Source organism: Syzygium oleosum, unplaced genomic scaffold, assembly GCF_021117445.2.
Source record: "Syzygium oleosum isolate NSW1041296 unplaced genomic scaffold, Sole_v2.1 Sole_v2.16, whole genome shotgun sequence".
NCBI lineage: Eukaryota > Viridiplantae > Streptophyta > Magnoliopsida > Myrtales > Myrtaceae > Syzygium > Syzygium oleosum.
The window spans coordinates 3,436,095-3,577,156 of NW_026607500.1; the positions used below are offsets into that span (position 1 = coordinate 3,436,095).

The 141,062-nt window shown below is 41.5% G+C and overlaps 2 protein-coding genes and 2 pseudogenes across 3 annotated transcripts; 3 read left to right on the top strand and 1 right to left on the bottom strand.

The window, feature by feature from the left end:
- Positions 1–35,257: 35,257 nt before the first annotated feature.
- On the top strand, positions 35,258–37,390 carry LOC130140117 (disease resistance protein L6-like). The gene is made up of 3 exons (XM_056318660.1): positions 35,258–35,777; positions 36,447–37,231; positions 37,320–37,390. The coding sequence occupies exons 1-3, from the start codon at positions 35,311–35,313 to the stop codon at positions 37,388–37,390; spliced, it is 1,323 nt and encodes a 440-aa protein (XP_056174635.1). The 5' UTR covers positions 35,258–35,310.
- A 38-nt stretch (positions 37,391–37,428) lies between these two features.
- On the top strand, positions 37,429–56,137 carry LOC115664187 (disease resistance protein RPV1-like; annotated as a pseudogene).
- A 13,654-nt stretch (positions 56,138–69,791) lies between these two features.
- LOC115671658 (disease resistance protein RPV1-like) lies at positions 69,792–74,482 on the top strand (annotated as a pseudogene).
- Positions 74,483–127,027: 52,545 nt separating this feature from the next.
- On the bottom strand, positions 127,028–130,781 carry LOC115671397 (NAC domain-containing protein 92). Of its 2 annotated transcripts, none has more exons than XM_030592946.2 (4): positions 130,645–130,781; positions 130,244–130,457; positions 129,456–129,727; positions 127,028–127,873 (listed from the first exon to the last, which is right to left on the bottom strand). In XM_030592946.2, the coding sequence occupies exons 2-4, from the start codon at positions 130,407–130,409 to the stop codon at positions 127,331–127,333; spliced, it is 981 nt and encodes a 326-aa protein (XP_030448806.1). In that variant the 5' UTR covers positions 130,410–130,457; positions 130,645–130,781; the 3' UTR covers positions 127,028–127,330. The 2 variants fall into 2 exon arrangements, with proteins under 2 accessions (XP_030448806.1, XP_030448807.1); XM_030592947.2 differs by having other exon boundaries at positions 130,244–130,474.
- Between the last annotated feature and the right edge of the window lie 10,281 nt (positions 130,782–141,062).

A 141,062-nucleotide genomic window follows, 5' to 3' on the forward strand; every position in this document is an offset into this window, starting at 1 on the left:
ATAATGAGGATAGTAAATATTGTGCCAATCAACTTAGGGATAGGTTGACCAAAAAAAAAAAACTTAGGGATAGAATTCTGACCAAAAAAATAAAAATAAAAACAAACTTAGGGATAGAAGCTTTTTATTATATTGGGAATACCTAAGAGATCAGGTGATAGAAACTTCACAAACCACTAGCCTTCATCTAAAGAACTTTTTAGAAGAGTTTAATTTTCTGCAAACGATAGGGCATGAGAAAATTTATAAATAAATACCCTCTAAATGTACATAGATTTCATATATGTTTTCCTTTTAACTTTTACTTATTTATTTTCAGTATTATCGTTAGATGTTGTAATGAATTAACTTCCTCGGTATTAAATAATATGTTATACAGACACTCTTGGTCGTTTCTTTAATAGCTTAAGTCTTTGAAAAAGAAATGATTTGTTTTATGTTGTGTCAAGACATATGTCAAGAATTCGAATTGCAACAATCCCTCTCATCAGGTATGCAATCGACTCGGTTCAAACTAACACATTATCAAGTTCGAGCTTGACCCGATTCGAAAACTTGAAGCTTGAACTTATCAAATACTTTTTCCCAGCACGAACTCGACTAAATACAGAACCCAACATACTTAAGCTCGACTCGATTTTATGCAAATAGAAACTCAACATACTCTAATTTTTTTCTTGCTTGATCAAACTCCACACGACTCGAAATACTTGCACTCGGCCTTTGTGCTTGTGCTTGTGCTTGAAAATATATTACAGAATGGAAGTATAATTACATAATAAAAAGTAATATTGTATGTACACTTAACTTTATTTGTCTTAATTCATATAGTATGTGCAAAAGACCCTTGAGGTTTATGAGTCATCTCAGAGTGCTCTCGCTCCACGTATGATTAAGGTTCAGGAAGTTGTCGATCCCTATTATCAGGCAAATAAGATATGAGATCACTAGTCTCTTCATCCGGTTTGAACATCTATGTTAGAGATATGGTCCCGTTCTGCAGGAAGTCAAGAAGTACAGCAAGCCGCATAATGATAACATTGTTACTGTAACAAAACCTCGTGTTGACAAACTAAGGTTGACCTTGAAGTCCTCCACAGAGGAAGTACTTCGTGTCTACGGGATGTTTTTAAAGTCCGCTTAAAGTTATCGTTGTCGGGTACTGTTATATGTCCTGACGTGCGGAAACGGCATTCTATACTCCCGTATGTTCATGACCACGAGACGGTACTTTGTACTTGGTTGAGATGTTCACTGTCAAACTTTTTTCACACTTTTGGCTATTCTTGATGGATTTATCCAGTTGTCTGATATTATTTGTTTCTTGAGTCCTAAATGTCGATTCACATTCGTTTAGATGAAGTGGTTTGGTATTTTATATGGATAAAAATAGCATGAGTGTCATAACTTTCGTACGGCGCTTATTTGAGAGCCATAACATTTTCTTTCGCTCACTTAAGTTCCACATTGGAGTAAAATCGATCATTTGAGTGCCACTTCCAGCAAATCCTCCTACGTGGATTTTTTGTATGTTTGCATTTGTTATTTTTTATTTTCCTTTTCTTTTGTCTGCCAATATAAATGCCTCACCCTCCATTGGCGAGGCCGCAAAGGTCCCAGGCAAGGCCACCTTGCCCATGGCCAGCGAGAGCCTTTGCGCCCTCGCCCGGGGCCATCATGCCCTCGCCAAATCTGGGTGACGCCGCGGCGTCCGCGGCTTCGGCGGGGCAAATTGTCGATGATACTTAAATGATTGATTTTTCAAATTTGTGGTACTTAAGTGATTGATTTTTCAAATTTGTGACATTTAAGAGAATGAAAAAAATTACAAAAATGATCCATATCAGCACAGGTGGTGCCACGTAGGACGACTGACATTCACATCGGATTTTCCTGCTAGGCACATCACCGATGGCATTTAACTGATCAATTTTTCAAATTTGTGACACTTAAGTAAGTGAAAAAAAAAGTTATTGCATTCAAGTGAGCGCCATACGAATGTCATGGCACTCCTACTGTTGTTATCTCTCTTTTTAAAACGAAAAGTTTTCAGCGTTTTCAACATACTTCGACTTTGATTGCATCGATTAATATTTTATATCTTCAACTTGAACAAAAGTTCCTGATTTTTTCTAAATTAGGTAGTGCATGCTATTTAAATATATTTTGACTACTTCTGATTTCTGGTAAGGTATTGTTGAAAATATATCTCGAGTTTGAGCCCAAAAAAGGAAACTTTTTAATTTGAATAGTTTTCTGATTTGGAGTTGGTATCTTATTTAAGTGGTTACCTAGTTTGAGTAGGTTTCATGTTTTGGATTCAATTGTTGTCTATATATAAGAAGTGTCTTCTGTATAAAGAGAATCCGAGAGGCGACTTCTTCGTGAATTACACCCTCAGAGCTTTTAGTGTTGAAGCCAATTAAATCTTGTGAGTAAGATTTGTGAATTCTCTCGTGAGATTGAGAAATTATTTCTTGAGGAATTGTGGGGCTAAACATTGCGTGGGGTTATTGGGTGTTATTGAGAGCTGGGAAACACAGTGTTTGAATGACTCTAATGTGGTTGTAATATCTATTGCATCGCTTGATTTATAGTGAAATTTTGTGCTACTCTCCCCGTGGACATTGGTCACCCGACCGGACCGCGTAAATCCGATGTCTAACTTATTTTCTTGTTTTGTCTATTTTACTACACGAACGTTTGCTTTCGTAACAATTGGTATCAAAGTTAGATTTAGCCGAGTTGAAGCAAATCAATGGTGACAAAAGAATGAAAAGTGAGAATCAACATATTCAATGGGAAGGATTTTGATTTTTGGAAGATGTAGGGAGCAAATGATAACCATTATGTTATTCTGTATTTTTTTTTTCTATTCCAGAGAATAGGTTTGGAACAGAAATCCATTTAGTAACCGAACAAATTTTTATCCCAGAAATAGGATTGAAACAGATATGAGAAGTAGATTTTTTTTTTTTCACTTTTCTATTTCTGGAACGGAAACAGAAATAAGAACTCTTTTTACACTTGCTGTCATCACCCACCGTTGCCGCCCGCCCCTACCCACCGGCCATCGATTGCCAAGAACAGAAATTTAAGAATAACCTATCAAACGAACTTCTATTCCAAGAACAAAAATTTCGTGCCGTTATCAAACTCTACTTTTTGTTTAGAAATTCATCTTGATAATAGAAATAGAAAAATCTATTTCTAGCCAAAAATTGGGTCAGGGAAGAAAATGGTTTTCATTCACACCCTAAGAATTATCTCTAGCAGAGGAATCTATACTTACTTATATCTAGGAAGAAACCAGAGTCAATGAAGGCCCTATTGCGTTAGGTTTTATTCGGCTGACGTTGGCTCGTAACGTCACGTTTAATATTAAGGGATTGATGCAAGCCTCATCAGACATGTACGACAAGCCCTCTGCGGTCAATAATGTCTTCTTGAAATGATGTATGTTCAACTTAAAGATAGGCGAAGGTGCGTCAGTTGTCGATCATATTAATGAATTTAATGTGATCGTTAGTCAATTGAATTTAGTTGAGATTAATTGTGGAGATAAGGTACATGCTTTGATTCTATTATCTTTATTGCTTGATAGTTGTAATACTATTGTTACTGTCGTTAACTCCTCTCGGTCAACAAACTTGACGTTGGATGGGTTTCACAATTTGATTTCGAGTGAGGACATCCATAGAAGAAAATATGGTAAACTTGTACTAGCCACTTTAATAAGCGAAAGTAGAGGAAGAACTGGTATTCGCGTTAGCATAAGTTGTTTCTAGGCTGGGGATGCTGTTTGTTGGAGTTGTAAGAAGATGTGGCATCTTAGAAGGGATTGCCTTAAGATGAAGAATGATAAGGCTAAGGGAATTAGAGTTGAGTCTACTAGTGATGTTGCAGCTATATTTGACAGTGATTTAGATAGTGCTAATTATGTCTTGTCTATCAATGAGGATTTGTCATTTGAAGGATGGATTACAGATTCTGGTTCTTTGGTTCATGCTATAACAAATAAGAATTGGTTTACTACTTATCAGTGCATTGATGATAGTAAAGTGTAGTCAGGGAATAATAATGTATGTGATGTTGTTGGTGTTTGCAATGTTAGAATCGAAATGCATGATGGCATCATGAGGACATGGACTGGAGTGAGACATGTTCTAGAGTTGAAGAAGAACTCGATTTCCTCATATGCCTTGGATTCAGTTGGATGTTGATATACTTCATAAGTGAAGTTCTGAAAGTTGTTCGAGTTGCCTTGGTGATAATGGTAGGAATCACGCACAATGGCTTGTATCAGCTTCAAGGTGAGATAGTGACGGATTTCGACGTTGAGATGTCGAATGCGTTTGTTCGAGAGTCTGAATTATGGCATATGCATTTGGGGTATATTGGCAAGAGAAGCTTGAAGGTTCTAAGTGAAAACAATATGTTATATAGTTATGTTGTAGATGAGATACATGTATGCATGTGCTGTGACTTACATCAACGGTGGAAAGTGCGGTTCAATTTGACAGTAAGAGAAACCACGAAGATTGTAGAGTTGATTCACTTGGATGTTCCAGGCTGTCGCAGTTTCCTTCGAGGAAGAGTGCCGGATTTATGCTAACAATTGTAGATGACTATTCGAGAAAGATCAGGGTGTTTGTGCTGAGGCATAAGTTTAACACTATTGTTAGGATCAAGCAATTGCTGATTATTGTGTTCTTAGAATATTGGTTGCCCGTGTAATGTTTGTGCAACTGATGGAAAGCTTGATGGGAGGGCAAGAAAGTGCATATTCCTAGGCTATGCATGACATAAGCGGTCATCAGTTGTGGTGCCTAGAATTAAATTCACCTATTGTCAGCAGATAAGTTACATTTGGTGAGTCTCTAGTCTTCTAGCTATAAGTGATTGTGGCAGTATTTATACATATCTGAACAATGTTCAGTTCAAGGTGGAGTTGCAACTAAAAACTCTTGAAGTAGTGGGTACTAGCGTAGTAATCGACATATATGGTGTTTGTAGTGAGATGGAGCCTATAGAGCTAACAGTTACTGTAACCGCTAAGTTTGACAAGGTGCGAATTCGATCTCTCGATAGATTGATGCAATGACAGTTTTGCTTTATATGTGATTGAGGAAGTTGTGTATGAGAATCCTTGTGGAGCAATTAAAGGTAAAGATAGAGTTAGTCTTCTCATGAGGTCCACGGTTATGACGAAGTTTACGAGGCTTAGACTTGGAAGATGTCTGTGCCGGTTGAGCCCATGAGAAGTAGTGGAGAGTAGTAGTGAAGTTTGGATTCTAACGAAACGATTGTGACTTAGCTCAAGCATTGAGACAAGATAGAGATTATTGAAAATATGTCTTAAGTTTGAGCTCAAAAAAGGAACTTTTCCTAACTTGAATATTATTCCTATGATTTCCTACTTCGTATCCAATTCTTGAGTATATATAAGAAGTGTCTTCTTTGTGAGGGGTATCCGAGAGGCCTCTTCTTTGTGATTTACATCCTGAGAGCTTTTAGTGTTGAAGCCAATTAAATCTTGTGAGTAAGATTTGTGAATTTCTTCATGAGATTGAGAAATTGTAGGGTTAAACATTATGTGAAGTTATTGGGTATAATTTAGGAATAATTGGTTCTTGGTCCGGTCCGGTTCCAAGGTGTAACCGGGAACCAGACCGAGACAACCAGTTCCCAAAATTGGGAATCGGGGACCGGACCGGTTGGTTCTAGGATCGGAACAGGTCCGGTCACTTAGGGTCTAGTTTTTTTTTTTTTTGGTCAAACACTTAAGGCTTAGTTCCCATTTTACTAATTTATGCCAATGAAGTTCACTTAGGGTTTAGTTTACATTTTACTAATTTTTTTAAGAAAAAATAAAAAATATATATTATAAAGTCGGTCCGGTCTGATCCAATTCCCCCTTGGAACCGGAAACCGGACCACCCGGACACCGGTTCCATTTTTAGGAACCGAGAACCGGACCGACACTCTCGGGAACCGGACTAAATCGGCCGGTCCGGTCCGGCCTTTGCTCCTTTCTTCATCAGCAGCATGGGGTATGACTGACAAGCTGCACAATTTTCAGATGTAGCACAAGTAGCTTATTTGGTGAAATGTGGTCATAAATGCATTAGTTCGATGTATGCTCGCATGGTCATAGGTGCCATATTCAAGAATGTTGGAACTTCACGCAAGCATTTTATCATTAGTTGCACGAGAAGAATTATTTATGCTGCTTTCTTTCAGGACAAATGCTCACTCGGTTTGTTTTACAGATATGGATTCTTGCATGTTGTGTGGTTCTATCGAGTTGCAAAGTCATATTTTCGTGATACATCTTTAAATTTTGAACCATTCTATTTATTGTCTGTGCGAAAATGAAAGTTTCGACAGGAAAGGGTGTACTTTTTAAGGCAATTCAAAACTTCATGTACTATTGATGCACTTGATGCGAAGTGTGTTTCTATGTTGGGGCTGTAACTTAATATTAGCTTCTAGAGATGTTTCTTGGCATTTTATTTAACATAAGCCACCTTCTCTCTTCTGTTTACCCTTTTCAAATGATATATTTTGATGAGTTTCTTGAGAAAGAGTGGGACGAAGAAGTTGCTCTCATGTGATATGGGAGCATCAGGTTCTATGGAATTACACATTCTCATCACGTATCATCATGGGTCTTAGATGCGCCATAACAAATTCTGCTATTTTAAGCTAAAATCATGCGATCAGATGAGATAATTGCTGGAACATTTGCTCTTACTTTGATGAGGAAAGTAGATTGTACTACAATTGCGCTCTGAATTTATGTGCCAGATATCAAAATACAACATATTCTAAGGATTCAACTTCGATTTACAGCAACCGAATAACCATTGATGTTCGAATGCCGCAAATGTTGTTGGTCAGGGCCCGACAGTGATCGAGATTATGGAAGAATGAAAGCTGCAACATGCCTTTCCACCACTGGGAAGCTGTACCAAAGGAAGATAGTATTTGTTTTACTTTGAAAGCGTTTTGAAACCGTGATGGTTAATTAGGAACCCGATGTAGGGAGAAAGTATCTGTTCCGGTCTGAATGCATCGAAGACGAACGAAAGCTGATTTTTTTTTTTTTATTTGCTCAAGCCACCTATTAGCGCCATTTGTGATTGAATAGAATCGGACTGTGGCAATGTCCTATGTGTAGCTCTCGGCAACAACCAGAGTAATTAAACTATATATGTTGGTCATATCATTAAATTACTATCGAAGATCTCTAAGATAATTTCTAGTTTCTAAAAATAACCCAACAAGAATGCATCCGAAGTTCTGATGCATCCATCATAAATAAAAACAACGGATCTTCTCCTTAGATGTCGCAACTGCCCCTTCGCTCACGTGGAAAGGTTGACGCCCTGATTATGTGCTAAGTCTAATTTTAGAACTTAACTTGGGCTATCTCAAGCCTATATCATATCGCGACTTGTGGTTTAAGTTTTTAACCTGCAAATGATTTTTATTTAGGAGTTGTCACTAATCAATTTATGGTGAGTTGATTAAACACCCAAGTAAAATAGTGGGAGAATTGCTTTACTTTTGCAAACCAGAGATTAAATGAGTTCGGGGACCTGATTATATTAGTTATCTAACTAGTACTCTTTCGGTACCTATCTTTGTTCAAACAACATTTATAGGTATTAGTGCAGTTTTCCTATCAATTGTGAATCCTAGGGTTCTGATCCTAACCAAACTAAAAAAACGACAATCAATGCATCGAAACTACACAAACAAAAGCCTAACATACCTCTAATCGGCCATATGCAAAGTCGAATTAAACACACAATTCAACACGTGCGAAGAAAACGACGTGCAATTCAGCATGACATTTAATCATACAAAACATGCAAGAAATTGCAATTCCAAAGCCTAATTACTTTTTTTTTCCTAATTTTTTAAACTTTTTTAAAATATTTTTTAATATTAAAATAATAATATTATATTGTTATAATAAACGGATCCGGCGCGTCAGCCCAGGTCCACGATTGGACTGGGCTCATTATTGGGCCCAATTCAACCAACTCCTAAAAAAAATGAAAAGAAAGGCCCGGCCTAAACCTATATTCTAAATTAGCCTAGCCCCACTTTCCTATTTAAAAAGAACAAAATTGGCCCAAACCTATTTCTATTGTCTAAGCCTAGTCTAAAAGGGAAAATTCCAAATAAGGGTCTGAAGTACCATCATTTTCTCAAATAAGGACCTGAAGTGGACTTTAAGTCAAATAAGGACATGAAGTATCCTTATTTTCTTAAATAAAGACCGAAGTGGATTTTTTGTCAAATAAGGGCCTGAAGTAGCTAGTTCTGATTCAAAGAAGGGCCTAACTTTCTAAATGGCGGGGGCATTTACGTCTTTTAACTTTTTTTGAATTCTTTTCCTTTCTTGTCCTTTTTTCTTTCTTCTTTTTCTGGTTTCTCTTTGCTTTTCGCCGGTGGCTGATCACTGGCAAAGCCCGAGAAGGGCTGGGCAGGGCGGCCCTCACTAGTCACCGGCAACAGGCGAGCGTCGCCTCGCCTGCTGCCGGCTAGGGACGGCCTCGCCTACTGCTGACAAGGGACGGCCTGGCCTAGATCTGGCGAGGCCATCCCTCGCCGGCGACTGGCGAGGCCAACCTCGCCCATGGCCAGCGAGGGTGGCCCTCGCCAGATCATGCGAGGGCGACCCTCGCCCAACGTTTCTCGAGCTTCACCAGTGGCTGGCCCCGCCACTGGCACTCGGCCACCGACAAAACAAAGAGAAGATCAGAAAATGAAAAAAGAACAGAAAAGAAAAAAGAAAAAAAAGAAAGGAAACGAAAAAAGAAAAAAAAAGAAAAATATTAAAATTAAAATTATTTTTGGACGAAAATGCCCTTGAACTCATCGATCGCCGGTCAAAATATTTCGCCATCCGATGATCGGCGAAGTCAAGCCCTTATTTAAAATTCTCATGGCCACTTCAGGCCTTTATTTGAGACTGATATGTTATTTCAAGTCTTTATTTGACATAAAATCCACTTAATATCCTTATTTGAGAAAATGAAGGCACTTCGGCCTTTATTTGGAATTTTCCTAGCCTAAAACGAGAAAAGAGTGAAAAAAAAAGAAAAGGGAACCGGATCAGGCTTCTCCCCCAACCTGGCTCCGACCCGACTCTACCCCACATATCCGACTCTCTTCCTCCTCACCCGCGACGCTCTGCATCCCCCTCCGCGGCCTCGGACGGACGATCCGGACGAACGACATCGTCCGTCCCGACCCGGGCGTGTGCACCCGCCTCGGCACCGCCTTGGTGCCACCCCAGCCCGAAAGCCCACCTCTGGCTCCGGCTAGCCACCACTACCGGGCCGGGATTAAGCTCACTGACTCACCACCTCGTACTCCACGCCCGGCCTCAACATGGCCTCTTCTCGACATCTAGACACACAAAACGTTACCTAGAGGCCCAAACCGGACGTGATGGTGCTAGGACGACTCAACGCTAGCCAAAACAAACGACCAAAAACTAGATCTCATTTAGACATTTCATCGAACAAGTGGCGTGCACCGGCTAAAAAGAGGAAAAACCAAGCTGACCGAGGCTCAAACTTGTTCCGGGACTCACGAAACCTACGAGCAACATACACAACAACCGAGCAAAAGGATCGATAGGGTCGGAGCTCGCGTGAGCCGGACGGCCGCGAGCTCCGGCTCGGCGTGCTCAAAATAGGGCGGAGACAGGCCAAAACAGGGCCTACTTACCGTGCGGCGGCGGCGGTTCATTAGTCGGGAGGTGGACGTTCGGTAGGGCTCGCGAATGGCCGAGGTGTTGATCGATGCTCCCCCTTTGCTCTTGCTTTGTCTCTCTCGGCTCTCTCTCCAAACCAAGCTCCCCCTTGTTTTTCTCTTATCCCCCTGTTGTCTTCGGCTCCGCGCTTCTTCTCCGGCTTTTTATTGCCAAAATCCACTTGCTTCTGCTTCATTAACTTGCCCTGCATCTTCGTCGCCCAGCCTAGCTTGTCCCCTTGACTTTCGGGGCTGTGTTTTTGGACGATAGAGGAGTGCTTGAGAAGAGAGGAAGGACGCAGAGCATTGAAGGACATTCAATGCCCTTCACTGACGCTTCCCCTCCGTTCATTTTACTTGGTGGAACGGGAAAGATGTTCCACCGTCCGTTGGTCCGACGGCGACGATCAGAAGGGGGAAGGAGGAAGGAAGGAGAGGGGGCTGACTTGCGCGAGGAAGGAGAAGGAGGGGCGGGGTTGGGCCGGGCCGGGCCCAATCCTGCGCGAAAGGGAGGAAGAAAAGAAGGTCGGGTCGGGTTGGCCTTGGCCCGGCCCGATTTGTTTTTAAATTTTTTTTAACATTTTAATTAATTATTTTTTTAAAAAGGAAATATATTCTAATAATGAAAAATACACCTAAAGTCTACATGTCATGCAATTAAATGAAAATATTTTTGTTTTAGGAATAAAAAATTTAATTCCTAATTTTGTGTAATTTAATTGTGCAATTAAAAATAGGTGTCAACATTAAATAATCATGAAGACAAAGAAATCTACAGAATTTTCAAGTATGCTCAAGATATCACCGAACACGTGATAATCCCAGTTCACGGTCCATTTTCAGCAGTTTCCACGAAATCTATAAAGACATTATAACGTACACTAGCTCAATAAGTGCTCCTCCACCTCTACGAGTGATCAAACATGCAATTTTACTCATTTAGAAACAAAGTTGAGATATACAAAATAGTTTGAGTACAATCACCTTCAGTCTAATCACCACCGTCAGACATAATACACCAACACCATCGTTCAGTCGGGAAGATATAATTTCTAGCGGAGATTAGATAAAGCCCAATAATGGCCACAGATCTACATGCATAATCCCACGAAGGGAAACAGTGGTATCACACTTAGATACAAGATTATGCCTAATTTCTAGATCATGAAAAACACTTGACAATGGCAAACTTTTGATTAGAGCTAAGATTCAATTCGATTGGTGCTTTTCCAAGAACCTTGGCCGCATTGTGGTTCCCCATTCGAACCTTGGGCAGTGTGTGTTTTAAGATCATTGCGACACACCAATTCGTCTTCTTCGCATATCTTTCTTTCCGGCTGTATGCTGTCCGCATCGTCCACTATCCCAACCATTTTGCCATTTGAGGCAACGAATCACATTCTTTATTCATGAAAGTGAATCAATGTGAACATTGATCTTCATGAAAATGCATATGGGCCGCCAGGTTAGACTCGTTTGTGGATCTCTGCTTACTGCTTTTTGCTATGCTAATAGGAACGCTTTCGGCCTTTCCAGACAGTGGCGAAGCTTCCCGAATCTTACTTTCTTGAGATGGATGACAAAGAGTCACAAAACTGGCTGAAGCTTGCGCGAGATTACCCTATGTGCCACGCTCATATGCGAACTTTACCTAGTTTTTCTTAGATTTACTCTATAAAGAAGACGACGGACAATTTATGAGGTTCCAAAGCATACAACCAAGCAAAACTTTGTTCCATAATTTTAGATGAAGCAACCCTAGACCAACCTCCTTTTTTGGCGGACAAACAACATCCCAAGCAACTTTGTGTGATCCGTGGCCTTCTATATGTCCAGCCCATAAAAATGTCTAAGATATTGTTGAACAAACAACCATTCTGTTTATTGTTTGTGGGAAAATGAAAGCTTAGGATAGTTTTGACAGGAAAGGGTGTACTATTTAAGGCAATTCAAAACTTCATGTACTATTGATGCACTTGATGCGAAGTGTGTTTCTATGTTGAGGCTGTAACTTAATATTAGCTTCTAGAGATGTTTCTTGGCATTTTATTTAACATAAGCCACCTTCTCTCTTCTGTTTACCCTTTTCAAATGATATATTTTGATGAGTTTCTTGAGAAAGAATGGGACGAAGAAGTTGCTCTCATGTGATATGGGAGCATCAGGTTCTATGGAATTACACATTCTCATCACGTATCATCATGGGTCTTAGATGCGCCATAACAAATTCTGCTATTTTAAGCTAAAATCATGCGATCAGATGAGATAATTGCTGGAACATTTGCTCTTACTTTGATGAGGAAAGTAGATTGTACTACAATTGCGCTCTGAATTTATGTGCCAGATATCAAAATACAACATATTCTAAGGATTCAACTTCGATTTACAGCAACCGAATAACCATTGATGTTCGAATGCCGCAAATGTTGTTGGTCAGGGCCCGACAGTGATCGAGATTATGGAAGAATGAAAGCTGCAACATGCCTTTCCACCACTGGGAAGCTGTACCAAAGGAAGATAGTATTTGTTTTACTTTGAAAGCGTTTTGAAACCGTGATGGTTAATTAGGAACCCGATGTAGGGAGAAAGTATCTGTTCCGGTCTGAATGCATCGAAGACGAACGAAAGCTGATTTTTTTATTTTTTATTTGCTCAAGCCACCTATTAGCGCCATTTGTGATTGAATAGAATCGGACTGTGGCAATGTCCTATGTGTAGCTCTCGGCAACAACCAGAGTAATTAAACTATATATGTTGGTCATATCATTAAATTACTATCGAAGATCTCTAAGATAATTTCTAGTCTCTAAAAATAACCCAACAAGAATGCATCCGAAGTTCTGATGCATCCATCATAAATAAAAACAACGGATCTTCTCCTTAGATGTCGCAACTGCCCCTTCGCTCACGTGGAAAGGTTGACGCCCTGATTATGTGCTAAGTCTAATTTTAGAACTTAACTTGGGCTCTCTCAAGCCTATAACATATCGCGACTTGTGGTTTAAGTTTTTAACCTGCAAATGATTTTTATTTAGGAGTTGTCACTAATCAATTTATGGTGAGTTGATTAAACACCCAAGTAAAATAGTGGGAGAATTGCTTTACTTTTGCAAACCAGAGATTAAATGAGTTCGGGGACCTGATTATATTAGTTATCTAACTAGTACTCTTTCGGTACCTATCTTTGTTCAAACAACATTTATAGGTATTAGTGCAGTTTTCCTATCAATTGTGAATCCTAGGGTTCTGATCCTAACCAAACTAAAAAAACGACAATCAATGCATCGAAACTACACAAACAAAAGCCTAACATACCTCTAATCGGCCATATGCAAAGTCGAATTAAACACACAATTCAACACGTGCGAAGAAAACGACGTGCAATTCAGCATGACATTTAATCATACAAAACATGCAAGAAATTGCAATTCCAAAGCCTAATTACTTTTTTTTTCCTAATTTTTTAAACTTTTTTAAAATATTTTTTAATATTAAAATAATAATATTATATTGTTATAATAAACGGATCCCGGCGCGTCAGCCCAGGTCCACGATTGGACTGGGCTCATTATTGGGCCCAATTCAACCAACTCCTAAAAAAAATGAAAAGAAAGGCCCGGCCTAAACCTATATTCTAAATTAGCCTAGCCCACTTTCCTATTTAAAAAGAACAAAATTGGCCCAAACCTATTTCTATTGTTTAAGCCCGTCTAAAAGGAAAATTCCAAATAAGTACCAAGCACTCATCATTTTCTCAAATAAGGGACTGTTGACTTTAAGTCAAATAAGGACATGAAGTATCCTTATTTTCTTAAATAAAGACCGAAGTGGATTTTTTGTCAAATAAGGGCCTGAAGTAGCTAGTTCTGATTCAAAGAAGGGCCTAACTTTCTAAATGGCGGGGGCATTTACGTCTTTTAACTTTTTTTGAATTCTTTTCCTTTCTTGTCCTTTTTTCTTTTTTCTTTCTTCTTTTTCTGGTTTCTCTTTGTTTTTCGCCGGTGGCTGATCACTGGCAAAGCCCGAGAAGGGCTGGGCAGGGCGGCCCTCACTAGTCACCGGCAACAGGCGAGGGTCGCCTCGCCTGCTGCCGGCTAGGGATGGCCTCGCCTACTGCTGACAAGGGACGGCCTGGCCTAGATCTGGCGAGGCCATCCCTCGCCGGCGACTGGCGAGGCCAACCTCGCCCATGGCCAGCGAGGGTGGCCCTCGCCAGATCATGCGAGGGCAACCCTCGCCCAACGTTTCTCGAGCTTCACCAGTGGCTGGCCCCGCCACTGGCACTCGGCCACCGACAAAACAAAGAGAAGATCAGAAAATGAAAAAAGAACAGAAAAGAAAAAAGAAAAAAAAGAAAGGAAACGAAAAAAGAAAAAAAAAAGAAAAATATTTAAAATTAAAATTATTTTTGGACGAAAATGCCCTTGAACTCACCGATCGCCGGTCAAAATATTTCGCCATCCGATGATCGGCGAAGTCAAGCCCTTATTTAAAATTCTCATGGCCACTTCAGGCCTTTATTTGAGACTGATATGTTATTTCAAGTCTTTATTTGACATAAAATCCACTTAATATCCTTATTTGAGAAAATGAAGGCACTTCGGCCTTTATTTGGAATTTTCCTAGCCTAAAACGAGAAAAGAGTGAAAAAAAAAAGAAAAGGGAACCGGGTCAGGCTTCTCCCCCAACCTGGCTCCGACCCGACTCTACCCCACATATCCGACTCTCTTCCTCCTCACCCGCGACGCTCTGCATCCCCCCCTCCGCGGCCTCGACGGGGACAATCTGGACGAACGGCATCGTCCGTCCTGACCTGGCGGTGCACCCGCTCTGTCACCGCCTTGGTGCCACCCCAGCCGAAAGCCCAGCCTCAGTCTGGCTAGCCACCACTACCGGCTGGGATTAAGCTCAGCCTGACTCAGCCACCTCAGACTCCACGCCTGGCCTCAACATGGCCTCTTCTCGACATCTAGACACACAAAACGTTACCTAGAGGCCCAAACTGGACGTGATGGTGCTAGGACGACTCAACGCTAGCCAAAACAAACGACCAAAAACTAGATCTCATTTAGACATTTCATCGAACAAGTGGCGTGCACCGGCTAAAAAGAGGAAAAACCAAGCTGACCGAGGCTCAAACTTGTTCCGGGACTCACGAAACCTACGAGCAACAGACACAGCAACCGAGCAAAAGGATCGATAGGGTCGGAGCTCGCGTGAGCCGGACGGCCGCGAGCTCCGGCTCGGCGTGCTCAAAATAGGGCAGGACAGGCCAAAACAGGGCCTACTTACTGTGCGGCGGCGGCGGTTCATTAGTCAGGAGGTGGACGTTCGGTAGGGCTCGCGAATGGCCGCGGTGTTGATCGATGCTCCCCCTTTGCTCTTGCTTTGTCTCTCTCGGCTCTCTCTCTAGATCTCTCTCGGTCTCTCTCTCCAAACCAAGCTCCCCCTTGTTTTTCTCTTCTCCCCCTGTTGTCTTCGGCGCCGCGCTTCTTCTCCGGCTTTTTATTGCCAAAATCCACTTGCTTCTGCTTCATTAACTTGCCCTGCATCTTCGTTGCCCAGCCTAGCTTGTCCCCTTGACTTTCGGGGCTGTGTTTTTGGACGATAGAGGAGTGCTTGAGAAGAGAGGAAGGAGGCAGAGCATTGAAGGACATTCAATGCCCTTCACTGACGCTTCCCCTCCGTTCATTTTACTTGGTGGAACGGGAAAGATGTTCCACCGTCCGTTGGTCCGACGGCGACGATCAGGAGGGGGAAGGAGGAAGGAAGGAGAGGGGGCTGACTTGCGCGAAGAAGGAGAAGGAGGGGCGGGGTTGGGCCGGGCCGGGCCCAATTCTGCGCGAAAGGGAGGAAGAAAAGAAGGTCGGGTCGGGTTGACCTTGGCCCGGCCCAATTTGTTTTTTAATTTTTTTTAACATTTTAATTAATTATTTTTTAAAAAAGGAAATATATTCTAATAATGAAAAATACACCTAAAGTCTACATGTCATGCAATTAAATGAAAATATTTTTGTTTTAGGAATAAAAAATTTAATTCCTAATTTTGTGTAATTTAATTGGGCAATTAAAAATAGGTGTCAACATTAAATAATCATGAAGACAAAGAAATCTACAGAATTTTCAAGTATGCTTAAGATATCACCGGACACGTGATAATCCCAGTTCACGGTCCATTTTCAGTAGTTTCCACGAAATCTATAAAGACATTATAACGTACACTAGCTCAATAAGTGCTCCTCCACCTCTACGAGTGATCAAACATGCAATTTTACTCATTTAGAAACAAAGTTGAGATAATTTGATATTATCAGGAGATATACAAAATAGTTGAGTACAATCACCCTCAGTCTAATCACCACCGTCAGACATAATACACTAACACCACCGTTCAGTCGGGAAGATATAATTTCCAGCGGAGATTAGATAAAGCCCAATAATGGCCACAGATCTACATGCATAATCCCACGAAGGGAAACAGTGGTATCACACTTAGATACAAGATTATGCCTAATTTCTAGATCATGAAAAACACTTGACAATGGCAAACTTTTGATTAGAGCTAAGATTCAATTCGATTGGTGCTTTTCCAAGAACCTTGGCCGCATTGTGGTTCCCCATTCGAACCTTGGGCAGTGTGTTTTAAGATCATTGCGACACACCAATTCGTCTTCTTCGCATATCTTTCTTTCCGGCTGTATGCTGTCCGCATCGTCCACTATCCCAACCATTTTGCCATTTGAGGCAACGAATCACATTCTTTGTTCATGAAAGTGAACCAATGTGAACATTGATCTTCATGAAAAAGCATTTGGGCCGCCAGGTTAGACTCGTTTGTGGATCTCTGCTTACTGCTTTTTGCTATGCTAATAGGAACGCTTTCGGCCTTTCCAGACAGTGGCGAAGCTTCCCGATTCTTACTTTCTTGGGATGGATGACAGAGAGTCACAAAACTTGGTGAAGCTCGCGCGAGATTACCCTACGTGCCACGCTCATATGCGAACTTTACCTAGTTTTTCTTAAATTTACTCTATAAAGAAGACGACGGACAATTTATGAGGTTCCAAAGCATACGACCAAGCAAAACTTCGTTCCATAATTTTAGATGAAGCAACCCTAGACCAACCTCCTTTTTTGGCGGACAAACAACATCCCAAGCAACTTTGTGTGATCCGTGGCCTTCTATATGTCCAGCCCATAAAAATGTCTAAGATATTGTTGAACAAACAACCATTCTGTTTATTGTTTGTGGGAAAATGAAAGCTTAGGATAGTTTTGACAGGAAAGGGTGTACTATTTAAGGCAATTGAAAACTTCATGTACTATTGATGCACTTGATGCGCAGTGTGTTTCTATGTAGCGGCTGTAACTTAACATTTGCTTCTAGAGATGTTTCTTGGCATCTTATTTAACATAAGCCACCTTCTCTCTTCTGTTCACGCTTTTTTTTTTGTCAGAACTTCTGTTTACCCTTTTCAAATTATATATTTTGATGAGTTTCTTGAGAAAGAGTGGGACGAGGAAGTTGCTCTCATGTGATGTGGGAGCATCAGGTTCTATGGAATAACACATTCTCATCACGCATCATCATGGGTCTTAGATGCGCCATAACAAATTCTGCTATTTTAAGCTAAAATCACGCGATCAGATGAGATAATTGCTGGAACATTTGCTCTTACTTTGATGAGGAAAGTAGATTGTACTACAATTGCGCTCTGAATTTATGTGCCAGATATCAAAATACAACATATTCTAACGATTCAACTTCGATTTACAGCAACCGAGTAACCATTGATGTTCGAATGCCACAAATTTTGATGGTCAGGGCCCGATAGCGATCGAGACTATGGAAAAATGAATGCTGCAACATGCCTTTCCACCAATGGGTAGTTGTACCAAAGGAAGATAGTATTTGTTTCACTTTGAAAGCGTTTTGAAACCGTGATGGTTAATTAGGAACCCGATGTGGGGAGAAAGTATCTGTTCCGATGTGAATGCACCCAAGACGAAGGAAAGCTGATTTTTTATTTTTTATTTGCTCAAGCCACCTATTAGCGCCATTTGTGATTGAATAGAATCGGACTGTGGCAATGTCCTATGTGTATATTTATACTTTCGGCCACGATCAATGTAATTGAACTATATATGTTGGTCATATCATTAAATTACTATCGAAGATCTCTATGATAATTTCTAGTCTCTAAAAAAAACCCAACAAGAATGCATCCGAAGTTCTGATGCATTCTGATGCATCCAGCATAAATAAAAACGACAAATCTTCTCCTTAAATAATCATGAAGACAAAGAAATCTAGAGAATTTTCAAGTATGCTCAAGATATCACCGAACATGTGATAATCCCAGTTCACTGTCCATCCTCAGCAGTTTCCACTAAATCTAAAAGAACATTGTAACGTACATGAATGTGCTTAGGGCCCGTTTGGCAACGTGCCAAATAGTGAAAATTTATGTTCTTTTGTTTTCAGAAATAGTTTGGGAACAGAAATGCGTTTGGTAAACTTTTTGTTCCCGGGCACATTTTTGCAAAAATTTGTGCCGAGAAACAGTTTTGGAAGAGAAATAATAAGTAAAAAAAAGTTGCTTCTTGTTTCTCGGCACAATTTTGAGAATCAGTTTTTTTTCTTCTTTTTCTTTTTTTTCTTTTCTTATTTTTGTGTTGTTCTTCATTGGGCTGGGCCGGCGGCCGGCTACCGGCCACAGCCTAGGGCCGGCGAGGGCGTCACGGCCCTCGCCGGCCGCAGGCGGAGGCGAGGGTCGCCCTCGCCGGCAAGGGCGAGGGTGGACCCTCGCCATCGCGACCCACGGCTGGACCCTCGCCATCGCGACCCACGGCGACGCCGACATCGTTCAAAGTGGGTCGCGACGGCGAGGCTCGGCCTCGCCATATCCGGGCGAGGCCGAGCCTCGCCGTCGCGACCCACTTTGAACGATGTCGGCGTCGCCGTGGGTTGCGACGGCGAGGCTCGGCCTCGCCGGATCCGGGCGAGGCCGAGCCTCGCCGTCTCTCGGGCGAGGTCGACCTTGCCCAGGCGGCGAGGGTCCAGCCCTCGTTGGCCCTGGGCTGTGGCCGGTTGCCGGCGACCGGCCATGGCCAAAGAAGAAAATGGGTAGAAAGAAAAAAAAAATTAAACAATTCAAAATATTATTAAAATATTATTTGGGAACAGAAATTTTGTGTAGTTACCAAACGCATTTCTGTTCTTTTCTACTCTAGGAATAAAAATTTTGGACAGTTTATCAAATGCCTTCAAATACTCAGAAATTGTTTCCGGGCACAGAATAAAAAAAAATCATTTCTGTTCAAAAATAGTTTCTGGGCACAGAATGGTATTCATGCGCACCCTTACTAGCTCAATAAGTGCTCCTCCACCTCTACAAGTGATTAAACATGCAATTTTGTTCATTTAGAAACGAAGTTGAGATAATTTGATATTATCAGGAGATATGCAAGATAGTTTTGAGTACAGTCACCCTCAGTCTAATCACCACCATCAGACATAATACACCAACACCATCGTTCAGTCGGGCAGATATAATTTCCAGCGGAGATTAGATATAGCCCAATAATGGCCACAGATCTACATGCATAATCCCACGAAGGGAAACAGTGGTATCACACTTAGATACAAGATTATGCCTAATTTCTAGATCATGAAAAACACTCGACAATGGCAAACTTTTGATTAGAGCTAAGATTCAATTCAATTGGTGCTTTTCCAAGAACCTTGGCCGCATTGGGTTTCCCCATTAGAACCTTGGGCAGTGTGTGTTTTAAGATCATTGCGACGCACCAATTCGTCTTCTTCGCATATCTTTCTTTCCGGCTGTATGCTGTCCGCATCGTCCACTATCCCAACCATTTTGCCATTTGAGGCAACGAATCACATTCTTTGTTCATGAAAGTGAACCAATGTGAACATTGATATTCATGAAAAAGCATCTGGGCTGTCAGGTTAGACTCGTTTGTGGCTCTCTGCTTACTACTTTTTGCTATGCTAATAGGAATGCTTTCGGCCTTTCCAGACGGTGGCGAAGCTTCCCGAATCTTACTTTCTTGAGATGGATGACAGAGAGTCACAAAACTGGGTGAAGCTCGCGCGAGATTACCCTACGTGCCACGCTCATGTGCGAGCTTTACCTAGTTTTTCTTAGTTTTCACTGTAACTTTACTATTAATACTTCGAATTCAAGATGTCGGGATATCCATCGTCACAAAAAGTTAATAGAAGGAAACAAGTAAGTATTAGAGGGTTCATTACATGACTCCGTACATTACTTAATATATTACACTCGCGAGAGGTTAAACCACGTGGCAGCCTCACATGCGAGCTTTACTTAGCAGTTTGCTTTTCAATGTCACTTTAGCAAATCTCGAATCTTATCAGAAGTTCCAATTCCGCCTCTTTAATTTTTATGCCTATTTTGATAATAAATCTTTCATCATATGTATATATAAATTTAATTTAAAATATGTATATGTCAAATGTTTGCATCGATAGAACAAATTCTTGAATCTGAGTTATAAAAGGAAAATTAAAAGCTTAAAACATTATATTTCATGATTGTGTATTATCTAGGGGTGAGCATGGTCCGGGTTGGGCCGGTTCACCCCCTAACCCTAGGACCAACCCGCACAGTGTTGGTCCTCAATTTTTGGGACCGAGGACCGATCCTATTGAGCCTGGGACCAAGGACCGGACCGACCCAATGGGTTCGGTTCGGTTCCAGGGTCAACCCGGGACCAACCGGTAATTTTTTTGTTTTATTTTCTGTACTCCTTGAAAAGGAAAACATGCTATTTCAAATTACATATCATCGACAATGCGGCGCTGTGCAACCAAACTATAAATACCATTACATATTTAACAAATTTAAGATAAGGCAACAATAGAAATTTCACACCTGCTAAAAGTAAAAAACAATAAAAACGATTAAGACCGCTCATAGAGATATGGAACAAGATGGGAAGTTCCTGTAATCATCTGTAAATAATACTAGTAATGCCATATGCAAAAACGTTTTCCTACATTCGATCAAGGAGAGTCCAATCAACCAAAAAATGAGCTTCACACCACTTGACTAGCAAATCATCGTAGCAACTGCAATATTACTCTTCAAAAACTTCTACCATTTCACACAAACTCAAAAGTAAAGTGCAGCTGAAACTTACTAGTGAAATACAATTAAACCATAAGAAATTCAAAACACTTAATATAAACCATAAATATACAACTTCACATCTTGTTAATTCACTTCAACTTCTGAACACCTGGAAAAAAAACAGACGACTCACATAATTAATACTTGACAAAAGTTTTAAATTGAAATTACTATTAGTGCTATTGATAGAAAATCTCACCATTTATATCCATTCAACTTCAATGTGCAAACTCTATTTATTGATGGTAATCTCCTCGGTAAGACAATCCATATCTTAAAAAAGGAATTCGTTCATTAGATATACAAAAGAATTAACAAGTAAAAAGAAATATGCATAATTTAAGCTTACCCAATTCAAACTTTTCGGCATTTTCAATGCACTCTTCAACATTAATAGGCATGCGAGTAGCTCTCAACCAGTCTTGAGTACAAATTAAAGCTTCCACTACTCTGGGAGTCGAAGAACTTCGAAAACCATCAAGCACACGGCCCGAAGTACTAAAAGCTGACTCTGAAGCAACGGTAGTAACAGGAATAGACAAAACATCCCGAGCTATCAAAGATAAGATTTTATATTTCGAACCAGTACTCTTCCACCACATCAAAATGTCAAGATCAAGAATATCTTCAGATTCCTCTTCAAGATACCGTTCAAGCTCCGATTTTTTGTCATCACGCCCCCTTTTCTTTTGATGGAAAAAGTTTTTTCGCCAAACTTTGATTTTTACCTCATCACTCCCATCATTTCCATCGGTATTGGAAGCACTGCTACTACCAACAGTCATACTTTGACCACCCAAAGATCGATGACCATGACCAAGAAAAGATTGCTCATAAAATGCATACAAACGCTCCAACATGTACTTCACCTTATCATACATCTCATCAATTTTTGCTTCATCCTCATAAATTTACTCATAACAATACTTCACATAATGCAACTTTTTTGTAGGATCTAATGCCACCGCAATCAAAACCATCATGTTTACTTTATCCAAACTCCCATAGTATTTATCAAACTTCTGCTTCATCTTCATACCCATAGCCCTAAGCTTAGGATCCAAAGCATTACTTGCATCTTTCAAATACTTGTACAAAAAAGCTATCCCCTCAAAATAATCATTCGAAGTAGTATATAAACTCCCTGACATTTGATTGGTAGCATCATAAAACTGTTTCAGAAATTTGGAAAGAACAATGGCATTTTCCCAATCTTCATTTTTAGGAGAATCATTGTTAAGCTCAGTTTCGAAAGACAAATTATCTTCTGCCATCATTTCAAAAGCTTTTCTGAACTTTATGGCCGTGTCTAACATGAGATAAGTGGAGTTCCATCTAGTGGCAACATCTAGACAAACCGAACCCTTGTAAGTGATTCTTTCAGCCTCAATGCAAGATTGGAATGCTTTAGCTCTCATGGGAGAACTCCTCACATATCTAACAATGTTTCGGATACGTGCAATAGAATCACGTACCTCAAACAAGCCATCTTTTATAATCAAGTTCAATATATGAGCAGTGCACCTCATGTGTAAAGCCTCACCAGCTAAGACCAATGACCCATCTCTTGAAAATTTATCTTTCAAATAATCAATGGCAACATCATTCGCACTAGCATTATTCACTGTGATTGTAGACACGTTTTTTTCTATTCCCCATTCATAGATGCATTTTTCAACTATTTTCCCAATCTCCCTACCCTTGTGACTATGCATCACCACAAAATTGATGATCATTTTATGCAATTTCCAGTCTTCATCAATAAAATGTGCAGTAAGACATAAATAGTTTAGATTTTGAATGGAAGTCCATGTATCAGTCGTCAGTGCAATCCTTGACCTAAGCTTACCAAAGAAAGTCTTCAAACAACTTCTTTCACTCATGTACAACTTAACGCAATCCCTAGCCACTGTAAATCGTGACAAATGTGTGAAGAGAGGTTGTATCTCAGTAACAAAATCACGAAACCCAACACGTTCAACCGTAGAAAATGGTTGTTCATCGACAATGATCATCCGAGCAAGCATGTACCTAGATCGGTCTTGATCAAATTTCCATGTCGTTAAGACATTACCACTATCGATACCAACACCGGTATCTCCCCCTGCCTTGCCAAGCACATTTGCATCACGTGGTGCAAACAATTTTTGCCTCTTATCTATATTGGGAGGATACTTGTTGCACCTTTTCAAGTGCTTCAACATTGTTGAAGTACCATTATTAACAGTGTATGAGTACTCCTTCCCACAATGAATGCACTTAACCAAACATGCTTTCGGGGGGTCTTCTCATCTTTGACTTTCGAAAAATTATCCCACGCAATGGATTTGGATTTATCTGTTTTTTGCTTCTTACAAAGAAGAGGATGATTAGTGGATACCTTGCTCGACTCTTTTAAGTCTTCTTCACATCCATGGCCAGGCGATTCCATCATGGGACTGATCTCGTAACATCCATCCACTTCAATTGACATGTTATCTAAATTCATCAAGTTCACCTGAAGGGGAACGGAAATCTCAACTAAGTCAGCCAATTCAGCAACTATACAAGTTTGAAAATCAAACAAAATCACAAAGCTGGTGAAGCAGCTCAGTTGGCAGCCTTGGTGTGTGGGAAAGAACCGACCAAAATCTAGATTAATTCAATAGACAAGCACAATAAAACACACTCTTTTGAAGCATACAATTTTGGAGACAAGATGCATCAATAAATTTGTATCAATGACTTACTCATAAAGCAAATGAGAATTGAATTATGCCAGTATTGACTTCAACTACAGAATGCATACTGCAAAGGCCTTGAAGGATATAAAAAAAGTCCAACAAATACTCACAGTGTTAACAGGAATTGAAAATCCAACACCTGAGGAAGCACCGGATGGAGAGTATATAATATTGCTGTGTTGATTCCAATCAAACTTCCTGAACTGTCAAGTAGCGGCCCCCCACTATTACCAGGATTGATTGCAGCATCTATCTATATGACATCTTATATTGGGTGCCCAGTGGCAGCAGAACTGATTTCTCTGCGAAGGCCACTGCAAGAGGAAGGGGATAAAATGAGAGGGACATTCACTTCAAATATACAAAATTCTCTACTTATAACTTGTAAGTCAATCAAGCATGCTTGGCCCAAAAAAAAAAAATCAGAAGCATGCATTTGTGTTTCACGTTATCTGCCCGGTTTCTTCTTTAATTCTAGACTTAGTGCAGGATGTATAAACTGGAAACAACTGATTCCTCAAGCATATCCTCCAGTTTAAGAGATCATTTCCTTTTCAACTTGTAAGAACTTTAAGATCACTATTTGAAGCTAGACTTCTCGATGACCCCAACAATCAACTAAAAAATAACCAGCTTCAACCCATAAACTCCAGACTCACCCGCTCGAGCGACGAGCGGCGAGCGGCAAGCTCGGCGAGCGGCGAGCGCTTCAACCCATAAACTCCAGACTCACCCTTTGAGTCAAGACTCACCTGCTCGAGCGACGAGCGGCGAGCGAGGCAAGAGCGGCGAGCAAGGCGATTGAGGCGAGCGCGGCGAGCGTCGAGCGTCGAGCTGCGAGCGCCGAGCGGCGCGAGCGGCGAGCGGCGAAGGCCGAGCGGCGCGAGCGGCGAGCGGCGAAGGCCGAGCGGCGCGAGCGGCGAGCGGCGAAGCGCCGAGCGGCGCGAGCGGCGAGCGGCGAGCGGCGAAGCGGCGAAGGCCGAGCGGCGCGAGCGGCGAGCGCCGAGCGGCGCGAGCGGCGAGCGCCGAGCGGGCGCGAGCGGCGAGCGCCGAGCGGCGCGAGCGGCGAGCGCCGAGCGGCGCGAGCGGCGAGCGTCGAGCGTCGAGCGTCGAGCGTCGAGCGGCGAGCGTCGAGCGTCGAGCGGCGAGCGTCGAGAGGCCAGAGGCGAGCGCCGAACGGGGTGAGTGTGAAGCTTTTTTCTTCGATTTTGGCAAAATGGAGAGTCTGAACTCTGAACTCTGAAGACTAAAAGACTTTACAAGGAAGACTAAAAGAGAAGATCAGAAGATGTTGTCAGTACTCAGTAGTCAGTAGACTCAGTACCACTACCAGAGGAGGACCAAGGGTTTTGGACGCGTGAGAACTGAGAAGCGTGAAAAAAAGACTAAAGAGACTCTGCTGTTTCCCGCCTTTTCTTTTTTGGTCAGTTTTTCATAGCATTTCACAATTTCAATTGGGTTCTCTACATAAAAAAATTATAAATAATATATTTAATATATAATATATTTCAATTATATTATATATAATATATATAGTCCGGGTTGGTCCGGGTTGGACCGACCCTAAACTATCTGGACCGAGGACCAACCCGCACAGTGCTGGTCCAGGGATCCCAGGACCAAGGACCGACCCAGTCCCCCTGGGAACCGGACCAGGACCGGCAGGGTTGGGCCGGTCCAGGGTCGGTCCAGGGTCAACCCTGGACCGATGCTCACCCCTAGTATTATCTGCATCTAAATTTTTTTGGTTGAAAGAAAATTGTATTCGTTACTCAAAATGGTACATAAGAAGTACATAAACTTCATAGCAAAGTAAACTGAGATAGAGCATAGCCAAGAATACTGCAAAACAAAGCCAATTTCAGAAAATAAGGAGGATCAATGGAGCACCGGTAAGGTTAAGCACACACTCATTCCACAAAAACTGTTCTATCAAGCAAAATAATCAGCGACCGATCACTGGATCTCGTATCTTCGTCATTGATGAGCACACACCGAAAATTCCATCTCCAATGACTACAACGTCGCCGGTTGGCCGTGCGCGCCTAAGTTCAGCTTCCTCTACACCATCCCCGCACGGAGACAACCAAACAGATTGATCAAACAAAGATCTAACATTTGAAAGAGCAAATCTTCGTGGGTCAACGAAACGTCAGAGATTCTACGATCACCATTGAAGCTAGGTACATGAACGGAGTAGAGGGGTATTGAATCCCCAAAAGCATATTTATTAAACTCTTAGACCTAGATCGAAAGATAATAGCTCCCAGATTTAGATCTAGATTGGGAAAGTTCAAATTCTCAGATTTAGAACTAGACTAGGAGAAGAAGCTCCTAGAACTAAATCAGGAGGGAAGAAAAAACAATAAAAGAACAATAAAACACAAACAAAATCAACAAGAGAGGGAGGGGAGAGAGAGACTAGCTTAAACCGTCTCCCCATTGCTGAAGGTTGAAGAAAACGATAGAGAGAGAAGAGATGGAGAGAAAAAGACTTTTCAGCTCCTTACCTAGTTTTTTTTTTTGGTCATATTACCACCTCCTAGTTTAAATGGAAAGTTCTGCATTTAAATTTATTAGCACTAAAATTACACAAATTTTTTAAGTTAGTGATAACAAAATCTTGCATCTACGTTACATGGCTAATTTTTTCAATTGACGAAACACATTCCTGCATGTAAGTTATAAAAAGAAAAATTAAATGCTCAAAAAGTTAATACTCAATAATAAAAGCTACATCTAAGATTATTCGTCCATGTTTTCTACATTTTATTTTTCTTGCCAAAATTCATGTCAACTCAACATATAGATTAATAACAAAAATAAAACTCAACCCCGAGGATTATGTGTCTACACATATACTAATTAGATACTAGACAGATGTAGACACAAAGAGTAGTACATTGTTGAAGTAACTTGCTAAAATAGTAGAAAATTATTAACAGAAAATATCTACATTAGCTCTCTCTTGTTGGATTCAAAATTCAACTCTCCCAAAAGACTTTCCTGGGAAACATTCAAAATGTTTTGATAACACAAACAGTTGTCGTTCATCGCCAATGATACATCTAAAGAGGAGTATGATACATACATTTAGTTGGGGAGAAGGATAGTAGAAGTGCCAAAAGTTGTGTACGGTGCTTACTTTAGTTCCAAAAGTTTTTTTCGGATCACTTAAGTGCCATTTAAAAAAAAACGATCATTTAAGTGCCAACTCTAGTCTGGGTCGCCAAAAATCCGACATGGCTATATTTTATTAATTTCTCAGTCCTATGTGGCTTGGCGGCATACCCAATCATCATATAACTCCTAAACAACATCATCTAAAAGTTATAAATAGTGATCGTTTGAGTGCCAATTTTTTTAAAGAAATCACTTCAGTGCCGGTCATTGTGAAAAAGTGATAATTTAAGTGCCAAGCATGCACTAGCACAACACAAGTGCTGGTGTAGTTTTGTGCTTGCATCAGCTGCACAAACACGTGCTGGTGCAGGCACAAACCAGCAGCATCAACCAGCCACACCTCCTCATGTAGCTCAACCAATAAGCGCTACCAAGAACCCTCCTCGACAAGGTAATTTCATTCCTCTCTTTCGTACCTAGTTCTGGATAAGTGTGAGACAAATTTCCGTTCACGAAACCCATGCATAAATCATAGAAAATCTGAGTTGTTAGTTAATGACCGGTGACAACATTGTTGCTCAAAATCTTGATTTAGATGGAAAACAAATTCAATTTCATGACTAGATCTAGTAATCTCTTTGCAAGCAGATTGTTTGTTGAAATGTCTCCACGAAGTTGTGAAGCATACTTGAGAGAAATGCTTAAATCTATTGATTGAAGTGTTCACCTTACCGTCGCCAAGCACCACTAGACCCTATTCACCTTACCGTCGCCAAGCACCACTCCCATGAACCGCAACATCATAATCGTAAACTTGCATCATCAATGGATACTAAATCATGGCTGGTTTACACGCCGACAGCATCTGAAATTTACAAACTCTGCTTTGTTTATAAGCGGCAAAAACGGAGTTCGAAGGATTTGCCTTAATGAGGAGGAATCGTAATTATTGACACCTGATCGACCAACATTGAGCGCCACATGAATGCACGAAACATGGAGCAAAAGCAGGAGAAAAACATGTGTTCAGATTCGGTAATGATGAATTACAACGAGAATCATCTCGAAATCCTCAACAGATTAATTGGAAACAAGTAATCTGTGTCAGCAAATTCTCAGAATGGATAATATCCTGTGTTATTTCTCAGACATGCCTTTGAGGCATTTTGTCAAATAGTATACGTGCAACAACAGGATTGACTCAGGCTATGGAATCGAAGCCATGTTTTCATCTGGAATCACTTAAATCAGCGCTAGAATCATAGAGCCATCACAAGTCATCCAATTATAGCGTAGATCTCAAGAGAATCAAGCATGAGTGACACTAATTCAATCGTCAACTGACAAGAGGAGGTCCAAGAATTCGTTGTCACTGAAGATGGACACAAGCGATGAAGTTTCAGCCGAGATTTAACCACTATGACGCTCTTGGCCACGGAATAGGGTGAAACAGAGGAAGTGAGTGGCAGCGATGAAACTTCTGTCAACGAGAGCCATAGCCACTAGAATCGATTCGTCTGAAATCGCGAGTCGAGTCGAAGGAAAATCACTTCTATCAAGAACTTCTTCGTTTGGTCAGTAGCTTGTATGATGAATCCCTTGCTCTCTAGTGTTGCCTTTTGGTGTTAGGAGAGCGATGGAGAAGGAAGATCGATGAAGAAATGTCGAAAATAGGGCTAGGATCAATGTCATTGATTGAATCAAAAATGGAAGTTTGAAAATGAGAGATAACTTACCTTGATTCCGGAGCAACAATCGAAGAGCTCTCGACAGAGCTTGAAGTCAGTTAATCGAAGGAAGCGGTTGGAATAGGCAACCAGAAGAGCACGTAGGAGTGGCGGAAGCGAGGGTTCTCGAAGGAGATGGATGGGTCGATAGCCACGCTCTCGGCGCAGTCGCCGAAATCGTCGAGGTAGTGGAGGAGGTGGCGGTGCTACGAGTGGTGGGTGGTGGCTCCATGGGCAGCGATAGAGAGGATGGTGAAGGAGAAGAAGGAACGAAGAAGATGTAAACAGAATTTCGGAGAAACGACGTCATTTTACACGATCATTGTCCACGTGGACTGGGTTTTAAAAAAAAAATGCCACAATTATAAAAGCCACATAATTTTTTTGGACGGAATTTCTCACCAGAGGCACTTAAGTGATTATTTTTTCTCCGATTTGGTACTTAAATGAGCCGGCGAAAACTTTTGGCACTAAAATGAGTGCCATACACAACTTTTTGCACTTCTAGTATCATTTTCCCCATTTAGTTGGGTTGGTAATCACAAATTGTGCAATTGTATAGTTTAAATGATGTTTCAAGATTTTATCAAGTGAATAAGCTAATTATTAGAGAGCTAAATTTAGACATTTTCTTATCTTTTTTTTTTTGGTAAGGTAAAACATTTTCTTTTCTTCTTATCTTTCATACCTACCCTTGTGGTTATTTGACTTTCGAATTAGGGAAAAAACCACTTAAACCCCCAAATTATACTTACTGTAACACATTTACTAAGAACTTTTTTTTGTGACATCAAAAACCCCCAACTATGTCAATTGTGACACATTTACCCTAAACTTTTTCTAGTGACATAAAAAACCCCAAACTTATACCTATGCGACACTTTACCATCCGTCAAGGTTCTGTCGAATGATTTTTCAGCCAAAACAACGTCGTTTTTATTTCACTTAAGCCAGTGAGTGCCACGTCAATACCATTTGCTTTCCGGCATCCATGTATGCAGATTTTTAATGATGTTAATTCTAGAATCTTGACGGAGAGCAAACGTGTCATATAGGTACAAGTTTGAGATTTTTGGTGTCACAGAAAAAAAGTTTAGGATGAATGTGTCACAGTTAGCATAGTTTGGGGGTTTTTGTGGCTTTTGGCCTTTACATTATCTCACAATAAGCTGTTTTGGGAGTATTTTGGCTCTCTAATATCATTTTTGCATTTTTTTTCCTTTATCTTGATCCGGTTCGTCCTAACTTAATCAAACATTTGCGGCTTACAACATATTTCTAAAAGTTTACCATATTTGCTCCTTTATGGATGTTAAAAAGTCAAACCTAAAAATTTAAGCTTATAGGTGAAGTTTTGATCACGTGTATATAAAAAAAACAATGCCCCTTAAGCTTGTCACATTGCTCTTTAAAGTTTTGATAACACCCCTCTAATGTGTAAGCCAGATTAAGAACAAAACGTGGAATTTGATGAATGAAGGGCCGCCCATGCGAAATGAAGTGAGGCAAAAACTGACTCTGATACCATATTAGAAAGTCCAATCCACAAGCTTAAGCCTATAGATAAATGGAGATCACATGTATATAAAGAGCTTATGAACTCCGTAAACAAATGACTTAAAATACTTTAGCAATGTAGAACTAGTCTAACACAAGCAAAAAAAAAAAAAAAGACCGCACTTGTCATTGTCTTCATGATCGCCGTGTTAGAGGATAGGTCCTTTAGCAGCTTAGCTATTAGGAGTAACGTTGGGACATGCAGAGATGTTTACAACTTGGTGAAACAGCCTTCAACAACAAGCTATAACCAATTGCTATAGTGTTGACTCTCATATCTGGCAATTAGGCCGTTGACCTTCATATGTTGCATTCCCTTTAAATTGGTGTCCTGACGTAGCAACTGCCATATCCTAGTTTATCCCTTAGCAAGCAACATCATTTGACTTTTCCCGAAGGCTACCACCGTTGAGTTATTTGTGAAGTTTTAAGAAAAAGAAAAGGAATCACCACGACTGTTGGCTAGAACAAGATGCATCAATTGTCTAGGAGGGTGTCAATGGATAAAACGGTTCAAGTTTCCACCAATACTCGAACCGAACACAAATAATGTTAAAATATGTCTCGAATTTGAGCCCGTTGAATGAATTCGATCCGAGATAAATTATACATATGTAGACGTCCACCGTGGAAATATATACATATCTTTGTTTCGGTGTTAACGGAATCCACGTTGGGCAAGGATTCCAAGCAAATCAAGGAAAAAGAAATAAATACGGAAATTGACTTTCCTAATGGGCGTTGCACTCAAGACTTTGACTTTGTCTTGGATATGGCAATTTCCTAGTTTACGAATTGGAGTCAGACTTTCGACCAAAAAAAAAAAAAAAAGAACTGGAGCCAGACTCCCCTTGGCGGTGCTATACAATATATATTTGTTTAAGGGCTTGTTTCGGAGAGTTGAGCTTGCATGTGTTTTGCAGGTGACACCGTGATCAGAGGGTGCGTTATTGTTGCCGCGCGAAGAAGTCTCGAAGTGCCGCCGTTGATGTGAGTGTCTTGAAGCTCCGTTTCGTCGAGCACTTGGCGTGGGATTTTCTTCGTGGAATTACACCAACAATTCAAGTGTTTGTTGATTAAATCTTATGGTAAAATTTGTATATAATTCATTCACAAGATTGAGAGATTATTTCATAAGGAATTGTGGGGCTAAACACTGCGTGAGTTATTAGGTGTAATTGGGGCTTGAGAAATATTAAGAGTGTTTAAGTGACTCGAGTGTGGTTGTAATCTCCATTGTATCGCTTGATCTATAGTGGAATTCATTGCCGCTCTCCCGTGGACGTAGGTCATTACAACCGAACCACGTAAATCTAGTGTCCGATTTATTTTCTTTATTCTGTCAAATTTATTATTTGATCGCTTCGCTTCCACAATAAATAATATATATGTTTTGTGACCCAAATGGTACAGAATCCAATCCGAAATGGCGGTTAGGTCAGGTCAGTTTATCGGGTTCTCTCTTCTTCTTCTTTTTTTTTTTTTTTGTGTACACCTCTGTTCATCTTCTCCACATCGCAGCCCCTTTGCCATCCTCTATCACAGATAATATACCTGCTTTGCTATCTTCCGGAACACAAAGTGCATAGCATCTATCACATCGCTCTTCCTGCTCCCATTCGGTCAGACTCCAGCTGAAAAGCTCTTAAAAATCCACTACCAAGAACTCAATGGTCATATTTGCGAGCCGCAAACCTCATCTGCTCTTGGTCAAAAGAATAACAGGAGAATTCCTCAAAAATTTGAACATTTACCAACAAATGCGAGGCGAAATTCCTGTTTTCTCGCTACAAAACCAACAAATTCCAGCTAAAGGTAACAAATTTCCCCAGTGAAATAGCTCAACACCCTAAACTTGTGAAAAGGGCCATCCTGGTGCTCTCCGGCGTAAGACTTGAAGTTCCTCATCACCATTTTCTTGCTGAACAGGCTCGGCGAGCCGCTTCCTCTCCATGACAACCGGATCACCCGAGCCTGGCTCGCAGGCCACTGCGTCGTTCCCAATTTCCATTCCCATTTCTTCGATTTGAGCACGCCTGTGCTGCTCCGCAATTGATTAAGCTCTCGAATTCATTTGGTGGGTGTTGCGACCTTTCTCCGAGGAAGACAAACCAGTGAGCTCGCCAAAATCAGAACCCGCAACAAGGTATGGTTTCGATTGTCCGAATCTCTATTTCCATCTGCTAAAGTGATCTTGGTATTATATAAATAATACCTATTACCTCAAGCATATGTTTCTCATTTTGAGATCTAACGATATTTATTCTATCAAGTACAGCACTTTATGGCTCTCCACAGTCACTGCCAAAAATACAATCATAACCCCCCATGGAACAACACATTATTGATAAAAATAAAATTCAAATAAAAAATAAAGAAAAGGTAGTAGATTGAGGACCCTTGACCAACTCACTAATGACATCACAAATGTCATAACTTTATTACGGTACTCATCTGAATGTCATAACTTTTTTTAATCATTTGTGTGGCATTGCTTTTAAAAAAAGTTTACTTGAATGTCGTAACTTTCAACCAATCACTTGAATTTCAAAACTTAAAAAAAAAAAAAAACATTCACCACAGGTAACATGTCAGATTTTTGGCATTTGTAGTGAACGTTTTTTAAAAATTTTGGTATTCAAGTGATTGGTTAAAAAGTTATGACATCAAGTGAAAACTCATGAAGTTAGCACACTTAAGTAATTGAAAAGAAAATTATGGCGGGAGAAGGACACTAGAAGTGCCAAAAGTTATGTACAGTGTTCACTTTAATGCCAAAAATTTGTTTTGGATCACATAAATGCCACTTTAAAAAAAAAACAATCACTTAAGTGCCAAATTCGATCTGGATTGCCGGAAATCTGACGTGGTAATATTTTATTAATTTCTTCGTCCTACGTGGCTCGCCGGCGTGCCCAGTCAGCATATATCTCATAAACGACGTCGTCTACAAGTGTGTAAATAGTGATAATTTGAGTGCTAAATTTTATTTAAAGTGATCACTTCAGCGCTAGTTGTTGTTAAAAAACGATCACTTCAGTGCTAGTTAGATTGTGCGATGACGTTTTAGATGTCCACGTGGATTGAATTTTTTTTAAAAATATGTCAAGTCATATTAAAAAATTTAATTATAAATGCCACGTAATCAATTTGGCCGGAATTGGCACTTAAGTAATCGTTTTTTCTCCGATTTGACAATTAAGTGATCATTTTTTCTCCAATTTGGCACTTCAGTGATCAAAAAAAAACTTTTGGCACTAAAGTGAGCGCCGTACACAACTTTTTGCACTTCTAGTGTTCTTCTCCCAAATTATGACACTTAAGTAAGTTCTGTATAGAAGTCATGACACTTGTGATGTCGTTTTCCCTCAATTCACCAAGGGAATTATTATGTTGTTCGAGCTTTCATCAGTGTACAGGGCATTAATCTTTTATCCATTCTATAATTAGGTTAAACATAGGTCAATTACAGACCGATTAAAGTACATTTTTTAGTTGGGCTCTACAGTGATGCACTCATTCCAATCTCTTATTAAAGCTTCGAGTAGCCGATATTCATGAAAGGTGGACGACTAAGAGAAGGGTGAAGGCCTAAAGTTCTAAACTTTGGCACGAGGCATAACTTCTCCGACCAGTCATTGATGTCAGTTATCTTGATCTAATTATCTTTGATGGGAAAATTCTGATGTAGCTAGCAAGGATCACCTAGAGGGGGGTGAATAGGTGATTTGAATAATTTTGATTAATTTGAAGCGGAAACAATTGATCACCAGTAAAGTCTGAACAATGTTCATATTCTGAGCAGTTTATATAGACAATGTGCTAGTGTGCAGTATGTAAAATAAGAGCTTAGGAAAAGAGAAATTGCACACAAGAAGTTATAGTGGTTCGGCTTAGATCAAGCCTACGTCCACTCTCCCATGCTGACAGCCTTCCAGCTAGATTTCACTATGTGATCAAAAAGGGATTACAAGTTCTGAGTGATATCACTCTGTGAATGATATGACTATTTATCTCACACAATCACTCTTACAAAATGTCCTTCAAGATCTCAGTGTTTGGCTCAGGAAAGACAAGTAATAGAATCGGAGTATGCTCAGACTTTGGACTTGTTGATTCTTGACTTCGTTCTGTACCTTCTGCTCCTCGTTAATCTTCTTTTATATTCCTTCACTTCCAAACTAACCATTAGACAGTCTTCAGAGGATCATCTTCCAATCTTCACCTTGGACAGATTTATATAAAATCGATTGAGTAGCCGTTGGTTGACAAAATCTAAATTCCGCTGAATCTGGTCGTCCATACAACCAGAATCTTAGTTTCCATAAGTAGAGCTTTATCTGTTGTGAAATATACTTGCCTTAATATTTGATTGTCAATCAATTATAGCCTTTTAAGATTGAGTCAATCAAAACTTTCCTTCTTTGAAATTCACGCCAGATCACTAGCCGTTATGTTTCGTTCTAAATAATTTCTGAGTCTGAATAACTTCTAGTTCTTGCTTTACATTCAGAACTTAAGTCAGTGTGGGTCTTTAGTAAGGTATGAACCTTTCAAAAGTAAAGTCTGAAGTTCTTTGTCTACTTAAAATAGAGTCTAAGTGACTTTTATGATAGAGTCTGAGCTTCTTGTTCTGAAATCCGTAAAGTCTGAAGTCATCCTTCTGAACCTCGTAAAGTCTAAGCGGCCAGAAAGTTTAGTTCTCTCGAAATATTAAAGCTGCCACTTCCAGAATATATCTACCTGAATCAAAATACTTCAGAGTACATGTCAGACTTACAAGATTAACATGGATAGTGTTGTCAACTTCAAAATCTATTAGGAAGTTTCCTCAACAAATTCCACTCTCCGTTTTGACAAGACCGATCCCACATCCAAGATGGACCGTTGGATAAAAAGAGAAAAAAACAGGCGTCCGTCGAACGTGCTTGCAAAAGAGAAATCGATAGAAGGACGCAAAGTATCAATAGAAAAGTAGAGAACATGTGTATCATGCTCTGCCTTTCCAGATCCAGGTGAAGTTCCCCGAAACTAGCTTCCTTGAGATTAGCGGTCCTGAGAAACTTCATGTTGAGATCGATATAAATCATAATCGGTCATACCCGTTTTAATTTGCAGTAACATTTCTATTTGTCCGTAAGTTTCTGCTTCATAGAGCTCGGCAATCTGCTTTTGCTGAACGGGTACAACTCTGGTGCTTCATTTTCTCTGCGACTGGTCAAGATGGAAGGGTGTGACTATGAAGTGTTCTTGAGCTTCAGAGGACCAGACACGCGAACGGGCTTCACCGATCATCTCTATACCCGTCTCACAGATGCAGGAGTTTGTACCTACAGAGATGATGAAGATCTCCGCATCGGCGAAGAGATTGGCCCGGATCTCCTCGGGGCGATTGAGCAGTCGAAGATCTCCGTACCCATCTTCTCTAAAGGTTATGATTCCAGTAAATGGTGTCTGAAGGAGTTGGTCCAGATGGTGGAGTGTCGGAAGAGGAAGGAACAGGTAATCATGCCCATTTTCTACTACGTGGAACCATCCGAGGTTCGATACCAAACCGGAGGTTATGGTGAGGCCTTGCTTGTGCACGAAAACAAGAAGCGAGTGGACGAGGAGACCATCCGCAAGTGGAGAGCTGCTCTCAATGAGGTTGGAGGGTTAAAGGGATGGAACATAGAAAACGTGGCTAACAGGTACCTAATTATCTTCAACCCATGATGAACGCCATAATACAAGAGACCATGAAATTCAAAATACAAAGGCTTTTCTGTTGAAAATTTCCTTTTTTTTCAACCTGGAAAAATTGTAGCTACGCTGGTTCCCTTTGTTTGAGTAGTGTGTCAACAATCTAATCTGACATTAAATATTTATGACACAAAATATGAAATAATTTTTTTGCGAATTTATGTAAGGAGGGTGGCATATTAATATTTGTCAAAATTAACTTATGTTGGATGCTGAAAATTATTGGATCGCTTGTTTATTATTCATAACACTTAGACATGTACTATGTGCTAAAGGAGAAGCTATTTTGAGGAGGAGAAGCTTGTTTACACATCAGAAGTAACCGTAAACATTATCAGCCTTTCTTCCTCTTATTAGCAAGATATAGTGATCACCTACTAAACGTTGATGGTCGCCTAACTGTTTGAACGCTCCACAACGTTTGAGCATCTGCCTAGCATGTCGTAAATTTGTTCTCCCTAATGAATGCACCGTGGCGTTCCATTTGCAGTTGCAGTTCTTGTTGCATTTCGTGGCTTCCACAGACTGATATCAATTCCTGATGACATGGAATTCAGCTCGTCTCTTCTAACGTACTTTCTACTTTGCCTTGGCCTTTCTCGTCAAATTTTTGCTAGGCACGAAGGACAACTAGTTAAACAAGTTGTTACCAGCGTTTTAAATGAGCTGAAGAAGGCTTATTTGGTGGTTAGCGACTTCTTGGTTGGTGTTGATGACCCTGTGAAAGAAGTTCTGGGGATGATAGGCACTGATACCGATGATGCAAAGATCGTGGGAATCCATGGAATGAGTGGTATTGGAAAAACTACTCTTGCCAAAATAGTCTACAACAAACTTTCTCGCGACTTTGCTAACTATTGTTTCCTTGCTGATGTTAGAGAAACTTCACATTCAAAAGGAATTGCGTGGTTGCAGACTCAACTAATCTCAAACCTCTCAAAACAGGCACATCCAAGTAACATTAATTGTATTGACGAGGGAATAAGGACGATAGAAGAGAGATTTTCAAGTAAGAAAGTTCTTATCCTTCTTGATGATGTTGATGAAAAGATTCAATTGACTGCACTTTTAGGGAGGCGAGGTTGCTTTGGTCCGGGAAGTAGGATACTTATAACAACAGGAAATGCAAATGTTTTGCGTGCATTCGAAGTAAAATTGACTTATTTAGTTGGTGTTTTGGATCCCCAAAAATCCCTTAAGCTATTCAGCAAATATGTTTTCAGAAGAGATCACCCTCCAATTGACAAAATGGAACAGTCTAGAGAAATTGTGAAGATAGCCCAAGGTCTTCCGTTGCTTCTTGAGGTTATGGGATCGACTTTATCATTATATGGACAAAAAGAAGAAATGTGGAATGATTACTTGGTGAAGTGGAGAAAAGGTCCCATCAAGAGAATCAGAAGTAAGTTGATGATAAGTTGTGAAGTATTAGATCCCAATCAGCAACAAATATTTCTCGACATAGCTTGTCTTTTTTATGGATGTGATAGGAGTAAAGTCACATACATGTGGAGAGACTGTAATTTTTGCCCAACAGAAGGTCTTGAAGTTCTTCAGTTGATGGCGTTGATTAAAATTGGAGAAGATAATAAGTTTTGGATGCACGATCAACTTAAAGATCTCGGTAGAGAAATTGTTTATCAAGAAAATAGGAGCGAATTAGACAAGCAAAGTAGGCTGTGGAATCACAAGAAGGCACTGGAGATACTATATCGAGAGAAGGTAAATCCTGGATCCAATTTCCTTTGTGCATGAGAATTCACATTTTAGTAGTCAGGGGAACTATCCCTCTAGTGAAACAATCACAATTAATTCAACATATACAATTTTGAAATTTCCACATATTTTAGAACATTTCTTAAATTGTTAAATTTCAAATTTCAAAACCCATGCCGGTCCTCTCCAAATTGGTCTATAAGAATGATGAGAGCTAACTTAAGTAACTTTAGATATGCCCAATTATATGGATATGAACTTTGCCTCAAATTCAAAGATAGACCTAGATTGTTCTCTTAATTAGCTACCAACATCCTTCTTTTCATAAACTTTTCTTGTTTGCTCATTTAGAAAAATGCAAAGCTCGAAGCCCTCTGTTTGAAGTTTGAGAAATGGTCAGAGTATCGTTTCACTCTTGAAGGATTTGCAGCGCTTCCAAATCTAAGGTTCCTTCAGGTGGATAGCCAACCCCTCGCTCATGATATAGTTGACCGTTTTTTCTCCCAAGCTACACTTCTTTGGCATAACAAGTCTTTGCTTATGTTGCCTACATATTTTCACTGAACGAGAACCAACTCCTTTCCCAACTTAAGATGGCTCTCTTGGCATAATTTTTCTCAGCGGATACTCAAGATAAGCTATTTTTCGTTGAGTAATTTAGTCATTCTTGATTTTTCAAGAAGTAAAATTACTCATGATTGGAATGGATGGAGGCACATAAAGGTACCCTCAACTCTAGAAAAGTCTTCATATCAGTGTGTACATTCCGTTAATGTAACAAATTTACTAACAATTATCTTATTGGTGTTACAGAGAGCAGAGAAATTAAAAGTTCTTGACCTTTCGAAATGTGAGCACTTGATTAGAACTCCCGATTTCTCTGGACTCCTAGGGTCTGCATAGCAACGTTTCTGTTCCCAGAAACAATTTTTGATCAAAAATAGTTTTTCTATTTCTATTTCTTGGAACAGTTTCTGAGCAAAAAATAGCGTTTAGTAACTGCACAAAATTTCTATTCCTGGAATAAAAAAAGAATAGAAACGCGTTTAGGGTGCGAATGATCCATTTCTATTCCATGGACAAGTTTCTCCCTTCTGGGCTACCGGCGGAGGACGGCGGGTGGCAGTGGGGGGCGGAGGACGGTGGTCGGCGGCGGCAGAGGATGGCGGCCGGCGGTGGGAGGCAGTGGAGTACGGCGGTCAGCGGCGGAGCACGGTGGCGTCGAGCGGTGGTGACGGCAGAGGAGGGCGGCGGCGGGAGGTGGTTGGCGGCGGAGGGCGGCCATCGTCGGTCGATGGAGCACGACGGCCGGTGGCGAAGGATGGCGGCCGATGGTGGGTGACCGCCGGCGTCGGGTGGCCAGAGGCGGGAGGTGGCCGGCGGCCGAGGGCAGCCAGCACCAGGTGGTGCCCGGCGTCGGGCGGTGGAGAACAATGGCCGGCGGCGGAGGATGGCGGCCGATGATGGGTGGCCGGCGGCGGCGGAGAGCGGCGACCGGTGGTGGGTGATCGCCGGCGTCGGGCGGTTGGCGAGGGGAGGCGGCTAGCGCCGAGTGGCGGTCGGCATCGGGCGATGGAGCACGGCGGCCAGTGGTGGAGGACGGCGACCGGTGGCGGGTGGCGACAAGCGTCGAGCGGCGGAGAACAGTGGTCGACAACAAGAGGCGGCCAGCGGGCGGGAGGCGACCGGCGAGCGTTGGTCGGCGGGCGGCGGCTGCGGAAGGCGTGTGGTAGGCGGCAACGAAGGACAGCGAGTTGTGGCCGATGGATTGTTTCTTATTTTTGGAGAATTTTAGAAAAAAAATCGTTTCTTTTTTCTTGTTCCAGAAACAAGAAGCAGATTTTTTTTGCTTCTTGTTTCTGTTCCAAATCTATTTCTGGAACACTTTTTTGTTTATATTTTCCTATCTATCCTTGTTTATTGTTATTGTCTGGGTGAATCTTGTTTAGCTTCCGCATGCGTAATCAAAAGATAAAATGTTTGGTCGGCGACGCATCCTGGGACGTCGCATCATAATGACCATTGCAGGATGTTGCGCGCTCGCGAGGTTCGGGGCGTGACATCCTAGTTTAATTGGTATCAGAGCAAGGTCAGCTCGAGTCCAAGTTTGGTCGAGACCTGGAGTGATAAGGTGCGATGGGTTTTGGGATAGCAAGTTAGGAAAACACTCTGTGCCTGTGCTTGATTGTTAGGTTCCTTATTTTTAAGCAGGTTGTTCACGATTTCTAATTCCTTGCTGGAATTGGAGAACAGGTTTCTGTAAAGATCTAACGAAATGAGCAATCCTGACCCGAGGGCCCCTAGGAGAAGGACTGTGCCAAATCAGACCGGTGCTAGAGGGATAGCACCAGAGGATCCTAGATTGGATCGGATTATGCAGGCTTTAGAGACTTTGGTAGGGCAGCAAGCTCAGAACCAAGCCGCTGCTGCCGCTGTACCTGCACCTGCACCTGTAGATGTTCCGTTGGCTGGAAACGGAAATGGGAATCAGCCCATGCATAAGTTGGTGGAGCAATTTCTAAAGCTCAAACCGCCCAAGTTCACTGGTGCGGGTGATCCTAAGGCTGCAACCCTCTAGATCAGAGAGTTGGAGAAGGTGTTTACTTTGCTGAGGTGCTCAGATGAAGATAAAGTGACGTTGGCAGTTTATCAGTTGCAAGGTAATGCTAGTACTTGGTGGGAAGCTACCCAAAGGAGGGTATTTCCCAAGGGTATGGCCCAAGTGTGGGGTGCCTTCGTGGAAGCTTTTAACAACAAGTACTTTTCGGATTGTGCCAGAGAACAGAAGATGAATGAATTTCAGCGTCTTCGACAGAACCAATTGTCGATAGACCAGTATGAGGCAAAGTTTGCTGAATTGTCCAAGTATGCGCCGAGGTTGATTGAAGACCCGGTTGATAAAGCAAGGAGGTTTAGGGATGGACTGAAGCCTGAAATCAAAGATCAGTTGGTACCTCTGAATCTGAAGGATTATGACGAACTTTATGAGAGGGCACAGTTGATTGAGAGGAACTTGGCTGAGAAGGCAGTCGCGTCTGGATCGCGGTTTGTGCCAAACAAGGATAATCAGCGGTTTGGGAAGAAACCGATGACTGGGGGTAGGTTTCCCATCCCTCCTAACAAGAAGAATGGCGTGAGAAAACCGGTGTACAACAATAATGGCCCATGTCGATCCTGTGGAAGACACCATGGATCAGCCCCATGCCCTATGAGGACGGGAGCTTGTTTTGGATGTGGCCAGCACGGCCACCACGTGAGAGACTGTCCACGCCAGGTAGCGGGAGCGCAAAGACCAATGCAGTGGGTAGGACAACCTACAAGTAGTGTAACACCCCCACCTCGGGGTCATTAACGTGACGTCCCATTCATTATTATCTTTCGTTACACACGAGCGGAAGCATTTCTCGGGACAATCACAATCAATATACACAGCGGAATAAGACAAGAAGCATCATGAGCAAACCTTATATTTACAGTGCATGCAAACATATTAAATACAGGCCCTTCGGGCCATAGCAAACAACACATATTTTCATAGCGGACTATGAATAGCAAATCTTGACTTGGGTTATCCTATACCCACTACGGCTTCTCGCCCCTCGCTTCTTCACCTCCACCCCGGTCCCGTCCGCCTGGCCATCTCACATCCCACCCATGGCTTTATCCCGGAGCTGGCCCGCCCTGAGGCACCAAGTCCGTTAAGCCCTCATCGAACATCACAAGCGTCGTGATTCAGCAATAGGCGCGGTCTTCTCTGACATCTATCACGGTGAGCACTTCGGCTCTCTGCTCCACGGGATTGCCAACGCGGGCTGGGGGAGATGCCATCCTACGGACCTGAAAAAGGGGAAACAGCGGGGGATGAGTCGGGGAGACTCAGCAAGTGAAAACACTAATATCAAGCGAGGACGAGACAATCGTCGTTCACACAAGTCGATTCTTACCGTACTGGCATCAATGGCATTTCAAATAGCAAAGTCATGCTACAAAACCAACAAAACAAACATCAAACGTGAGTATCACACGCGAACATCATTCGATGAGAAACAACGAACAACCATGAAACCAAGAAATGGGCCAACCAACCCATGTTACAACGTATCGCAACTTCCTTTCCCAATATTAGGGAATTCACTTACACAACGACAAACAAAACTAGAGAACGGGAGTCGAGACGGGTGAGCTCGGGAGATTTCGGGCTTTCTCCTTACTTCCTTCTTGCTTGGCCGAGCAAACCTAGGCCTACGAAGGCCAAACCGTGGCTCTTGGATGGGAACGAGTAGGAACACGGGCCGGTTCGGGGTTGGTTTTGGGCGTGAGCTTCTCGGCCAAAGTGAGAAAAACAAGAAACAAAGGAAGAAGAAGATGATGGTGAGGTTGGCGTGAGAGAGGAGAAGGGGGGGATTTCACGTGAGGTTTCTTGCTTCCTTATAACCAAATAGGCTTGGAGAAGAAGCCAAATATTAATGTGCACAATAGTCAAAAGGCATGATGGCTTGTATTTAATGCCATTAAAAACTATTAATGGACTAAAATGATGAAGAGGCTAACATTATCTCTTCCTCATTGGTTCTCCTCTCTCTCTCTCTCTCCCCTCACGGCTACTCCCTCTCTTTCTCTCTTGGCCGAATGGCCTCTTTCAATTTATCAAACCCCAAACTTGCTCCTCACTCAAGACTATTAATGCTTGTCATGATGAAGAGGCCTCCAAAGTCTAAGGTCGTGATGGATAGCATTAAATTTCATTAATGAACTATAGCCAAAGGATCACGATGAAGAGAGCACAATGAATCCAAGCCACTAATGATTTCTCTCTTCCTTTCCCTCTCTCGGCTCTCTCTCGGCTCACTCTCGTTTTCCCCCTGAGACGGCCTCCAATCAAAGCATAAAATATCCCATTTGAAAGCTCAAAACGTATGCTTTAAGTCACCAGAAGACACCAAGTCCAAATTCCAATGTTCTCGTATAGAAAATGCTGAATCTTTGAAATCCGACAAAACCGGACAGCTTTGTACTGTTCACGAAATCGGACTTGAAATCATAGTAAACGGACTCCGAAAATTCTTAAATTCGGATATGTCATAAACAAGGCTTTAAAAAACATTTCTCGTGAAGAACATAAAATCGGAATCGCTCTGTAAACACCATTTTTAGTAGCTCAAATACAGACTAAAAACAGTTCACTGGAACAGAATTCGTGTTTCTCAAAGTAAGCTCTGTCCATAATCCAAATCATCTCGAAAAATTCCCAAATTTACATACGTTATAGAAAAGGACTTTCTCAACAACTTTTGTGAAGGAAACTTTTCCAAAATCGGCCCAGAAAATCTTGTAGAAAATAAATACGGTGTGAACATCACCGAAATACCCATTCTGGGCAGTTTCACACGGTCCAAAAATGATGCCATCGTACCACTCATATCAACTCCAAAAATTCTGAAATTAAATTATGTAAAACTTCAATATTTTTGGAACAACTTTCAAGAAGGAAGTATTCTGAAATTCGGATCACAAAAGTCTCCCCAAAAATAACAAAACAAAGGGGTACAAAGGATCCGAAACTGGGTTTTCCAAAACAAGAGTAAAAATTTTGTTCCGATTGGAAAACCACCAAACTTAAACCATAGCCATTTCCAGGGACTGAAATTGAGGATATTACAATTTACCTGCGGCTTCCCAGGCCCAAAAATCAGGATGTGACAAGTAGTGCCCCGCCGAACCAATTGAACCGACCCCAAGTGCAAGGAAGGGTCTATGCTGTCACAAGGAAGGAGGCGGAGGACTCGCCTGCCGTCATTACAGGTACGGTTTCGTTACACGACCATGCTGCTTATGCTTTGTTTGATCCTGGAGCTACGCATTCGTTTGTGGCTAAGCAATTTGTAGAATTAGTGGGGTTAAGTCCGAAGCCGCTGGGAGTGGTCTATAGTATTTCTACCCCTTTAAAGAATAGCGTAGTTTCCGCACTAGGTTGTGCTGGGTGTAAGCTATCTGTTGGCGGTCGTGAGGACAGCATAGATTTGATTATCTTGACAATGTTTGACTTCGACGTGATCATCGGGATGGATTGGCTCACTAAGCAACGAGTTACGGTAAACTGTTACCGCAAGACGATTCAGTTTGAGCCTTTAGGGAGTGTTGGATTTGAGTTTGTCGGGAATCGAGGAGGACCGTCGATTCCTTTAATTTCGTCACTTGACATTACTCGGATGTTGGATGAGGGTTGTCAAGGCTATTTGGCAACTGTAGTTGACACCTTAGTCGAGGAGCAGCGAATGCAAAACATTGCTGTAGTACATGAATTTTCAGATGTTTTTCCTCAAGAATTGCCTGGATTACCCCCAGAAAGAGAAATAGAATTCGTAATTGAGTTAGTCCCTGGTATGGAGCCAATTTCTAAGGCACCTTACAGGATGGCGCTATCGGAACTGAAGGAGTTAAAGGTTCAGATGCAAGAGTTATTGGACAAAGGATTTATTCGTCCTAGTGCATCACCTTAGGGAGCACCAGTTCTGTTTGTAAGGAAGAAGGATGGGTCGTTACGCCTTTGTATCGACTACCGACAACTCAATCAGGTGACGATTAAGAATAAATATCCGTTGCCAAGGATAGATGATTTGTTCGACCAACTTCAAGGAGCTTCGGTATTTTCGAAAATAGACCTGAGGACAGGTTATCACCAATTGAGGATCAAGAAGGAAGATATACCGAAGACGGCATTTCGTACGCGCTATGGACATTATGAGTTTACTGTGATGCCGTTTGGTCTTACAAATGCACTTGCAGCTTGTCACGCCCCGTACCCCACGAAGCGAGAGCATCCCACCTTCGGTCGATAAATTGCGACGTCCCAGGAAGAGTCGCCGACCCACGCCTATACAGAGATCAAGCACAAGCGGAAGTATAAAATAAACAAACCCAGACAATTACAATATGAGCCAAGGATAGCCGTCCAATAAACAAGATTCAACGCAGAAAATATGTACATACTTATAATACTATTTTAAAACTCTTTTTACAGTGTTCACGACAACCAAAAAGGAAACACCAACAGCTGGGAATAACCTAAACAGTCACTTCTCCGTTCTGCTCCATTCCCACCGAGGTGCATGCTCGACGACTGCTGGATAAAATGCGATATTCCCAAAAAGAGGTGGTGACCTCGGCATCCTACTGCTGGGGGTCTGAAATGTTTCGGTTTACACAACCGTGAGACGAATCTCAATGAGTTCAACCCCTAAACCTAGGCTAGGCTAGCATGCAATCTCCTGACCGGAAACAAACATTTAAAATCATAACACAACCATAATCATACAATTCTCTGACCCTGCAGGTTAGATAGTTCAATATGTAATAATCACGGGACATACGTGGCACACATTATCACACGTACGCCAATCACATGCTCATACACCGAGTCTCACACACTCGCATGCCATTCAATGCATGTTTATGCATGCAAATGTCATTGACATGTCATGCACATTTCTTTGGCCCACTGGCCCACACTGGCACACTTGCCCAATTAATTATTATTACGACTCGAGTCATCAATTTTTCACGGCCCGGTGCGTCTAGCCTGCTTCAAAGTGCATGAGGCGCAGCATCCGATCTGGCCCAGTGTCTCTAGCCTGCTTCAAAGTGCATGAGGCGCAACACTGTTCTCCTTGCGAACCAGAGCCTGCTTCAAAGTGCGTGAGGATGGTCGCCTTCCGGACGTACCGGGCATCGTCCTGCTTCAAAGTGCATGAGGACGGTATTGACCCGAAGGTCCTTAGGTGATCACACACTCATTATTATCTCGAACCCGCCGTATAACGCTCAGGGTATTTTAGGTGATCACATGCTCATGGCGGACACGCATTCTCGCACAATTTTCATCACATGCCTCACTCTTGGCATACGCAATGCGTGTCCATGTTATGCAATGCAATGAACCACGAGCACCAATATAATTGCACAACCCGGCATACCCGGCAATTTCACCGATGAACTCCTAAATTGGTCATTAAACCCTATTATCCTCCCCAACGATTCTCATTAATCCACTAAATTTTTCCGATAATAATTTCTACCAATCAATTCTCAACCCAGTCTCAATTACACACCTGCTATTATCTAAGCCACCCAAAATGCCCCGATAACACCTAAACCACCCGAAAAACGCAACATCGCTCCTAATCCGGTTTAGGAATTTTACTCACCAAAACAAGGGTCACGACGACGGGGAATGGCGGCCGATCACTGATGAACAGTGAAACCGGCGGCGGAATTCCCGGCGGACGGCGGCGGTGTACGGACGGGGGGTGAACAGTACCCCCCGTACGACGGCGTGAACAGTACCCCCGTACGGACACCCTGTACGGGCGACGGGAAAAACGGTGGCCGGAGAGGCGCCGGTCACGGCGGCGACGGCCGTACGGGGCTGGATGAACAGTACCGTACGGACGTGAACAGTAACTGTACGGTCACTGTACGGACTGGGTTGAACGGCGACGTATGGACATGCTAAACAGCCGGGTGTCGACGGAACGGCGATCGGAGCTCCGGCAAAGCTCCGGAGGTACTGTTCACAGAATGGAAAATGAGAAAAAGAGAGAAAAAGAGAGAGAGAAAAAGGAGAGAGAAATGGACGGAACCGAGGCTGAGCTGAAGCGGGGGACCAAGGGGGTCGACGGCGAGGCACGGCGGTCGGCGGCGTGCTCCGGCGAAGCTCCGGCGAGAGAGAAAATGAGAGTGAAAATATGAGAGAAAATGAGAGAAAGTGAGGGGAAAATGGAGAGAAAATTTTTCTGAAGGCTGGTCTGGTCGTGGGAGTGATAGAGGAGAGAGAAAAAATGCTTATCTTAGTCAAAAACTAGGGCCTAGGGTGCCATGTGTCAAAAATCAAGCCAATGGACAATTTTGCCCTTGATCCAAAGGCTAGGATTTGCCCTAATCCAATAATTTAGGGGTGAAATGGTCTTTTGCCCCTAACCATGGTTGACCAGACCTGGTTTAACCTTAACTCACCTTGGTTAATCCCAAAATTAAATCCAATTTTCGGAATTAATCAAAAATGGCCTAGGGGCATTTTCGTAATTTTCCAATCCCGAACCGAAATTCCAATTTTCGCACATACGCGTTCCATATATGCGTGGCCAACATAATATGGCGTCGGAATCGCGAAATTCATCGCGCAAGCCCTCGAAAATCCACGTCAAAGTTTCGGGAATAAAATAATATTATTTTTCCAATTTTTGTCGAAATTTCAATTTTTGGCCAAAACGACTCCTGGTATGCGTGGCCACCCAAAAATGGCATCGGCCACGAAAAATAACCTCATTTGGCCTCGAAAAGCGACGCTGGCATCTCGGGGGCAAAATCGTAATTTTTCACCCCCGGACCGAAATTCCAATTTTTACTCGTACTAACTCCTCATGTGAGTGGCCAGCGTAATATGAAGTCAGATTCCCAAAAATAGTCTCTTAAGCCTTTGAAAACCGATACCGAAATCCGGGCCCAATTACGTGAACAAAACCCGCTAAACTTTCAATTTCAGGGTCTCTCACTAACGGGCGGCAGTTTAGAGATTACGCGTATCGACCTAGGGCTACCCGTATCGTAATGGTCTCGATCATTGAGAGAATGAGAAATTATCATTAGCCCTAGAGGCTACGATCGTTCGGTTTAGGTTCAGGACTGATTGGCCACGTGTACTTTTCGGTCATGCAGATTCACCTGCGATCCGAGTGTACAACGTTGGCCCTGGCCAAACCAAATCCGTTACCTTTCCTAAGATCGGCCCACATCGGTTCAAAATATTCCCTCAGCATCTCTCGTGATTGGTATCCGTCTCACGATAGGGTCCCCGGTCCACGTACCATCTTCTAGTTAGCCATACCCTATTGGTTAGTATCCCGAGAGTGATCAGCTCTGGGTGAGACTTACTAAAATGAAATGCGAAATAATATCAGTTTCATTGATCCCGGAAATTACATCAAAATTCGGGCTGTTACACAGCTTTTATGGATTTGATGAACAGGGCGTTTAAGGATTATTTGGATAAGTTCGTAATCGTGTTCATTGATGACATTCTGGTGTATTCGAGGAGTTATGCGGAACACGAACAGCACTTGAGGACAGTGCTGCAAACTCTTCGAAATCATAAGTTGTATGCCAAGTTTAGTAAGTGCGAGTTTTGGTTAACTCGAGTGGCTTTTCTTGGACATGTGATTTCTGGAGAAGGGATTTCAGTAGATCCAGCTAAGATTGAAGCGGTTATGAATTGGCCAAGGCCAACGACGGTAACTGAAGTTCGGAGTTTCTTGGGATTGGCTGGCTATTATAGGAGATTCGTGGAGAAGTTTTCTGCGATAGCCATGCCCTTGACGCGATTGCTGAAAAATGATACAAAGTTTGAATGAACGGATAAGTGTGAGCGCAGTTTTCAAGAGCTTAAATAGAAGTTAACTGCTGCGCCTGTTTTGACATTACCATCTGGATCAAGAGGTTATGAAATTTACAGTGATGCATCGTACAAAGGATTAGGATGCGTCTTAATGCAACATGGAAGAGTTGTGGCATATGCATCCCGGCAATTGAGACCGCATGAGTTGAATTATCCGACGCACGACTTGGAATTAGCGGCAATCATTTTTGCGCTAAAAATCTGGAGGCATTATTTGTGCGGGGAAAGGTTTCATATTTATACGGATCATTAGAGCCTAAAGTATTTGTTCTCGCAAAAGGAATTGAACATGAGGCAACGCAGGTGGATGGAATTGCTTAATGATTATGACTGTGAAATTCTATACCATCCTGGTAAGGCAAATAAGGTAGCTGATGCGCTAAGTCGGAAGTCTTCAATTGCACATATGATGGTTCAAGAGTGGCTTTTATTTGAAGGAATTCGAGACTCGGATTTCAAGTTTGAGGTAAGTCACCTCTCGAGTCTAATGGCTACTCTCAGGATTGAGCCCGAAATGCAAACCAGGATTAAAGCAGCGCAACCTTCTGATCTCGAACTTCAAAAGATTTTGCAAATGGACGCAGCTAAGAGAAAACCTGACTTTCAAATATCCGAAGATAGGATCTTAAAGTTTCGTGGACAGTTGTGCGTGCCTAATGACGAAAGACTTAAGGAGGAAATTTTGGCAGAAGCTCATCGCAGTAACTATAGTATCCATCCGGGCAGCACGAAGATGTATCAGAACCTACGCCAATATTATTGGTGGAATGGCATGAAGGGAGATATTGCCAAGTATGTAGCTAGATGCTTAACGTGTCAACAGGTGAAAGCGCAGCATTGTAAGCCTGGTGGATTACTGCAACCGCTAGAAATCCCAGAATGGAAATGGGAGCATATTACGATGGACTTCGTGATGGGTCTACCGAGGAGCCAAAGAGGTAATGATTCCATCTGGGTCGTGGTAGATAGACTCACAAAGTCTGCTCATTTCATTCCAGTGCGAAAGGATTTTGCCATGGACAAGTATGCTAAGTTGTACGTAAGGCATATAGTTCGTCTTCATGGTGTGCCGGTGACGATCACGTCAAATCAAGACCCCAAGTTCACCGCCACATTTTGGAAGAGTCTTCAAGGCGCCATGGGAACAAAGCTGCAGTACAGCACTGCTTTTCATCCGCAGACAGATGGACAATCCGAGAGAACGATTCAGACTCTCGAGGATATGCTGCGAGCTTGCATTCTGGATTTCAAAGGAAGTTGGGAAGAACAGTTACATCTTGTCGAATTCGCGTACAACAACAGTTATCAGCAGAGTATCAAAATGGCACCTTTCGAAGCGTTGTATGGCAGACCCTGTGGGACCCCTATTTGTTGGAATGAGGTTGGTGAACGAAAGATCACAGGACCGGAGTTGGTGCAACAGTCGTCAGACGCTGTTAAAGTTATCAGGGATAGGCTAAAGACGGCCCAAAGTAGCCAAAAAAGTTATGCAGACAGGCGACGTAGACCGTTAGAGTTTCAAGTGGGAGATCACGTGTTTCTCAAGGTATCACCAATTCGAGGAACTTCGCGTTTTGGCAAGAAAGGCAAACTAAGCCCAAGATATGTAGAACCGTTCGAGATCTTGGAGCGAATTGGACTATTGGCATATCGTCTAGCCTTGCCACCAAAATTGGCTCAAGTACATGATGTATTCCACGTGTCTATGCTAAGGAAATATGAGCCGGATCCAACCCACGTTCTAAATTATGAAGAGATAGACGTGGACGACAGGGTGTCGTATATGGAAAGACCAGTGAGAATAGAGGACCGAAAGGAGCAGGTACTACGAAACAAGACTATTCCTCTAGTCAAGGTTGTGTGGCAACATCATGGAACCGAGGGAGCCACGTGGGAAAGTGAAGAGATAATGAGGCATCAATACTCCTTTCTTTTTGAGGAATTAGATGAAAATTCAAATTTCGAGGACGAAATTTTTGTAAGGGGGGAAGAATTGTGATATCCTGAAAATTCGACCAAATTTGGTGATTTATGAAACGGTGATTTCATCGACGCTCTATTAGTTAATTCTCGCTCTGGCATGATCACCCAGGGAATACTAACCAAAGGGGAAAGGCTATCGAAGAATTTATTTCTAGCAGCCGCCCGTTATTTCGAGATAAACTATAGTTGCGATTGATCGATTTCAGCCACGAATTATGATCCGATTTTGCGTATCGAGTGCTCAAGGATATCACACCCGAACTATAGGACGCCGCCTCATAATTTTTACGAATTGGCCATCGAAAATTATTTGCTAATTTGCCCTTCTAGAAACCTGTTTGTTAGATTAAATTTTGGCCGTTGGATGGAACTTGGAGAGCAAGGCTTGATCTTGGCCGTTGGATTAAACTTGGGCATCAAGAACACATCCTAGCCCTTGATCTTTGCTTGGGCATCAAGAACTAATCTCAACCATTGATCTCTCTCCTCACTTTCTCTCTTATTCTCTCTCTCTCCCTCTCTCACGGCCGAATCACCCCACCACCGCCGTGCACCCACCAGCCCCTCACGCCACCATCCTTGAGCCCTGTAGATCGCCGTGTGCCGTTCACCACCGTTTGCTGCTTGCCGTGTCAAGCCGAGGCCGCCACGGACAACTCATGTCGTTGCCGTCGTCCTCGCGTTGTCGTCGTTTTTAGACGAATAAGTTAACATCTAATCCCTTGTTTAGGATGTTTAACTTGCATTGGGTAGTTTAGCTAGTTAATGTTTTAGTGTGTTTGAACTTCTAGAATGAGCGTGGGCGAGTCTTGATTGCTAGACTAAGTTGAAATAGATGTTGGATGTTGATTTGAACTCTTGGTGTGGTATTTTCATGGCTGAGAAGCGGTAGATCTCAAAGTTGAAGGTGTTTCTTGGAGTTTTTATCTTGATTTCAGAACTGATTTTACTGCACGTCCCTGGTTTTCCATTTTTATAAGGAATTTTGTGGTTAGAATCTTGAAAAGTGTTCTTCATCAAAGTTGTTCACAAGATCTTGATCTATAACATACTTAAATTTCATATTTTTCTGAGCTCAAATGGGTTACACGAAGGTCCAATTTCTTACCAAATCAGAACTGTTTTATACTGTGGATTCCGTGACCTTCGTGCTTTCTCAGATTTTTATAAAAATATACAGTTCGATTTCGGGCATACTTTCTTCACAATATTTGTAAACGAAATCCATGTCTACAACATATAAAAATTTCAAAGTGTTTTGAAAGGATTTGATTTGTAAAACGAGTATTTCTTGTGGTTCAGTTCCCCTGTTCCGGCGGACCAGTTCTGGGTTGTTTTCGAGCCATCAAAAGTGATCTTTGTATAAGGATTTTGGGATTGTGTTCCTCATGGAAAATATTTTTTTAGGTCTTTTTTATAACATATTCGAATTTTATAATTTTTGGAAACCATTTGCTATGCTTTTGAAGTTGGTTTCCCAAATCATGCAAATCTGTCCAGTTTTACTAGAATTCCATAATCTGCCGGTTTTTACTTGAAGTCTTTGGCTTTCGATTTCCAGCCTAAAAGAGGCAATAACCGCAATTACCTAGCTTTTCAACAATGTTTATTTGGCTGTGATCCGATGTTGAATTCATGTTTTAAAATGAGGTTCACAAAAATCGATTGACCATTTGCATGTGTGACCACTTGTTATTGTTGTGTGGCATTGATGTGAGCACAATTCATGGACGCATGGGCTAATTGAGAAGATAATAATTGGCCGGAATGCTTGTGTGCTCGTGTGGTCACACGTCGAATCCGTCTTGCTGTGTATCGCTTGACGTTGCCCGATTTATCGGATGCCTGGGGATTATCTGGAGTGCCGATACCCCGGATGCCTTGTCGCGGCTCGAGGCCGGACTTGATGCTCCTTGCGGGATACCATCTTACTGTGTATCGTTTGATGTTGCCGTATTGGAATGCCGTCATCCTGTGTATCGTTTGACGTTGCCGTGCCCGATGGGGCGGGACGATGCCCGGTTATGCCGGAAGACTGCCATCTCGCTGTGTATCGCTTGATGTGTAGTGGCCAAGAGGGGTCGTAATAAATGGAATACGTGTGATGCATAGTGCTTGATTATGGGGTAAAAACTGCTAGGCATGGTATGGGACGTGCCCAAGTGGATTTTGCCTTATAATCGAGACACGCGCGACTGTGATGCATTAATGCATGGGAAATCTCATTACACGTTCTGGGTATGTGATATGTTTGATGCATCGTTGTGACAGATGACTATCTATGTTATGCATAAAATGTGTGCCAAGGCAAGGTAAGGATGCCTGTGGTTGGTTTATGATTTGTGCATGGTCGCGTGATTAGGGACCCCCGAGGTGAGTTGACCTTCTAAACGGGGCTTAGGCGTTAACTTATTGAGATTTTTATCTCATTCGTGGTTGTTAAACATTTTTCAGGCCCTTAGCATGTTAATGCACCCAGTATGGTTCGGGGTGCGTGGAAGCTGACTTTTGATGAAGTAGATTGACCCCCAGCCCGACATCTTTTTGTAGACTATGTTTGGAAATGCCTGAAGTGGGCTTGTAAAAATGTTCCCAGGGGTTAATCAAGTAAATGTTAAAATGGTGTTTTGATTTCAATGGTGTAAACCGTTTTCCTATCTATCCTTGTTTATTGTTATTGTCTGGGTGAATCTTGTTTAGCTTCCGCATGCGTAATCAAAAGATAAAATGTTGGGTCGGCGACGCATCCTGGGACGTCGTATCATAATGACCATTGCAGGATGTTGCGCGCTCGCGAGGTTCGGGGCGTGACAAAACGGATTTCTACTCTTTTTCTGTTCCGGGGAACAAAAGAACAGAAAAACAAAGAAACAGAAACGTTACTAAACAGCCCCCTAACGTTGGAGAGATTAATTCTCAAAAGTTGTCAAAATCTGGCTAAGATTGACTCATCAATCGGTCAACTAAAGCGATTGGTTTTCTTGAACTTGCGCAATTGTTGGAATCTTCATTATCTACCAAAAGAGTTGGGTGGATTGTCATCTCTCATGGAACTTGTCCTTCGTCGTACTAATATACGAGAAATTCCTGATTGGTGGGGTATGGAGAACCTGGAAAATCCCCATGCACATATTTCACCATCAGAAATAGGGAATTCACTCAATTGTCTAACTTCGCTATTGACACTTTCATTGGACGGGACATGGATCACTCACCTACCCAACTCTATTGGAGTGCTGACAAATCTCAAAAGCTTATCGTTGAGTGAGTGCTTCGATATGCACAGACTTCCATACTCCATTAAGGAATTACGATCATTGACCGAGTTAGATCTATTCGGCACATGCCTCGCTGAGTTACCTGACTCTATGTAAAGTCTGGAGAATTTAAAAGCATTGAAGTTATGCTTGTTACCAGAATCGGTTGTACCAGCCTTGCCGAAGCTTCCAGAAAGCTTGACTTCTTTGGCAGTCATATCTCTTGTACCAATAGCCGATCCTGATCTTTCCAACTTGATTAATCTGAAACTATTGTTGTTCATCATCGCAGTGCCTGCGATCTCTGGCCAACCTAAGTTGGTGCTAGTTCCAATGCCTTGGTGGATTGGGAGATTATCCAAATTGGAAGTCTTGACGCTAGGTCACCGGAGCATTACCAACCTATCTCCTGAGTTAGGGGCACTTCCTCACTTGAAGACTCTTCAGCTTTTCGATTGCCGTGCTCTGGAAAGCATTTCGCGAATTCCCTCTAGTGTCACAAAGCTTCATATTGGAAGATGCACGTCGCTGACCACACTTGATATCTCATATTTGAAAAACCTTTCGGAACTATATGTCTTCGGTTCATCGATAGAGGATCTTTCTGGGCATGAACATTCAGACAATCTGCTAGATTGGAAGATAAGAAAGGACTTTGGGCTCGATTTGGAAAGGAATTTTCAGCGAATGATGTTGGAACAGCACGGAATCACAACTGTATTGTTCTCGTTCGTATGGTCAGGAAAAATAATCAGGTAAGTTACTTTCAGTTCGACCAAAACAAAGTTACTTTTTGATTCTTGGGAAAATGAGATGTTCCATAAGAGAAAGGGACGACTAATTAAGATTCAAAATCATGCATGTACAATCGCGTTCCCAATGTATGCGTGCTTTTCCCGAATTCTTAAACTTTAAAACTTTGTTATTCCTTAAGGAGGGCATTTCCATCATATTAGTTAGGGTTAATACCATGAAAAACCCCAAACCGGTACAATTGTGACAAATTTACCCAAAACTAGTTGTTTCACCACCAAAAACCCAAAACCGGTACACTTGTAATAAATTTACCCTTTGTTAGTTTCCGTTAAATTTTATCGTCAAATTACTAAGTTAGATGACACGTGGTAATTGACGGGTATACCAGTTTGGGGTTTTATCCTCCATTTGTCACGTGTGTATCAGTTTATGACTTTTCGTGCCATTAATCCAATTTAACGAAAACTAACGAAGGGTAAATTTGTTACGAATGTACCGATTTGAGATTTTTAGTGGTAAAAAAATTAGTTTTTGGTAAATTTGTCATAGGTATACCAGTTGGGGGGTTTTCATGGTATTAACCCTATTAGTTATTAAGCGCACTTCATACTATATAAGCATTTAGGTGGCTTTCATAATTAACTTACGAGGCAAACTTACTTGCTTATTTTAATGGCATAAATAAGTTGAATGTCCTAATCGCATCGTAGACAGAATATTTTTTAGGGAACAAGACACAAAAGCCCCAAACTAGACTCACTGTGATACATTTACCACAAATTTTTTTGTGTCACCAAAACTACCACATTTGTATCCATACGATGCATTTACATGGGTTTGGTCCGGCTTAAATGGATAAACGAAGGCCAAATGGGGCAGTGACATGAATCCAATGAAAGGACTCCGTTTCGGTTGTGAAATGACTTGAGTGTGGCTGAAGTTGCAAAGACAACATCGTCTGCCTGCCTGTCTCTCTCCCGGTTCTTCCACAGGAATCAATTTGGGGTTTTGGGGTTTTAGGGCTTATGCTGATCGATTTTCACTCTCTAGGAAGCTCGATGAGGATTTTAAGATCAACTATCACATGGCTCGTACGTACGCTGAAGGCGGATTTTGGCCTGGAGTTTTAGTATGTTGCTCGATTCTCTCTGTCAAGGAAGCTCGATTTGTTCGGCGCTCGTTCGCTCGCTAAAGGCAATTTGGGGCTTTTAGAAATGAGAGGTTAATCAGACTCGCAAGGTACTTACTTCTTCCTTGTGCTCAGCATCACCAAGCGTAAACCTCGATTGGGTTGCTGAATCTCCATATTTCCAAGTCTATCACATTACAGTTTCCGTCTTGGAGCTCTCGCATTTCCTCTGGTAGGCTTCTTGACGAACCAGCTGCCCATTTTCATGTCCATTATCATGGGCATGTTCTTCTCGTGCCTTTGACCAGGAGCATTCGTTGGTTGAAGTAGACCAATTCCTGTAAGCTACGTATGTTGTAATCAGCAGGATAAACCAGAATCTGCATGTTTTCATCAATGGCCAATTAGGAAGCAGATCGATTCCTGTAAGCTACCCATCTTGTGATCGTAACAATGCTACTCATTCTCTCTTCCCAAACATTTAGAGTAGCCTAAGTTGTGCCCAGAACTCGTACAATCTGTAACGGGATACTCATCTCTTTGCCTAGTATGGACATAAGCACGATTCTCACACTGTGCTCTTCAACCTCACCATATTGATAGGGTTCCTTGTGCTTCCTAATGTGCCTGTGCTTGTGTATTTCATGTTGTAACAGGATTGCTCCCCTGCTTATGTTTTTTTTACTGAATAAAATCTTGCTTATCGAAAAAAGAGAAAGATAACGTCTGATTACAAGTTGCAACGATGAGGGGCTCACTTATCTGAATCTGATGTTGTCCAGCTCGGTTCTTTCTTTGATTATGTCTCGCTTCTCCCCAAACTCCAATCTTTCTCCATTTCTGGTCTGCGTGTGTTCATACGTGCCGTAATTCCTTTGGACGATGATATTTTACCATCAAATCTCTTATGCTTTGTTGTGATCTTTCAAAACTGCTTGCAGATATTACCCAGGTATCCCCTTCGGCTGTTTCAGACTGAGACCAAACGTGGCGGATGCACATGCTGATCGAGAATGACTTAACAAGAATAATATGAATTCTCTGTGGATGCATACGATGACATGAATTCTCTGTGCTTTTTGTCTTTGGTTGTAATCCAAAACAGAGTGTATTCATTTGGTGTACAGGTTCAACCCTTTTTGGCAAACGAGATGCCTTTCGATTCAATGATGAATTATTATTCACTTGTGGCTATGATTATTGGTCATGCGCACTCGTTTTTATAGCAATGAATTGCTTGATGCTAGCTGCAAATATTGAAAACTGAGAGAGGAAAAAAAACTATTTCATTTTGATTTTTGCTGCGAAACTTTTACGAATTTACTTTTACTTAATGTGAAATGCTTATAGATACTGAGATGCAAAACTGTATGAATATAACATATATTTATCATTTTCAAATTTTCGGACAAGAAGTCTCCACCAGTTTTTCGCATTTCCGGTAATCACTGGTACAGGTGAACGCTTGCTGCAGAGCTGGAAAGAAATTCGTTACATTTAAACATATATAAACTCGCTTATCCTTCACGGTGATTCATATTAGTACAGGACGAAAACTACAAACGCTATGGAACGCCATGAAACTTGAAGTCCAAAAGTGCTAGCCCTAACTTGATCTGGCACACTATTGAACGCCATGAAACTTGAAAAGTCCGGTCAAAAGACAGATTATGATGATAGCTTAGGCTGCGCATGACAACTTGCCAAACAGTGTTTGATTCTGTTCTTTTGTTCCCAGAATCAGTTTGGGAACAGAAATGCGTTTGTTTAATTTTTTGATTCTGGGCACAATTTTGTCAAAAATTGTTCCCAGAATCAGTTTTGGAGCAGAATCAAGAATAAAAAAAAAGTAGCTTCTTGATTCTGGGAACAATTTTGAGAATCAATTTTTTTTTCTTCTTCCTTTTCTTGGTTTTTAATTTAGCTTCTAATGTCCGGCCCGAGGACCGCCCTCGCCGGATCTGACGAGAATAAAATATTTTAATAAAAAATATTTTACCGGCCATGGCCGGCGACCAGGCCATGGCCATAAAAAAGAAATATATATATTTTTAATAAAAATATTTTAATAACAAATATTATTAATAAAAAAATTATTTTACCTGCCATGGCCGGTGACCAGGCCATGGCAAAAAAAGAAAAAATATATATTTTTAATAAAAAATATTATTAATAAAAAAAATATTTTACCGGCCATGGCCAGCGACCAGGCCATGGCCAAAAAAAATAAAAATGTATATTTTTAATAAAAAATTTTAATAAAAAAATTTATTAATAAAAAAAAATTTCGCCCGCCATGGCCAAAAAAAAGAAAAATATATATTTTTAATAAAAAAAATATTTTACCAGCCATGGCCGGCGACCAGGCCATGGCCAAAAAAAATAAAAATATATAATTTTAATAAAAAATATTATTAATAAAAAAAATATTTTACCGGCCATGGCCGGCGACCAGGCCATGGCCCAAAAAAATAAAAATGTATATTTTTAATAAAAATATTATTAATAAAAAAAATATTTTATCGGCCATGACCGGCAACCAGGCCATGGCAAAAAAAAATAAAAATATATATTTTTAAAGAAAATATTTTAATAAAAAAAATATTTTACCGGTCATGGCCGGCGACCAGGCCATGGCCAAAAAAAAGAAAAAATAATTTTAATAAAAATATTATTAATAAAAAAATATTTTACCGGTCATGGCCGGCAAGCAGGCTATGGCCAAGGAGGAAAAGAAAAAAAGAAAAGAAAAAAAAAGAAAGAAATATTAAAATATTTAAAAATATTATTAATAAAAAGAAATTTGTGGCGTTACCAAACGCATTTCTGTTCTTTTTCTATTCCAGGGATGGAATTTTGGGCCGTTAACAAATGCCTTAAAATGCTCATAATCAATTTCGGGCACAGAATTAAAAAGAATCATTTCTGAGCAGAATCTGTTCCCGGGCACAGAATCGTTGTCATGCGCAGCCTTAGTATCCACCTTCAAGAAGTACAAGTTTTGAAGTTTACGGATCAGTTCAATTGGAAACTTTTTCACCAAATGACTATGAAGAAATTTTCATGGAGGTCTACGGTCATAAGCTATTGCAAAACCACAGAAGAAGCCAAGAAGTGCTAGCCCACGAAGAAGGTGACAAAGCATAAATCATTCCAGAGGCTTTCCATTAGATTTGAACAAACCCAATTCAACGACACTCTTGGAGGACCTCTCGATATCGCTCGCCGGATCAAACCTCCACAAGTTCACTCATCAGGAGGGTCACGTAGAGTTTCTTGTCGAGCAACTTCATCGGGGAAGGTAGGTCTGAAGGCGCAGCCCATGGCCATCAAAGAGAGACTGAGAGAGAGTGAGTAAAGACAGAGAATTTATATACTACATGTATGGAATCATACCGCCTTTCATTTAAACTAAACTTTATCAGGACAGCAACTTATTCATGACAACGACTCAAAGATTCATGTTCAAATGGTTTTCAGGATCAAAAGACTTCCTAAAATACATACATGCAAGTATCTCTTTCCTCTATCAACCCTTATCGATATGAATCCAGGTGAATTATCATTCCATGATGAGAATAAATATGATCATACTGAGATCAAGTCCAAATTGACTATATAGGATCTCAAAGTGCTGATATGATGAAAACTAATGTTGCCCGAAACCACTTGGTGATACATTTAATCGCATGTCCAGATGAACAAACCGGACACAATATCTTCATTCTATAATTGAGATCAATCCTCTGAAAACCAATCCAGTTCAAACAAAATCAATCCACAAGCAGTTTAAGGCATAAGATCAAGCATTGAAGAAGAAATCAAAACATTGAATAGACCAACATTGAGGCTCTCGATTGAGATCCACTCTGAATTAAGGCTGCAGTTATCAAAATGGATCGATCATGAGCCAGTTTCAACCGAAATCATGAATCTAAACACTAAGCTTAGCGACCATAAGAGACTGAAGCAAGAAGTAAAGGGACGTGAGTATGAAAGTAAGCACTGAACTGAGATTTGCACGAACAACTTATTGATAGAAATTGCTGCTGAAAATCCAAACTTAGCAAAATGAGATCGATTGACGCTAAATCTTCCATTCGATTCCATGGATTATAGATTGAGCTACACTATTCTAAACTTTCATACATCCATTCACTTCGAAGTCGTTGAAGATTATCCTTGCATCAAAACAGCCTACAAGCGGAGATGTATCCTACTCGGCATTTGGATTGATGAGTTGAGTTAATACTTCTCCACTTTCCAACATTTCCAACCGAGATCATTGAATAAAAACTACAGAACAAAGACTTACAAACACCTGCCTATATTTTAAAAATAACACGTCCAAGGGACTAAATATTCATCATACAAGCTAAATGTGTTCGCGGACAGCATGTATTCACGCAGTTGCAGCAAGTTCAACAAAATAAATGCACAAAGAGATCGATACAAGCACAGCGAGTTCAATATGAGTTCAGCAGGTCCAACGTTCAGCATAGCAAATTCAGCTTTCGGCCATGGCGTGGTTTGCAGGAAGTATCGATCATAAAACACATATAAACGAAGTCGATCAGCATCGTCAACAACATGCTGGTTTTCATTACCGGAGGTTCTCGGTTCTATGAGAGGCAAAAAACGAGAGCCTCAAAGTAAAGTGATCAAGTCGCACAAACAAGTGAACGTGTAAAGTGAATCTAAGCGAGGTTCACGAGTGCGAAACTCATAGAGAGAGTCACGTCAATCACATACATCAGATGCATATTCACTGAGATTACTCATCAAATTCAAGAACATATAGAGCAAACTCGAAACATGCAAATTTAACAGTCTCTCGACAAGAGAATCAAACTGCCAGTATTACATGAACGCAAGTGAAACAAACAAACACGTTTTCAAGTGCCATATCCGAGAGTTAAAAAGCCAATAGATCGAGGTGCTACCTCGACCTTCGAGTACGACTGCCTCGGAGTCCTTTGCAAGACAATTGAATCATGGCTAGATACAGAGCTTTACCTTAGATTGAATGGAGCCGACAGGGAGCTCGGAACCGAGGATGAAGACGACCGAAAAAACAGAGCTCAAGGTAGAGCTGAAAGGCACCGGAACAAGGGAAAGGCGAAGGCGAAAACTGGAAGAGGAGAGAGCTCCGCCGGACAGGGACGACCGCCCGCAGGTGGAATGGAGGCAAGGGCGAGAGAGGAGCTGCGGCGAAGGAGGTGGTGGTGGTGCTGGTCGATGAAGGAGTAGTGGGTGCATGAATCCGCTTCTTCAGCGGTAAATGTGTCTTCGTTCAGCCCAGAGACTACGTGGAGGTGCCAGCTGGAGGTGAGGAAATTACTAGAGAGGGAATTCGGTTATGGTTGGGAAGAGTTGGTTGTTCGAAGACCGGATGGGCTGGGCTTGCGGGCCGAACAAAGCCTAACCAAGTTGGGCCGAACCTTTTGGGCCCAAGCCCGTCTTGATGTCCTTTTGATTCGATTTGACGCTCGGGAGCTCGACGGGGCCAAGGAACTAGACTTAGGCTGCGCATGGCAACTTGCCAAATAGTGTTTGATTCTGTTCTTTTGTTCCCAGAATCAGTTTGGGAATAGAAATCCGTTTGTTTAATTTTTTGATTCTGGGCATAAATTCTTGCAAATTTGTGCCCATAATCAGTTTTGGAGCAGAATCAAGAATAAAAACAAAGTAGCTTCTTGATTCTGGGAACAAAAATGAGAATCAATTTTTTTTCTTCTTCTTCTTTTTCTTGGTTTTTAATATAACTTCTAATGTCCGGCGCGAGGGCCACTCTCGCCGTATCGGGCGAGATTAAAATATTTTCATAAAAAAATATTATTATTAAAAAAGATTAATAAAAAAATTTTACCGGCCATGGCCAGCGACCAGGCCATGGCGAAAAAAATAAAAAAATTATTTTTAATAAAAAATTTATTTATAAAAAAATATTTTACCTGCCATGGCCAGCGACCAGGCCATGGCAAAAAAAATAAAAAAATAATTTCAATAAAAATATTTTTTTTATTAAAATATTATTTATAAAAAAATATTTTACCGGCCATGGCCAGCGACCAGGCCATGGCGAAAAAAAAAGAAAAAAATATTTTCAATAAAAATATTTTTTAGTAAAATATTTTTAAAAAAAATTATTAATAAAAAATTATTTATAAGAAAATTTTTTACCGGCCATGGCCAAAAAAATAAAAAAATTATTTTTAATAAAAGTATTATTAATTAAAAAATATTTTACCGGCCATGGCCAAGAAGGAGGAGAAGAAAAAAAGAAAAGAAAGAAATATTAAAATATTTAAAATGTTATTAAAATATTATTAATAAAAAGAAATTTTTGCCGTTACCAAACGCATTTATGTTCTTTTACTTTTTTAGGAATAGAAATTTTGGGCCGTTACCAAACGCCTTCAAATGCTCGGAATCGGTTAGGGCACGAATAAAAAGAATCATTTCGACTTAACTGCATTGGGCAGAATGGTTGCATGCGCACCTTAATGAGCTTTGTCTCGGGCCAAAATATCCTATTGGGTCTTACCGCGAAAGTCAAAGTGGGCTGTCAGAGTTGACCGGCTCTCGATCTTTCATTTCTCTAAATTTTAATTGTATGGATAATAGCATGAATGGTTCCTAAACTTTAGTTCAATATGCTTTGTGATCTCTCAAATTTTAATTTGTGCAATATGATCTCTGAACTTTGGCATAATGTGCAATATCGTCCATAAACTTTTAATTTATTCAATGTGGTCCCTAAACTATTGGTAAATATTCAATATAGTCCTTAAACTAATGAAAATGTTTAAAAGTTCAGGAAACACATTAGATATTAAACCAAAGTTTAGGGACTACATTGAACAGATTGAAAGTTCAGGGGCCACATTGGACATTAGACCAAAGTATATGGACTATTTTATGTCATTTTCCCATAATTGTCGAGCCTGAGGTTTCGATATAACAATGTCCTTAGTTCATGAGCGCAGAAGGAATTTTAGCATCCCCATTTTTCATATAATAGGGGGGGGGGGGGGGGGGGGATAACTTAACATTTCCTTCTATAGATGTTGGTATTTCATTTAACATAAGCTAGATTGTCTCTTCTGTTTATTCTTTTCCGATGATTTGTTTTTCTGATTGAGTTTCTTGAGAACGAGTGGGACAAGGAAGTTGATCTCATGTGTCTAAGATGAGCCATGACAAATTCTGCAATTGTTAGCTAAAATCATGCGATCAGAAGAGATAATTGCTGGAACATTTGCTCTTTATTTGGGTCAGCAAAGTAGATTGTACCACGATCAGTCTCTGAATATATGTCCCAAATATCAAAATAGGGAAAATGAGTCAAATGATCCCAGGACTTTGACTCGATATGCAATGTGATCCCTAAACTTTTAAATTGTTCAATGTGTCCTTGGACTTTTTGTACATGTTCAACTTTGTCACTGTACTTTATGAAGAAAATGTTCAATATTGTCCCCGAACTTGAAATAATAGAAGGATAATATTGAATATTTTCATGTAATCATGAACTAAATTGAACATGTACCAAAAGTCCATGAACCATATTAAATAATTTAAAAGTTTAGGAACCACATTGCACATTGAGGTAAAGTTCAGGGACCACATTGCGCATTAGGCCAAAGTTCAATGATCGTTTGTGTCGTTATTCCTATCAAAATATAACATAGACTAAGGATTTAAGCAGAAAAGAGTTGCCGAAGATGTTCTCCCAACTTCGATTACACAAATATACTGTTGGTCAGGATTCGACAGCGATCCAGATTGTGGAAGTAGAATGAAGCCACAACATCCCTTTTCATTGTTGTAATGACTCTAGGAAAGTTGTACCAAACATGCTCAAGGAAGATAGTATCTGTTTCACTATAAATAACTTTGGAAACCATGATGATTAAATAGAAACCTAATGTAGGGAGAAAGGATATGTTCCGGTGTCCATGTTTTGAAGACGAAGGAAAACGGATTTTATCTGCTCAAGCCACCTGATAGTATCGTTTGTGATTGGGTAATTTGGTAGGCTTATGACTCAACAACTAAACTGTCACGCCCTCTAATCGAACTGGACTCATGGCAATGCCCCATGTGTATTCAATGTCTTCGTGATCGCGGTGTTATAACATAGGAACTTTAACTATTAAGAGTGACGTTGGGACATTGGGCAAAGTAGGTACAGATGTTCACAACTTGGTGGCACAGCCTTTCACAACAACCTATAACCCATTCCAATAGTGTTGATTGTGATCCCTGGCAATTAGGCCACTGACCTTCATTTGTTGGCGTTTCCTTTAAATTGGTGTCCTGCTATAGCAACTGTCATTACCTAATTTATCCTTTAGCAAGCATCATCATTTGACTTTTCCCCATGGTCATCATTGTGTAGTTATTTGTGAAGTTATAAGCAAAAGTAAAAGAATCACAAAAACTGGCGACTAGAACAAGAAGCATCAAATGTCAAGGCATCACTTTAATTTTGAAATTGTAACAACTTTGATCACATTTGTTTGGGGTGATATTTGGTGGTTAGATCTATCAAATGGAGATCCGATCAGGTTTGAGTGGATCAAATATTGCTTTGACCCAAATCGATCTATTGACCTTATATTGTGACATCCACGATTTTGGCTATATGGAATGGCTAAAGAAATGTTGTGCAGATTGTGGGAGAAATCGGCCATGAACCAAGTCAAGGATAGGTCATGGACCGATCAACCCGATCGAAAGGGTAACTAAGGGATCAACCATGGCTTGATTGCAAGATCGGCCTGGAAATGATCAAGGGATCAGCAGTGAATCAATCCAATGACCATACAAGTAACCGGAGCTAATTCGGCTATGGATCGACTTCTCGACCATAAAGGTTGGTCGCGGGATGGTCTTGTATCACCACGGATCGGTAGACGATCGTGAATCAATTCTGCGCGGTCTTATTACGGTCGCGAGTGATTCCACACGGTCATGTACCGATTGCGGACGACCATGGATCAATCCGTGCAACCGTCTGTGGTCACAGAACAATTAGTCCCACACAACTACATGACAACCGAGGGTCGTCAACGGACCAAGTATGCTTGGCCATGGACCGGCCATGGGATACTTAGACAGGTCACGGACCGGTCGCGGATTGGTTCGATGACCTTGCCAAATGGGTCATGTGCCTAAGCCGTGTACCAGGCCATGTGTCGGGTCACGAGCCGGTCATGTGCCTAACTTGGACCCTCCCGTAAGGCCAAAGGCCAGCCCAAGCGCCGGCCATGTGCCTGTCCGATGGACGCTGCGGATGGACCGCGCGCCAGGTTGCACACGGGCCATGCGCCCGGTTTGCACGGGCCGTGCGCCAGGTCGAGCACAGGCCATGCGCCCGGTCCACACGGGCCGTGTGCCCTGTTTACCAGACCACGAGCCCAGTCAGTGCTGGCCATTATGCCCACAACATGGGCCACCGACCTAGTTATCCAACATAAGTTTAGTCAAGACCCGCCATGTCACATCCCGATTTTGGGCCTGGGAAGCCGCAGGTAAATTGTATCATCCTCAATTTCAGTCCCTGGAAATGGCTAATGTTTAAGTTTGATGGTTTTCCAATCAGAACTAAATTGTTTTCTCTTGTTTTGGAAAACCCAGTTTCGGATCCTTTGTATCCCTTCGTTTTGTTATTTTTGGGAAGACTTTTGTGATCCGAATTTCCAAACGCTTCCTTCTTGAAAGTTGTTACAAACATCTTGAAGTTTTACATATTTTAATTTCAGAATTTTTGGAGTTGATATGAGTGGTACGATGGCCTATTTTTGGACCGTGTGAAACTGCCCAGAATGGGTATTTCGGTGATGTTCACACCGTATTTATTTTCTAAAAGATTTTCTGGGCTGATTTTGGAAAAGTTTCCTTCACAAAAGTTATTGATAACGTCCTTTTCTATAACGTATATAAATTTGGGAATTTTCCGAGATGATTTGGATTCTGAAAAGAGCTTACTTTGAGAAACAAGAATGCTGTTCCAGCGAACTGTTTTTAGTCTGTATTTGAGCTACTAAAAATGGTGTTTACAGAGAGATTCATATTTCGTGTTCTTGATGAAAAATGTTTGTTAAGGTCTTGTTTATGACATATTCAAATTTGAGAATTTTTGGAGTCCATTTACTATGGTATCAAGTCCGATTTCGTGAACAGTGCAAAGCTGTCTGGTTTTGTCAGATTTCAAAGATTCGGCATTTTCTATACGAGAACGTTGGAATTTGGACTTGGTGTCTTCTGGTGATTTAATGTATACGTTCTGAGCTTTCAAATGAGATATTTTGTACTTTGATTGGAGAAAACCCTAGAAAGTTTGACTAAGTCAAACCTTATCATCTTCGTCATTGCTCTCATTTATTGCTTGGCCTTCTTTTCCACAAGCCATTAATTGAAGTCTTGGCCATCAAGTAATGACCAAGAAAGGGAGAGGAAGCCACGGCAAGGAGGGGGAGAGAGAGAGAGAGAGAAAAAAAAAGAGAGAGAAAGAGTGTGCCGAGATAGGGAGAGAGAGAAAGAGCCGAAATAGAGAGAGAAAGAGAAAGAGAGGGAGAGAAAACCGAGAGAGAGAAAGTCAAGGGAAAGAAAAGAAAGGGGTCGACATCGTGAGTTGCCGAGATCCCGAGGTCGTCGTCTTTCCCATCCATTTTCTACTCTCTAGTTATGGTTTCGTTAAGAGTAAGTAAACTTCCTAATATCGGGAAAGGAAGTTGTGATACGTTGTGACATGGTTTGCTTGGACCGTTTCTCGGTCATTTGGTTGGTTGTGGTTGGTTCATTTCTCGATTTGATCATGTTTCATGTTTGACGTTTGTTTTGGAGATAGAACCGAGACTTGGATGGCAAGGTGCACATGTTATAGCCATGCTTGATGTTCTCTTGTATGAACTTTGCTATTGATCTGCCATCGATGCGGGTGCGGTAACAGCTGACTTGTGCTAATGGCGATCCCCTCGTCCTCGCTTGATATTAGTAGGTTTACTTGCTGAGTTTCCCCGACTCATCCCCCGTTGTTTCCCCTTTTTCAGGTCCGTAGGATGGCATCTCCCCCAGCCCGCGTTGGCAATCCCGTGGAGCAGAAAGCCGAAGTGCTCACCGTAATAGATGTCAGAAAGACCGCGCCTATCGCCGAATCACGACGTTTGTGATATTCGATGAGGGCCTAACGGACTTGGTGCCTCAGGGCGGGCCGACTCCGGGATAAAGCCACGGGGGGGATGTGAGATGGCCAAGCGGACGGGACCGGGGTGGAGGTGAAGAAGCGAGGAGCGAGAAGCCGTAGAGGGGATAGGATCACCCAAGCCGAGTTTTGTTACTCAGTCGGCTACAAAATATGTGTTGTTTGTCATGGCCCGAAGGGCTTGTTAAAACATGTTTGTATGCATTGTAAACATAAGGTTTGCTCATGATGCTGTTTGTCTGAATCCCGCTGTTTGTTTTAAATGTGATTGTCCCGAGATATGCTTCCGCTTGTGTTTAAAGAAAGATAATAATGAACGGGACGTCACGTTTATGACCTCGAGGTCGGGGCGTCACACGCCACTTCCGATGGTGACTCGGCTACGAACCTCGATTTAGTAGGCATGGTCGATCGTGGATGGACATGAGGAACTCATTACCCAACCAAGTTAGCATTTCCATTGGCCTAGTTCTCATGTTAGCCTTATTCCTTGGAAATGGACAAAAGAGAAGAATCTAGATAGAAGGGCTTGTCTTGGTGAGCAAGTATTGGATAGGATCAAATCCAAAGCTATGATTACACCAAATCTAGACATTAAATGAAGGATGGTGAGTCACTTAACCTAGGTGTCTCATACATCATTATACTTCATTAATTCTAGGATGATTCACACCCTAAGTGGTCTAGTGTGAAGAAGGCAAGTGTGCACCTAAGGCTTAGGCTTGCCACCTCTTCTTATTAGACTTGCCATTCCTACTTATTAGACTAGTCAACTCAACCCAACAGGTATGCCACTTCAAGGTTTCTTATTGGTCCAATTGGCAAAGCAATGATGAGAAGTTTGCCTATAAATAGAGGCACCAATCCTTCATTTCACACAACTCCGCCATCACCTCTCCCTCTCTCCCTCACGCCCTCACTCTCTTGGCTGCGCCTTCTCTTTCTCGGCCACGCCCTTGCCACGCCCGTGCCCGTGCCGCGCCATGTCTTTTCCACACCCTTGCCGCTCGGCTCACCCTTAGGTCACACTCAGCCACAACCTTGGAGAGTAGTAAGTAGACTTACTAAACATTGGCTAGAGTGTCGTGTTGCGTTGTTGGGCGAATCATGTGTTTGTGGTGCTTGCATGAATTATGTGGTTTGTGAACACTTGATATAGCTTGCCATGCTTGTATTTACATTTGTAAGGTTTGCTCATGTGTTTGGCATCATGCTTGAAAGCAAAACCGGATCATGAACGAGTCTCGCTTGGTTCAGATTGGTTTAGATCGGCGTTGAGGCGTGTCGGAATGAGCCTTGCTTGGAGGGTCGGTATTGAGGTGTACCGATCCAAGCCTTGCTTGGTGTAGGTCGGCGTCATGACCGGTCGGTTCGGGCCACGAGCTTGGTTTCGTGCCTGGCATGACTTAAAACTTTAGAGGCAACATGGCATGATACACACTTTGTGTGAAGTATTCAAGTTGGTATGTTTCTTGTCGGCATGGTCGAACGAGGGAAAAGAATAGCCGTCACTCTTGGATTAGGGAGCGTTGCCCGGAGAATTTCAGGAAGAACCGTACCAACAGTTGAGATAATGAATCCCTCGTGTGCATGCTTTTAGTTGAAATGATGTTGCTCGAATAGAAAGGCATGTTAAGATCATCTCATGCACAATAACAAGTGTATTTGAAGCATCTTTTCTATTGATCTGCTATCAATTAATGTGGCTATGACAAGTGCTTGTTTGATGACGAGGCGTTCTCCTATCCAGAGTTTAGTGAGTTTTACTTACTGAGTTCTCAACTCACTCCATTGTTTTCAGATTTGTAGGCATGGAAGTCTCACAAAAGTTTTGGGAGCTGTAGTCACGCTAGAGGAGATAGGAATTTCTCCCAGCCTACACGGATACATGAAGTGCGTTGAAAAGGGAAAAAGCCTGTAAAATAAAAAGGGGCATGTAAAAGTTTGGCTTGTAAAATATGTATGTTATCATGTAAATACAAGGTTTGCTCATGATGCTTGTCGTAACCCCGTTATTTGTTTTGATTGTGACTGTCTCAAGTTTATGCTTCCGCTTGTTCGTAACAAAAAGATAATAATGAACGGGACGTCTCATTAATAATCCCGAGGTGAGGACGTTACATATATTGACCCATTTTTTTGTAATATAATTTTAACGATCCATACTCAATCCGGTCCGGACCCAACCCTTAACCCGGGCTCCAGATCGTAGTTACTTTCCTCCTTAACTACGTAAAATAGCATATTGAAGATCCAATTCTTATTTGAATGAAGATTCAATTTCTACTCGATCACTATTTTTGTGAAATACTCAATTCCAATTCTTAATTGATGTACCCAATCGTGTCATGTTTTCAGATCTTCCCTTTTGGTAGAAACAAACTTCGATCTAAACAACATTTAAGAATACATTGCGTAAGTAACGGGAAAAGTGTCAAAAAAGTCCTAAACCTTTTGCATTGGTACCAATTTAGTCCTAAACCTTTTTTTGGTGACAATTCAGTCCTAAACCATTTACATTTGTACCAATTCAGTCCTAAACTTTTTTTTAGTGCCAATTCAGTCCTACCTTTCGCATTGGTGCCAATTCAGTCCTAAACCTTTTGTATTTGTGCCAATTGAGTCAAACCTTTTTTTGGTGCCAATTGAGTCCTAAACCTTTTGCATTGGTGCCAATTCAGTTCTAAACCTTTTGCATTTGTGCCAATTCAGTCCTAAACCTTTTTTAGCTAAATTAACTAGAAGGACTGAATTGGTACAAATACAAAAGGTTTAGGACTGAATTGGCACCAATGCAAAAGGTTTAGGACTCAATTGGCACCAAAAAAGGGTTTAGGACTCAATTGGCACCAATGCAAAAGGTTTAAGACTGAATCGACACCAATACAAAAGGTTTAGGACTGAATTGGTACCAAAAAAAGGTTTAGGACTTAATTGGCACCAATGCAAAAGGTTTAGGACTGAATTGGCACTAAAAAAAGGTTTAGGACTAAATTTGCACAAATGCAAAAGGTTTAGGACTTTTTTGACACTTCTCCCGTAAGTAACACCTATAACTCAAGCATAGGTTTCTCATTTTGAGATCTAACGAGCAACTTGTTCTACCAAGGACAGCACATGCTGGCTCTCAACATTCATTACCAAAATTACACTCACAACTCCTGTGGAACAAAACATAATTGATAAGACTAAAATCCAAATGAAAAATGAAGGAAAAGTAGCAGATCGAGGATTGATGACCTATCCACCAAGAGAATTATCGTGCAGCTATTGCCACCACTAATTTTGACGATAAGGTCGACTCTGGGCGAAAAGCCTAACCTTTGACACTAGGCTTTGTTAGTTGTCTTCTTCTAATTATGTTCGATAGGGAATACAGCATGTCCTTTTTACGAGATTGGTCCGGCATCCAAGATGGATCGTCGGATTAAAAGAGAAAAGAGCGCCGTCCGTCGAATTTGCTTGCAAAGTCGAAATTGATAGAAGGACCCAAAGTATCAATAGATAAGTAGAGAGCATGTGGTGAAGCTCCCCGAAACTTGCTTCCTTGAGATTGGCGGTCCTGAGAAACTTCGCGTTGAGATCAACAAGATGCATCATAGCCGGTCGTACCCGTTTTAATTTGCAGCAACATCTCTACTTGTCCAGTCACTTTCGGCTTCATAGAGCTCAGAAATCTGCTTTTGCTGAACTGGTGCGGCTCTGGCGCTTCATTTTCTCTGCGACTGCTCGAGATGGAAGGGTGCGACTCTGAAGTGTTCTTGAGCTTCAGAGGGCCGGACACACGCACCGGCTTCACCGATCATCTCTATACCCGTCTCACAGATGCAGGTGTTCGTACGTACAGAGACGACGAAGATCTCCGCGTCGGTGAAGAGATCGGCCCGGATCTGCTCGGAGCAATTGAGCAGTCGAAGATCTCCATACCCATCTTCTCTGAAAGTTATGCTTCCAGTAAATGGTGTCTGAGGGAGTTGGCCCAAATGGTGGAGTATCGGAAAAGGAAGGGACAGGTAATCATGCCCATTTTCTACTACGTCGAACCATCCGAACTTCGACACCAGACCGGAGGTTACGGTGAGGCCCTGCTCGTGCACGTAAACGAGAAGCGAGTGGACGATGAGGCCATCCACAAGTGGAGAGCTGCTCTCAAGGAGGTTGGAGGGTTAAAGGGATGGAACTTAGAAAACGTGGCTAACAGGTACCTAATTGTCTTCCACCCTTGATGAACGCCATAGTACACGAGAACGAGACCATGAAACTTAAGTACAAAGGCTTTTCTGTTGAAAATTTCGTTTCTTTTTATTTTTCTTAACTTGGAAAAGCTGTGACTACGCTGGTTCGCTTTGTTTGATAATGTGTCAACATTCATAATTTGACATTTAATATTTATAACACAAAATATGAAATGATTTTTTTGCATATTCAGGTAATGAGTGTGGCATATAAATATTCGTCGAAATTAACTTATGTTGTATGCTGAAAATTATTGGATCTCTTGTTTATTATTCATAACACTTAAGACTATATGCTAAAGGAGAAGCTATTTTGAGAAGGAGAAGCTTGTTTACACATCAGAAGCACCGGTAAACATCTTCAGCCTTTCTTCCTCTTCTTAGCAAGATATAGGGATCACCTACTGTACTTTGACGGTCGCCTAACTGTTTCAATGCTGCATAACGTTTGAGCATCTGCCTAGCGTGTCATAAATTTGTTCTTCCTGATGAATGCACTGTGGTACGTTCCATCTGCAGTTCCACTTTTTGATCCATTTCGTGGCTTCCACGGACTGCTATCAATTCATGGCGTCATAGATTTCAGCTCGCCTCTTCTAATGTACTTTCTACTTGACCTTGGCCTTTTCTTCTCGTATTTTTGTTAGGCACGAAGGACGGCTAGTTAAACAAGTTGTTACGAGCGTTTTAAATGAGCTGAAGAAGGTTTATTTGGTGGTTAGTGACTTCTTGGTTGGTGTTGAGGACCGTGTGAAAGACGTTCTGGAGAAGATAGGCACCGGTATCGATGATGCAAAGGTCATGGGAATCCACGGAATGGCTGGCATCGGAAAAACTACTCTCGCCAAAGTAGTCTACAACAAACTTTCTTGGGACTTTGCTAACTGTTGTTTCCTTGCTGATGTTAGAGAAACTTCACATTCGAAAGGAATTGTGTGTTTGCAAACTCAACTAATTTCAGACCTCTCCAAACAGGCACGTATCATTAATTGCATGGATGAGGGAATGAGGACAATAGAAGAGAGATTTTCAAGTAAGAAAGTTCTTATTCTTCTCGATGATGTTGACGAAAAGAGTCAATTAACTGCACTTTTGGGGAGGCGAGGCTACTTCGGTCCAGGTAGTCGGATACTTATAACAACAAGAAACGCAATTGTCCTACATGAATTCGGAGTAAAATTGACTTATGAAGTTTGTGGTTTGGATCCCGAAAAATCCCTTAAGCTATTCAGCAAGTATGTTTTCAGAAGAGATCACCCTCCAATTGAGAAAATAGAACAGTCAAGAGAAATTGTGAAGATAGCCCAAGGTCTTCCGTTGCTTCTTGAGGTTATGGGTTCAACTTTATCAATATGTGGACAAAAAGAAGAAATGTGGGATGATTACTTGGTGAAGTGGAAAAAAGGTCTCATCGAGAGAATTCGAAGTAAGTTGATGATAAGTTACGAAGCATTAGATTCGAGTTAGAGATAGATATTTCTTGATATAGCTTGTCTTTTCGATGGATATGATAAGAGTACAGTAATATACATGTGGAGAGATTGTGGTTTATGCCCCACAGAAGGTCTTGAAGTTCTTCAGTTGATGTCATTGATTAAAATTGGAGAAGATAATAAGTTTTGGATGCATGATCAACTCAAAGATCTTGGTAGAGATATTGTTTCTCAAGAAAGTGGGGGGGAATTAGATAAGCAAAGTAGGCTGTGGAATTACAAGGACGCATTGGAGAAACTACTGAGAAAGAAGGTAAATCCTGAGTTTGATCTCCTTTGTGCATGAGAATTCACATTTTAGTAATCGGGGCACGCTCCCCCTCAGTGGAAATAATCACAATGAATTTAACATATACAATTTTAAGATTTCCACATATTTTAAAACATTTCATGATTTGTTCAATTTCAAATTTCAAAACCCATGTCTGTCCTCTCCGGTCTATAAGAATGATGAGAGTGAGCTTAGTATATTTAAATACGCAATATATGCCCAATTTTCTGGATACGAAATTTGCCTCAAATTCAAAGATGACCTAGATTGTTCGCTTAATTGGCTAACCACATCCTTCTTTTCATTAACTTTTCTTGTTTGCTCATTTAGAGAAATGAAAAGCTCGAAGCCCTCTGTTTGATGTTTGAGGATTGGTCAAAGTCTCGTTTCACTCTCGAAGGATTTGCAGCGCTACCAAATCTAAGGTTCCTTGAGGTGGATAGCCCACCGCTCGTTTATGGTAGAGTTTTCCAATTTTTCTCCTAAGCTGGACTTCGTTGGCATATTAAGTCCTTGATCACGTCGCCAACGAACTTTCTACTGAGCAAGAACCAACTCCTTCCAAATTTAAGATGGCTCTCTTGGCATAAATTTCCTCGGCGGATACTCAAGTTAAGCGATTTTTCGCTTAGTAATTTGGTCATTCTTGATTTTTCAAGTAGTAAAATTACTCACAATTGGGACGGATGGAGACATATTGAGGTACCCTCAGCTCTAGAGAAGTCTTCTTATCACTGTGCACAATCTCTTGATTTAATAGATTTAATGACAATTGTCTTGTTGGTATTACAGAGAGCAAAGAAATTAAAAGTTCTTAATCTTGCGGAATGTATCCACTTGACCAGGACTCCTGATTTCTCTGGACTCCTCATGTTGGAGAGATTGATTCTCGAAAGTTGTCTCGGATTGACCGAAGTTGACACGTCAATCGGTCAACTAAAGCGCTTGGTTTTCTTGAACTTGCGTGATTGCTGGAGTTTTCATTATCTGCCAAAAGAGCTAGGTGGATTGCCATCTCTCACAGAACTTCTCCTTGATCATAGTCGTATACGAGAAATTCCTAATTGGTGTGGTATGGAGAACCTGGAAAATCCTCATGTTCAGATTTCACCATCGGCAAAAGCAGGGAATTCACTCAATAGTTTAACTTCACTGTTGACGCTTTCATTGGACGAGACATGGATTACTCATCTACCCGACTCCATTGGAGTGCTTACAAATCTCGAAAGCTTATCATTACGCAAGTGCTTCAATATGCATAGACTTCCCTACTCCATTAAGGAATTACGATCATTGACTGAGTTAGATCTATCCGATACATGGTTCACCGAGTTCCCTGACTCTATGGAAAGTCTGGAGAATCTAAAAGCATTGAAGCTATGCTTGTCACCAAAATTGGTTGTACGAGCTCTGCCAAAGCTTCCAGAAAGCTTGACTTCTTTGGCAGTCATATCTCATGTACCAATAGCCGATCCTGATATTTCCAACTTGATTAATCTGAAACTACTGTTGTTCATCATCACAGTGCCTGCGATCTCTGGCCAATCTGAGATGGTGCAAATTCCCATGCCTCGGTGGATAGGGAGATTATCCAAATTGGAAGTCTTGACATTGGGTCATCCAAGCATTACTAACCTATCTCCTAAGTTAGGTGTGCTTCCTCACTTGAAGACTCTTCAGCTTATCGATTGCCGTGCTCTAGAATGCATTTCGCAGATTCCCTCGAGTGTCACAAAGCTTCATATTGGAAATTGCTCGTCACTGACCACACTTGATATCTCATATTTGAAGGACCTATCAGAACTTTATGTCATCGGTTCACCATTAGAGGTTCTTTCTAGACCTGAACTTCAAGACAATCTGCTAAAATGGAAGATAAGTAAGGACAAGTTCGACTGGAAAAATTTTATGGAAATGATATGGGAACAGCACGGAGTCAAAAATAGAAAGGGGCACATCTACGAGTCAACATTCATTTTCTTGCTTTTCACGTTAGGGGAGCGCATAATAGAAGCTCAATATCTATTGATACCTGATTTTTAGCCGGCAGATCATATAAATGTAAAAGCTCAAGATTATGTCTCCTATTCGCGACAGGGCTCATTTCTTAGCCAAAAAGAGTTGTTTTAATGTTTATCAAGGTATCTCAAATTTCATAGTGTTTTATCTAAATTGAGACATTGATTTCACCAATAATCTAAGGATGTCTTTAGAGTTGACTTTTTAATCAACCCCCAGTCAACATTTCTCGAAAATTCAAAAAAATGAAAAATCATTAATTCAACTCCTTTCATGCTTAATTAGACTTCTAATTCGTCAATTTTACAAAAATCGATCGAGAATTGACTTTTTGGCCATCCCTAGAATTTCAATTTTCGATTAGCCGAATTCAAAATTCATTAATTTCTACTTATTTTTTATAAAATTTTCCTTCAAGACATTTGATCTAGGGGTCGTAACGCATTCAATTTTCAAGCAATTTCGAAAGACCAAGTTGGAGACTGATTAGCCGATTTCCGGGTGCCAATTAGGGGTGACGATTGGTCCCAATTCAAATCCAATTAAGCCAAACAAACTCAATTTCACATCAATATTGGCAAAATCGTAGCAATTTGGCATAATTTGACCAAAACGATGAATTGAGACCGATGAGCACAGATTGGGCTAACCCAATTGACCCAACCCAAATATAACCCATTTGAGCCAAAGCCCAATTTGGCTAATGGGGCCTAGCAAGACAAAATTGGCCAAGCCCATACTATGATTCAAGAGAAAATTGGCCAAGACAAAATTGGGGATAAGAACAGTGCAAGTGCCATAACTTTTTTTTCGCTCACTTAAGTGTTACATCAAAGTAAAATCAATCATTTGAGTGCTATTTCTGGCAAATCATCCTACGTTGATTTTTTAATTAATTTTTCATCCGACGTGGATTTTTTTAATGTTATTTTTTTTTCCTTTTTTTTTTCAAAACTGGCGAGGGTCGCCGGTGACCCACCCTTGTCGAAGGCCTCACCCTTAGCCAAACTGGGTGAGGGCCGCCTCGCCATCGGCCAGTATGGCCGCGAAGGCCCTTGGCGAGGCCATCACGACCTCGCCAGCCGCAAGCGAGGCGGTGAAGGCTCTCGCCAGATCTAGCAAGGTTGCCTCGCCCGCGACCGCGAAAGCCCTTGGCGAGGCCATCGCGGCCTCGCTGGCCGCGAGCGAGGCGACAAAGGCTCTTGCTAGATATGGCAAGGCTACCTCGCCCGTGGCCGCGAAGGCTCTCGTCAGATCTGGCGAGGTCGCCTTGCCCGCGACCACCCAAATCTGGCGACAGCCTCTGCGGCCTCGCCCAGGGTCTTCACGGCCGAGGGCAAGGCGGCCCTCGCCCAATCTAGGCAAGGCCTTCGCAGCCGGTGACCCTCATCGGCATTGAAAAAAAATTGCAAAAAAAAAAAATTAAAAATCAAAAATATAAAAAATATATATATTAAAATATTGTTCACATCAACTCCGGTCATATCGGATTTTCCGGCGAGGTAAATCGCCGATGGCACTCAAATGATCAATTTTTCAAATTTGTGGCACTCAAGTGAGCGAAAAAAAAAGTTATGGCACTCAAGTAAGCACCGTACGAAAGTTATGGCACTCCTAATATTCTTATCCCACAAAATTGAGATGTCATGTAACAGTCTGAATTTTCGATCCTTTTTCCCGGGATTTAAGAAATGAATATTTTGGCCAATGCACTTATAATGAGATCTCACCCGGGACCCGCGCATGCTCGGGATGCTAACCTTAGGGGTAAGGCTATTACGGAATTGAGTTCGCACGACCAAAGAACTCGACCTGGATTTGATCTTCGACCATATGGATTGACGAGGTAATGTTTTGAGCCAACCGAGATCGGTCTATTTGATTGATCGTGTCCGAAGGGCACTAGTGACAGTGTCACGCCCCGTACCCCACGAAGCATGAGCATCCCGCTTATAGGTCGAAATAGTAGCGCGACGCTTCCAGGTTACGTCACCGACCCGAAAACCAAAATCAGAGAAAACACGCCACATGCAGAAACGACGTATATGTAATAAATATACATATACACCCAGACAATTTAAAAGCAACCACGAGTGGCAAGAGAAAAAATAAATTACGATTGATTAAACCCCCATATACATTATCCGTCTACAAACAAAAAGGTACAACAAAAGGCCACGAACAAAAAGGGATCGGTGACCTAGGGGTGTCAAACTAACTACCGGAGGGGTACGGTCAAAAAGTGTCGACCCTCACTCCTATGCTGATATCTAACCTACGGTACCCAGTCAGGATCAGAACCCGACGACTCCGAAGAACTCTCGAGTCGCTCTTGATCCTCCTCAGAACTCATGACCTCCAACTCCATCTCTGGCTCAGGGTCTTGTTCTTCGTACTCGTCTACGTCCATAGGCTCAGGGGCTTCTGCGTCCACCTGCTCTGGAGCTGGATCGACTATCTCCGGCTCAAAAGCTAATCCACCAAGCTCCTCGTGCTCTTCCTCTTCTTCCACAATCTCGTACTCAACCTCGAATCGGGATTGCCCTCCATATCGACATCTACTATATCACCGTCTGGACATTGAATATCTAGCGACCTCTCCCACAAACGGAACGTCGGCGGACCTGATGGGACCGAACTCTACTCCAAAACGATCCCGGAAACACCAGGCTAGATACTCGTGAGTCTCAAAGTGAGCTAAGCCTACGTCTACCCATACTAAAGCATAGTGTCTATAGTACTTCTCCCCGTTCCCCACGGGGTGCAGTCGCCGTACGCTCTATATGGTGGGGAATCCCAAAGCGTAACGGTGCGTTGTCGAAGTTCATGGCGGGAGATCGAAAAGTCGGTTTTACCACAACCGTGAGAAAACTCAGCAAGTAAAAACCACTAATCCTAAACTAGGCTAATGTGCACCTCCAGAGGGTAAATAAAACACATATATAGATAAATAAACCGGTACAACAATCAATAAGCTCACCCGGGCCCACAGCCCAATTCACTACTTTGTCCTGCAGGTTAGACTTTTAATATAAATATAAAACATATGTGAGTAAATCGACCCGAAGGCCCGACCCGAAGGCCACAATTTCTCCCGACCCGAAGGCCCGACCCGAAGGCCACAATCTCTCTCGACCCGAAGGCCCGACCCGAAGGCCACAATCTCTCTCGACCCGAAGGCCCGACCCGAAGGCCACAATCTCTCTCGACCCGAAGGCCCGACCCGAAGGCCACAATCTCTCTCGACCCGAAGGCCCGACCCGAAGGCCACAATCTCTCTCACTTCAAACATGTACACCAATGCGTCCAATATTGATAAATCAACGTCACGAGAGATGAATACAAGCCAAGGCACTCAAGGTTAATCGCCCACACTAATGTACCAAGCATACTCATTCTCGACTTAGACGCATTCAACTCATCCTCAAAACAATCAATTTACTTCCGTTCTCACCCAATCCACCCGACATTGATTCGCACCTTTATTACCATTCAATGTAATGCACCTAAGGCCCGCCTTGGGTAATTCAAACTTAGTCCTCATTCTCATTGGTACGGGGTCACAAGATAGGATTTATATAAGTCCTAAGTAACCTCTAAAAATGCATAATTCCTTGCCATTAACCAATGACTCAACTAAGTATTCAACTTGGATAAATTGCACAAACTCGGTATTCAATGAACAGTACCAGGGGAGGACACATTTTGCCCACTAAACCACAATTAAACACCCTCATTAGGCTCCAATCACAAACTCCAATCACCCAACAACCAAATCCACTTAAATAAGGTTCAAACAAGCCTAAATAATCCCCAAAATGTCCACTTCCAAGTCATTAGCACTTGAACTCAATTAGTGAAACACTTAGACAAAATTTCACAAATTCGGTGCCCCATGAACAGTACCAGGAAAATCAACACTTTGGCACTAAACCACCTTTAAACCAACTCATTAGGGCCTAATCACTTACCCTAATCATTCAACCACTAAATATACATAATTAAGCCTCAAATAAGTTTAATTGATCCCTACAATGACCAATCCAAGGTCATTATCAATTGAACCCAAATAATTTCACACTTAGACAAATTGCACAAATTCGGTATTCAATGAACAAAGGTCGAGAACGGAACTCCAATTAGGCCATAATCCACCTCTAACTTACTTCATTAGGCACTAATTAGGCCCCCTAATCACCCCACACCACATTAGGCATATCTAGACCATGATTAGGCTTAATTAACCCCCTAATTACCCTCTAAAATGCACAAATAAACTAATTAAGGGTTTAGGGGTTTATACTCGCCTAGAATCGACTCGAGGCGACGGGAGCGGGCGGTCGGTGCACCGTCACGCGGTGAGAATCGACGGCGGCGCTCCGGTGGCAAGCCGCGGTCACGGCGGCGCCGGTGTGATTCACGGCCACACTCCCAACCGGAACAGGGGAGCTGCTGGGCGTACGGGCTGAGGATGGTGGAGAGAGAGACGGTGAGGGTGAGGTGGTCGACAAGGGCGGCACACGGCGGTGGACGGCGGCGCGGTGCCGGCGAGGTGAAGACCGGCGGTGTTTCTCTCCCTCCCTCGCCTGGAACAGCTGCTGTGGGGCGGACAATGCAGAGGGTGGGGCTGGTCGACGGGGGTTGGGGCAGTGCCAGGGGGTGCTGTGCGGCGGCCAGAGGACAGCAGCCCCGGCGGCGCGGCTGTTCCGGCGTGAACAGTGGCCGGCGGAGCAGAACGACCGAGGAGTGGCGTGAAGAAGACGATCGTGAGGCCGCTCGGGAGAGAGAGAGAACGTGAGCTGAGAGGTCTGAGGAGAGAGAAGAAACAAGTCAAAAGTGGTCAAACTTGGGTGAGTGGAATCCAAGTGTCAACAATCCAAGGGTTTGGACAATTTGCCCTTGAATCCAATGGCTTAGGTTCACTTCTCTCCAATAATTCAAGGGTGAGAAGGTCAAATGCCCCTAACCAAGGCTGACCAGGTCTGGTTTGGTCCACTTAACCTTAGTTAGTCCCCAAATTTTATCCAAATTTCGGAATAAGTTAAAATGGCCTAGGGGCATTTTCGTAATTTTCCGATCCCGGACCGAAATTTCAATTTTTGTCCATACCGGTCCTATATGTTCATGGGAGACTTAATACGGTGTCGGATTCGCGAAATTCACTTTCTACGCCTTCGAAAATCGCCTGCGAAGTCCCGGGAATAAAATAATATTATTTTTCCAATTTTTGCCGAAATTCCCGTTTTTGTCCAAAACCACTCTAAATGTACGTGGCCACTCCAAAATGACCTTGGCCGCGAAAAATAACCTCAAACGGCCTCCGAATCCCGCCCCGGTGCCCACGGGGGCAAAACCGTAATTTTCCCAATTTTTGTCGAAATTCCTATTTTCAGCCGATCTTGTCCCAAACTTACTTGGCCACTATAAAATGACGTCCGTCCTATAAAATAGTCATAATTACCCTTGAAATTTTGATATCGGAGTTCGGCTCAATATCGCGATCAAAATAACTCGTTTTGAAATCTTAGGATCTCTCACTAACGGGTGGCCATTTAGGTGTTACGCGTATCGACCTAAGACTGTCCGAGTCTCGATAGTCTCAAATCTCGAGAGAAGGTGAGGGATTATCACTAGTACCGGGGGTCGCGATCGTTCGGATATAATTTGGGATTTGTTTGTCAGGCGTACTTTCGGTCGTGCGGAATCACCCGCGATCCAATCGTACGTTACTAACTATATCAAATCTATTATCTTCCTAAGATCGGCCCATATTGGCTCAAGATATTCCCTCGACGTTTCTCGAAATCAGTGTCCAATCGCGATCGTCTTTCTCGGTCCACGTACCTGTTCCTATTTTAGCCTTTCCCATTTGGTTAGTATCCCGTGATTGATCAAGTCCGGGCGAGACTCACTAAAATCACACGAGAATTAATATACGCTTTACTGGTTCCGATAGCGGGTCAAAATTCAGGATGTTACAACTCTTCCCCCCTTACAAAAATTTCGTCCCCGAAATTTGTACTCTAAACTTGTTCCTCGAACAACTGGGGGTGTTGACGTCGCATGGCCTCCTCGCTTTCCCATGTAGCGCCTTCCATCCCATGGTGTTCCCAGACTACCTTGACCATCGAAATCGTCTTATTCCGTAGTACTCGATCCTTCCGATCTTCAATTCTGACCTGGTCTCTCCACGTACGATACCCTGTCGTCCACGTCTATTTCTTCATATCTTAGGACGTGTGTCGGGTCTGGTTCATACTTTCTCAACATCGACACGTGGAAGACATTGTGTACCTGGGACAAGTTAGGTGGCAGGGCAAGCCTATACGCCATATCGCCAATCTTTTCTAAGATCTCGAACGGTCCGACAAACCTCGGACTCAGCTTCCCTTTCTTGCCAAATCGGGATAACCCTTTCATAGGTGACACCTTGAGGAATACATGGTCTCCAACTTGGAATTCCAAATGTCGTCGTCTCCGATCGGCATAGCTCTTCTGGCGACTTTGGGCTGTCTTCAGCCTTTCTCGGATAATCTTGACGACTTCCACTGTCTGCTGGATCAACTCGGGGCCAGTAATACTCCGTTCACCTACTTCATCCCAGCACACAGGAGTCCTACATGCTCTGCCGTATAAGGCTTCAAATGGGGCCATCTGGATACTCTGCTGATAGCTGTTATTATACGCAAACTCTACCAAATGCAGGTGTTCTTCCCATTTACCTAGGAAGTCCAATACACAAGCTCTTAACATATCCTCGAGGGTCTGAATCGTCCTTTCTGATTGACCGTCAGTCTGTGGATGGTAAGCTGTACTGAACTGCACTTTTGTTCCCAAGGCCGTCTGCAGACTTTTCCAAAAATTCGCCGTAAACCTCGGGTCACGATCTGATGTAATTGTTACCGGCACTCCATGCAGTCTAACGACCTGTCTCACATACAGTTCTGCATACCTTTCCAGCTCGAAATCCTTTCGTACAGCTAAGAAATGTGCCGACTTCGTAAGTCGATCCACAATCACCCAAATGGAATCATGCCCTCTTTGGCTCCTCGGCAATCCGGTTACAAAGTCCATGGTGATGTGTTCCCATTTCCACTCGGGAATCTCCAACGGTCGCAGCAGTCCTCCAGGTTTACAGTGTTGCGCCTTTACCTGCTGACATGTCAGACACTTAGCTACATACCTGGCCACATCTGTCTTCATTCCATTCCACCAATAATATTGGCGTAGATTCTGGTACATTTTCGTACTGCCAGGGTGGATACTGTAATTGCTGCGATGAGCTTCTCTTAGTATCTCTTCCTTAAGCTCAGTATCATCAGGTACACACCATCGCCCTTTAAATTTCAGGATTCCATCCTCTAATACTTGGAAATCTGGCTTCCTTGTAGCGGCATCCATTTCCACGATTTTCTGAATTTCCTGATCCGTGGACTGCAACGTCTTAATCTTGGCCTGAATCTCCGGCTCGATTCTCAATGTAGCCAGCAGATTTGACACATGGCCTAATTCAAATTTAAATTCTGAGTCTCGAAGCTTTTCTAATAACGTCCACTCCTTGATCATCATATGCGCCATACTTGATTTGCGACTTAGCGCATCAGCCACTCGATTCGCCTTCCCAGGGTGGTACATGATGTCGCAATCATAATCTTTCAGAAGTTCCATCCATCTACGCTGCCTCATATTTAGCTCTTTCTGCGAAAACAGATATTTGAGGCTCTGATGATCCGTATAAATCTGGAACTTCTCCCCACATAAATAATGCCTCCAGATTTTAAGTGCAAAAACAATGGCAGCCAACTCTAGGTCATGCGTCGGATAGTTCGACTCATGTGGTCTCAACTGACGTGACGCATATGCAACTACTTTTCCATGTTGCATTAGTACACAACCGAGTCCCCTGAGTGAAGCATCACTGTAGACCTCAAATCCACCAGGTCCAGATGGAATAGTTAAGACTGGAGCTGTTGTCAGTCTGTGCTTAAGTTCCTGAAAGCTTCGTTCGCACTTGTCGTCCCACTCAAACTTAACCTCCTTTTTCAGTAATCGCGTTAATGGCATGGCTAGCGACGAGAATCCTTCCACGAAACGTCGATAATAACCGGCCAATCCCAAGAAACTCCTGATTTCCGTCACTGATGTCGGTCTGGGCCACTTAAGCACTGCTTCAATCTTAGTTGGATCCACGGATATTCCTTCTCCCGATACAATATGTCCAAGGAATGCTACCTTGCTAAGCCAGAACTCGCATTTGCTGAACTTCGCATAAAGTGCGTGCTCCCTCAACGTCCGTAATACTTCAGTCAAATGCACTTCATGTTCTTCTGGACTCCTCGAGTATACTAGAATATCGTCGATGAACACAATGACGAACTGGTCCAGGAATTCCTTAAAGACTCTGTTCATCAGATCCATGAAAGCTGCAGGGGCATTCGTCAAACCGAATGGCATGACTGTAAACTCGTAATGCCCATACCTCGTCCTAAATGCAGTCTTGGGTATATCCTCCTTCCGAATTCTTAAGCGATGATACCCGGTCCGTAGATCAATCTTGGAGAACATCGACGCTCCTTGCAATTGATCGAACAAGTCGTCAATTTCGGGCAGTGGATACTTATTCTTTATAGTCACCTGATTCAACTGCCGATAGTCTATACATAATCTCAACGTCCCGTCCTTTTTCCTTACAAATAGGACTGGCGCTCCCCATGGAGACGCACTAGGACGAATGAACCCTTTATCCAGCAGTTCCTGCATTTGGACTTTCAACTCCTTTAACTCCGATAGGGACATCCGATATGGGGCCTTAGAAATCGGTTCAGTACCTGGGGCCAATTCTATTACGAACTCCACTTCCCGTTCTGGCGGTAAGCCTGGCAATTCCTGAGAGAAAACCTCGGGGAAATTGCACACAATAGGGATTTCTTCCAACTTGGATTCCGCTAAGGTCGGATCCTTAACATTAACCAAATATCCCTCACAACCTTCTTCGAGCATCTCAGTTGCCTCTACTGAGGAGATCCAAGGGATTGAGGTTCCTCCTCGGTTTCCCTGAAATTCAAACCTAGGATGTCCAATCGGATTAAATTGGACTGTCCTATTGCCGCAATCCATAACGGCTTTCTGTTTCGTTAGCCAATCCATACCGATGATCACATCGAAATCATACATGGCTAACACAGCCAAATCAATCCTTTCCTCTACATTCTCAATCACGATTTTACAGTCCAAGCACCCCAATGATACTAACACCCTATCATGTAATGGGGTCGTCACACATAACATGCTTGCAAGTAATATAGGTTCCAGACCAACCAATCTAACAAACTGTTCTGAAATAAACGAATGGGTTGCCCCGGGATCAAATAACGCATAGGCAGCATGATCACAGAGAGAGATGGTACCTGTGACCACGCCTGGCGCGTCCTCCGCATCCTTACGCGCCATTGCGTATACCCGTCCTTGCGCAGGTGGTCTGCCTTGAATAGCCGGTGGGGGATTCCTGGCATGATTTCCTATTCTTGGCTGCTGATGTTGTCCTGGGGGTCCTAAAGGTCGTTGTTGGGGACAATCCTTTATCTGGTGTCCCAAACTCCCGCAACGAAAACAAGCCCCGAATTTATTTGGCGTCTGGCTGGGTTTCCCTATATTCCTCCTCGGAAGTGGAACAAACCGTCTACTGTTAGCCATCGGCTTCTTGCCAAAGCGACGATTGTCCCGATTCTGATTAAACCTTGAACCCGATGCTGCTGTCCTTTCCATCTGATCTCGCTCCATCGTTTGGGCTCGCTCATACAATTCTCTGTAATCTTTGATATTCAGTAAAAGCATCTGGGTACGAAGATCCGACTTCAGTCCATCCCGGAATCTTCGAGCTTTATCCAACGGATTCTCAACCATCCTTGGGCGAACCGACGGGCGCTTCTTGTGAACTCGCCGTCTTGAACTATCGTCATCGACCACGACGAAGTCTCATGAACTCCGCCATCTTCTTCTCCCCGGGCACTCTCCGAGAAAAAGCTGGCCCATAGAAATGCTCGACAAAAATTGCCCAGTGTCCTGTTCCATATTTTGAAATACTCTATCCTTAATCGCCTTCCACCGGTCGTGCGCATTATCTTGGGTGTAAGTCGCCAACGAAATCTTTTTCGTCTCAAGTACATCCTAACAAGTCGAATGCTTTCTCTAACTCCTCCACCCAACGTGGGGCGGTTTTCGGGTCACCTCGCCCGTGAACTTGGGCGGTTTCACTTAAGAAACTGTTCCACCAACTGGTGTATTGGTCTAGCTGCTACCATTGGTTGAGCCTGAGCTTGCCGGGCTTGGGCTTGATTCCCATTGATGGCAGCGGCTGCTGCAGCCCCAGCAGCCTCAGCAATGACTGTTGCTCTATCTTGGGCCTGTCTACCCATGACATTCCCTATTTCTCTTAGGGTTTCAATCACTTGTTCCATTCTGGGGTCTACTGCAGCTCCAGCATTGACTCCGGGGTTTCCTGCCGCTCTAACACCCGTCTCGAGGTCTTCCACAGCTCTCACTCGAGCACGACCTCCACCTCTAGTTCCTCTTCCTGTGCCCCTCCTTGGGACTCTTCTCACACTTCCTCCTTCGCTGCTCATCCTTCCAAATCTGAGTGCTCAACTACCTAATATAATTCCGTCCAGGAATTAGAGACCTAAACCAAACAATCCGGTCTAAGTTCTAGGCAGGTATCAATACAAAAACAATGAAACACTCAGCATGCAGCTAGCATAACGGCACATAATTTTCACCCAAGAATTCGCACATTTACCTTGGATCCTGCCGCACCTGCATAATACTGGTTCAAATAACCACCACAACATTCAAACACAAACAATCTGGAGGTACACTTAGCACACTAGGTCACCCTATGGCTACCCATGGTCACTCCTCCTTATCACTCCAAGGCTCGACCAGAATGGACCAAGCTGTCCTTGCTCTGATACCACTTCAAGCAGGGATGTCACGCCCCGTACCCCACGAAGCATGAGCATCCCGCTTATAGGTCGAAATAGTAGCGCGACGCTTCCAGGTTACGTCACCGACCCGAAAACCAAAATCAGAGAAAACACGCCACATGCAGAAACGACGTATATGTAATAAATATACATATACACCCAGACAATTTAAAAGCAACCACGAGTGGCAAGAGAAAAAATAAATTACGATTGATTAAACCCCCATATACATTATCCGTCTACAAACAAAAAGGTACAACAAAAGGCCACGAACAAAAAGGGATCGGTGACCTAGGGGTGTCAAACTAACTACCGGAGGGGTACGGTCAAAAAGTGTCGACCCTCACTCCTATGCTGATATCTAACCTACGGTACCCAGTCAGGATCAGAACCCGACGACTCCGAAGAACTCTCGAGTCGCTCTTGATCCTCCTCAGAACTCATGACCTCCAACTCCATCTCTGGCTCAGGGTCTTGTTCTTCGTACTCGTCTACGTCCATAGGCTCAGGGGCTTCTGCGTCCACCTGCTCTGGAGCTGGATCGACTATCTCCGGCTCAAAAGCTAATCCACCAAGCTCCTCGTGCTCTTCCTCTTCTTCCACAATCTCGTACTCAACCTCAGAATCAGGATTGCCCTCCATATCGACATCTACTATATCACCGTCTGGACATTGAATATCTAGCAGACCCTCTCCCACAAACGGAACGTCGGCGGACCTGATGGGACCGAACTCTACTCCAAAACGATCCCGGAAACACCAGGCTAGATACTCGTGAGTCTCAAAGTGAGCTAAGCCTACGTCTACCCATACTAAAGCATAGTGTCTATAGTACTTCTCCCCGTTCCCCACGGGATGCACGGTCAGCGTACGCTCTATATGGTGGGGAATCCCAAAGCGTAACGGTGCGTTGTCGAAGTTCATGGCGGGAGATCTGAAAAGTCGGTTTTACCACAACCGTGAGAAAACTCAGCAAGTAAAAACCACTAATCCTAAACTAGGCTAATGTGCACCTCCAGAGGGTAAATAAAACACATATATAGATAAATAAACCGGTACAACAATCAATAAGCTCACCCGGGCCCACAGCCCAATTCACTACTTTGTCCTGCAGGTTAGACTTTTAATATAAATATAAAACATATGTGAGTAAATCGACCCGAAGGCCCGACCCGAAGGCCACAATTTCTCCCGACCCGAAGGCCCGACCCGAAGGCCACAATCTCTCTCGACCCGAAGGCCCGACCCGAAGGCCACAATCTCTCTCGACCCGAAGGCCCGACCCGAAGGCCACAATCTCTCTCGACCCGAAGGCCCGACCCGAAGGCCACAATCTCTCTCGACCCGAAGGCCCGACCCGAAGGCCACAATCTCTCTCACTTCAAACATGTACACCAATGCGTCCAATATTGATAAATCAACGTCACGAGAGATGAATACAAGCCAAGGCACTCAAGGTTAATCGCCCACACTAATGTACCAAGCATACTCATTCTCGACTTAGACGCATTCAACTCATCCTCAAAACAATCAATTTACTTCCGTTCTCACCCAATCCACCCGACATTGATTCGCACCTTTATTACCATTCAATGTAATGCACCTAAGTCCCGCCTTGGGTAATTCAAACTTAGTCCTCATTCTCATTGGTACGGGGTCACAAGATAGGATTTATATAAGTCCTAAGTAACCTCTAAAAATGCATAATTCCTTGCCATTAACCAATGACTCAACTAAGTATTCAACTTGGATAAATTGCACAAACTCGGTATTCAATGAACAAGTACCAGGGGAGGACACATTTTGCCCACTAAACCACAATTAAACACCCTCATTAGGCTCCAATCACAAACTCCAATCACCCAACAACCAAATCCACTTAAATAAGGTTCAAACAAGCCTAAATAATCCCCAAAATGTCCACTTCCAAGTCATTAGCACTTGAACTCAATTAGTGAAACACTTAGACAAAATTTCACAAATTCGGTGCCCCATGAACAGTACCAGGAAAATCAACACTTTGGCACTAAACCACCTTTAAACCAACTCATTAGGGCCTAATCACTTACCCTAATCATTCAACCACTAAATATACATAATTAAGCCTCAAATAAGTTTAATTGATCCCTACAATGACCAATCCAAGGTCATTATCAATTGAACCCAAATAATTTCACACTTAGACAAATTGCACAAATTCGGTATTCAATGAACGATTAAGGTCGAAACGGAACTCCAATTAGGCCATAATCCACCTCTAACTTACTTCATTAGGCACTAATTAGGCCCCCTAATCACCCCACACCACATTAGGCATATCTAGACCATGATTAGGCTTAATTAACCCCCTAATTACCCTCTAAAATGCACAAATAAACTAATTAAGGGTTTAGGGGTTTATACTCGCCTAGAATCGACTCGAGGCGACGGGAGCGGGCGGTCGATTACCGTCACGCGGTGAGAATCGACGGCGGCGCTCCGGTGGCAAGCCGGCGGTCACGGCGGCGCCGGTGTGATTCACGGCCACACTCCCAACCGGAACAGGGGAGCTGCTGGGCGTACGGGCTGAGGATGGTGGAGAGAGAGACGGTGAGGGTGAGGTGGTCGACAAGGGCGGCACACGGCGGTGGACGGCGGCGCGGTGCCGGCGAGGTGAAGACCGGCGGTGTTTCTCTCCCTCCCTCGCCTGGAACAGCTGCTGTGGGGCGGACAATGCAGAGGGTGGGGCTGGTCGACGGGGTTGGGGCAAGTGCTGGGGTGTCTTGTGCGGCCGGAGGAGAAGGCATGGCGGCCCGGCGCGCGCGGCTCCCGGCGTGAACAAGTGGGCCGGCGGAGCGAACGACCGAGGAGTGGCGTGAAGAAGACGATCGTGAGGCCGCTCGGGAGAGAGAGAGAACGTGAGCTGAGAGGTCTGAGGAGAGAGAAGAAACAAGTCAAAAGTGGTCAAACTTGGGTGAGTGGAATCCAAGTGTCAACAATCCAAGGGTTTGGACAATTTGCCCTTGAATCCAATGGCTTAGGTTCACTTCTCTCCAATAATTCAAGGGTGAGAAGGTCAAATGCCCCTAACCAAGGCTGACCAGGTCTGGTTTGGTCCACTTAACCTTAGTTAGTCCCCAAATTTTATCCAAATTTCGGAATAAGTTAAAATGGCCTAGGGGCATTTTCGTAATTTTCCGATCCCGGACCGAAATTTCAATTTTTGTCCATACCGGTCCTATATGTTCATGGGAGACTTAATACGGTGTCGGATTCGCGAAATTCACTTTCTACGCCTTCGAAAATCGCCTGCGAAGTCCCGGGAATAAAATAATATTATTTTTCCAATTTTTGCCGAAATTCCCGTTTTTGTCCAAAACCACTCTAAATGTACGTGGCCACTCCAAAATGACCTTGGCCGCGAAAAATAACCTCAAACGGCCTCCGAATCCCGCCCCGGTGCCCACGGGGGCAAAACCGTAATTTTCCCAATTTTTTGTCGAAATTCCTATTTTCAGCCGATCTTGTCCCAAACTTACTTGGCCACTATAAAATGACGTCCGTCCTATAAAATAGTCATAATTACCCTTGAAATTTTGATATCGGAGTTCGGCTCAATATCGCGATCAAAATAACTCGTTTTGAAATCTTAGGATCTCTCACTAACGGGTGGCCATTTAGGTGTTACGCGTATCGACCTAAGACTGTCCGAGTCTCGATAGTCTCAAATCTCGAGAGAAGGTGAGGGATTATCACTAGTACCGGGGGTCGCGATCGTTCGGATATAATTTGGGATTTGTTTGTCAGGCGTACTTTCGGTCGTGCGGAATCACCCGCGATCCAATCGTACGTTACTAACTATATCAAATCTATTATCTTCCTAAGATCGGCCCATATTGGCTCAAGATATTCCCTCGACGTTTCTCGAAATCAGTGTCCAATCGCGATCGTCTTTCTCGGTCCACGTACCTGTTCCTATTTTAGCCTTTCCCATTTGGTTAGTATCCCGTGATTGATCAAGTCCGGGCGAGACTCACTAAAATCACACGAGAATTAATATACGCTTTACTGGTTCCGATAGCGGGTCAAAATTCAGGATGTTACAGACAGACCCTCGCAATTATATGAAAATCGAGATCGTCTTGGGAAGAGTAAACTTAAACGTGATTTGACTCGGTGTCGGTCACGGGTTGAGAGCGCGTAATCCTAATGAGCCACCCGTTAGCAAGAGATAAGCTAAAGTCGCGATTGGTCAATTTTAGTCATTTCTTGAAATTCGGGCCCGGGAATCGAGAATTTTGAAAGTGACAATTTTGGACGGCCGATGACGTTTTTGGCTTGGCCAACCTTGGGGCCACCCATTTCTGCAAAAAAACGGATTTCGATCCGGGGCCGGGAAAATTACGATTTTGCCCCTGTGGACACCGATGTTGGATTTTGAGGCCGTTTGAGGTTATTTTTTGAGGCTAGCGTCATTTCGGGGTGGCCACGTGCATTTGGAACAGTTTTGGACAAAAATTGGAATTTCGATAAAAATTGGAAAAATAATATTATTTTATTTCCGGAACTTCGCAGTTGATTTTCGAGGGCTTAGAAAGTGAATTTCGCGATTCCGACACCACATTATGTTGGCCACGCACATATGGAACGCGTATGTGCGAAAATTGGAATTTCGCCCCGGGACCGGAAAATTACCATTTTGCCCCTGGGCTAATTTTTGGGTCCGAATTTTTTTTGGATAAATTGGAATAATTATGGATAAATATCAGCTGCATCCTTGGGGACCATTGACCCTTTTGCCCCTCTCTTTTTAGATAAGAATGAATAGGAACCATTTAATTAGGGGCATTTTAGTCCTTTTTACCTAAGCTTGACACATGGCACCCCTAATTAAATTATTTGACCAAGTTGGCTGATCTCTCTCTCTCCTCACTCACTCTCACGTGCAGACCAGCCCTCTTCAGAAATTTTGTCCCCATTTTCCCACCTTTTCTCTCCACTTTCTCTCCATTTTCCTTCATTTTCTCTCTCGCCGGAGTTTCGCCGGAGCCACGCCGGCCAGCCGTTCCACCTTCCCGCTCTAGCCGAGTTAGTCTAGAGTCCGGTAAGTCGCGATCTAATCCCTATTTAGGACGTCGGGTATTTTCGGACTCGTTCGGGTATGGTTTAGAGGATTTAGAGGGTGATTAAGGTGTTGATCATGATTATTGGTGGTTAATCATGGCTATTGGTGGCTGAGTATGACTGTTAGTGGTTGTTGCGGGTTGGATTAGACGTCGGGAAATGAGTTTTGGCGGTTGGAATTCGGTAGAAATCGGTTCGGGCTTGAATCCGTGAGGTTCGGGGTGAATCGCGGATTCGCGGTTACTGTACCCACCCGGTTTACTATTTTTGTAGAAAATTTTGGGGGTCGAATTTGAGGAAGTTTTCTTCATGAAAGTTGTTTCCAACATTTTGAAGTATAACATATATTAATTTGGGAATTTTTGGAAATCATTTGATGCCATTCGGAAGTCCATCTTTGGACCGAAATAAAACTGCCCGATTTACTGTTCACCCGACCTTCGGGTCTGTTCGAATTTTTTATAAATTTTTCCAGGCCTATTTTCGAAATACTTCCTTCACAAAACCTGTTGGGGACATTTGTGGCTATAACATATAAAAATTTCAAATCTTTTCAAGGTGATTTGGGTGTTGAAATAAATGTATTTTGAGGACAAAATAGTCTGTTAGAGCGAACTGATTTTGGTCTGATTTTGAGGGACAAAAAGGCATGGTTGTAAATTGAACCGGATTTCGTGTTCTTCATAAGAAATGTTTATCGGGATGTGTTTTGCGACATATCCAAAATTTAGAATTTTTAGAGTTCGTTTACTATTTATTTTGATGGGATTCCGGTCACTGTTTAGGGTTCGGTTTAGGGGATTTTGTGACTGTTTTAGGGGCTGTTTGGGGCTGAATTGAGAGACTGGTTATTTGGTGGTTGTGGACTGATTTGGCGACGAAAATTTGAGGTATAGAAAGCTTGGGTAGGACCGTGATGTTGTGACTGGATTGGGGTTGAATTGTGCAATCGATCAGTGAGAATTATGCTATGAATTGAATTGTGTACGTGGTTGTGTGATTTGTGATCGTGGGCTGATTTGGATTATGCTTGGGCTGAATGTGGATTGGTGATATGCAGTGTGTGCTTGGCCGTGAGATGTGGTGGTGTGATAGTGCATTCGCGTATTGTATTCGCGTGCCAAGAATGTGTGATTGGGTGGCGTGTTCGTGTGACGAGAATGTGAAATGTGTGTGAGGTGTGCGTGTTTGGCAGTGTGTAGGTGTGGCCGTGTGACAAATGTGGTTTGAGTGGAACGAAGGTACTGGAATGTAGGATTGGTTTGAAAAGTGAGACCCTGAGGCGTGTACGTTTACGCGGGGTGAGGTCCGTCATGAGGCGTGTACGTTTACGCGGGACGATGCCGTCCCTGACGAGGTGACGATGCCCGGCCCGACGGGGTGACGATGCCTGACGTGGTCAGAAGACCGTTGGCCTGATGCGTTTTACGCGGGCGCGGTAGAAGGAAAGTGTGTGTAGGATTCCGTCCCGAGGCGTGTACGTTTACGCGGGACGATGCCGTCCCTGACGAGGTGACGATGCCCGGCCCGACGGGGTGACGATGCCTGACGAGGTCAGAAGACCGTTGGCCTGATGCGTTTTACGCGGGCGCGGTAGTGGTGGAAAGGTTGAGAATGAGTGGGATTTGGCAAGACAAGCGAGAGGATTGTGGAAAGTGACGCATGGTGTGAGTAGCGTGCGAGTGTGTTTGTATCGCGCGATGTGATGCTTAATTATGGGGTAGAAACTGCTAGGCACGGTATGGGACGTGCCCAAGTGGTTTCTGTCTTATAATTGAGGCACGTGCGCGTCTGTGATTCCTTGCTGTGATGTGTTGGCTGTGTTATTATCTAACGTGCAGGAACGTGCGTGATGGATTCCAGGTAGGGTCGCATGTGATTGTTAGTTTGGCCGATCGTTGTGTGTTATGGGTGTTTTCGTCTGGCGGTACGTGAGTGCCTACGTGGGGTTTGGGGTTGTACACTTATTGAGATTCGTCTCACGGTTGTATAACCGCCACTTTCAGACCCCCAGCCTTAGACCCAGGAGGCCCGCCTCCTCTTTTTGGAGTTTTGAGGAGCCGCCCAGGTTGCCCAGTGAAGTTGCAGGCGATGCCTAAGAAATCTTCCGGAGGATCGAACCAGGCGAAGTAGGAGCATGAAGAAAGGAGGATGAGCCCTAGGTTTTTCCTAGGGTATTATAAAGGTTGTTAAGATTAGTTTGACCAGTAGTGAAGTTAAGATAACCAGACCCTGATATTTCGATATGACGGTGACTTCGGATGCTGATTTGCTGTATATGTTTGTAATACAATGTTTGTATATTTGGTGCTGTATAAATAGGTTGTTGTTTGTCTGTTCTGTTGTTCTACCCCGTTGTCGTCATTATTTGTCCGGGGTTTTGTTATTCGCTTCCGCATGTGGCTCTGATGTTTGGGTTGGGTCGGCGACGTTCCTGGGACGTCGCATCATTTCGACCGAAGCAGGGGATGCCGCGAGCTCGATGGGGTTCGGGGCGTGACATGTCACGAATCAATCCGATCGAATCGAGTTAACTCGGTTCGAGCCGGGCTAACCCGATTGAATCTAATTTGAGCTGGCCCATTGGGCCGATCATCAATCAAGCCTGCACAACCCGCTTAGCTAAGGTTTCATGAAATCAAATTCAATTGCATATTAGATGAATCCTAGGATTACAATTCATTGATTAGCCCAGCATGTCTAGACGTTTCTCCATGTTCATTTTGTTAATTGCATGTGATTGTGTCAATTGTATGTTGATTTAGTTAGAAAATGCATGTTTAAGATAGAAATCCTTCATAATATAGCTTAGTTTAAGGTCAATTGCATGATTTCTATGTGGTTTCCCTCTAGAATTCCTCTTGGCCAATCTTCATATGTAGAGTTGTGATGTTAGATTTTGATGATCATTCGTTCTTAGATTGTTGTATGTTAACAAACTGGTGATTAAAAGTGGTTTTTGTGTTGATTCGATGATGTTCATCCATGTTTAGGTGAATGTCTTAGGATGAATTTGATGAATATTGTTGAATGTTGATATGAAGAGCTTAAAGATGCTCTAAAGTTTATGGAAAATTGCTTAAATAAGGTTGAAGATTGCCTAAATCAACTTGAACAACTTGAACGTGTGATTGAAGACTAAAATTCGAAAAGGGTTAATACCACAAAAAACCTAAAACTGATACACATGTGACAAATTTACCCCAAACAAATTTTTTAACTACCAAAAACCCCAAAATAGTACATCTGTGACAATTTTATCCTCCGTTAGTTTCCGTTCAATTTTACCATCAAATTTCTGAGTTTGATGACACGTAGAAGTTTACGGGTGTACCGGTTTAAGGTTTTACCCTCCGTTTATTATAAGTACACCGGTTTGCGATTTTTCGTGGTATTAATCCAATTTAACAGAGGGTAAATTTGTCACAAATGTACCAGTTTAGAACTTTTGGTGGTCAAAAAATTAGTTTTGGGTAAATTTATCACAAGTGTACCAGTTTAGGGTTTTCCGTTGAATTAACCCATTAGAAAATCTAGAAATTCGGAGTTCCTCCAATTATTGCATGTTCTTCGATTTTTAGGAATTTTTATGATTCGAATTTCAAAATATCTTGTGAGATATTACTTCTCCCTGAGATCAAGAGCTTTCCCACAATATAAATTTTGTGAAAATCTGACCTCGTTTGATCCAAAAACTCGCATCCATAATGTATGAAAAAGTTTTTGGGCTTAATCCGGAAAAGTGACCTCTATGTGCTCCTATTTTGTCTTGCAAAAATAAAATAGTTTGAGTCCTTTTTTTGCAAAAACTCAAAACACGAAAGTTGTTCAGTAGGGTCTTAGTTGCTAGACTGGAAATTTTGGGGTCATTTCAGCAAGATTTAAGGGTCCTTACCTGCAAAAAAAGGGAACATGGCTTGACTGGCTTATAAAACAATTTGTAGTTGAGTCTTTACAGAAAATCGGTAATTTTGTCGAAGATGGAGGGCTTATGTGCAATAACTTAAAAGATGAAAGTTGTAGAAAACACTCAAGGCTAGCTGTCTGTCAAATTTGGCCTGTTTTTTAGTTAATTTGTTAATTTTTTTCGCGCAATTTTCAAAATTCGGGTCTGAACTGGGTCAATTTCAAGGCAATCGGGTAAATTTGGAAATTCCGGGTCTTTCGGTTCTGAATTGGGATAAGTGATCTCAATAAACATTAAACTACACATTTTAAGCTTTATAATGGTGCCCGAATCATTAAATGGGTAGGTCATTAAGTCACTTAATTGAATCAAAATATAATCAGCCTGAATTAGACAAAAAAATTGAAAAGTGACCCTTATGGCTCACAAATTGATTGATTGCTTACCAAGGCCAATTAGCCTAATTGCATAATTAATTAATCCTTATTTGTGATTGCTAGATGTACGATTAGGCTCGCGACGCATGTCAATCGGGGGTAGATTAAATGGGACGATTAGAGTTAATTAGCGATTAGTGGTATTAACCTACCGCTTTGTGAACACAAGTGGAGGTTAATTATCACTAATCTTAATCAATAAATCCCTAGTTGATTAGGAGGTGGCTGGGATTAATCGATATGCACAGGCTATTCAAATTCTAAAGCCGATCCCGAGGCAATTGAATATCAATTTAGTGAACTTTGCTAATCATTTGATTTGATTGAGTACATGTCGTACCTTGGATTGAATGAATGGATCAATTAAAAGCTGACACCATGAGTGGTGGTTAAAGGCGACACCCAAAGAGAAGCTGGCCGAGAGCCCGTGACTGGCAATCAGAGATCCAAATGTCCATGGCGGTCCAAGCGTAGTTTATCTTATTTAGGTCCTAAATAGACTAGTTTAGACATTAATAGAATAATTAGCTTAGATGTTAGCTAATGAAAAACTTATTAGACTTAGAAATCACTTTCTAATAAATGATTACACTAGCTTAGACCGGCTTCAACATTAATAAAATGAGTTGATTTGGGCTCACCCTAGATAGGTTTAGTCTCTAATCCCAAGCTTATGGGGGTTCATGTCTTCATGTCCTATGGCTTAATAACAAGGCGACATATATTCTTTACCCGGCTTATATTGGGTTCTCATTTGGCCTCGTATTATTATTTGCATGACTTGTATTGGGTTTTTCTTTTCCACGTTTACTTTTAAAGTCTTTTCAATTCTTGGATGTTTATTTATCGCACCGCCTTTCAATAGCTTATATGTTAATTTTTTTTTCTAGAATAAGATATGATTAATTTAAGATTTCAATGAACCCTACAACAACATTTGCATGACTTTGATACCTTTAGGATCTAAATTGATAAGAAGAGTAAATGACCACTTAGATAATACAGTTCCAAGTTAGAGGTACCGAAAGGGCGTTAATAAAAATATTAGCATAATCAAGTCCCTGTGCTTAGAAACAAGGCGAACCTCCCACGTCTCGTTTGGTTGACTACTAGAAAATAGGGTTGTTAATAACTTAAAATGAAATCCAACGTCACGAGAGGTATGGGCTTGGAAGAGCCCGCGCTATGAATCAATGGACCCTTGGATTGCCATCTTTAGGTGAACCATTTGGACCGTTTTTCGAGTAATACCTCTAAAAAAGTCTTGTTTGGTTTACTCCTAGAAAATAGGGTTGTTAATAACTTAAAATGAAATCCAACGTCATGCGATGTATGGGCTTGGAAGAGTCCGCGCTCTTAATCAATGGACCCCTTGGATTGCCATCTTTAGGTGAACCATTTGGACCGTTTTTCGAGCAATACCTCTAAAAAATTCTAAAAGCCGGAACTTCTGGGAGAGTCGCGACAATACCTTCGCCCAGGGAGATCACCAAGAGAGAGCCCAAGTCCGAACCTATCAATATATCAAGTTGGATCCATCTTAACTAGGTTATATTAACTGGTCCATACCACACCAATTCTCCGATGTTGGATTTTCTAACACAACTCACACGTGCATCCTAGCAATCTCCCCCTTACATATGAGCTTAGTGTTTTCTGCATCAAGATATCTCAACTTGAATGTCCTTCAACGCCTAACTTAGTCCTTAGTCTGTTTCTCCAAACCAAACCATGAAGTGTGCCATCGGGCCCATCGCGTTGGTCACCATATTCCTTCCTTGATATTCACCAAATACCGAAATAAATTAGGGGCCCACAAATCTACCATCAGCTCTAATACCATTTGTTAGGAGCGCGCAGCAGAAACCGATATCTTCACCGGGGAGATCACCAAAATGGAGCTTAAATCCAAGTCCGTCAACATATTCAATTGAACCCACTTTTACACAAAAAGTTTAAGCCAATGAGTTATGGGCTAACTAGCATAAATTACTGCTCCATACCACACCAATTCTCCAATGTGAGATTTTCTAGCATAACTCACGCGTGCATCCTAACATCTTATGCAAGTGATTTCTCTGTCTTTGGGTGAGCATCTCTATTTCATGTTTCAATATTACCTGAAAAGGATTTTCAATGTCTACATCAGTTATTCAAATTCAATACATTCGGTGCATATCAACTTACACAATGGATTTTATTCAGTTTTTTGCAGACTTGTCGGGGCAGTTAGATGGTTTGGACGCAAAACCCTTATTTCATAAGGGATAGTTTGCACAAAACACTATATAAAATGACATCCTTGATGTATATGCCTAATTGCATGCAAATTAAAGATCTTAGCTAATGGATCCACGCAAGCCAGAAGATTTGTGAAGTGAGCATATTCGAATTGTCTCTATTCTTGAAGAAGCTAGCTATAGATGGATAAACTTCTGTGTTCAACTTAAAAGCTTAGTGAAGATAGACTATGTAAAGTTTATTGTTGCTAACATTTTTTTGGCGGATCTGCTCAAAGGATGGTGAAGGACTGAAAACGAGGAAGCTCATGACGGTTGATAATCTTCTTGACTACGATGACGTGTGCGCCAATCCTAAGCGTGATTTCTACGACAATCCTAAGCATGATTTTTACAAATAACAATATATTAATGTTATGCGTTGAGAGACAATATGTATCATGGCATTTTATCCAAGTTTCTGTAGAAATATCAGTGTAATGCCCATCTTGAAGGTGTAAGGACAAACCTCTGAAACAGAGTACCTAATTCTTTTGCACTTCAATTATTGTGATACTTGTGAGATTTAAATTGGGGTTGCTAAAAGAAAAAAATTGGGGTTGCAACTTTATCCTCTTAAAATCCAATGCTCCTAGGGAAAAATCGCTTCAGATGCCAATGAACAAGCCAAAATTCCCCTTTTACAAGGGACTGTGCTTGAAAGTAGGGAGGACAGAAAGAAAACAGGGACATCGCTGAAATTTCACCGTCTATTGTTTGAAATTTTTCTTTAGAAAAATATGAATGAAATGAAAGGTTTCCTACCTAAATGTCTGAACAATGAAAATGTCCCTCATTACAAGTGAATGTTACTTAAGCAGTTGAGGAAATTTTTACTAGCTCAATTTCTCGAGCTCACCACGCTTATATGGATCTAAATCAACACAATTGGAAGAAAGAATCCACGTTTTGCTGATATACAGCATATGATGATGCTAATTGCAGAAAAGTTGCCGTAAGCATAAATTATTTCGCGATTTGCATACGAAGCATCCAAACTTATCTACATATGACTTATTAGCTTGCTTATAATCTATCACAATAAAATCTGTACGCATAGCAGAACGGAAAACAGATATGAACCCAAATCATTGTCTGGTCTCTTCCAAGTTGACAAGCAAACAGGAGAAAACGGGGGACAGTGTTCTGTCTAGATTTAGAAAACCATTTCCTTAATCTACTAACTAATTTGGTAACCAATCTTATTTTAGCACAAATCTTATGTTCTTACTCACCTAGATATGCTTATTTTAAGTATATATCAGACACTGTAAAAGTCAGATGCACCGAACAACAGTAACCTGAGAATGATCAAAATTAGATATCCTAATTGACTGCCAAACTTGCAACAGCACTACTTGGAGAATCTGGACGTGCAGGTAAATTCCTCTTTCAAGTAACCAGGCCCAGATCTGAAGGGATCAGATTCTGAATATGCCTCCGTTCGCTAAAACCCAGAATCATCCACGCGGTTACTGAGCATGTGAAGGATGGCTTTCTCAGTGCCACCGTACTCGTCCCTGTTGTTCTCGACATACTCCTTCGCCTCGGCTGCAACATTATTAATGAAGTCAAACTGATTGTCTCCGACAGAAGAAGCCTCTCGATGTCCATTGTCAACAGCTTTCCAGTTTCCTTTACTTTCCTCACCTGCTCCTCGAGGAAAGGAATCCTCTCCATTTTGTATTGCAACGAGTCATCTTTCTTTGTCTGCCGAGATAAATAATTTCTTGGTAAGAGCAAGAGCTAAAGCAAAAGCACCTATCCCGTTCATAACATAGCATAAATTCTTAGTAAAAATTGAGCTGGCAAAGGCCTGACTTTGATGATCAAAAAATAACGAAAGTATCTACTAGTGAAATCACTTTCAAGATATCCAAAGCATTAATCCTCAAGTTACAGATCACATGCCAAGGTTTCAGCTAGCAGAATTGTAGGCAGCCAGCGTCTTTATCTTAGCCATTTCACTGAAGAATTCTGGCCAAAGATATCATCTTGAGAAAGTGCATATCAAGTGCACGCCATTCCACTCAAAGCCCGGTGGAGTTGAAATTTTAGGCCCTATTAAATTTGACAATGAGAAATTGCAACAAGTATTCAAATCAACGATCTCTTCGACCTTTCTTTGCCTAAACAGTACCAGACAGGGGAGATGACCAGAGCAGCTTCTAGCGATGATCCGCAGCCACAAACAGCGGTAATGGGCGTCGGAAATAGCGAAGGAAAGTCAAGGATCCAAGGCAACGAACAGCTTCCACTGATGATCCCCTATTATGAGAAATAACTCAGCATTTTGAGTTTTTTTCTTTTTTTTTCAATATATATAAAAAAAGTAGTAATAAGAATAAGAGGTGTTAAGCTTTTTGTCATCCCGGCGTCGAGTTATTTTTCTGCGGGACCTCTTTACAGTATCGTCACCATAGAGCATGGAATAGGTGTTGGGTGATTAGGACACCGTAACAACCGATGCCCCCTTTCACTCAGGTATATCTCAGCATTTTTGAATTAACGGTTTGTTTACCGAAATTTCTCCCATTATTTGCCTTCTTCCGCTTGTTTCCTCAAGTCGAGGGACAAATTAGGGGATGTATGATGCCAGACATAATATGCTTTTTTGAGTTAACAGTTTGTTTCCACATTATATGAACAAATTTCACAGGCACCGCATCATCATCTCATCGGACACAATCCATGAGTGTGTCCATTTGAAGGTAGAAGGTTCTTCTGTGGTTCTTAGGTGGTCATAAACTTAAAGAGTGACCTTAATTAGATGAATCGAATAAATTTGCTTGAAACATAGGCTCTTTTCCAAGTGAAGCTAATTAAAACCTATGAGGTTTGAGTTGTCAGTTTTAGTTTTCTTGCAGTCAAAGTTGTGTCTGTACTGAAAGTAATTGAAGTTATTCTGAATTGGCATAATATGATGCAAAATTCTTATATCATAGTACGATCGTACACATGCTTCTTTTTATTAGAAGTAACAGTTCTGATCCATAGTCATGCTCTTTTGTACTAACCAATAATTTTTGGTGACAGTAGGATAGTGCGATCTTAATATGCATAAAGTATACAAAAACAGGTACCGGAAAAGTAGGGTAAAACTGAAGAATGCAATAGTGCAATGATGTTGGAGAATCAGAAATGAGAGGTTAATCGGACTTGCAAGGTACTTCTTCCTCGCGTTGAGCATCACAAAGCGTAAAGCTCGATTCGTTGCTGACGCTCAATTTTTTTAGAGTCATCACCTCACAGTTTTTCTTTGGAGCTCTCGCATTTCCTATGATAGGCTTCTTGACGAATCAGCTACCCATTTTCATGTCCATTTTCATGCGCATGTTTTTCTCTTACCTTTGATCAGGCGCCTTTGTTGGTTGAAGTAGACCAATTCCTGTAAGCTACGCATGTCATGATCAGCAGGATAAGCTCTTATCTGCATGTTTTCATCAATGGCCAACTAGGAAGCAGATTGATTCCTGTAAGCTACCGATGTTGTGATCGTAACAATGCTATTCATTCTCTCTTCCCAAACATTTAGAATAGCCTAAGTTGTGCGCAGAACCTGTACAATCTGGACAAGTATCAAGTTCACTTGTTCCAGAAAGCAGGATACTCATCTCTTTGCCTAGTATGGACATAAGAAGGATTCTCACACTCTGCTCTTCAACTTCATCTTATTGATAAGAGTTCCTTGTGCTTCCTAGTGCCTGAGCTTGTGCATTTTTTCTTGTAACGGGATTGCTCCCCTGCTTATGTGTTTTTCACTAAATATAATCTTACTTATCGGGAAGAAGGAAAGATAACGTCTGATCACAAGTTGTAATGATGAGGGACTCACTTATCTGAATCTGATGTTGTCCAGCTCGATTTTTTCTTTGATTATGTCTCGCTTCTCCCCAAACCCCAATCTTTCTTCATCTTCTGTGCTGTGTGTGTTTATGAGCGCTGTAATTCCTTTTGATGATAATATTGTATTATCGAATCTCTTTTGCTTTGTAGTGATCTTTCAATATTGCTTGCAGATATTACCGGGGCGTCCCTGAGGCTGTTTCAGACTGAGAGCAAAGAGGCGGATGCGCATGCTGATCCAGAAAGACTTAACGAGAATAATATGAATTCTCTGGGGTTGAAGAGTTCCTTCAGTTTTTGGGAATAGGATTCTTAGTCGCCATATCTTTTGATTCCAAAATGTAGAATCTCAGCTGCTTGTTCTTTATGGTTGTGATCTGAAAAAGAGTATTTCTACTTGGTGTGCAGGTTCAACCTTTTTGGCAATCGATTGCCTTTGGATTCAACGATGAATTATTATTCGATTGTGGCTATGATTATTGGTCACGCGCACTCGTTTTTATAGCAATAAATTGTTTGCTGCTAGCTGCAAATATTGGGAAATAATCCAAAAAAAAACTAGTACAGTTTAATTTCTTGTTGCGAATCTTGCGAAATGTACCATTTTACTTAATGTGAAATGCTTATAGATCATTGACATGCAAAACCGTATGAATTTAAGATACAATTGTCATTTTCAAGTTTTCGGACAGGAAGTCTACACCAGTTTTTCGCATTTCCGGCAGTCACTGGTACAAGTGGACGCTTGCTGCGGAGCTGGAAAGAAATCCGTTACATTTAAACAATTATAAACACGGACGAAAACGACCAAAGTCCAGTCAAAGGAAAAAGATCTCCTTGAAATTCTGTTGTATAGACACCCCTAACTTGATCTGGCACACTATTGAATGCCATGAAACTCGAAGTCCTGTCACAAGACGATTATGATGATTGAGTAGTGTCCACATTCAAGAAGTGCAAGTTTTGAAGTTCATGGATCAATTCAATCGGAAACTTTTTCATCAAATGGCTATGAAGAAATTTTCATGGAGGTCTATGGTCAGAAGATGCTGTAAAACCCCAGATTAAGCCAAGAAGTAGCCCAAGAAGAAGGTGACAAAGCATAATTCATTCTAGAGGCTCTCTCTATCTGATTTGAACAACCCCACTTCAATGACCCTCTCGGAGGACCTCACGACATTACTCATTGGATCAAAATTCTACAAGTTTACCCATCAGGAGCTGAAGCTGGTCACGCAAAGTTTCTCGTAGAGCAACTTCATCGAAAAAGGCAGGTCTGAAGGCGCAGCCCATGGCCATCGAAAAGAGACAGAGAGAAAGTGAGTAAGAGAGAGAATTGGTTTTTCCTAAACCTTGCTATAAAGCTTCCTCATTTTAGTCTCAATTGACATGACCTATTGCCCATTTTCCGCTTTGGATTTGATTTCTTTTATAAAAAGGCAGATCGAATTATAAACTTTCTTAAAAAAGCCACGTCGGACGAATCGCCGGAATAAGTACTCAAATGAACGATTTTTCGCCAAGGTAGCACTCAAAAGATTGGAAAAAAAAAAAGCTATGACACTAAAGTAAACGCCATACAAAAGTTATGACACTTGTGCAATATTTATCCTTAACAATTTCTTATTTGCCCCAGCAAAAGCTACAGGTTGCATTCTCTCAAATTATTTCCAGCCTGTATGTAATTGGGAGTCCTCCAGTGACCACCTGCGCCATGTTGCTCCTTTTTGACAGTCTGCGTTTTTAATAATAGCTGTTAAACTGATTTTAGGATATGAAATGGATTTGGTCACCTAGCTTATATGTTTCAGTGAATAAATTAATCCTGAATTAGGTAACAATCCAAGGCAAAAATAAAAATAAATAAATAAATAAATTAGGTGACTACCCGTTTTTCCCTGCCGATAAGCTGGTCGAGCGATTCATTACCCATGGTCTTGTGCCTAGACGATAATGTTCCCTTGGTTGAATTTTAACGACACCGAAATTCTCACCTTGTGTGTAGTTGAGACGAATAGGGGAAACGAAACTTGGAGCAGTTCGTGCAGTTAGAGGGAATCGCTACAGTTGCTGGTGAACAAATCTACTTGGCTTCTCGGCAGTTCGATTCAGTCAACTATTTCTGACACGAGGCCGAATGACAGATAGGAGATTGCTTTCAAGCACGAACAGCAATGTTGAAAGCCAGAGTAAGCTAGCTACTTGAACTATAAAAGGAATAAAAGGACAGGTCGATGGCCACGATGCCTAGCTATTGCCGATCCTCTAGACGCCTTTGGTTGGGTGCACTTTCTACATTCACTACCGGCAATAACCACCTTATTAAGTGACACTAAGGCAGATGGATTTCTTGAAAACTTATCATGGTCAATTTGCTAGTGATGTTGGCCCAACGCCGGACATGATAACGTTTCTCATGTGTTACGTTTCATTTAGTTGATTCAACCTCAAATTGTATTTTTCCAAAAAATAAATCCTCAATTCCTATAAGTTCAACCTACCTTAAAATTCCCGTCTTCACACGGCTTTCTTCTTCAACCTTCATGGAGGGGAGGGTTTGATCTACATCTTTTCCTCCCCTCCCTTTTTCCTTTTTCTTTGGCTGATTTGTTCTCTATTCTTTTTTTCTTGCTTTCCTCCTGTTTTGAGGAGCTTTTCTCTTCTGATCTAATCTAGATCTAAAAGTTTTTTTCTTCCATTTTGAGGGGATTTCTATCTCGATCTAATTTAGATTTGGGGTTTTTTTTGCGTATATGTTTTAGGAGTTTCGCTTTCCTCGGATTTTGTTGATGTACAAGTCCAATTTTGAAGGAGATTAGAGGAGTTTCGTGAAGGTTTCGCTCTCATGGGTTTCAGATCTATATGCATTCAACCTTGTTACTCTGAACGACAATGGTGTTGGGAACGTCAAACCTAGGGAAAAGTGTCAAAAAAGTCTTAAACCTTTTGCATGGGTGCCAATTTAGTCCTAAACCTTTTTTTGGTGCCAATTCGATCATAAACCTTTTAATATAGTGCTAATTTAGTCCTTCCGGCTAATTTGGGCTGGATATTGCTGACGTGGACACCAACCGGATTATGTGGCACCGCCGGCACTGACGTGGACAATTTTTAATAATATTTTTTGATTTTTATTTTTATTTTTTTCTGATTTTTTTTTCTTTTTTCTTTCTTCTTCTTTCTTTTCCAAGTGACCGGCCACCGGCCATGGCCATGCGGGCTGGCCTCACCTGAGCGAGGGTCGCCGTCGCCCAGCCAGACGAGGGCAAGGCCTAGCCCGGCGAGGGCCAGCCCCGGCGAGGGCTCCCCTTGCCAGATCTGGCCAGGCCGGCCCTCGCCCAGGCCAGGCCGGCCTTGCCGAGCGTTGTCACGCCCCGAGCTCCCGTCGAGCTCGCGACATCCCGCCTCCGGTCGATCAGTTGCGACGTCCCAGGTTGTCGCCGACCTCATCTAAACATCAGAGATTTAATTGCGCACACGGAATCCATAAAACACCCGAACAAAAATTTAACTGGGGAAACATTGGGAGAATATATACATATTCATTACTCGGTCAAACTTGTACCACCATATTTACAAAATACAAGCCTTAGTTTACCGGTGCACACATTTGAACCCTTCAAGAGTAAGAACAAAAACCGATGACCTGCCATCCAACCCGTAACAACCTTTAACACCCCTTGCTTGGCGTCCACTCAGAATCTAACTCCACATCATCCCGTCTCCCATTTGAAACTCAGCTGTCTCATACTCTGTATGCACTGGAACTCCAAAACGTACTGGAGGTGGTGGCGGATTATTCACGGCTCAGGTTTGGGTTCTGAAATATTTGGTTGAAAACAACCGTGAGACACTTCTCAGTAAGTACACCCCTAAACCCAACCTAGGCTATCACGTACCTCCAGACAATAGCACAAACACACACATTCACGCACATCAAATCATCACAACACAGGTACATCAATTAATATGGTCAGGCTTGATCATGCGCACACCCGCACTCGATCACAATTACATCAGATGCAAACACACGCATGTACAATTCTCATTTCGCACACATTCTTTCCGTTCTCAATTCCTCTTTCCCACATCACTCGCCAGTGACCCGCGTAAACGTACACGCCTCAGGTACACTGCGACCACTCATCACTTCCCACATCACTCGCCAGTGACCCGCGTAAACGTACACGCCTCAGGTACACTGCGATCATTCACCACATTCGGCCCGCGTACCCGTTCACGCCTCAGGCCCCAATCGCGACCTGAGCATCACACGCCCCAGGCCCGATCCCAACTCAGCCCGCGCCAAATGCGACAGGCCTACGTGATTGGAACCCGAGCTTAGGATGCCTCGGTCCAATCCCGGTCTCACCCGAGCTGATCGTGCCTCGGACCGATTCTCATTCTTGCTTTTTCAAGCCTCAGCCTGTGCCAAATGCAACAGACCTACGTGATCGCTGCCCGAGCTTATGATACTCGGCCCGATCCCATTCTCGCACTTACACACCTTCACATAACTTCCACAATCACAAGCCACACCACTTTTCTTTCTTACCCATGCACATGCTCATCAAGCATTTACCACAATCAACTGGCTCATCACACGCGGCCCGTGCACGCATCAATTAACACGTAAAACATGCTCACTCAGCATTCGACATGGCCAATTTCAACAATTAATTCAATCTGGCCCACGCGTGCACATAATCAAGCACATTTCAATCCATCAAACCACGGTTCAATAAACACACAAGGCTGCTCATGGGCTCACAATCACAGCCACGTTCATAGGCATAATTTCGACATTTCCATGCCTATTGAACATCACAATCTAACCATACTACCACACACCAAACCGACACTACCTGACCTTAAATCGAGCCCTAAGTTTGCCAATTCCATCCCACAACATCTGACACTCTATTCAGTCTCACTCCAGCCTCGAAACATCCTCATTTCATCCTCGAGTTACCTCATATAACACACAAACAAATACTCAATTAAATCAACCCCATCCAGAATAATTCAAACATGCCCAGAGCACGTAAATTGCCAATTTTCTCCGACCAAATGGCGTCGGATTAATTCCGATCCTTCACGGGACTTTCTCGCCATAATTTCTAGGTTCCAAAAATTCAACTTGCGTCCCAATCGGACCATCACAGCTCGGTGAACAGTAATCCACAGCCAGTGAACAGTGATTCTAGGCAAATGAACAGTAATTCGCAGCCCCTAATTTTCTGAATTTCCAATAAATATTACCCGAATTAATTCCTAAGGCCCGCCATAAAATTTCCACTCCCTATCCATGTAATTCCGCACCTAATTTCATACTGATTTTGTCCGGAATTACCCGTCGATACCCAAAGTCCTAAATTAGATTTAGGCGCGACTTACCCGCGTTGGCTAACTCAGCATATCACATGGTCAATTGAACAGTCATTTCAATTGAACCCAAACGTGCACGAATCAAACATATTTACACCAGCCCATTGCACAGATGCACACACAATTCTACCACCACAACTCAATTATAATTAAAACACACGTAAAACACATAAATTTCTATTTTTCTCCCACCAAACGACACCAAATTGATTCCGGTCCTTCATGGGACTTCCTCACCATTAAATACCGGTTCTAAAAATCCAACTTGCGTCCCGAACCGAGCATCACAGCCTCGTGAACAGTAAATTACAGCTCGTGAACAGTGATTCGCAGCATATAAACAGTGATTCACAGTTTCAATTTCACCTCAAATTGTTCTCCAAAAATTCCCAAACTAATCCTCAAGGCCCGCCACACATTCCCAACCTAAAACCCCAACGTTCCTCGCCCAAACAACTCCGATTTCAACCCCAAAAATTCAATTATCCGGCGATACCCAATTTCCTAAATCGGGATTAGAGGACGACTTACCGCGTTCTAGGCTAAAACGGCTAGAACGGAAAGCGGTGGCGCTCTACAGCGAAGGCGAACAACTCACGGTGGTTTCTGGCTTGCACGGCGGCGGTGTGGTCTTGCACGGCCGGAAATGGGTCACGGGGAGAGAGAGAAAGAGAGGGGAAAGAGAGAGAGACGGTGAGGTTGGAGGGCGGCACGGCGACGGCAAGGTGGCGGTCCGGCGGTGTGGCAAGCGGCGGTGGCGCCGGCGTGAAGAAGAATGGCCAAGGAAATTCACGGGAGAGAGAGGGAGAGCTCACGGCAATTTTGGGGGAGGTGTTTCACAGCAAAGGAATAGAAAATGAGGTGAGAAAGATGGCATTCTTGACCTAAATAGTAAATTTTGACTAAATGCGGAAATGACCAAAATGCCCTTTACCCTTAAAATATACCCTTTAATAAATCCTAGGGGTATTTTGGTCACTTTCTCCGTTTCTTGTCCAAATCGAATTTTTCCGAAGGAATTGAGCGCACCAAAAATTCACACGTGTCACGTGCAACGTCATCCTAACCTTCCGGCGTGACTTCCTGATTTTCCGGTGTCCAATTTGGGCAAAAATTCCATAATTAAATTCTATTAAACGCAACTCGAGCGTTTCTCGAGCTAACGGGCGGCTTGCTGGGGAAATTCGCAGAATCGACTCATCTCCGATACTGAATCGAGTCACGTGCAAGTCCGTTCGGTGCGTGACGACCTCGGTTGTCATTAAAATCGCGAAGATCAATCACTTGATCCGAAGGGTACGATCGTTCGGTATAATTTCGGAATCATTCGTCAAGTCGTTTCGTGGTCCAACGGAATCACCCGCGATCCACTACTAGGACAGTGGCGAACTGACCCCTAACTATCCTTGGATCGGCCAACAGTGGCTCAAAATATCACTTCCGCGATTTAATGGTCGAAATCCATTCACGATCGAATTTCCTTTAGTCGCGCGAATTTAATTCCCCTATTAGCCTTTCCCTAATGGTTAGCATTCCCAGGAATGATCAGTTCCGGGCGAGAACTGACTACGAGTACATTCATAAAATCCAGTATTTCATAAATCCCAAATGGACTAATTTTTCAGGATGTCACAAGCGTCGCTCGGGCGAAGGAGATGCCCGTCGAGACCGCCCTGGCCTAGGCAAGAGCCGGCCTCGCCAGATCTGGCCTAGGCAACAAGCAACGGCGAAGGCAACTGGGTTGGCTGTGCAATGGCGTCGGGCGAGAGGGGCGATAGCACAGCAAGTAGCGAACAAGAGCCTGGACTGACTGTGCAACACGAAGATTAGCGAACGTGGACTGGATGAAGGTGGCGTGATGAGTGGCATGGCTGAACAGGCCCGACGAGGGTCGGCCTCGCCTAGGCCAGATCTGGCGATGCCGACCCTCGCCCAGGCCAGGGAAACCTCACTGGGTGTAGCCCGGGCGAAGGAGACATCCGGCGAGGCCACCTTGGCCTGGGCGAGGGCCGGCCTCGCCAGATCTGGCGAGGGTCGCCCTCGCCGGGCCTAGCCTCGCCCTCGCTTGGCTGGGTAACGGCGACCCTCGCTCAGGCGAAGCCAGCCCGCACAAGCATGGCTGATGGTCGGTCAGTCACCGGAAAAGGAAGAAGAAGAAGAAGAAGAAGAAGAAAGGGAAAAAGAAAAGAAAGAAAAAAATTAGAAAAAATAAATAAAAAATTAGAAAAATTATTAAAAATTGTCCACGTCAGCGCCGGCGGTGCCATGTAAGTCGGTCGGCGTCCACATCAGCAATATCCGGCCCAAATTAGTCAGAAGGACTAAATTGGCACTATATTAAAAGGTTTAGGACTGAATTGGCACCAAAAAAAGGTTTATGACTAAATTAGCATCAATATAAAAGGTTTATGACTTTTTTGACACTTTTCCCATTGAATCTAGGAGCACACCGCCAAAAGGCAAAGCCGTAGCAACAGATGAAGATCTCGGTGTGTGTTCATTACTAAATACGGATTCGGTGATCGGCAGCTAATTTTGATTTGAAAAAGTCCCAGATCTGCCCTTTAAGCGTGTGACCCTAACCTTGTTCTTATGATTCATCTTCTTATCTGGAACTTGTTTTGTTGCCTTAGTTTGCAGTTAGATTGTGTTTCTCTGTTTCTCTATTATATATACGTGGAAATGAATAAAATGTTTCTTTAACAACAAAAAACCTACCTTAATTCCGAACTTAATTTTAATCTATAAGAACTTTTTCTTTTCAAATTGTGACTTCATTAATATACGATGTTTTCATTAATCCTATTTGTCCAGGCAAGTTTATCGTCCTAGTCAATTTAAGTCCTCTATGATTCTTTTTTCCTTCGATAAAGAATGATTATATTGGTGGACGATTCTTTTTTCCTTCGATAAAGAATGATTATATTGGTGGACGTAACTTGCACTGTTGCATTAGTATCAGCATCGTAACATTGATAGTATGATTTGAATATGAAGATAGATTTGTGTCACGGAACAATCTCTAGATGTGAAGGGACGATTCAGGTCATAACATCACAAGCACCACGCATGGCACGTCATTGGGCCGTTTCATGCGTTTGGATTCTCCCAACAAGTAAATGGCATTTGTCAAATCTTTTTACGAAACATACACATGGAAAAACGGAAAGGCCCAAACGACAGTCCGTACTCCTGTATGTGTATGTCCTGACGTGCTGAAACGACAGTCTATTCTTCATTGAGATGGTACTTTATATTTGGTTGAGATGTTTACTGTCAAAATTCTTTCACATTTTTGGCTATTCTTGATTGATTTGTCCGGTTGCGAGATATTATCTGCTTCTTGAATCCTAAATGTTGCCTCTCATTCATCTAGATTAAGCCTCTTTAGATAAGGTGGTTTGTCTTTCTTAGAACGGAAAGTTTTCAGCCTGCCTCGACTATAATTGCATCTGATTATATTTTTATTATCTTCAACTCGAACAATTGCTCCTGATTTTTGTAAATTTGATAACATATGCTATCCGCATATATCGGGACTAGTTCTAATTTCTGGTGAGGTACACGCCAATATTCGGTAGACGTTGAAAAAGCATGAGTAGCGAAGACCTCTTGCAACTAAGGAATTTTGAGTGGTTTGCGGTATGCTCTCATAGAGTTGTTGCTCTCTCATCACCACCGTTGTCAAATTTTTATTGTGATCTGACTTCCTTTATAAAAATTTGCTTAATGAGCTATATTACGCATTATGACAGTTTCCTTAATTAGCTATAATAGGCATCTACTCTGCTGGCGCTACCAATCGTTATTAAGTATTTCTAGGCCTTGTTTGGGTGAGCTTTCGAATTAGCCATATTACCTGTTTATCCTCAACAATTTTGCTTAATTGCTTTATTCTGTAGTCATCTGTTCTGTAGTTGGAACGTCAATTGTTGTTTAGTTTTATATACTTAGATTTGAGCTTCCATTTGCTGCAGCACAAAAGCCAATAGACCGGCACGAAATGCTCCAAGGATCATGCACGCCGCGAGTCTAAACAGTGATGGTTAAATAGGAACCTAACGCAGGGAGAAGGTATTTTATGAATGTGTCGAAGACAGAAAAGTACGTATTTTTTATCTGCTCAAGCCACCTAATAGCGTCGTTTGTGATTGAGCACTTTTGGAGGCCGATAACTAAACCACTAGATTGTCATGTCCTCTTATCGAATCGGTTGCGTGGCAATGCTCATGTGTATATTTATATTGCCAAACACATGCGAGGTAATCAAACTCTATATCTTGGTTATATCATTAAATTGAAATACTCAAACATTAATATTCAAGATCCCTAAGATCATATCTAGTCTCCAAAATAGAAGAAACCAACGCCACATCCAGCATACATAAAATCACCAAATTGTCTCCTTAAATAATCGTAAAGATGAAGAAACCTAGATAATATTCGAGTATGCTCAAAGTATCACCAAACGTGAGATAAACCAGGATCACTGTCAATCCTCAGCAGTTACCACTAAATCTGGAAAACGTCATATCGTCCATGAATGGGCTCACTAGCTCCTAGGTGCTCCTCTACCTCTACGAGCGTTTAGACATCCAATTTTTATGCATATAGAAGCAGGGTTAATACTACGAAAAACTCCAAATTAAAATACATATGATAATTTTATCCAAAATTAATTTTTTTACCACAAAAAATTCCAAATTAGTACATCTGTGATAAATTTACCCCAAACTAATATTTTGATCACTAAAAACCCCAAACTGATACATTTGTGACAAATTTACCCTCCGCTAGTTTCCGTTAAATTGAATTAATACCAAAAAAAATCACAAACTGGTATACATGTAACAAACGGAGGGTAAAACATAAAACTGATACATCAGTTAACTGTTGCGTGTCATTTAACAAAGTAATTTGACAGTAAAATTTAACGGAAACAAACTGAGGGTAAATTTATCATAAGTGTATCAGTTTTGGGTTTTTTATGATCAAAAAATTAGTTTGGAGTAAAATTATCATATGTGTACCAGTTTGGAGTTTTTATTTATATTAACCCAAGAAGCAAAGGATTCAACAGAAGTCCAGGAATATTTTAACGTAGCAGGTATATTCAATATAATTTACACATTATCTGTAGATAGACAAAATAGCATGAGCACAATAGTCACCCATCATTCTAATCACCACAGGGTAGACATTATACACCAACCCCATCGTGCAGTCGGGCTCGGGCAGATATACACGCATAACCCCACCAATGGAAAATAGTGATATCACTATTAGATACAAGATTTAGCCTACTTTCTGGATCATAAAAAAAAATTCAAAGATGTTAACTTTTGGCCAGAGCTAAAATTCAATTCAAGTGGGGGAACTAAGCTCTTTGTGCCAACGAATCATATCACTTTGTGTCGCGAAAGTGAACCGCTATTATTCTGAAAGTCGTGGGAACATCGATCTTCAAGAAAAGCATCTGGGCCACGTAACTTGGGGCCTAATTCCCTAAAACCTCCTTAACTTTAGCTGCGGTTTCAATTCTACCATAATTTTTTTTCTATCTCGTAAAAAATCATCAACTTTATGTCCAGTCTTAATTCTACCTTAAACTTTTGTTATCTTATAAAAAATGGGAAAATTTCCAAAAAAGTCCAAAACCTATTGCATTTGTGTCGATTCACTCCTAAACTTTTTTTTGGCTAATTCAATCTTAAACCTTTTGCATTTGTGCCAATTCAATACATCTGACCAACAAATTTTGGCCAAAAATCACTGACATAGATATCGACTGTCCTACATAGCAAGGTCGGCGCTGACGTTGACAATTTTTAATAATATTCGAATACTTTTTTCAAATTCTTTTATTTTATTATTTTATTTTATTTTTCCTTTTTCTATCTTTTCTTTCTCTCTCTTTCTTTTTTTTTTCCTTTCCTTCTTCTTTTAGCCGGTCGCCAGCCAATGGCGAGGCTCAGGACTTTTTTAGTAATTTTCCCCATTAAAAATCACCAACTCTTATTTAAGTCCCATATCTGTCTCCGTTAACCTCCATCCAAAATTACCTTAGTGATCCTATGTGGCATTGTCACATTATTGCTCTAGTCTTTCCCCAAATTTCTAATTCAAGAAGATGTCTTTTTTAGATGAATTTCTACGTTAGCCCAACGACGTCTTCTTGGATCTAATATTTAGGTAAAAACTAGAGCAATTAGGGTTGAAGATGTTCTCCTATGATTGCTGATATACTCAAAATAGTGCTCAGGAACTGCTCAAGTATTTTTTATTTAAAACATTTAGCAAGTTGGGGAAACAAGCAAGAAATAAGAAATATTTAACTCCTTAACAAACATAAGCCCTTTTTTTTCTAATTACGGGACCATCATGTGATGCAAATTGAATATTTAACTCATGCAATACATGTGCAATACACTGATAGATTAATCTCACAAGTCTTCTTCTTGTGCAACACACGTGCGATGCACGTGCAACACACGTGTAATGCACGGGTAGATTAATCTCGCTATGGTGGGAAGAAGTTCCGGAGTGCAATCCAGAAGCCGGAATGGAGATGGACAACAAGGATGTGAGACTCGAAGTGGCGTGGACGGCGGTGACTGGGCATGTACAATACGGCCGAGGGGGCCGCGATGGAGTATGACAAAGCAGCGAGAGAGCTGCATGGAACGGATGCGATCACCAACTTCTCCTCTGAGCGCTCACTAGGCGAGTCCTTTGATTTCCACGGTTTTGTTTGCTAGTCCAGGCAATGACTTCAGGCACGGGATCTTCAAAGATCATTTCTCCAACAATGACGAAATACTAGAGTCGTTTCTGTGAAAGTCGGCCGTGTCTTCAACAGTTTCATTCAACTAATAATTTTTTATTATCTATCCAATAAATGTAGAGTAACCAATTTACTCTTATTTCTAAGTTAATGAGCATGTAACATGAGACCTTTTGAAATCTGCAGTCTTTGGAAATATGAGTTTCCACTGATCTTGACCATATGGAATTATGGATTGCAATTTCACCGAAAAGTTCAGAGATTAACAATTACATTCGCAAAAGCAATATCTTAATATTAGTCTCTCCATCAACTAATATTTCACATAAGTTCAGTGAGATGGACTATGAAATAATAATTCACCGGTCACTGACTTATATGTGCATTTGGCTCCACATGTTACCCCACCCTCTCTCAACCTGCATGCATGTATATCAAAGATTTAGACATAGATCAAAACAACTAAAAGCACCACTAGTTAATGATTGCGTATTCGAAAGACTCCTTCAACTTCTTGACAAATCTAATACATGAACTCCTTGACAAATGTAATCCCTTTTTTTCGCTAATTACGGGACCATCATGTGATTCAATTTAAATATTTAACTCATTCAACTTGTGCAATGTACGAGTATATTAATCTTGCAGCTCTTCTCGTGCAGCACATGTGCAACGCACGTGTAATGCACGGGTAGATTAATCTCATATTGGTATACTCCGACTTTAGATCTCTAGTTACGTAGGGAGTGAGATATACCTCCACAGCTCACTTGGTTTCTAGCCAACCCCAATAGGCTAATGACAACTAAATTCTAATAGGGTGCATTGAATCTAAATGAATTATCCAACGTCATGAGAGGTAAGAGTTTGAGAGAACCTGTGTCGATTGGGGACCGTTGGTCTACCTTTGACATTACCTCGAAACCCGTCTTTTCACTGACACTCATTCTGTAGGGTCGCAACCATAGTTTGGTCATTAAGCTAATCTAGATGATACTATGCTGATGGCGAAAGCCCTTTCTCAATTTGATCGAATCTTTGTCCTATGTTCATTGCATCTCAATTTGGCTTACGCGCCAAAAGCTTTAATTTCAAAGAAAAATCTTTTGCTAACCACGTCAAGATATAAGACATATATGTTCATTAGTTTTGTTGTAAATCAGTGACGCAGCGGAAGTAGATCGTAACTTTGCAATTATTGTCGGGTGCTATAGAAATTTGATAGAGAAATAAAACGAGGAACAATAAAAGGATACGAGAAATTTACGTGGTTCGTTCCAAATGTCGAAATCTACGTCCATGGAGAAAATCGGTAAATAATTCACTAATGAATTTGAGAATTACAGGATTATAATCACTCATACACTCGAGTGTTTTCCAGTCCTAATATATACTCAATACTCACAGTATTTAATAACTCAACTCGATCGACTTGACTCCGCGCAAATCTCTCCGAGCTCACGTCCCTATTCGTCTCTTGAGCTCTCTCTTCTCTCACCTTCCCTCCGTCCTCTAGATCCTCCTTTTATAGGAGAAAGGATGGAGAAACAAGAAAATGGCACCCGTCTCCAGAAGCCATGTGTCTACGTGCAATTAATGGTGGCCTGTGCGTATGACCATCATGCACCACAACAAGAAAAATGACCATAGCTTCTGCCTTCCCTCTTTCTTCGTTTAATAACAAAAGGATAAAGAAAGCCCACAAAAGTTGACCAAAAGAAGGAGAGAGGACAATGGTGCTCACATCTTTCTCGAGGTAAGTACAGCGCAAGTGACATAACTTTTGTACGAAAAATATTTAAGTATCATAACTTTTTTTTTGCTCACTTGAGTGCCATAACTTTCAAAAAAAAAATCACTTAAGTGTCACTTACGAGCTGGTCGTGAGGGTCCGAAACCGCGATTTTTCCGATCGAACAATGACCTTCCCGGTGAGGCGAGCACCACCAGCTTGAAGAGGGGGTGTCGGTGAATCATTCCATGGCCTCCATTCGTCTCGAAATTTCCGTTTTAGCCTCCATTGACGAAGGTAAAAATGCTTCTTAGTCACACATTTATCGAGCCGATTTGTGTGACTACGAAGCATTTTTACCTTCGTCAACGGAGGCTAAAACGGAAATTTCGAGACGAACGGAGGCCATGGAATGATTCACCGACACCCCCTCTTCAAGCTGGTGGTACTCGGGCCGGGAAGGTCACCGTTTGGCTGAAAAAGCCGCGGTTTCTGGCCCTCACGATCAACACTTCTGACAAGCTAGTCGTGATTACGATGTAAGACAACCATAACAAGCACATATATATAATATGTATTTAATGTCATGATGATTTTCAGATCAAGAACCAAAACAAACAACAAAAAACGCAGATTCTTTTTTTTTTCCCACGAAACAAAAACACTCCACAATTAGCCCAGCAGCAAAAAAAACGGGGAGGCCATTTTGGAACTTTCACGCTTCTCGGAGCGGTCTCCATCCCCTCACAACTAGCTTGTCAGAGGGGTTGGTCGTGAGGGCCCGAAACCACGGCTTTTCCAGCCAAACGGTGACCTTCCCGGCGAGACGAGCACCACCAGATTGAAGAGGGGGTGTCGGTGAATCATTCCATGGCCTCCGTTCGTCTCGAAATTTCCGTTTTAGCCTCCATTGACGAAGGTAAAAATGCTTCGTAGTCACACAATTTATCGAACCGATTTGTGTGACTACGAAGCATTTTTACCTTCGTCAACGGAGGTTAAAACAGAAATTTCGAGACAAACGGAGGCCATGAAATGATTCACCAACACCCCCTCTTCAAGCTGGTGGTGCTCGCCTCACCGGGAAGGTCATTGTTCGGCCAGAAAAGCTGAGGTTTCGGGCTCTTACGACCAGCTCGTAAGTGGCACTTAAGTGATCTTTTTTTTGAAAATTATGGCACTCAAGTGAGCCAAAAAAAAGTTATGACACTTAAGTGTCCTCTGTACAAAAGTTATGGCACTTGCGCTGTACTTACCCCCATCTTTCTCTATGGGCATGTATTCGCATTTCATGTGCATGCATTCACGAGGAAGAAGAAAAATGGGATGTGAAGGCATGCACATAAACCCATGTGAAATTGAATATGCTTAAGTGCCACGATATTGAAGAATATTGCTCACAAGCTTCAGGAAGACCTCCTCCTCGACGCTTACATAGGAGTTGTCACTCCATCTTCAAGTTTGGCGAACAAAACAATCAACATCTCTTTCAGGGTGTTGTACCTTGGCGAGATTGAAAAAATCCTGCCTTTAGTTCGAGAAAGCTTTCCCAAGTTGGGTTTTGTTGAGCGTCAGAGGCGCGGCAACAATATTGATTTCATGAAAGAAATTTTTTAAGGTGAAACGATCGCAATTCGCGCCTTTCTATTGCATGTCTCAATTACAAGAGAAATAGACTATATATAGACCATAGTTTGATTCGAAATAGGAAACCTCTTTCTAGGAAACCTATTCTAATTAGGAAACCTACTCCGATTAGGAAACCATTCAATTAGGAAACCTATTCAAAATAGGAAATCTAATTGATTTAGGAAACTTTCCTCTTTCGGGCTCAAACTATAATTAGCACCTAAAAACACGAAAAATCAAAATATGAAAATACGAATAGACTCAAAAAAAAACAAGTATCAACAAATTTGGTTTAATTTCTAACACTCCCCCCTAAACCAAATTCTCTTCCATCAATCATTCCAAGCAGGCTCTTGAACTTTCGAAAAGTATCGATCTTGAGAGGTTTAGTAAAAATATCTGCTACTTGATCTCCGGTCTTCACATGCAATACTTCAACTTCATTCTCTTTAACATGTTCTCGGATGAAGTGATATCGAACATCGATATGTTTACTTCGTTCATGAAAAACTGGATTTTTCGCCAAAGCAATAGCAGAAACATTATCAACAAAAATCTCTGTTGCTTTCTTCTGCTCCATAAGAATATCTTTGAGTAGTCTTCTCAACTATATTGCATGACAAGCGCATGAAGATGCAGCTACATATTCAGCTTCACATGTCGACAGAGTAACACTTGATTGCTTCTTTGATGACCACGTGAAAGCAGTGTCGCAGAAGAAAAATACAAATCCGGTGGTGTTTTTTCGATCGTTGATATCTCCACCATAATCACTATCCGAATAAGCTCTAAGTTTGAAAGATTCAGAGCAATAATAGTGTAAGCCATGAGAAATAGTACCTTTGATGTACCGAAGTATTCTCTTTGCAGCTTTAAGATGAGATGATTTCGGCTTCTCCATATATCGACTCACAATTCCAACACTACACATAATATCCGGTCTCGTGCATGTCAAGTGTCTCAAACTCCCAATCAAGCTTCTATAATATGTCGAATCAACATTGGCACCATCATCAAACTTCGAAAGCTTGGTTCCGCACTCCATTGGTGTATTGACCGGCATACCCGGCATACAGTTCTTCATGTTGAATTTTTCAAGGATATTTTATGCATATCCTTTTTGAGAAATAAAAATCCCATCGGCACTTTGCTTCACTTCGATACCAAGGAAATAATTCATGAGACCATTATCGGTCATCTCAAATTCTTTCACCATCGATGCCTTAAAAGCATCAATCATCGCCGAATTATTTCCTGTAAAAACAAGATCATCAACATATAAACAGGCAAGCAGAATATCACATTTTTCTTGCTTCAAATAGAGTGCATGCTCGTATGGACATTGAGAGAATTCATTCGCCTTGAAATATGCATCAATTCTGGAATTCCATGCTCTCGATGCTTGTTTAAGCCCATATAGAGCTTTCTTCAACCTTAGCACGTTGCCTTCATAACCTTTCACAACAAACCTCTTAGGTTGTTCAACATAAATTTGTTCTTCAAGAATGCTGATTTGACATCCATTTGATAAATCCGCCAATTATTTTGAGCAGCAATGGAAATAATCAATCTAATTGTTTCCGTGCGGATGACAGGGGCAAAAACTTCATCATAGTCAATTCCGGCTTTTTGCTTGTACCCCTTCGCGACTAATCTAGCTTTGTACCTTGTTACTTCACCTTTCTCATTCTTCTTGGCCTTGTACACTTAACACCAATCGATTTCTTATCCTTCGGAAGATCAGCAAGCTCCCATGTTTGATTTTTCTCGATGGCTTCAATTTCTTCGTTCATGGCTTTCTTCCACTTTTCTTCTTTGACCGCATCATCATAAGCAAGTGGTTCATAATCTGCAAGAAGACATATAAGATGAAGCTCTTCGGTAGCTTCGTAAATTTCAGACAATCTTCTCGATCTTGGCACTAGCGGTTCATCGACACTATTTGAAGAGGATGGTGTTGATGAACTTGAAGAAGATGTTGGAGAAGAAGGTGAAGGTTAATGCTTCAACTCCGTTTGATCGGAATCACCACGAACATTCGCTTCTTCTTTTAGATTTTCTTCCCACATTCCATCTTCATCGAACTTGACATCTCTACTTACATACATTTTCAAAGTGTTAGGGTCAAATAATCGATAGGCTTTGGATGATGAGTCATACCCGATAAAGATGAGCTTTTTGCTCTTGTCTTCAAGTTTCGATCTTTTTTGGTCTGGACATGAGCATAGGCAATGCTCCCGAAAATTCTCAAGTGCGAAACACTTGGTGTTCTCCCGGTCCATGCCTCTTGTGGAGTTACGCCTTCAAGTCCATATGTGGGACATCTATTTTGAAGATAGACGGCACACGAAACAACTTCAGCCCAAAGTTCCTTGGACAAATTTTTGCTCTTCAACATGCTTCAAACCATATCAAGAATGGTTCTATTTTTCCGTTCAGCCACATCGTTTTGTTGAGGAGAATACGGGGCCGTCAAGAAACGTCGAATACCATGATTTTCACAGAATTTGTTGAATATGGCTGAGATGAATTCTCCACCACGATTAGTCCTCAAAGCCTTGATAAAATAGCTGCTTTCCTTTTCAGCCAGGTTCTTGAATTGTTTGAAAGTATCAAACATTTCTGTCTTTTCTTTCAAAAAATACACCCAAGTTTTTCGAGTAAAATCATCAATAAAAGTAACAAAATATCGATGATTACCATATGAGTGAGGATTGATCGGGCCACACAAATCAGAATGAATCAACTCAAGCGGCTTCTTCGCTCGATAAGTCGCCTCCTTTGGAAAGCTAGTTCTGGAATGCTTGCCAATAACACACCCTTCACATAATTGAACAGGATGATCAATATGTGGTAAGCCATAAAACATCTTCTTGCGAGAAAGCAAATTGAGTCCACCAAAATTGAGATGGCCGAACCTCAAATGCCACAACCATGAAGGATCATCTACGCACGCCTTTAGACATCGAGACATCTCACTCTTTATATTAAGAATAAACATCATATTCTTCGACATCTTCACATTTACAATCAGTTTATTATTCCGATCTCTCAACATAAGATTAAAATCTCTCATATGAATAGTATAACCTTTCTCCAGAAGTTGTCCCAAACTCAATATATTGCTTGACATTTTTGGAACATAATAAACATTAGTAATAAACTGACGTGCACCATTCTTTAAGCGAATCAAAATTGTACATTTCCCTTCAACAAGAATTTTAGAGTTATCACCGAATGAGACAGTCCCTTTAATTGTCTCATCTAACTCGGCAAACATCTCCTTTCTCCCCCACATGTGATTGCTTGCGCCGGTATCCAAATACCACGTATCGCTTTGACCTTCTTCATATTCTTTGAATGCCAATAAGAGAACTTGATCAGCATCATTCACCAAGTTCGCATTTTCGTCTGCTCTGCTACTTTCTTTGTTCCAGCAGTTAGAAGCATAATGGCCAAGTTTATTGCAATAATAACATCGGATTTTAGATTTATCATACCATTGGCTTGTCGAGTTCTTTCCTCTTCCACGAACACCTCTTTGGTACCGGTATCCTCCATCACTTCGAGCAGGATCTCCTCTGCTTCGTCCACGACCTCTTCCTCGAAAGTGACCTCGGCCACGACCTCGATCACGATCTTGATTTGTCCCGCGATTTTGTACGGGATCTCTTCTTTGCTCTTTCTCATCTCGAATGGTCAATTGTGTTTGGAGAACTTCCTCCACTGGTTCAATCTTTTTCTTTCTAAACCTTTCTTCATGGGCTTGTAATGAACCCATAAGTTCATCGACCGTCATGGCATCCAAGTCTTTGGATTCTTCGATTGCAACCGCAATATGATCATACTTCTTGTCTAAGGACCGAAGTATTTTCTCAACAACACGAACATTGGAAACGTCTTCTCCGTTTCTTTTCATCTGATTAACAATTGCCAAAATTCTCGTGAAATAATCAGCAATCGATTCAGATTCTTTCATATGAATTACCTCGAATTCGCCTCTCAAGGTTTGAAGGCGAATCTTCTGAACTTTTTGAACTCCTTGATGTGTGTTTTGAAGAATCTCCCATGCCTCTTTAGCGGTAGTGGCGTTCGAAACTTTTTCGAACATGGAATCATCTAACGCTTGATAGATGATCGACAGGGCATATTGATCTTTCGTTCGAACCTTCTCCAAGGCATTCCTCTGGTTCTGGTTCAACGTGGCTTCATCCTCTGGCTCATCATAGCTAGTGTTAACAAGTTCCCACACACTGTAGGCGCCGAGTAGAGCTTTCATTCTAACAGCCCAGTTACCATAATTTTCTTTGGTAAGACGAGGGTATTGAAGAGGAAGCTGATTGTCCGTTGAGGCCATGATCACGAACCGTAAGCTCTGATACCAATTTGTTGAGCGTCAGAGGCGCGGCAACAATATTGATATGATGGAAGAAATTTTTGAAGGTGAAACGATCGCAATTCGCGCCTTTCTATTGCATGTCTCAATTATAAGAGAAATAGACTATATATAGACCATAGTTTGATTCGAAATAGGAAACCTCTTTCTAGGAAACCTATTCTAATTAGGAAACCTACTCCGATTAGGAAACCATTCAATTAGAAAACCTATTCAAAATAGGAAATCTAATTGACTTGGGAAACTTTCCTCTTTCAGGCTCAAACTATAATTAGCACCTAAAAACACGAAAAATCAAAATATGAAAATACGAATAGACTCAAAAAAAACAAGTATCAACAAATTTGGTTTAGTTTCTAACAGGTTTGACGCATGAAAGCTGCACAGAGATGAGTTGGATACAATCCATCCTTTATTTCGCAGGATTCTCTAAAGAAGAATCCCCCGGAGTCTTGCTCAACCGGACTCAGCCGTCCAAATCCTTCTACAAGGCGAAATCCGACTACGTGACAACGCCCATTTCGGAAACAGCTTTGCAAGGTCTATGGAGTAAGCTCATCGAATACGAGACGTTTTAAATGATTTTATCGCCTTATGGCGGGGTAATGAGCCAGATCTCTGACTTAGAGACTCCTTTTCCGCACCGGAGTGGGAACATGTACAAAATTCAGTACATTTTCGTTGTGTAAAATCAAATCCCACGAAGAAGACAACTCTGCCTAATTACATCAACAACAGCAACAAAACAAAGAACCACTAATCAATTTTCTCTAGGACGAGAAGTTCCGTACCGATTGGATGTATAATCACATTCCACGAAGAAGATAACTTTGCCTAATTGCATCAACAATGGCACCAAAACAAACCCTTGATAAACACTCGCATGTATGTATTAAATGAGGAAGCTCTTTGTTCGCCTACTTTTTGCCTGACTCTATCAGCAACTCCGGAAAGGATTTGTTGTTTACTTCAAAGGTTTGGTCAACCAGAAGCCCAATAAGAACTTTCCTAATTTAAATCAAACTCAAAACACATTCCTACAAATCTCCTCTTTGACCCGACATTTGTAGCCAAGTCATGGTGCACATCAAGCATTCCGGCTTTCTCAATGCCCTAATGGGCACTCATTCTCCAAACACTAATTGAGCACAAAGATAGCTCGAGCTTCGCCAAATGGAACGAGGTTTGTCATCATGTTTGCTAGGTTCTACGCTATCGTTATCTTCTTCAAAACAACCTTACCCTTATTCACGCCATCTCAGATGAAATAATACATGACGTCGATTTGCTTTGTTGACTCAAGATAAATTGAATTTAAAGCCGGATATATTGCACATTGATTGTCACAGTGTATAACACCACTTTTCTACTCCAACCCATAGTTTAAAAGAAAACCCCTTAAACATATTGCCTTCTTTATTATAAAGGTCAGTGCCATGTATTATACCTCAATTAAAGACAAGGGAACATCATCCTGCAACGGCACCTTCCAGGTCTCTGCCCTTTTTACTCACGTAAACACATAACTCATTAAAGATTTACGGTTATCCAAGTCAACAGAGTGATCCAAATCTACATAACTCATCGTCCCACTACCATTTTCATCACTCCTGTACATAATACCAACGTTTGTTGTCCCTTTTAAATTTTTGAGGATCCACTTCACAGTTTTCCAATAAGTCTTTCCAGCATGCCTCATGTAACGGCTAAGAAAGCTAGTGCATACCATGGTTTACATAATACGACGCACTGCACTAGAGTATGAAACATGTAATATATGCTCATCCTCCTCCTCAGCGACGGTAATAACTCATTTGAAAGTTTGAAGTGCTCGGCTAAAGGTGTACTCACTGGCTTAGTTACTGCATGTTAAAACATGTCACAATCTTCTCAATATATTTCTTGTGAGACAGACACAAAACTCTTGTAGGCCTATCACATGAAAACTCCAAACTCAATATCTTCTTTGTTACACCCGAATCTTTCATCTTTAACTCAATATTAGCAGTCGCTTCAACATATCAATAACATATGTCTAGTTGCTATCAACATGCCATCGACATAGAATAATAGATATATCGATCCTTCAATCTTCGAAACTAAATACAACCATCCAATTGACTTTTCAAATAAATCTTACTAGTCATGAAAGCATCAAAACACCTATCGCACTGCCTATGAGATTATTTCAGTCCATACAAAGATTTGTTTAATAAGCAAATAGGGTCTTCCTTACCCAATATAGCAAATTCCTCTAGTTGCCTTATGTAAATCCGCTCCTCCAACGCATCATGAATTAACATAGTTTTTATATCTAACTGTTCCAACTTGAGATACTATACAACAACTAAGACAAATAATACTTGAGTACCAGTATGTCTTACTACAGGAGAGAACACCTCGTTATAGTCAATACTCTTCCGCTGAGTATATGTCCTTTTGCAACATGGCTCGCCATACCTCGCCACCTTGACACCAAGAATGTCCTTCTTTCGTTTGTAAACCCATTTGAACCCGAAAATCTTTTGACTGTTGAGTACTTTAACTAGCTCATAGAGAAAGCAAGCTCAGTGGCCTTTAATGAATTCCAAGAGGAGATATTAACGATTCCGTCTTAAAGACATCAGACGCAAAGAGAAAGAATTCTAGCATATGCAGTGAGGCACATTGCCAAAGAAAAAGCCTGAAGGTTCTAAGTGTAAGTAATCTTTGATTATGTGCCAAAGGAACTGAATGTGTGCGGATTCTGTAAGTGGGGTAAACAATGGAAAGTGTAGTTCAATATGTATGTAGGAGAAGTCATAGTGATTGTAAAGTGTTCGTGAGGTTGCTGCAATTTTTTTCAAAGAAGAGTGCTAGACTTATGTTAATAGTTGTGGATGACTACTCAAGATAAGTGTTTGCGTTGAGGCACAAGTTGTCATGATTGGGCAATTAGAGCTTTGATTGGAAGGAATATGAGTAAAACAGTCGAGCTTGTGTCAATTAACAATTGCATGGAGTTCTGCTTGAAGTTGTTACCATTTTTGCAAAGAGGAGGGCATAGAGAGCGACCGCATTATTACTAGTGAACCATAATAGGTTACAGAGTTAATGAATAGAATGTTGCTAGAGATGACCCATAAAATGGCCTATGGTGTTGGTATGACAAGGATATTCCGGACGGATGCCCTTAGTACAACTAGCTACTTGTGAATAGATCCCCATCGATAGCGATTAGGCGTAAAAAAAAAAAGGTGGGATCAACTATAGGTGCTGATTATTTTGTTCTTAAACTATTTGGTTGCTCGTATAATAAGCGAGCGATGGTAAGTTCGATAGAAGGGTAAGAAAGTGCATCTTCTTAAGTTATGCACAAGGTGAGTGAGGCTTTTGGCTCTGGTGCCTAGAGTTGTATCCACTTATTATCAGCAGATAAGATAAATTTAACAAGTTTCCAATATTTCCAGGATGGAATAGTCATGACTGTGCTTATACAAATTCCAGGCAATGTTGAGCTCGAGGTGCTATTGCAATAATTGTTACACAGAATCATATTAAATGACGAATAAACTAGGACACAAACAAAATCCAGATTTAATAACTCAACAGTCATTCAAAAGCATATGTGTTGCAAGCTATCCAATTTTATGCATCAAAATTGGACCTAATACAGTCACTAGTTTTATAACACAAATACTGATTGTTTCAGAATATTCATGAGCAATAATAGCTTGTAAATATGCAATTTCAGAAATTCCTCTCAGTGACAGAACACCATTTACCCGAAATCCAGCCATTACAAACTCACGTGTTTACAAAAGCAGAATCCTCCGCACAGCCTCATAAACGCGCGCAAACGATAACTCCAAAGTAGAATTACCAATATGCCCTTGGTGTTCTAGGCCAACTCAAGATATCATTGCTTAATGATCCATATTCTACAGGTTAGGAAATACCACCAAAGAGTCTCACTTCGATCAAATTACGAAAATGCCCTTGAACACTTAATTATAGTCCATAAACTCAGAAAAGGATTAAATGTCGAAAATAACACTTAGAAGCTGAATAAAAACATTTGATATATATATATTTATTTTCTAATATATAGAAGGAAAACTCAAGTCTTCCGAAATTTCTATCACACTTGTGCAATTACTCCACCCGAAATGTTACGATGTACAAACTTCCAAATACTATATTTTCTCGTTATTTTCGAAATTTCCAGAAAATACCAATTAGAGCAAAAACTTATGAAAATTCTTTAAAACTCGGGGAACATAGAAAATTTCATGCCGATACCAACGTAAAAACGAACATGCAATTGGATATCGGATTAGCCATGTGGGCCGTCTGGAATCTATACGCATTCAACAATTTCGTCCTCATCTCTCCATATCCTGGCAACCATATCGCGCGAAACTAGCACCGTCGGAACGGTAACTCGACAAGTTATCCAAAATATACTCATAAGTTTTCCAGATTCCCGCTAGACAATTCACAGTAATTCATCGAACTTTCTGCTTTTCCAGAAAACCCATAAACGAAAAGTTGGTGATATTGCTCCTTACCAAAAAAAAAAAAAGTTGGTGATATTGCATCCCTACCCGACGAATTTATGCGGCATTTCTGCACAACTACTTATTTATTGGTGATAGAATAAGTTTTCAGGTTGCTTTCTCTGCTTCTGTTTCTTGTTGTTTGCTAATCTGCTTTTTCGTATTGTGAAAGAAAAGTCAATGTGGGATATTGAAGTTCCACATTGGCCACAAGCTGAAGACCAGCAGCCGTTTCTGGCAACGGTTAGGAAGAAACGGGGACTGAGTTTACCTCGGAGTTCCAAATCTTATGACTCCCTTCGCCGGAGATGCTTTCAAGAACTAACGACTCCCCGACATTGAACTCAAAATCTCGCCTCCTAACATCTGCATAACTTCTCTGTCGACTTTGGGCTTCGTGTAATCGTTCTCATGTAAGCTTAACTGATTTGACAGTAAGCTGAATTATTTCAGGCCCTTCTAAACTCTTCTCTTACCAACATTATCACACAAATCGGTGATCACCCACGCCGCATCTTTTCTGTTAGGCGATTGTGGAAGGCCCGTCACAAAATCCATAGTAATGTGTTCCCACTTCCACCGGAAGAGGTTGTGATTTTCCTGATGGCCTCGGATGCTCACTTCTGATCTGTTGACAAGTGAGTTATTTAGAAACGAACTCGGCAGTCTCCCTTTTCATGCTGTTCCACCGGAAATTCTCCCGCAAGTCTCTGTAGATTTTAGCGCTGCCAGGATGCTAAGTGCTATGAACCTCGGTCAAGATCAGCTGTTTAAGTTCAACCATATTTGGTACACACAAGTCTCTTGCAAAACGCGAGGATCCATCCGCCTGAATTTGATAATTCAGTTGAAGTCCTGACTCCACCTCATATTTTAATTTTCTGCAGCTGAGGGTCAGTAACTTGAGCTGATTTAGTCTCATCAATGAAGGTTGGCATCAACACAAGAGATGAAAACGATCCTCTACATCGTAATAAACTCGGCTGGCTTTGTTTTTGCAGGAAGACATTTCTAAGGTTTTTTGTGATCAGTGAAGACATCACATCTCTCACCGTACAGAGGGAATTATGCAGCGCATTCATACAAATCTAGCCACTATTTTTCAGGTTTTTTTCTAAACCACTTGCATTTGTCACATTGATTATGAACGATTAATCACATTTTAGTGCTTGTAAAACACTCAAAATTAGTGCTTTGTACTTTATGAACCATCAATATTTGTGGTAGTAACACTTGATCTGTTCTATTATAATATGAGATATTCTCACTTTTGGTTAAAATCTTCTAGAAAATTACGGATTGCCTATACAAGAATCTAAGCCCTATTAGAAAATCGACAATTATCCCAAACACTTTCGGAGTAACTAAAATCTCTCCACAAGCAATTATAATCTCTGTAGAAGTGTCAATATATTACCTAAATCAAAATGAACTCATCTATGGAGATTAGGGTTGCTACGGGATATATCAAAATTTTTGCCGACAATGTTTGGTTTAGGAGCCCTAAATATGCATTTATCCATGCAAAGATGAAGGATAGCGTTGTGGAATGCCAGAGGAAACATATCTCCACAAGCGGTCTTCTCCTCCATGACTTTTGTAGTTGTACGTACCGAGTCTCAAATTCAAACAAAAGATACCTGTGCTTTCCATGCATAATCGGAATCACTTCACTGCTTTATTACTTATAAGAGAGCAAGTTAAGAAAGAAACCAGAGGAAAATATGATCAAGATGCGTTCCTTGATCTTGTTCAAACGCTAGCAAATAACTTGCTAAGTTGGCAAATCATACTACCACAAAGATAGTTAATGACCCTTTATCAATTTCCCGCCTGTAAGTCCATGTACTTACCCATTTGAACCCTAGACGAGAAAATTGTGGATCTCCCTAATTCTTCTACAGCCTCCCTAACATTTTTGTTTTTGGATCAACTTTTCTTGAACAAACCAGGTCTTACTCAATAAGCGGGGGGCCAGTAATTTTCCATCTCCATGCAATTCTCCATTCCCATGTACCTATTGCCACCCATATTTGCATGTGCCATCTCTCCACCATACCCACCTGCTTGATCTCCAACAAGAGCAGTGTTGCTGCTCATCATGGTTGAGCCAACGACCATATCTTGGTGGCTCATGGCCGGGCCCGGCGGCGGTTGCATCACAGGCCTCAGGACCGGCTGCGAGGTGGCGCCCCCCAGATTCAAGTTCAGCCCAGATATCGTGAAGCACCCCCCGGCGGCACCCGCAGGGTTGAGCTGCGGTGGCATCGGTTGGTTCACACCCATAGCCCCGCTCCTCAGGACCCGGTTGATCTCTGCCAGATCAGCCCCATTCATGTAGTTCCTCCCAAGGAACTGGAAGTTCTCTGGCGGCATCATTGCGGGCGGCACAACACTCGACCCTATCTCAAGGCTGTAGGGAGGGACAGCCCGGGATTGGCTGGATGGGTACTTCTTTGCACCGGCGCTCTTCTGGAAGACACGGCAAACCACCCATTCGTCCTGTGGGATATCATTGCATATGATGTGGAAAATGTTTAGCAAATAGCAAGATGCGTTACACGTTATTTTTGCAAACTTAGTGTAATTGTGATTCTTGCTTCTTAGGAGGAAACTCATGAATTACTTTGTAAATGATGTTATTCTCTCCCCCAAACAGACTTGTGCAAAATTCCCTCTCTCTCTCTCTCTCTCTCTCTCTCTCTCTCTCCAAATGCTAGTGAGCTTTTACCTTAAGGTAACAATAGGGATCCTTCCGTTTTTCTTCATCTCCTCAATTTGTTAATTGAACCTCAGGTTTTCTTATGAATAGCTTGATGCAATTTGTGTGCAAACATCGCCGACTCTTTTTTTCCTCAGTTGGTAGCAACATGAGCTTTTCCCTCTTTCTTTTCGCTATTGATCTCGTATTTGTAGCTGGTTTCGATTTTCTAGGTTCACATTTTCTTTCTTAAACTTAGCGATCTTGTTTTCCTTGTAAAGAGGCTTAAAGCAAAAAAATAAATAAGATGTACTTTAGTGACTATCATGGTGTGTACTTCCGAGGACAAAGTTGCTCTTATATATTTATCAAGATGTGATTGCAGATATTTGTAAGAATTTCATAAATTAAGTCCGTGCGATGCGCAGGGTCATCCTAGTTCTTCTAAAATTCATTAACCGTAACTCGATAAAATATTTAACTAACTTTAAATTATATCTTAGAATTTTTAAGACTAAGATATACTTGCTCATGCGATGTATGTACAAAAAAACATGCATATGTGGATGTACTTATGCATGTACAAGATAACCTTTCAACATCAGCTGTTGCCCCCACATAACTTGGGGTTCAAAAATAGGCAGCACAATTCTATACAGAGAAACGTCTGCAAGTAACAATTACTATTTCCGGAATAGGGTGTGCGTCGAAAGACTGAAATGGGTTGATCTACAGTTATGAAAGTTTAGCTCTCCAGAAAATGTTAGTCCTATAAGTAGTCTCATGCATAAACACGACAGATAACCTTCCGTACTCGATCCTTAATTAACCCTAGAGGTTAATTATTGCAATCTTTTTCTAGATCCCCATGACCCTGATAAACCCAAAATTGAAGTAAGGGGTCATTCGTGGCACGTCTAACGAAATTTGAATCCAACTTGCCAACATCTGATAAAATTAGAGGGTTTGAAATGAGTGTGTGCAAAATATACGAAAGGAAAATATTTTGTTATTGTTAGTTCTTAGCATCTTTTTCATCTTATTCTATTTCATATTTTGTGAATATGTAAATAGAAGAAAAAGTTGGATCTGCGCACACGGATGAAGATTATGAAAGACATAGCACTTGGATAGGAGGGCAAATTTGATGCACATATAGTAGATAGTGGAGTACACTGATCTAAGAAAATCCATGTAAACCTAGCTCACTTAGAAAAATGGATGAAGTTTAGTCATCTCAAGTTTGTTCTTACAAGCTAAGTTTTTTTTCTTTTTTTGTTCTTTTGGCTCAACATATCTAGGGTTACAAACTTGAGACTTTAACATTTTCTTTGGGTTGTAGTTCCGAGACACATGATCTACGGTGATGAAAATAGATATTACCTTGGTAGTTCGGAAAGCTGATTTCGAGTGAATGCGATACTCGTGCATGACCCAGTTGCTTTTCTCTCCTCTGGGGGCTCTCCCTTTGTAAAAGACCAAGGTCTTCTTCATGCCAACCAGCTCGGAGGTGACGCTATTGAAGATCTCCTTGTCCTTCCCCGTAGTTTTCCAGTAACCGGTGTTGGTCGCTCGGTTCGTTCGCACCCCGGTTGGGTATTTCCGATCTCGTAGGCTGAAGAAGTACCACTCTTTCTCCCCCATTTTAGCCTTTGCTGGTTGAGAGAATCCCATCAGAAAAGATGTCAGTATTTCAGTTTGATGAACAGGAGGAGATTTTCTCCGTGTACTGGTAATGAAACCATTAAAAATGAGGGAAAACAATACTAGTTAATGGTTTTTTTTTTCACTCTTCGTTATACTACACAAGATGATAAAAGAGCATGGTCTGTAAACATTATGAAAAAAGGGCTAGCTGCTGGAAAACTGGTTATGCATGATGAAATATTTCTAGGGCAAGATCCTCAATCAAAAATTTAAGTCGGGTCTTAGGATTCTGGATCCCTCCTTAATTACTTAAAATCACCATCTTGCATCATTGTGAGAAAAATTCAACACTATGAATTCATATCATGGACGGAAGACTAAATTACAAAATGAATTCTCTATGTCTATGACAAAGTGAGAAGAATTCCTCACAGAAACTATGAAATTTTAGAAACGGTTGCGTTTTTGAAGCGTGAAACCATCAGATGACAATAGATAAGCAAGGGCTTTGAGTCAGAGGATACCTGGGAGCTCCCAAGGCTCAGATTTGTTGAGATCCACGTCGGCAATTGCTCTTCCAGTGAAATTAGAATCCGATATCTTGTTCATCAGATAGTAAGTGATGAGCTCTTCATCCGTGGGATGAAACCGGAACCCCGGTGGAAGATTATCCTCCTTCTTCTCTTCCATGTCTTACCTTCCTTATCGCTTCGCTACGACTTCCGCTTCAACTCTTACCTATAGAGCATCAAAAACTACAACAAAATTAAAATGAAAGATAAAAACAAAACAAAGGAGAAAAAGAAAAATCTAGGGTTTCCTCCCCTTTCTTGAACATGTTGTAAGAAGTAACGGATCAAAATCTGGCCTAAGTCATGGAAAGTACAAAAGCAAAGAGGTTACTTGCATGGGAAAGATGAAGTACCTGATTGGGTTTTTGGATGCTTCTTCAGATCAATTTAGATAAAGCTAGGGCAAACCAAGGGAAATAGAGAAGAGAGAGGGGTAGTCAATGGGTGCATAGGACTTTAATTGGAGGCTATCTCTCTCTTGCTTACGTGCAATTTATGCACTAGAAGGTTTGAAATTTATGCTTCTCTCTTGTGAATAAGACGAGGAGGAGGGGTGTGTCGATGAAGCTCTCACCTAATTCGGATCGTCATGGACAAGATAACGTGGACTGACCAATGTCTTTGATCGGTGTGAAAGCGAATGGTGAGAGAGAGACATTATTAGGGTAATCGAAATCATGCACCTTCCCACTTGTCAAGTAGCTATACAGTAATGATAATAATATAGTTTTGTTGCTGTATTTTGCATGGAGGAGTGACGATGATGATTTATTGACTGGTAATGAACGGATGATATGAGCTTATTAGGAGCAAATGTGATAGTCATGCCCAAAGTTGGGAAAAGTGTGCAAGAGTAAACAACAATGAATAAGAAAGAGCATTACCCAAATGCAGAACAAAGAGAAAGATCATAACGACTTATATACCTCACTAAGGATCAGTGCATCATTTAGCAAATCGTATTCTATAAAATTTGATTATTTGAGCAATTTGAATTGAATCCACTAACGTAAGAGAACAAATGACTTTTTTTTCCCGCTTTCCACAGGGGTCGACGCTGTGACCTATGAGACATAGAAATAAATGCAATATGCCTATGTTCACATCTTTTACTAACTTACAAAGAGCATGAATTAACCTTTTCAACACTTACTGGCATTAAGTGAGTTTGATTACATCTAACTGCACACATTTTTCTGTTGAAAATCGCGTACGGCAGTAAGTTATTGGGAAGGAGACTTAATTAATTATTTAAGTGATAAAATATTCAATGGATATCTAAATGGAAAAATGACATAAATGGTCCCTGAACTTTGACCAAATGTATAATGTGGTCCCTGAACTTTTAATTCGTTCAATGTGATCCTTGAACTTTAACCCAATGTGCAATCTGGTCCATGAACTTTTAATTTGTTCAATGTGGTCCATGAACTTTTGATACATGCTCAATTATATGAAAATGTTCATTGTTGTCCCTAAACTGAAATTAATGGAAAAGACAACTTTGAACATTTTCATATAGTTTAGGGACTAAGTTGAACAGGCATCAATAGGGGTGAGCATGGTCCGGGGGGCGGTTCCCACTCTAGAACCAGGAACCACCCACTAAGGACCGGTTCCGAAAAATTGGAACCGGGAACCGCCCGTTCGTTCCATGGAACCGGTCCCACTAGCCAAGGACGGAGACGGAAAGATGGAGATGGAGACGGAGACAGAGACAGAGACAGAGATGGAGAGTCGGAGACGGTGAAGTGAGCATCGACCGAGAAGAGTTAGAGAGTGAGAGTGAGAGTGAGCGTGAGGCGAAAGCGAAAGATGGTGTTTCTCGACTTAATATGAGACTGTGAGTATCGAGCGAGTTAGGTTTAGTTTAGGGATTTAGGGTTTTTCTTTTTTTGAAAAAAATAAAAATTAAATAAATATATTATAATTATTATTATATTATTAGTCCGGTACGGTTGGGCAGGCGAGCGGTTCCATACTTGGAACTAGGAACCGGATTTGTACCCACTAGTTCCCAAAAATTAGAACCGAGAACCGGACCGGTTCCCTTAGGAACCACCGGTTCCGGTGAAGATCAGGGCGGTCCAGGGTGGTCCAGGTGGTTACTAGTTCTTTTGCACACCCCTAAGTACCAAAAGTTTAGAGATCATATTAAACAAATTAAAAGTTTAGGAACAACATTTCACATTGGACTAAAGTTCAGAGATTAAATTGATCGGACTAAAAGTTTAGGGATCACATTGCACATTTGGTCAAAATTTAGGAACCATTTGTGTCATTATCCCAATTTAAATCTCTTGCCAATTATATTGTTAAAACTTTCAATGTTTCTCACTATTTCATATTTCACAAGAAACTAATAAATTTTATTATCTACTTATCAAACAAGTTTTTCATTTAATCTTCAGTATTCAAATTTTTTCAGCACTTATTTTTCAATCTTGTCATATGAGCCCTAAGTGAAGTGAAAAGACTTTTGATGGCAAATTGAATTAATTTAATCACTGGTTAGACCCCGGTTTTAATCTTCAGTAAGGTGATGCCATGTATGTTTTTTTAGTAGTGTACCATAAGCCACGTTACAAAATGTTTATTATAGCATGTGACAACTGATCCAGGATACCACTTGACTGCTATAAAAAAAATATATCAAATATAGTATCCTAACGAAGCAACTATTGTTTGTTTCTGCCACCATTACAGATCAACTCACCGTCATAGTCATGCGATGACTGTGCTCGGGCCTTCATGGTTAGGCATTGGTTCCATATATTGATTGTGTGTTGCCCTAGCTATGTTGGCGACAGCTTGGAGAATCAGAAATTGAGATCCGGCGATTAATGCAAGAATTAGTTGAGATACGAAGTAAGACAATGCTTGCCCACCCAACAGATGTTTCAAGGAGTTTTTTAAGGAGCCTTCTTGTTCATGCTTCACTATTTTCATGTTTTTTCATCTAATAATGTAGACCTTAAAACCCTAATTGCTCAAGGGTTTGCAGTGTGGGAAGGATTAATAACGGTTTTAACAGATAAAAGTGTTATTGACAGAGGAAGGAATTGGAAATAATTCGAGCATGCAGATGGGACAAGATCACGTAAACTATACGGACTGGTGCACGAAATCTCCTGGTTTTGGATTAAAAACAGACAGCACTCACTGGTGCCAGCCAACTTGGTCGAGCTCGATGACTTAACCAAGACTCTCATTGCACGTAAGATCACGTCAATCAGGACAAGTTGGGTTGGCTCCACGAGTGCCAAAACTTACTGTATGAACGATTCTGTGCAACCCTAGATGTCCATCGTCTGATTCGGAAGATCAAAATGTATTCTGTCCGTCCATTTACATGTCGAATCTCTGCAAGTATCATTCAGAAGGTGGCAATGGACTGAAAACTGAACCAAGAAAGAAACAGGGAGTAGGGGCGTCCAGAGGGTGTGTCTACATATCCAGCGCCCTAAGTGGGCGCCTGCGGCTTTGGGGCAGGTGCCTAGCCTCCGACACGAAGATCAATCTGTAGTGATGTTGAGAAATCAAGAGACAGCCGTCCATGAGAATTGTGGTCGAGAGAAAAACACTTTTCGTTATGAGATACATCCTTGCGAAGATCTTCGTTGTAATTGGGATTGGAAAACATATGAGTGCGAGTGGATCTCCCTATTGCCATTTATAATACGTCCATCGATCTCTCCTCTTGTAATAGGCACACTGTCAAATCATGCAAGTCTCCCGTGTTCAGGTCTATCTTTCTGCATCCATTTCTCACTCGATTGTTACTTTTGTTTTCGCGATTCTGTGTGATTTGTCATCCCAGGTTTTCACGTGGGTTGTGGGTGATGTCCGTATGTATAGCCCACTAATCAAATACGTGGTTGAAGAAAGTTTACTTCGATGGGAGATAATAGGGAAATCCGGTCCAAAGACAAAAGGAAAGGGTGAAAAGGAAAGACATGAATAAACTACTTTTGTAAGAATCAAAAGCCACGTACCATCATCGTCGGACCTTCCTTCTTCCATTCAACTTCATCGTTATCGTTTTCTTGTTTGACCCTAACCAGGAATCGTGCGTCCCATGCTTGTCCATTGCACGAGAGACCACTCTACGAAGAGCTCCTCCTAGTTGTAGTCCATGATCACTCTTTATATTTACTTCTCTCCCAATTATTATGCGCACGCCTTGGTTGTCCAAGTTTCTCAACGATTTGGTTTTGGTGTCTGCGCAATCTAATCCTTCCGAAATTAGAAAGGATCGAGATAAAAGATGAGCGACAATATTAAGCGGAAGGGACATACATTCAGCTGACCCTAAGTTTTTCTACAAAAATTGAAGATAAATAGAGAGCTTGATTATATAGAAAACAAACATTTCTTTTTTTTGTTTTTCAAAATAACTAATTCTGGCCATAGCAGTCTAAATGTTGCTTTTGCACTAAAAGGATAGATTTCTCTGTTCTTAAGAAATTTAATGATATAAGTATATTTAAACATAGCCAAAGGATATTTAACCAAAAAAAAAAAAAACATAGCCAAAGGATACCTAAACCTCCTCTAGAGGAGGATCCTTCTATCATGCTGAGCGTCATATATGTCCATTGCGTGTGAGACTCGCTATACCTAATCAAAACAAATTAAACTCGAACCAACTATATCTCCTCTCCCTCTATCACTAGATTGATGTTGCCGCCACTGCCGCCGCCGCCGGCACTGCTGCCGCTGCCACCAAGACAATGTCGTCTTGTCTTGACTGCTATTACTAGCAAAGCTATCACCACCACCTCTGTTTCAAATACAAACGTTGTCCTCTCTCTCTCTCTCTCTCTCTCTCTCTCTCTCTCTCTCTCTCTCTCTCTCTCTCTCTCTCTCTCATGGAGCTCGGCGCTGGGTCAAGCTCCGTCATTGAGAACAAGCATAATACCCGCCGCCTCTCTGTAGATTTTGCTATTTTTCTATCACGTGATTGACTTCATTCGGTTGAAGGGCTTTAGGTAGTCGTCTTGAGTCTGAAGCTCTTAGAGTACTTTTTCATTTTTTCTAAGGTTTACTCCAAGAAAGAATTGATATATACAAATCCCAAGACTTTGTACATCTTGGGTTATATAACTGCAATCCAAGCTAACACTAGGTTTTCAAGACGACTTCTGTCTTTGTTAGCAACAAGCCCTTTGCATCAGGGTTACATATTTTGCATCAACTGGGAAAGAAAAGGCACCGATTATTCATCGGATTTGCATCTCCTTTAATACAAGGATTATGCTATGGCACACTCCATTTAGTGTCACTAAGACGAGCCAGTTTTTGATTGTCCATCCAAAGGTAGAAAATTTGTGAAAACCAACTCAAGTTAGAAACAACTTATTAAAGCTCACTGATATGTCATAGAGGAAGCAAGTTTCATCACCAGCAGATTAAGCAATCGACAATTTGCTTCTCTGAAACACCGAATCAACAGCATATGTATAGCTCCCCAACGAGAACTTGAAACGTTCATATCAAGAGCAGGACATTTGTGTACTATTTATTTTTCTGATATTACTTGTAACCTCAAAGTTCGCTTATGCTTAAAAATTAGTCTAAGTTCCTAACCTCAAGTAACTAGCAAAACGGCTTCATCTTGCGTAATTTGCAATTGTTTCGGGCCAGTTAATTCCCGTTAGTTCACAAATGTTAGCTTCGCGCAATGATTTTTCTTATTCCTTTTGCCTGGTGATGTTGATTACAGGAAGCTCATCATCTGCAAGAATTAAGAGTGAATTTTCCAAGATAAGAAATGACTAATTTCTTCAGTGAGTAATGTAAAGATTAATCCCTAGCAACAATAGGAAAAAAGTTTGGATTTATGTGTGTTTGGAGTTAATTAAAAAAGAGCTCAGCCCTAGTTTGCATCCCCAATTTCCCAACCCTAACCACAAATCTAATTTCTTCATGCAGACTGATAAACTGAGATCATCCTTCCAAGCAATCAATTTTCCGAAAACTTGGTGTTATAACTAATTCCGAGTCCATTCACTTTGCTTTATTTACGTGCTTCAGACGTAGACCATGTCGGAAACCTTAACATGGTAGTAACAACTTCTGTGATCCTGCCAATCCCTTTCGAGAGTAGGTTTAGTTATGATTTTGGAAAGATTGGGAGGTCTCTCATAGAATTATTGAGCAGTGAGAGGAGAAATAGTTGAAGAAACACCGATGATATCATCCACATCGCAATCGATTGTTTCTTATCAATCACTTCAAACACTTGAAAAAATGACGTTATTTGTGTACACACGTGCATTACCCGTTCTCCGATGTAGTTTTTTTAGAAGCCTGGTTTACCTGGTTTCCACAACTTAATTGGTTTTTTCAATGAGATAACACATGGGAGTACTCAGGCAGCGGTGATGACAGCTTTGGTATTACAATTTGAACACATGAATCGTAGTGACTCACAATAGCCTCTTGTTTATGCTTAGTAACTGATCCCAAAAATAGTTTGCAGAAGTATCTAAAGCAACAATGAGAATGATTTATCTTCAAGGCCACAACACTAATAATGAGATATTTGAATTTCATCTGAAAAATTAACTATTAGCAATTATTCCTTAGATAAGAAGAATTTCATTTTCTTGCAAAACTTATCATCTCTTGGATTGATCTTTTCTTCATTTAATTAGGTTGTTGGAAGAAAGTATATATATGTTTACCTATCTGTCATGAAATCGAGAAGCAAATTCTTTCCAAACAAAACATAGAACACTGGATACCCTCCCCAAAAGATCTGTGCCCTTGCTGCATCTAAAGAAAATGAGCGGATTGTGTAAGTGCTTTGGAAATCTCAATTTTCTCATCTTATATTGCTGCTGGTCGAAATGTATGGAGCTAAATATCGGGCAAAAGAACCGTTAGAACAATTAGGGGTTTCTGTATAAACATTTCCAATACCAAGGGTAGTTTGAATCTTCTGAATTTGCTTGTCTAAGATTATTGTCTTTCCTGAACTTTGGTCAAAAATGTTCTTATCAAATTGAGCTCTCTCGTCGCTTGCCTGCATTTTACAAACCGGCACACCACTTTTTTAAGTCCAAATGGAGGGTTGAAAAACATGGCAATTATTGTAGAATGTATACAGAAATATGCACTGATTTATTGATGCTGATATTATGCAGCAAGCTTTCAAGCACTAATTGAGGTTGCACTGTACTCTTGCCCGCTTTATGTTCTTCTGTCTTTCCTTTTTTGCTTTGCTAATTGCTGTCACTTTAGCTAGTTACACAAGAAACCCTGTGAAGCCAAGTCCAAAATCATTTTGTTAATCTATAAACTGTGTAAATTAAGCTTGCACACTTCTTCACGAAAAAATCGAATAGACTAATATATTATCTACTTTTGATCGATTCGTCGACAGCATTTGTCGATATGTGTCTCAGACCTTCCCCTGCAAGTCTCGTTACAAAATTATTTCCGGGGCGACTCCATAGACTTTTTTGCGGTGAAGTGGTTACGGGTGCTTGTCAACTAGACTGTCTAAAAGCAATGAATAACCCTGGCTGCGCCATCGAAAATTTAGTGCCTGGCATGCTACTTGCTTAACACTTCAAAGGAATATTGATTAAACAGCTGTTCTTATCTCTTAGTTACGACTTTTCCGGGCCTGACTTTCAAATTATAAAACTACGTTTTCATATTTGCAAGAAAAGGATTTATTAGAGGACGGTTGGCGATGAATTATATTGTCCCCAAAAGAGGATCATCCTATCGCAGTTGATGTTGTTACTAGGAGTAATATAAATGCTACAATCCAGGAACAGATGCAAAGTATTCAAAGAGTAGTTATATGTCTAGGAGGGGAAGTAATTAACTTTGTAGGTATCCTATACGTTCCTTCATGATTAGCTTTCCTCCATTTCGAGTTTACAAAAATTTTCCCTTGTTTGAGATTACTACATGTTAACCTCTTGATTTATACAAATCATAGGAGTTAGGTTTGAAGACAGACTTCTGTGCTCGAGAGAAATATGTATGTGTGTGAATGACAAGTCCCCAAAACGAAGAGGTGTGATGGGAAGGGAAAACTGCGATGTTCATATAATATAGTCATTTTCACTAGCTCTTTGGAGACCCTTTCGATGATGTCTCTCAAGTCTTGTGTGATGGAGTCAAGAAATGAACCAAGACCCGTTTCGTCCTGTACTAATTGCTGCAGGACAGCAAAGTACGTGTGTAAGAAGGGATAGACCTACAACTACACACAAATGGGCACTGTGATAAGATTTGTTGGGACGTACTTTCGTTACCTCGATTTGGAAAGCTAATTGCTTCAGTGACCAACTCTTTTATTAGGGCTTGCGTTACAGTTATTCTCTCATTTATGGACTAGTTACTTTGGTTGCATCAGGGACAACTTCCACCCAATTCTGTTCTTGGACTTGCTTGAAGTTTGTTCCTCTTTTAAAATCAAACTACATGTTTCTGTGTAGTCAGCCCTCATGAGCTGCAAAAGACCATCGCGGGAGAGAGTTGTAAGAACGTCAGGAATCATGTGCAACCCCGCGTCCATAAAACTACGAAGATACGCGCTGAATTAGAATGATATCGGCTTATTGTGAAATCGAATAGCCTATGTAAGGTTTTATGCACATGCTGTCATGAATGCAACTCGTCGGTGCATCTAAAAGCTCAAGTGGTAAGCAAGCTTGTACCCTTCGCTCGGGCCCTGAGTTCAGATCACCACGCTCGTGCTTTTCCCCTCGAGGCCGCCCCAAGGAGCACAACAGACTTGTGACGTCGGATTAGTTAATCGGGTAAATTCGAAGGAGCGTTGTCACATCTAATAAGAATTCCACGGCGTTCAAAGCGCCTGAAACGCTGTATTTGTCATCCACGAAAGGATTAGTGAAGTAATTCTTAATACTTCTAATGGGTTTGGTCAAGATTCATCCAGACAGTGCACAACCTACAGAATCCAAGCAGAATAAGCAATGTGCTAAGAGTAGGCGGCCCACAAGCTGAGGTTTTTTTTGGTGAAAATCTAGAGGTGGCACGCGGTCAAGCCAACCGTTGACCGTGTTATATTGCCGTGGCGACTACCAAGCTAGTTTGACACATAAACTCCAACTCATGGGGAAGAAACTGGGACTTTGCCCTCTTTGCAAAAGTGAGATTTTACGTAAGTTATACCCCAAATGTGATTTCCCACAAGTAGTCATGAATTGAAAAAACTAAAATATTAATGAAATGAATTTAATTGCCAAATTCAATAAAGGTACACGTATCGGCGCCTAAATCCCACTTGTGTAATGATTTTTTTACATCATTAGTGTACCATATAACAGTCTGTATATATATAAGTCAAAAGAGAGTTTTGTCTTATTTTTAATAGCTCACCCAAATTGCCCATTGACTAAATATTAAAAAGATTAAAAAAATGGATACAATCAACATTTCCATTAACTTCCCATTTTTAACCACTTCCTGTTTTGCCACCACTTTTCTTTTAAATCACACCTACCAAGGTTCATGAACTTGCCGAAACGTTAGTCAGGGCATCATCATTTAGTTGTGAAATAAGACCGAGTTTGGAAAATCTCTATAGCGTACACATCTCGTATGTTTTTTCAAACACTTTTCTTCTCTTCCTCAAGTCTGATGTTATTTAATGTTTAGAGTTACATCGTTAGCTTGATAAGGTGAATTAATTAGGTGAGTATGTTCTCCAATTGTCATTCTGTAGAACCTGTGGATCAGAAAATTTCTGCAATATAAGAGTTTTATGGGATAGATTCTTGGTGTCTAGAGACTAAAAGGTACATATGCAATTTCCCTAGCTAATACATGAGATTTCATTTTTCTATACTTTTGTGCTAGACTATCAAACAACAACTTTAATAGGGCCTAAAGTGATTATCTGAGATAAAATTGAGATCCAAGAATAAAGGCTAAGTATGAGAAAAATTACTGTCCTATAAACGATTGTCAAATCTTCATAGCCTCAAGACAATCGTTTTCCGTCTCTTTGATCTGTGTCTGATATTATGACAACTGATGGTACAAAAACATGGCCGATTACCAATTTCTAGTATCAGATGATAGTGGCCGTAAGATTACGTTAATTTAAGCTACTATATATATTACATTAACACTCTGGGAACAGTCCTAGAATTGAAAAAATGTGGCTTGGAGAAGAAATGAAGGCTAATTTGTAGAAGATATAAGCTTAATGACAGATGCTAACTCATGAATAGCTATCAGTTTTAATATGTTTCATCGTAATTTTGTTATTGCACTCGATAGGAATAGCATAACAACCTAACCCGTTTCGCGTAAGTCAAACCCCGAAAAAGAAGCACACCAAGGTGGTGACAATCATCTTACTCATCAACAATGTCTCTCTCATTCGGTGAGGGACCTTGGAATGTTACAAACTTCCGTATTTAAATAATGACATTCCCATCAGTGTTGATCCCATATCGCACATCAATACTCCTCGTATTCAAGAAATGATTCAATTCATCCTTGCCTCTTCCATCATTATAAAAGCATGCTGGGAGTTATACCTCCCTCCCATCTCGGTCCCTCCCGTCTCAATAATCGCTCCCGAGAACACACACCAATTGGAGAGGTGGTATCATCTGCATTGACCTGCCCATACAATGCAAACTAAGTTTTCAAAACATATAAGTTTACCATAAAAGATGGTGACCATCAAGTTGGTGTTTATTACTTAGTATGAATAACTCAACAAGACCTTTTCCATTCAATGTGGGACTTTGGTTACAAATATACTGAA

Coding starts and splice junctions, on each gene's coding strand:
- LOC115671397 (XM_030592946.2), bottom strand. CDS start 130,409: ATGGAAGAGAAGAAGGAGGATAATCTTCCACCGGGGTTCCGGTTTCAT. Junction 129,728..130,243: donor TGAGCCTTGGGAGCTCCCAG/GTATCCTCTGAC, acceptor TCTCTCAACCAG/CAAAGGCTAAAATGGGGGAG. Junction 127,874..129,455: donor CAGCTTTCCGAACTACCAAG/GTAATATCTATT, acceptor GATATCCCACAG/GACGAATGGGTGGTTTGCCG.
- LOC130140117 (XM_056318660.1), top strand. CDS start 35,311: ATGGAAGGGTGTGACTATGAAGTGTTCTTGAGCTTCAGAGGACCAGAC. Junction 35,778..36,446: donor ATAGAAAACGTGGCTAACAG/GTACCTAATTAT, acceptor AATTTTTGCTAG/GCACGAAGGACAACTAGTTA. Junction 37,232..37,319: donor TCCCATCAAGAGAATCAGAA/GTAAGTTGATGA, acceptor TGGATGTGATAG/GAGTAAAGTCACATACATGT.